Here is a 144,179-nt window from a genome sequence, read left to right on the forward strand (position 1 = left end):
ATTTCCCAAACATCTGCAATCTGAGAATTTGAGTCTGGAATCCACGAGGCTCATGGTTTCCAGATGGAGAGACCGGAAGGAAAGGAGGCGGAGGCGCAGAGGAAGGAGGGTGAGAGGCTAAAAGGACAGGGGCAGCCTGAACTCTGGATCACTCCTGCCCGCCTTGCGAACCAGGCCGGGTCTCTGATTTGCTCCGCAAGTTTACCGTTTGACAGTGTGCCAGGCCCTGAGGAGTGCAGCGGCGTGCATGCCCTCCTGAGCTGCTCCAGTGATTGTGAGGAAGGAAGTCATCGTGAGGTTGTCTTTCCTGGGGGCGGTGACTAAGCTCATAGCACAATATAAAAGGAAGCTTATGGCTTGGCTCTCAAGAGGGGTATAAACACGCCAGATGGATTTTCTCACCATCTCAGAAATGGCAAAAGACGGATACTTCTAGAAACCTTGGCTTCTTTACACCACTAAGCCATAGGCAGCAGTGGACTCTGGTGACCTAATTCCTCCTCCACACATCTGGTCCTTATGCCAGAGGTGGGGAAGGGGGCTTAGCAGGCATCCCTGTTTTGAGTAAATTAACAGGCAAGTATAGTCTGGTCATAAGTGTGCTAGGTATCATTTCAGAAGGAATGCTCTTGTTTGATTAGATGCCGGCGTTTTCTAGGGAAAATAGATCAGAACCCACCTGTTAGCAAATGGGAGATTTGCTGAGAAATACCCAGCTTTATTCTTACTTATTAGTGGATTCCTTTTTTTCCCTTTTATAAAAAAAATTTAATGCTTATTTATTTTTTGGGGGGGAGGAGCAGAGAGAGAGAAAGAAACAGAATCTGAAGCAGGCTTTAGGCTCTGAGCTGTCAGCGCAGAGCCTGATGCAGAGTGTGAACTCACGAACCGTGAGATCATGACCTGAGCCGAAGTCAGATGCTCAACTGACTGAGCCACCCAAGCACCCCTACTAGTGGATTCTTTATCCTCACCTCCATCTATAACCACACCACTGATATCACCATTGCTGCTGCTACTGCTAAGGCAAATAACAGTCTTGCTCCTCTATCATGGTTCTTTCATCTGGAATAGGCAGAATTTGATACCAGGAAACAGCCATCCAACCTGGTCCAAAAGGTCTCACAGGGCCAAAAGTGTGGAGAGAAGCCAAACACAGAAAAATTGTTTCCTAATTAACGCCTGCCATCTTTAGATGTCCTAATAAAAACGGTGAGGTAGCAAACAGACACCTTGAAGCTAGAGAACCACACTTGGACTCAATGCTGTCAAGAGGCAAGCAAAACATTCAAGCTCTCCTAAACCTAGTCTCTCCTGGCCTGGGATGTGCAAATGCTTAACTACACTCTGGCTCGAGAGGGAAAACAGGCAGGGCTGGACATGTTCTGGAATGGCAGAGCTCCAACAGACCACTCATGTCACCCTGAGGTGTGATGAGGTACTGCCAGCCTCCTCAAGCTCAGCAGCGCCCAGAATTTATGAACTTCTTCTGGGTATAACATGAATCTGGGGGCCAAGCCAGGCATTATAACATCGAGAAATGGTGAACAATATTCCTCCCCGCTGCTCTTCCTATTGCTGATTGTACCATTCAGAAGTGAATTATGATTGAATCCCTTCTGTGCTGAAGGTGTTACAAAATGTTGGTTGCAATGTAGTCATAAATATTTAAGTAAAAGGAAGAAAAAGAGGAAGGAAGGAAGGAAGGATGAAAGAAGGGTGTAAGAAAGGAAAGAAGGAAGGAACAAATGAACGAGGAAGGAAGGAAGGAAGGAAGGAAGGAAGGAAGGAAGGACAGACGGACAGAAGGAAGGAAGGAGGGAAGGAAGGAAGGAAGGAAGGAAGGAAGGAAGGAAGGAAGGAAGGAAGGAAGAAAACATGTAGCAAATGATAAAACTCATCGTTGCCACCAGTAAAAGATGGAGAGGCATGGAAAAAATCCTTGCTTGTATACCAAATGGAATGCAGTTAACTTAGATCATTTCTATACATAATCAACGTGGCATGGGCTTTTACAATTATGCGGTGTTGACAGTAGTGCATCATGGGAGAAAGGATGGTTCAAGTCGCATGCTTCTGGATTTCTTTATCTTAGGGTCATCAGAGCAGGGCCAGGTTGCCACAAAGTGCTCAGTGATCCATGGGAAATGAATCGCGTCTTCATTCCAGGGCTTAATATATGCATTACCTCACTCCTGGAAGCAAGCGACTCTGTGGTTGCTGGCTCCAAGGCAGATTAAGGTCAAAAGTGGCCCCGGAGACCAAATTCCCTAGAGATGGCTTACCACACAACTCCGTGCACCCTTTCTTCTGAGTTTTCTTCTCTTAACAACAACTAACAAACACCAGCTTCCTGGGCTGGTACTACATCTACGTAAGGTTTATTCTTCTTGTGGCAAAGAACTGGAGAAATACAAGGGAGAATGCGTCACTACAGGTTAAATTGTGTTACACCCAACTTTTGGTGAGGGTCCTGTTTCTTTTCGTTATACTCCGATTTGGTTGTAATGACTATTGCTTGAAATAAATGGGCAATTGACAGGGCCTTAGAGATAACAGGGATGCTTAAGTGATTTTTATAGTGGCAGTATTTGTCGTAACAGAATTTGACCTGTATTCTGGTTATTAATTTTATTCATCACAATGGAAGGCTTGGCACTTCCATTGTTCATGCCATTATATGCAAAGCGCTGTAGCATGAAAGTCACTTACAAAGCTACGGTGAAAACTCCCTAAACATGAGAGGCTCAAGGAACAATGAAACCTCAGGTAGGGCGATGTTTTGTTTTATTTAGCTAAATGCTCAGAGGTTTATTGCTTTTAACCCCTGAAAGTTGTTTGTTTTGTTCTATACCGTTTAGGATATGAACACCTGTAAAATGTTTGATATGCAAATTCTTTCCTTCTTTCCAGGCACAATTTCATTTCTTTAGGTGTGATGCTCAGGGTCATCATTTTGAATATGATTAAGCTGCTCTATAACACAGCAGTCCCCTCAGGAACTGACGTGTGTGTGGAGTTGTTTTGAGCACTAACAGTGTGGCTTGAGCTCTTTGGTATATTTAAATGTTTCTGTGTTTTCTATTGCTCTTTTTCCCTCCTTGTCCTAAGTTTCCCCTAGAAGTCTGTTTCTCACTCCTACATTAAATCCGTGGTGGATCTTGGAAACCAGATGTCAAACACTTAGAACTACGTGTGATGTGGGAATCCTTTCTGATTAGAGGCTTGATGGGTGGATGTATGGCCTTTCTCTTATGTATTTGCTTCATAGTATTTATTTCAACCAGTCAGGGGCCTGGCTCGTCACTTCCTTGTTCTCCATCTTTTGTGAGTGGGTCCAGCAGAGGTTCTAGATTTTTCCAGTTCTGTCTCAATTACTCATGGTCAGAGCACTTGTTTGGATTTCGTGTTCCAGAAATAAGGATAAGTGAAGCTGACAGATCGCTGAGCTGTAGGTAAATGAGTAGCGACTGAGTCCCCAAACTGGTGGGAAGTTTGTGGGCCATTTTTGTAAGGCAACTTGGTCTGCTGTGAGCTGTGGCCACGACGGTGACACTCAGCAAATGGACTATAAAATAGACAAGCTCTTTTCGCAGTCCCTTTCCAAGAATATGAAGCTGGCCCAACGTCAATCTGTTGGAGACCTCTTCAAGATGTTTAATTAAATTAAAGACTCCGTGTCAGAGCTGGCTGACTTTCGGGATTCTAAGACTATGCTAGAAGAAGCCACGGCTCTGTCTCCCCTGATGATTTCATTATTTATGGCCTTGGAAGAAAAGAGACTAAGAAAATCTAATCGTTCCTTTCCTCCAAAAGCGCAGTTTCGAATTAAAAGAGGTTTTCACTGCCATCCTTAGCCCTCCTTCCCTTGTGTACCCTGTACCTTGTAGACTGTTCAGAGCAAGGCCTAACAAAGGGGCAAGGTCCTCTGCCCCAAGGCCTCCCTGCATGTGTGCTGGTCAGGGTGTTATTCACCAACACAAGGCAGACTCTGCCGCTGACGGGGAGAGATTAAGAGCAGTGGTTTTGAACCCTTTTAGGGCTAGGTTTAAATCCTGGCTTCCTGTTTATTAGGATGTGACCTTGGGCAGAGTATTTAACTCTGTAAATCTGATTCTTGTGCAAGACAATAGGAGATGAAAGTGTCAGTGCTCTGAGAATTAAAAAAGATAATGTACAAAGCAACTAGGCCAGTGCCTGGCCCAGAGAAAGAGCTCATTCAATGGCAGCTAGTGTTATTAACACAAGGATTTAACCTGGAAGATTACAATAGTTAACAAGTACGGAGACATACCCAACGCAGTCAGTTACTGACTTTAAGTGCTCTTTTGTTTTTGTTTTTCTGTGACATTTTCTTCTCTTATTAAGATTGGCAGCCTGGCTTTCTGCTGGATGTGCGTACCTCTGGGCCAGGAGATGTTCCAGACAAGCTCCAATTTCACCCTTTTATGACTGTAAAGGAAATGGGGACACCTGTAAGTTGGACCAAGGGAAGATCAATGAAACAAAGTAGAGAGTTGTAGCTTTCCGAGGGAAAGACAATAAAACGCAAAGGGCTGGGGCAATGGGAGGTGATGTTGAGATACTGGCACCAGCCAGTGGGGAAGGAAACCTCCAAACACATTGTGGTCTGTTAAACACTGAGACGCTTGAGTGCTGCAAGGCTTGGCAGCCCCATCCCACCAGGCAGAAATGGCCTCAGCAACCGGAGAGAGGAAGGAGCGTCTAATAACGCTCTAAGAGACAGAGAGTCTGCTGTCCTGGCTAATCGGTGTGGCTCACTGGGCGACCTTGAGTGACCGACTCACCTCCCTATCTTGGACAATTTCTCCGAAGTTCACCCAGTCCCCCAGCTAACTAACGAGGTCTGATGAAGACAAATTTCTTCAAACGAAATTTAGAGTAGGGTTCATAAACCGCAGCTGTTCCAGACACGCCTGCTGGTGGGTTTTTAATCAGAGGATTTTAATGCCTTTAGGCAGGACTTGCACTTTAGGTTCACAAAGTGTCTACTATCCTGGCTTCTCACATTTTGCCTCTGTGCATATGACTTCTGGTTTCAGTGTAGCCCCACAGGTCGGGGGCAGCGGGGGTGGTGCCTGGGTGGCTCAGTAGTTAAGCGTCTGACTCTTGATCTCAGATCAGGTCTTGATCTCAGGGTCATGAGTTCAAGCCCTGCATTGAGCTTCATGCTGGGCATGAAGCCTACTTAAAAAAAAAAAACCAAAAAACAAAAAATTACTATAGCAAACATATAGCTCCAAGGTTCCACAGAGATGATTTTGCTGGCCTACCTGTAATTTGCCCTACAAAGATTTTTTTATTTCGAGAAAATATAAATATTAAAATCTGATGTTCCCCCTGGTTAATCTAAATTGTAAATATTATTTGAAAACATCATTCGTGATCAAGTATTCTTTGGGTTAAAATCTAACTTTGTTCAGAAAATTTAACCTAGGCATAGATTGTGTTACTTTGAGGAGAAAACATGTCTGTAAATGACGACTTTAAGTGTGTCTGCTTGTCTCTTCCCAGAGACCCCTGAAGCTGCCCTGGAGAAGCCAGGAGTAAATGAGCATCTGAATCTGACAACCACACACCACGCTCTCCGGCATCACCACAGTTAAGGATGGAGATCATCATGAATATTTACGCTTAGCAGACTCCTTTGTGCACAACTCTCAGAGACGAATGGTATTTCCAGTAATAGTTTATTGATTTCCAAATGCACAGGGGCGCTGAGTCCAAACATCCTGGGATAGCGGTAAATCTCTCTTACAAAATAATTTACAGTATGAAAATGATATACTGAAACATTAACTCAAATGTGTAATTCCCTTGAAAGAGCGAGTGTTCCCTTGTTTAATGTGAAGGGTGGAAGGGGAAGGTAAGGAGAGAATGTGACTGCACAGGAAAACAGGCAGAGGACAATGGGTTCGTTGCTTGTCCCCACCCATGCAGTGTGGACTGTCACTATACAAAGACTGGTCAGGTTTGATCCCCATTTATATAAATCTGTCCCCTCAAGGTCATATCAGTCCCAGCATGGGCTCTGTGGCATGTTTTGCACCTTTACACCCACAAGTATCTCAACTTGTTTTCATTTTCCTGCCCCGGCTTATTCTGCTGCTTGTTCTGCTGCTTCCGGTGTGTTCTCAGTTCCAGATGCTACTGTTCCGTCAGGCAGGCCCCCTGGGCCTGAGTCTGGGGATGGGCTGCCGTGGGGGCTTCAGAGCACTGCTGGGTGCAGGCCATGTTAATGAGATCTCGAGTCTCTTCTTTCCCTCTTATGGCTGGGCTGAGTTCATCCCTAATGAGATTTGTGTTTTAAACAACATTCCAGATGGGCTAGGCACACAGTAAACATGCAATCAATTTCCTTATTACAAAGCATGTACTAAACAGCTATTATGTGAGTATGAAATTTCAGGTGTTGGCAAGAGAATATTTTCTAGGTGTATGTGGGGGGCGGGAGAGGACTTCCTAGGATCCTCCTTCCTGGGGGAGGTCTCACCAGGGTCCTCAGTCCTGACTGGAGTGGGCAGACTCCTGGGTCCTCAAAATGCCTGGGCCATCGTTTCCGATACTGTTAGACATCTTGGAGCAGGGTTGGCGCCCACCTTGGCCCGTGCTTTAGGAGCTGACCACTTCTGCCAAGGAGCTGTTCTTCTCGTAAGCACCTTGTAAGCAAGCACCTGAGCTCCCACTATCTGGTGACACTTGTGATCGGGGCTGGTACAGTGGTACTAAGATCAGGAGGGGGCTGCCCTGAACTCCCCTTAGTTCTTATACTGAATGTGTGTGTGTGTCTATGCACGTACCCTTGTCCTTGATGTGTACATACGCACTCACAATGCGTGCGTGTGTGTGTGCATGTGTGCACACATGTCCGTATCATGTATCAGCAGGAAAGTCCAGATTCACTGGACTTTGAGTTAACACATCCTCAAAGAGCACAGGACGGGCTGGGCTAACACATGAGGACGGCCTTCCCTGTGGCAGTGCAGCAGCAGACATTTCCAAGCAAACTTAGCAGAACACCCTTCACTCTATTTCTAAGAACTTCTATACTCTTGAAGGCCTAGAAACACTCTATTTATGGGAGATGGCACCAGAAAGGAAAGGCTGCCCCAACTCCTGGAGGCAGGCTCAAGTTAGCAATGTGGACTTCACGTATCTGCTAACGTGGCACGGCGAGGCTACCTGGATGCCATTTCGGAGCCCAAACAATAGCCACGAAATGGAATTTTGAAAAAGAAGCTATGAAGTGGGATGGTCGGACTGCAGTGGTGGGGCCTGAGGCCTCTGCCTGCCTCTGTATTATAGATGTGCCACCGACCACCAAAGAGCTGGGGAGAGCCGGGCTCAAAGTCTGGCTCCAGTACCTCCTAGCTGTGGAACTCAAGGCAAGGGGCTCTTCCACCCCACATCCATTTCATCAGCTGAGAAACTGGGGCCTAGTGCCAGGCCTGGCTCACAGCCGGTCCTCAATATAGGTCATTTTCCCTACTGGGCTGTTGCAGCTAAGACTCTTAGGACTTCTTGGAATTGCCCTGGAGTGAATGACATCAAATCAAAGGACACACCCACTCTCAGCCTCCAGATAACCAAAACTTGGAAAGCAGCCAGGGATTGCGATGGGGACCCAATTCATTCTGACGACACTCATGACCTGCCTCCCTCAGTGACTTCTCCCTGGGGATTCTGCAACCCTGCTACAGCCTGCAGTTGGTCAGCACACACTTTGGGGCACTCTAACTTTTACTGAGCTGGCAGGAGCGCGGCCGCATCCTGCTGGGGCTTGAGGCTGAGCAGCGGGCTCCAGCTCCGGGGGGCTGGTGCTGCTGCAGGAAGCAGCCTCGTTCTTACATTGATAAATGCTCCTGGCAGGAACTCGGGAGCCTGGGCAGAAGCCGTTGCGCCGTGTTTAATGCTTCCCTGGTTAAAGTTTTATCAGGTGCTGAAGACAGCAGGAGCCCATTGAGCAAATCTGAAATCCTAAGTAAAAGCAAAAGTGCTTTCCTTGAGGATTACAGAGATATGATAACAGACAGAGATAGGCTGGCATGTGTTTTTATAGTTCTGTTCATATCCACCGCATATATGCTCGGGTCTCCCAGATACTGGTAACAGCAGATAGGTATGGAGGAGCCGATGGTCTGTCCATTGCTGAGATAAGGCTACTATTTGGAGATTCAACAATAATTATTGGCAAAAGACAAACACAAACATCCAAATCCTCAAGTGTTCTTAATCTCTTGGTTTTTAAACTCTTATAAGAGTAGCCACTGGTCCTTCTTTTCGGGGAGCTCTGTTGGGTGAGGTTGGGGGTTGTAATTAGTGGTATGCCAAATTCTCCAGTCTCTGCAGGCAGATAGGGAAAGCACCAAAACTGTCTTAGTCATTTGCTGACCACCAGTTTGGGAGAAAAATACTTTTTTTTTTTTTTAACTGCCCAAAGGACTCTCGGTCCCAACATCCTAACATATGTAGTGAGCCAGGGAAAGCCTAAGCCAAAAGCAAACATGCCCGGTAGCTTCCTGGCCTCAAAGAAATAGTTTCACAGCAAACACAGGATTGAACAATGATATAAATAAGATTCCTACAGGACCACGCTGCTTCGGCCCCAAAACCATCCCGCACACACACACCAGCTGGCCCCAAAGCTCTGTGACACGTACACAGGTCACGAGCAGGTCGGAGGAGAGGGATTTCCCCAGAGCAGGTGTCTCAGCTCTGCTTCAGAAGCAACTAGAAGTCCAGGCCCTGAGTCAGCTGTATGGATACAGTTCTGATTGTACTTCCCAGGAGTGGATGCCAAAACACCGCCAAAGGCATAGGACAGGGAACACACACCCCATGTGCAAATAAGAATTCCCTGTGAAGTGTCCCATTGTATCTTTACTGTGTGTATGAACATTCTATTTCATAATGTAACCGTTCTATCTAAAAATAAGGTCATCCCCTGACTCCAAACCATTTAAGTGAAACTGGTGTCTGAGGAAATGCAAGTTTTTAAGCTTGTGGATTTGCACTCCCTAGAAATCACGGCTTCCTTGGGGGTAGAATACCTGGGGGTGAGGAAATGTGGGGAAGGGGTGGGGAAGTGCACCACGGTGCGTCTCTGCTCGCAGTACTCGAGAGGGGAGAGCCTGGCTGCAGGAGAGGGGCCGGAGGCCAGAGGGCGGGTGCCAGGAAGAGGGGCTCCAGCTGCAGTGAAAGGTGGGGGCACCTGCTGGGAGACGGGGCTTGACTCAGCACACCAGGGCGATGAGATCTCTCCCTACCCTGCACTGAAGCCACATGAGGCCAAGGGGGTTGGGGCGAGGGCGCCCAAAGCCCACACTGAAAAACTCCCACTTCGCAATATACACTCCAGACTTCGTGTTGTGACAAGACCCAGAAAACCGGCAGAATTCACGCAAATAATTCAGGCTCCATCAGGTCCCTTAGTGACTATTTTGGAAACTCAGGCAATTTGAGTTCAGAAATACTGATTTCAACTTTTAATCAGATCTCCTTGGTCTTTTTTTTTTTTTTTTAAAGTCATTTCCTTTCCACCTCTTCAATCATTTTTTTCATTTCCACAGCACTGAATTATGGATCTGAAGTGCTGGATAACCTTATATACTAAAAATATCTCTGTATTTCGGACTTTTAACTCTTTCTCTAACCCCATCTTCACGCCACCATCTTACCTCATGGAACCACATTTTCACAACTGTATGACTGGACTTTCAGAGACTATCTACAGAGCCCTACTTTGCCCCTCTCCCATTATTTCATGCTTCTGTATAAACAAAGTGGGGTTTTATTAGCAGGTAGGGAACAAATTCTGACTGCCCTTCAAGATTATTACAGATCCTCCCAGATGAAGCAATGCCATCTGGGTATACAATATTCCAGGGGCTGGCTTTCCTGAGTAAGTTCAAAGCAGCCATCGAGGGGCTACCTGAAGGGCGCTTCTTAATGAACTGCTCCTGGCTGATCACAGGGGCACTTTTTGTTGACCTACCATGACGAGAGAATGACAAGCACAGTGACAATAAAATCGGTCATCCCTTTGACAGATGTGTGCCTGCCGTGGACCTGGGGATGTATCTGGTGGAAGTACATTTGTTGCTGGGCAGCTTTCACAGAAATCAGAAGCCGTTACACACACGCCGTCACATACACACGGGGGAGGGGGTGAGGAGTTTCCACGGGGGATGGCAGCCTTCATGTGTCCTCGTCTTCACTGGCACCGCTGTAGAGGAAAGGAGAGCCAGGTGAGTCACGACAGCACGAGAAGGGGAAAAGCCTCGTCTACCGGCCGAGAGCACAGGCCCTGTTCTCAGACCGCCCTGGACCCCACTCCTCGGCTACCACCGCTGGGCGCTGGCCACGGCAAGTTAGTCGGCTTCTCTAAGTTAGTTTCCTTCTCTGACTACAGGGATAACTCTGGTGATAGACCCTGCTTTCCGGGGTTACTTATAAATAAGACAAGACATGTAAAGCACATAATGCCTGGTACACAGTTAAGTGAGTATCTATGAAGGTGCAGGTGAGAGTCATAATATTTTTTAAGCTTACTTGACAAAGAGCTAGTGAAACTCAGCAGTTTGACTTCCCCTAAGCCTTAAATCCTACTGTTAGGAGAGAAAAACAATGAGAAGCCATCACTCTGCACTGGCCGCAGCACTTCTCATTGGGAGTTAAGCCAAGGTGTCAATCCCGCCCTAGAACAGTCATAGGGTTCAAATGTGGCTTCTTCAGGGGAGGTACTCTATCTAAGTAGGGTCCCCTGGTCATCCCCCCATTTTATTTCTTCAATTGTCCTTATCATACCCTATGAACTGTTTGCTATTTACTCTCCCCCTCCCTCTGACTGGAGCATACAAGTGTAGCAATGCTGTTTATTTTGTTAGCACTAGCATAATCTAGCACTGGTATCGTGCTAGGCACAGAGAAGTGCTAAGAGATAGTTGTTTTCAAAAAGGAAGTGAGAAGTAAAAACAACAGGAAGGGAGGAGAGGAGGGAGCTGAAAGGAATACTTATTACTACTCTGACCAGGGTGTCCTAAATGTCAGTGATAATTCAGGCACAAAAAATGAGCTGTGAGTCCCAGAGCATGGCTAGGACCTCGGGTGCCTGAGGTTAGAGCCTCCCTGGCTTGGTCCCGGGGATGGGGGGGCGGGGGGTGGAGGACACTGTTGATATAGGGACCGGGCAAGACAAGGGCAGGGGGCAGAAGCGAGCCCGCTAAGAAGGACATAAGGAGCAAACTTGCCTACTTCCTCCTCTTCTGCTTCTAGAGGCCACTGTCCTTAAAATACTAAGAGTCAACTTGATCAAGTGCCTACTGTGTCCCAGGGACCCTGAGCTAAGCACTGCTCATGACAATCCACGACCCAGGACACAGGGACTGGTGGTGCGATCCCCGCTCTGCAGAGGAAGAAAGAGAAGCTGAGACGGAAAATCCTCAGCCACCAGTAAGGTCTGTGTCCATACAAGTTAAGGATTAGTATGGGCTGGATGAAATCTGAAGCAGTGATGCGGAGGCAGGGGGTGCTTAGAAAGGCAGAAAAAATCTCCTTCCTCCGGTGGAGATAGGAGCTGGAGAAGAGGGAAGGTCTGGGGTGCATCCGCTCCCAGCTATGACCTAGAAATTTTTTATCTTGCAACAGACTATCTAGGTCTATATAAAATCTGTGCTGTTTTGCATCCATTTGGGAGAGACTTTCAAGGAAAATATCCCAGGCAGCAGACTCGTAGGACTTCCATTAAGGGCAAAAACATTTCAAGACACGGAGCCTGAAATTAATGTAAATGTACTCTAGGAGCCAAAAACACCACCTCAGCAACCTTCACTGTCCCAAACTCTGCCTTATTTCTCCCCTTTTCCCGCCTGTGGTCCAATCACAGGATGAAGGGTGCAGCTAGGAAGGGCCGGACAGTGGACTGTCATAAGGAGTAGTGTTTGGTGGCATCTGTCCCAAAGGGAACAAAGGGTCTTTTATGAGAGTGTCTCACCAGAATCAAGACACGGTTGGAACTGGCGCCACAGTCTCCCCTTTGGTATTACAGCCAAAGCAAGCCCTTCCTGTTCTCTTGTCAGCTCTCCTTCAAGTACGAGCGGTATAGCAGGCTGGCTGTGCCCTTTCCTTAGGCTGCGTTTCCCTTTGCAGCATTCTCAACTTGAGATGCATAAAGGGTTCATGAGCCTACTTAAATTATACACCAAATTTTGTGTGTTCCTTTGTTTGAGAAAGGCTATAATTTTCATCATATTCACAAAAAAGGTCAACAACCCTTTCCCCCCAAACTGAGTATAATAAAATTAAAAATAAATTGAGTGCTTTTCTAGTTGCTAGGTTCTTTATTCTAAGACTTGCAGAGTTGGCTTGGAGGAAGGATCAGAGAAGCCCTGACTGACAGAATCTTTTCTCATGACCCTAAAAGAGATCTATTCTGGAGTCTGAAAGATACCGTTCATCTCCTAGTTTAAAAGCCTGAGATCTTGAGATTCTGGCATATCACTGATTCTTTCATTTGCTAAATATTTATGGACTGTCTACTATGTGTTAGGCATGATTCTAGGCATAACAATCAATGATGGACACAGTCTTGTCATCATAGATTTTACAGCCTAGCAGGTGAGAGGGTGGAGGGGGAGGGGAAGGGAGAGAGAAATGTGGGGGAGGGAGGCTGGAGGGGAGGGGGGGAGAGGGAGAGAGAGAGAGAGAGATTTTGTCCAGAATGGCATACTCAAATACAGTATATTTACTTTCATAATTAAGTAATAAGCTACTTTCCACAACAACGAAGAAGAAAAAGGATCTTAAGTGAATCAGTAACCCAGAACTTTGCTCACCTTGTGTGTGGTCTCTCCTGGAAAGTTACACAATATACAATTACTATGAGATAGCATCCCCTGAATGCTTCTTCACTTTGTATATAAGCTAGTATGTATTAACACAAAACTTTATCTCAAATAGCCTATAAAAGTCTTCACTTTCCAAGGGAAGTAACACAGCCTTCGACTTCAGCCACTTGCCCTCTTCCTCTTGAAACAATTGCTGGTCACATTTAGATTTATAATTGGATTGGTACTCAGATGTTACTGAAATTCTTCCTACTGTCCATGTTGTTACTGATGTCACTGCCGTTGTTTTGAGAATGAACTAAGGGTGTTAGAAAGACAGCCCATTCATGTGAACTATTCCAGAATAGTTAAATAAAATACTTAAAAAAGAAAAGACAGCCCACTCTATAGTAGGTATTGACCAATGAGAGAGGCAGTATTATATGACTTTAAAGTCACCAAGACTGAATGAACTAGGTTCAAACCTCTGCACTGGCACTAATGAGCTGTGGGCTTGGGTGAGTTACCCTCTCTGAGTCTGTTTCCTCATGGAGTTCTATCTAATCTTACAGGTTTATTGTGAAAGTTCTACGTATTTCACAATAAATGATTAAAAAAGCGGGCTCCCTTCTTCAACCTACCTTCCTTCTGGCCCTGAATCAGTATGTCCCCTCCTCCTAACTCCTTCAATGTTCCTGGTCTTGGCATCTGAAACACCCCACTCCAGAGCAGATGTGGCCCTAAATGCCCTTACGTTTCTGGAGAGCAATAGTGCCTTTCTTTGCTTATTTGGGGAGTTTGTTTTTATTTTAACGGCAACTTCAGACCTGACGAAATACAGGTATTGAACAGAAAGAAAGGCTGAGTTCTATGGTTCTGACCCTTCTACCTGACAGGTCTCTGTCAAACAGGAGTGAGGACAAATACCAAGTGAAGCCTCGCTAACCAGCTGCAGTCACAGACTGTTGTAGTTGGAAAGTGCTGCTATGTCTCCGAGCAGGGCTTTTAGCCTGGGGCACACATATCCCTGTGGCACGTAACAACTCTCCCAGGGCTATCAGGGCACGTGTGATTCTAAGGAACTACAGGTTTGGATCCTTAACTTCCACGTGTGCTCTTTCTTAAAATTCACTTGTCGAAGAACATGTCCGTGATCTCTAAGTCCCCACTGCAGGCCACTCACACTTTTACAGTCACTGTCCTGCCCTTCAGAAAACAAATGCACGCCTCTCACCCTCCTGACTCTTACCAGGGGACAATTTTTAAATGCCCTGCCTCTCAGAGAGTCCTAGGAGAGCAGGGTAAGGCATAGCCAAAGAGATAATCCTTGATTTTGCCCCGGCAACAAACTCTTGGCAAGGTTGTGTGCTCCTATCTGTCTGTCCACGGACTTAAGGATTCACATTTAGAAGTCAAATGCTTATTAAGTTTATTTGAATTGAAAAAATGAAATCACACTTGGCTCTTCCAGAAAGAAAGACTTATTTGGCTGGGTGGTTTGACCACACGAACCCTTGCCCATTAGATTATGTAGTGAATCTTGCCTGTAAATGTCATAGGCAGTGCCAGAGCTTTGCCAAAAACGTATGTAAAGCTCATACCATGTAACATGGCAGATATCACACCCTTTTGAACTATCTAAACTTGACATGTAATTTCAGGAGTTAACTTTAAACTGGACAAGGGGGCACATAATTTTCTTTTTTGAGAGAGAGAGAGCGAGCGAGCACAAGACAGGGAGGGGTAGAGAGAGCGAGGGAATCTTAAGCAGACTCCACACTCAGCGTGGAGCCCAACACAGGGCTTGAGCTCATAACCCTGGGGTCATGACGTGAGCCAAAATCAAGGGTTGGATGGTTAACTGACTGAGCCACCCAGCCGCCCTGGCACCTAATTTTTTCTACATAATTTTAGGGGGTAGAAGACAAAGTTTAGCTAAAGAACTGAGAGACTCCAAGCCCCGGACTTAGAGAATGGCATGCTGTCTAACACATCCCTGGCTGGGGGACCAGGATCATGGTGGGTAGGGGTTGAAATGGGACTAGGGAGCCCCAGCCACCAGGCTGTGTCCCCTCTGTCAGACAACCTACTGTGGATGAGGAACCGTGTGAAATGGACGGAGCTGTCAGAGGTGCATCACAGCCCCCAGCACAGCCAGCCCATGAATGCCTGCTGACACAGTGGCAATTCTTCAGACAGTCCACACAGATAGGAGCTCAGCCCTTGCACGGTGTCCCCAGAGACGGCAGCTTATGAGAGGATGCTAATAAATGAGGTGGACGGCACTCTGACCTCACAAGTTTAATAGCTTCTTTTCCTGAGAATATAATACAACTTAATTTGATTTGGCATCACTCCTATCTGCTGAGTCCTTGGCTATTTATTACTTCATTATTGCTGTAAAAGAATTATTCAACTCGAGAGGATAGAGAAATTAAGAGGTATCAACAAGGGAGGTAGGTTAGATTTGAGAAGACAGATTTAGCCCTTTCCAAGTGTGAAGCTGCACGGGATGGTCATGGGCAGCCTCCATTAGCCATTTGAGGCAGTGAAGCCCAGTTCCAGGAAGCAGGAGGTCGGTCTGGCCTTGGGGATGGACCGCGCACCCAGATCCAGGAGCACGCTCACCAGACAGAGCAGAACAGCCGCTTCCGTGCCCCCTTGTCACCTGCCCCAGCCTACCAGTGAGCGGGGCTCACTGCACTGTAAGGAATCAGAACTTAGATTTTTAGCCACCATCTATAGAACTCAGTGAGGTATGAATATAAAATAAAGTGAGATGGCCTCAGTTTATTCTGGGTTAACTAAGAAAAACATGAGAGGACTTCAAAGTTTTAGTCCTGGCTTTGCTGTGGGACTCTGGGAAATCAGGATGCGTTGCATTATAAATGAAATTTAGGAAAATTCCAAACCAGACAAAAGGTAAGCTCCTTTCTGACACACAGTCTTGCTGAGCTAATTAACTAGCTCTCATTTATACTGTTTTCTCTCTTGCTTCCCATGTACGTCCCTCTCCCCATTCCTCTCCAGCTCAATCTGAAGGCTGGCCTAAATGTTGCAGGTCCTTTCCCCTCTTTCTCCGGCGGGGCCCAAACACCAGGTTGATGAATAGCACTGCTTGATCAGGACCAGCTACAGAGCCAAGAACTAAAGCCTGGTGGGAGCAAAAGCCTCATGATTCGTCGGTTCACCATGGCTCTTATAGTCTCAGGTGGCTGCTGCCTTGCTGCCTCTTCCTTCTCAAATCACAGGAAAGACAGGAAGAAGGACCCTTCTCTCCAGATCACATTCTACTTTATCCCATGAGCCTTCTCTTCAATAATAACCATTATTCACAGATGGCCGACTTAATGTTCTGTGCGCTGTGCTAAGCAATTTATACACACAATCTCACTAAACCCTAATAGTAGCTTTTGGATGGGTATTATTATCTCCATTCTACAGATGGAAAATGGAGGCGAAACAAAGGTACATAACTTTCTCAGGGTAAACACAGTTGGTAAATGATAGATCTAGATTACGTAGACTCTGGAACCCTGAGATATAAAACTGGACTTGGGTTAAGAAGTGGGACATGGGCCTGTATCTTTTGATATCCCAGTTACCCAGTCAGTAAGTGACGGCCATTCAGTCTTCTGAGGCTCAATTTTTTTCACCTGACAAATGGAATAATATCTACTTCCAAGGGTTGTTGTAATAAGATGGAAGGTTCACGCAAATTCTTTTTAAGACGAGACAATGCCAGGTAAGGGCAGGATGACTACAGGAGGAGAAGGCAATGGACGCTGGGTTTGTCTCTCAGCCCTCCCACTGTCACTGCATTTCCGGACCGAAGGGGGTGCCGCTGAGAGAGGCTTGGGTCTCCAGGATGGCCTCAGGTCCACCCTGTGACCACAGTGCCAACTCTGATCTGCACACACCTTGCAACCTGTTTACTGTCTTTATAGGTGGCTCCACCCTTCTTGCACTCCACAGGGGCTAAGTGGGTGGGGGCCTGTCTCTGCTGGAGACGGGAGGGCTCCAGTGGGTCTGTTCAGGCAGTGCACATCAGCATGCCAACATCCCATCCGCTCTCAGAACTGCCTTCTTTAGGACTGAGGCTCCTGTACTTCCTGTAACAAATACTGCTTCCGTGAAAGGAAACAAAAATCCATAAACATCATGCATCAGTGATAATTACCTTTAACACATTGAAAGATATTTATCTTTACCCTTCATGCATATATAAAAATAAATGCTTCACCAGCTCTTTCAGAATCTGCTTTTTCCACTCAACTAGCAATCATAAATACCTCTCCTTATCAAGAAAATATATGTCTAAGGGCGCCTGAGTGGCCCGGTCAGTTATGTGGCTGGCTCTTGGTTTTGGCTCAGGTCACGACCTCACCATTCTTGAGGTCGAGCCTTGTGTGAGCTCTGCACTGTCAGTGCAAAGCCTGCGTGGGATTCTCTCTCTCGCTCTCTTTCAAAATAAGTAAATAAACTTAAAAAAGAAAGGAAGTATATGTCTATAAGATTGAGATTCATGATTGAATTGTATGGACTTATAGTATCTGGACATTTATATTATTTCTAATTCTCACTTACTACCCCACACTTCGGTGACACATATCTATGTGGGTGAATCTTCAAGTTCATCCTTAATTATTTCCAAAGGGAGTAGGAAGGGAAACACCTGGGTCATAGGGCATGTTTTTTTTTTTTAATGCAACAGCCTTTGATTTACAGAAAAATTACAAAGATAGTCCCAAGGCTTCCAGCATGTAGTTTTTTTTCTATTATTATTAACATCTTACATCAGTAAAGTGTGCTTGTTACAATGAGCCAGTATCAGTACATTAGCATTAACTGAAGTCCATTCTTTATTCAGATTTCCTTAGTTTTTTTCTGATGTTCTTGTGCTGTTTCAGATTTTACCCAAGTACCACATTATATTTGGTCATCATGTCTCCCCAAGTCTCCTCTTGGATGTGACAGTGTCTCAAATTTCTTATTTTTGACAACCCTGACAGTTTTGAGGAGTACTGGCCAGGTATTTTGTGGAGTGTCCCTCGGCTGGGATTTGTCTGATGTTTTTGTCATGATTAGGTGGGCCTTTGGGAAGAGAACTATAGAGGCTCCCTGTTATTCTCATCACATATCCAGGGCAGCAGCAATAGGACTTAGCACTGCTGATGCTGACCTTGATTGCTTGGCCCAGGCTGTGCTTGTTAAGGTTTTTCACCAGACAGCTACTCTTTGCCAGCTTCCCACACTGCACATTCTGGAAGGAAGTCACTATGAGCAAACCATACCTATGGAGTGAGGAGTTATTTCCCCCCTCAATCAAGGTAGAGTATCTGCATACATTATTGTAATTTCTTCTGAACATGAGATTTGTCTCTTCTTTCTTTATTCAATCAATAGTTTCTATCAGTATGGACTTAAGGATATTTATTTTTACACTCCGGATTATAATCCAATACTACTCTATTTATTCTTGCTCAAATTGTTCAGTTCTGGCCTTTGGGAGCTCTTTTCATCAGCTCTTATGGCCCCCGACATGCTGTAATCATTGAGGGGTCTGTTGGGGGTTTGTTTTGAGCACATCCTCACTTTCTAGCACTACAAAATGCTCCCAACTCATCGTGTAAATATCCTTCTCCAGCCCTAGAATCAGATATGTCTCCAACAAGCAAAGGAGTCCTAGAATCAGATATTTCTCCAACAAGCAAAACAGATGTACTTTTAAAGGTATTTGACATATGATTGTTAAATTGCCCTTCAGAAATCATAGTAGGCTGATTTACAATCATGACTCATATAGGTATGAGAGTGCCCCCTTTCCCCACACCCTTGCCAACACTGGGCAGCTGCAAAGTGTCTGTGAGAATGGGATGTGTGTACATACATGAGAGAGAGAGAGAGAGAGAGAGAGAGAGAGAGAGAGAGAGAGAGAGAGAGAGAGTCTCTCCTCTCTGAAATAGCTTCCATGTTGTTATTCAGTTTCCTATTGAACTCCCAGAGGAAAGTGCCATGGGGGCATCTCTCTGTCTTTCTGTGGACCTTCCCCAACCTCCCTTTCTCCCCCCAGCACAGTTGGACATCACATAACTGATGACCTCCAGTGGCGGGGGCTAGAAGGGAACCTTTCCTAACCCCCTATTAGGAGCCAGGCAACTCCAGAGCATGGGGGAGGGTGGGGGGGCTGGAAGCAGAAAATAGCCCAAGGGCTTACCTTCCCTGCTCCCTGCAACTTCAGGAAATACCCCCCAACCCAGTTTTCTCATCTTTTCTTGGCAAGTGATTAATGAAAACCAAATCTCACTCAAGCAGCTTCCTTCCACAGAAATCCTAAACATAAGATTTAATAAAATGCTGGACTTCAAATTTCCTGTTGCCAGCTGCTTATCTTACAAGTTACCAAAGGGAGAGGGAGAAAGGATCAATAAATAAACACACACTTGACACTAATCTCTAATCTCTGTATGAATTGTGGGCTTTTTTTTTTTTTTTTTTTTAAAGTATTCCAGATTAGTTCTTGGTAGTTTTGAGTCCCATGGTGACCTTGAATTGAGGCCCGGAAGTTGAAAACTGGAAGCAAACCAACTCTCAAGACCTACTGAGACTTCTTGTATCACAAAGGGCTATAAATGTAGATTTAAGAGAAGCACCTAGGCTTGAGTCCCAGCTTTGCCATTTACTAGCTGTGGGATCGGGAGCTCAGTGTCCCTACCTGGAAATGGAGGGCAATTTAGTGCCCACCTGGAAGAGTTGCAGGGAAGATTAAGTGGAGATGAGCATATACAGAGGGCTTGGCATGGCATGGTACCTGACACACGGAGAGTGCTCAATACATTTTATAGTTATAGATGAAGAAATCAAGCCTAAAAGAGGCTAAAGCTCATAAAGTGAGCTGATTGGAAGTGAGGTTAACTGGAGATGACCATTTCTGGTTCCTGAATACACTGTCAAACCTACAAGCCCCATCTTCTCTGAGAATGCCATTTATTAACAAAAGAGAAGAGCTAACATGGACATCACACGCGTGCTGTTGGCATCATGCTATCATTTGAACGGATTCAAGAGTCCTTCCCGAGCCTGTTCCCTTGGTGTTCGGTAACAGACCATTTGTTAGTAACAGCAGGAAACAGCTGGAGCCTACTGAGTGCGTCGTATGTGCTGACTGTTGTGCTCAGAACATTAGAAGCACCCTCTCTTTGTCCCATCGAATCCACCAGCAAGTTCTGCAGACTCACACTGCAGAATCCATCCCATGCCGGCCCCTCTTCTTCTCAACGGCCACCACCATTCTTGCTTGATCTACTGCCCTCGCCTTCTAACTGGGTCTTCCTACTTCCACCCTTACTTCACTATGGCTTAGTTTTCAAGTTGCGCTCAGAGTAATACTTTTACACGTGCAATAGACTATGGCACTGCTGTGCTTAAAACTCCTTTAATGGCTTCCCCCAGCCTCGGGGGGAAGCCCATGGCCCCAAATCCCTACATGATTTGGACTCTGCCTACCTCTCTAACCTGTTTCGAGCCACCTGCTGGCCACACTAGCTTTGCTTGTTCCTACATGAAGGTGTTGGCATTGCTGTTCTATTCCAAAAGCTCTTCCCCTCACGGCTTGGAGTGACTGGCTCCTTTACAGTCATGTCTTAGCTTCAAGGTCACCTTCTCAGAGGCTTTCCCTGAAGGAGCAGTCTAGAGCAGCCACCCCAGGCCTGCACTATTACATCAGACTGTTGTATTGTCTCCACAGCACCTATCACTACCTGAAGTTACTCTGAGATGCTAAGGGTCCTTAAGTAGCTTGTTCCCTGCTGTATCTCCAGTACCAGATAATGTGCCTGACACCAGTGAAACTTCACCAAATATTTTTTGAGTGAATGACCCAGTGAATTATCAAAAGAACTCAAGGTATTATTGTTCTAGAAACCTTCCTTCCAAGCCTTCCCAGGCTAACTGTGGGCAGCCTAACAGTCTTAGAGATACTTCCCAGGAATCTCATGGACAGCTTATTCCCACAGGTGAGCCCAAGCTCTATTTCTTTTCTGTCACTGCAATCACCGGGCACACAGAACCACAAGGGGGGATGGGGGTGGGGCACCAGGTGTGGGTTAAAATGCCAGATCAAACATGGTTACTCTTACAAATGACTAAGCCTTACTGGTAAAGGATGAGTGTGTCCAAGGAATGCTGGGTCACTGGGGACAAAGCAGAAGCAAGCTCCAGTCTAGTCGTCCCCAAGCAAGGAAATCAGAAGAGCCAATTCCCCTGCATGAGGAAGTGTCCTCATCTGGCCGCCTTATAAAACAGCCACACGTCTGGCAACTTCCAACCCTCCACAGTCCAGCTGTGAGCTGCGGTCAAGGCAGGTTTGGGTTCTCGACTTTAACCATCCTCCCTTCCCCCTAGTGGTCTGTAATGGAAGAGAGGCCTCCAGGCCACGGTGGAAGTGAAGCCGGGCGTATTCACGGTTCCCCTCCCTCCCTTCATAGAAACGCCTGCTGAAGCAGAAGGGTGTCCGGAAGTGGGAGAGCAGGGTTAGCTACTGTGATGGTAGTGACGTGGGAAAAGCACACAACTAGGAATCGGAGACAGGGCTCCAAGGCCCAGGTCCACACACGTTAGCCAGAGACCGTGGGTGGAATGCCTCTTTAAGCTGAAGTCTCCACGTCTGTGAAGTGAAGACAGTGACACATGTAAGGACTCACTAAATGGAGGCCATCGTTCTTACCTGCTGGGCACTGAACTAATCCATATCCAACATGTTCACATTCGGTTTGTAGCAAGAGCCCTAACAGCACTAACACTCCATTTTACAGATGAAGAAACACTAGGAGCAGAGAAATGAAGTGACATACCCAAGCCCCACAGGTAGGCAGAGCTGGAACTATGACCACGGCTAGGCCGGGGACTTGGTGACAGGTGAAGGCCGCGCAGGAGGGCGCACGTGAAGTCAGCCTGGCTGTGTTCCTCACTCCCAAGTGGCACAGGCAGTGACCCCTACTGGCTGCTGGCGATTTGTCCAAGGCCTTGGAGATTGACACTCCAGTTTAGACACCACTGACCAGAAAGCTTCTTCCCTGCTATAAGGCGCCCTGACAGTCTCTCAGCGGGTGACATCCCTGTAGTGACCTGGCGGCAAGTTAGCTATTTCCCTCCGATTCTCACCTTGGTTCCTGTGGGCTCCAGCCAACAGCTGCGCAAAAGGGCCTGCCACTGAGACACCGTCCCGGGGACTTACAAGAAGATGACTCTGGGTCAGACATTGGTTTCGCTTTCAATCCTGTCTGTCCTGAGGTGAGAGGAAGCCACCTCTTACCCTTTTAATTAGGATGTTCCTTTCAAGGCTTCCACGATTTCCGCTCCACCCCACTAGAGGAGAACACTGGAGTCACGTTGGGCTGGCGCCCTCTTGTCTGCCTGCACGGGACCAGTGATGAAGGTGGTCTGACAGGTCCCACTTCTCCCTGCTGCCTCCAGGGGTTCAGGGACTCAGCACAGCCCTGGTGCGGTTGTACTGTAAATGTGTCTTTGCCACTTGAGCTCCTGGGAGGCTGAATCTGTTTCTCATTCACCATTTTGTCCCCGGTGTTTAGCAACATGCCTGGCACTCAAGAGGCATTTGACGGCTGGCACACAGTATCTCACACAACCTGCACTGGCCTAGGAGAAAGGATTTAGCAGGTAAAGTGAAAGATGGGGAAGGAAGGCCTTCAAGGCAGTAACTATACCCAAAAGAAAAACAGCCTTTCTACTAGGACCACGATCTGTCTCCCTGAAAAACGCCTAAATAAGGTGGTGTAATCTGTTAGGATGGTCCACTTTGGAATCAATTTCCATCCAAGCCCTTCTAAGCTGGGTGACTTTGGCAAAGCTATGTGATAACCTCTCTAAGCCTCAATCTGCTTATCCATGACATGCGGTGCCATCCATTCCTTTGCTCCTTCAGTGAACAAATGCTCACTGAGCACCCACGGTGTGGTAGGCACTGTACTAGGCGCTGGCACTGTAGTAGTGAACACGACTGACAAGGTCCCTGTTCTCGTGGAGCTTCCTGTCTAGTGAAGGAGACAAATAAGAAACAAGGGAACAGGTAATTTCGGAAAGAGGAAAGTACTGTGGAGAAGGTAAGCAGGACACTGGGGCAGAGAATGATGGGCACATGTGGCTGGAGGGCAACTCAGGAAGGGGAAATACCAGGATCTACCTCCTAGAAGGGAGAGGAGTGTTAAATGAGGTAATAGGGTATAGTGTTTACTGTATTTACTGACAAGCAATAAATATGCAACCACATTCAACTGTGTTTATATTACTCCCATCTCAAAGCCAACTGCTTCTGTTTCACCTCACGGTGGCTGAGCCCCTACTGCATGCCAGTGATGGAAAAACAGAGGGGGTTCGGCTGGAGCTCGTGGATTGGCAGAGAATGCAGTCTATGCGCTATGAGAGAAGAAAGAGACAGTAAATTCTGCTCACAGACACAGAAAAGATGGCCACTCAATGCTGACAGATGGACTGGTAGTTTCCAGGAAGCTTAGGGGGCCAGGAGGGCACGCCAGGTGGAGGGAACAGCCTGAACAAACTCCTGAGGACATGGAGCAGCTCAGCATGCTCAGGGCGCTGTGGGAGGTTCCTGGAGGCTGGAGATAGTGTGAGGGCGCATGAGAGAAAGAGTATCTCATGAGCAGCTCCTAACGCTTATCTTCATGGGTCATGTTTAAAGCATCTCCCAAGATGGGTGGGATGTGGGTGGGGAAAAGCAGATGAGAAGGGTGTCAGGGCTCCATTCGGCATCTGCCACATGGCCAGCACTCCTAAATGTGAACCAGGGCTATGTTTAGAATATTCAGCCGGAGTCCTGTGTGACACTCCCAAGGCAGCACAAGCAGAATTTTGGGGAAGAAAGAAAAACACCCAGCAGTAACTCAATACAAAGCCTGCATGGGGGTCAGGCAGGCAGTAGGCTGCTCAAATGTGATTATGTGTCATTAGTGCAAGTCTGAGACCCTGCTTGGAAGAGGATCACGGTTGCCAATGTATGCTGCTGGGGGCCTGCAGTGAATGGACACTGGCTCCCAAGCAGAGCCCAGGACTCCCTCATTGCCAAAGCCAGCCTCACTTGTCTAGGAGCCTAAGGCCTAGGCCAGGGGCAGTAAGAGGGCTCTGAAATAGGGAAACAGTGAACTATAAGGAGGTGTTTTATGCCTAATTAATAACTCAGGTGTCTCTGGCCAGCTCATCTTCTCTGAAATGAGCGTAACTAAGAAGAAGACATTTATGAAAAGGAACCATTCAGAGTGGAGGCCTGGCTCTGTGTCCTATCCCTACCCTTGCAGTAAGCACTCTTGCTAGGAGTCCCCCCTAGGCAGTGAAAAAGGTAAGAAAGCTATTCCTACCCCCATGTTCCAAAAGCTCATGGTACAGCCAAGATCTGGACTGTAGGAATCTGCTCCTATTGATGAAGACAGCCAGCCAAGGAGAAGAACATCACATCCAATTTACATTTGGCCAATCTTGCGAGAGGCTCTCCCTGATTCCACGTCGGTGCTGTCAGATGACAGAGGGCACTAATCTGGCCGGAAGAGAGGAAGATGACCCCAAGCACATGAACACACCACACAGGAGAGCCGAGACAGAGAGAAAAGAGGATTGAATACTGCAAGTCTCCACTCTTTGCATGTCATCACCCAATCTCAAGACTGAACAAGGCCCACAGCTCTGAATCAAAGAGCTTCCCTAGGCACTGGGAGAAGTAACAGATATCCAACATGACATCATGGGAAAGGCAGCTACGGCCTCTGTCATGTTCAAAAGATCTCCCCATCAACCACTAAACCTGAAGATCTTATCAAAGTTGTTCCTTTAGTCTGAGGTACAGCACGTCTGGCTGGGCCCCTAGAGTGAGAAAATCAGTAGATATTATAAGACAAGCGTGGGTCATGGGACCATTTTATGCCACTTGAGCACAGATGAGTTTCTAGGTGAGCCAGCTGTTATCTTAGAAGCTGATGGGACAAAGTAGATGGTTAAGTTTTGCTAGGGAAAGAGAAATGATAATCTTTGCAGGGCCAGGACTAGGGTGTGAGCACAAGGTCCGGAAGGATGCAGATAAAGACTATTAAAGATATATTCTGCCTTTCTCCTGTTTTTTTCTGAAGCCAACTCTGCTGCAACGCTCAAATGACATAGTCCCACCTCTTCAGACTGGTTCGATCCATCTCCACCTTGACTAAGGCTCAACATAAATCAGATGTCAGAATATTTATTCATGATACCTGAAAAGCAACTGTTCTCCGCTGGGGCCAGCCAGAGCAAGATAATCCAAACACCCCAAAGCATCAGGGGAATGTTCCCCTTAGTATCACGTAACACCCACTCACCCTCCAAAGCTGCAGAGTTGAGAGGCATCTGTCCGCAGTCTAGATGGCTCCCTGCTGTCAGGCTTTTTCCACCCTGGCTTTCACACTAAGAGGAGCAGGAAGGACAGAGAAACCAAGGTTTGCATTCAGTCCTTCCACTTATTAACTGGGTCCCCTGGGCAAAACTACTCCACTGGGCCTCAGTTTCCTCATTTGTAAAATAGGGTGGATGATCCCAGGTTCCTTATGAATGTAAAAGCATATGGCACATGGTAAATGCTCATTAAGTAATTGCTTTGCTCAGGAAACGGTGTGCAAGAGTGCGCCTGACACAGCAGACTTTCACTCCACGCTGCTCTGTTCCCTTCCTCCTTCCTGGATTAGATGACGGCGAGGCTCTCACTTCTGCGTCCCAATCAGAATTCCATTTTATATAGGAGAGTACACATATCAGATGGCTCTTCTACGCCAGCATGAGACATTAACAAGAAGTGTAGAGATCTTGTGCGTTCCCCACCCGCTCACCCACTCACTATTTAAAGCATTCCACTGCAGTCTTCACTCAGCCCGGCACTGAGGATTGGAGGGAAGGAATGACAAGGAAATAAATATGCCAGCTAACCACTTTGGGGAAAAGATGAGAGAATTTTTTTAGGGCCTGTTTTTAAATTAAAAAACATTTGCTGTGAGACAATAAAGCCACGCCTCTCTAAAAACTATTTTTAGGGCCCTTGCCTGAAATACATGCAAGAAAGGAAAAAAAAGAAGTTAAAAAAAAGATGACAATTCTGTAGATAGGAGCTTCAGCAGAGCCTATGGAACTGTCTGCTTTATGCTCAGCTGGAAGAGAGAGCTCCCTGCCTTCCCAAACTGCTTCCCCAAACTCTCTGGAATCTGGTTTCCCCCCAGCTTTACTGAGATATACTCAACATGTAATGTGCAAGCTGAAGGTGTTCGCTGTCATTATCTGGCACACGTAGATGTTGTAAAGTGTCTGCTGCAATGAGGTTAACGCGTCCTTTGCCTCTTGTTGTTGCTTTTTAATGTCAGGCTGGTGTCTGACAGGCCTGGTGGCTAATCACATGCCTCTTCTTGCCCAGTGGGGAGGATGGGAGATCAGGCTTTGGAAATGGGGTGAGATTACCTGTAGGGGCCCAGCAACCATGGCGGGAACCACGGTTCGTGTTAAAGAAAAGATGATCAGCCACTTAGCTCTTACTCCTCTTAACTGGAATGAACAGTCACGTCACGGCTATAAAGGGCACTCTTGCTAGGGGGTTAAGACCAGACTCGCAATCAGGCCTACCAGAGGAATGTAAAAACTGTCTGGAGGAGGAGTGAAGGCCTCCATGAATCTGACATAACTCTGTACTAGAGGCTTTATTTTCTCTTTCATTCCGGCCACCCCCTCCCTCCCTTGCCCTCCAGTAAAGAACAGTAATGGCATTGAAATCCACAGATAATCCTTAAATCTCTGTGGCAGCTCCAGTTCTAAACTCCTCCTTCACACTGACGGCTTTAACAGCTGTTAACAAGTCATAACAAGGGGCTCTCCTGCTCCAGCCTGGAATAGCAATATGCTCTCCCTTTCCCTGCCCAAATCAGAAGCAGCCTTCCAGGCTCCGTCATCCATGCAGGTTGTCCCGACCCTTCCGGCCTGCACAGACCATTCAGCACTCAGCTCTTGGGCTCACAGGGCCTGGGACTTGGGGGGGTCCCTGCTCACAGGGGAGGGGTACAAATGTGGAATCCTGGGGGCTGGTGAGACCAGCTGAGCTAGGAGCAGCCTACGTGGGAAAATATGCATGAACCACCACCAAGGGTCAGGGCTGGCAAGAGGGGCAGAGGGACGGCCTTGAGCCGTGAGCTGGGTCCATAAACAGGACAATCCATTACAAGCTCCAAACTTCAGAAGGTCCAGAAGGCTTGGGAGTGGAGGACAAGGTGAGCAGCAATGGGAGGTCAGGAAGGAGGCTGTGAACTGCGGTGGGCACGGAAACCTCTTTATAAAGCCCTGGCTGCGTGGCTTAGGGGATGGCCCGCAAGGTACGAGAGAGTCACACATGACTAGGCATGAAGCACTTAATGGAAGTCCATTTTCCTGGCACTGGTCACTGGCTACCACATGTCTCTTGTGGTGGTATGAACCCTGTATGATACTTGGCTTTTCCTCCTCTAGACGGTGAGCTGCTGCTCGAGGGCGTGTATCGTGACTAAACACCTCTAACCCTGCTCAGCAGCTGTGTGTCTATTTGTGAGATGAAGATATAAGGGATTTGCATTTTCCTTCCATTTCTTGTACCTCATCACCTTCCCCTTAGCGAAGACAGTCATATTTAGAAGGATAAAAAAAAAGTAGGAGGCAGGCTGGGCCCCCAGGTGGCAGGCTTGGAATATTGGCTGGCTGGCGCTGGCCAATGCAGGGTGACCCTGAGGACACTGCATTCCTCCTCACAGTGGTAACACGGAGCCACTGCTGGAATGTTCTTCCAGCAAGCCTGTGTTCACCAGTTTTGTTTTTGTTTCGTTTTGGTTGGTGTTGAGAATGTGGGAGTCTACCAGGAGAGGTGGCAAAAGGTGTGAGGGAAATGTTTGGAACCACTCGTCCAGCCGCCTGCTGGCTGCTCGGGGACCCGTCGCCCTGCTTTGCTGAGCAGAGCCTGACTCCGTCTTCGCCCGGCACTGCCCTCCCATAGGTCAGCCACAAGTTCATATCTAGCAGCCAGCAGCGATTACAAATGGAGTGCCTGCTGGGAATATCTTTCCAGTGTCAAGCAGCCATTAAAAGCACTTAAGGAAATCACAAAAGGGAGGTGAGAGAACTCTTGGGGGGTGTATGTGGAGCTGTAGGCTAGAAAGGGCAGGAGGGAAGGCTTCGGCCTACCTCCCACCTTGGAGGGAAAAACAGGCCACACAAAGGAGAAGTGGTTCTGAAGCATGAACTGCAGAGCACTGTATCTCAACAATTCTCCTGCTGGAGCCACAAACTTCAGGGTGCCTGGGAAACCTTTGGTTAACACATAATAAAAGGACATTTTAAGCAACTATGTATTTTTAAAAATTTTCTAATGAGGGACACCTAGGTGGCTCAGTTGGTTAAGGGTCTGATTCCTGATATCAGCTCAGGTCACGATCCTGCAGTTGTGAGACTGAGCCCCACTCTGGGCTCCACACGGAGCGTGGAGCCTGTTTGGGACTCTCTCTCTGCACCCCCCTGCCCCTTCCTGCTTGAGCTCCCTCTCTCTCAAAATAAATAAATAAACTTTAAAAAAAGTATCCAATGAGCATGTATTACAATTGGCAGCTACAAGTACTCCCCCATCCCATTTGGACCACATCTCTGGGAAGAAGGCATGATTCCCCATGTCACAGATGTGGAAAACCGAGATTCAGAGAGGCCAGTGACTTGACCACATCTCAAGCTGGATTTATCCAACTGCAAAACCAATGTTCTTCCCACCAAAAAGAATGTCAGTGGGGTGGTGACCCTTGCCAGGTGTGCATCGTGCTGAGCTACCTGTGGTCACCTGTCACCCTTGGTTAATCAGTTCTGGGTCTGTAGAGCACCGTGGCCTTTCCTGCCCACCTGATTAAAGTAAGAGGGAACCTATCTCTCTTAAGTGGGCTAACAGAATCTCTTTGATGAATCTTTCTTTACTCTTCTAGTTGGCGATTATCATCTGACAAGGAAGGACTGGGATCTGAAATAAGTAGATTCTGGAATCTTGGGAAAGTTCCTTTCCTCTCTGCATTTTAATACCCTCCTGTAAAATGGGGCCCAGAACCCCGACGTCATAGAATAGTTGTGAGCACTAAGTAAGGTACCTTATTAAAGTCCTCAACATTGTATCTGGCACAAGGTCAATATAAATGACAGCTATTGTTATAAGTTGTTTAATTTCAGATAAACAGTTTTAGAAAATAGAAAGATTTGGTGTCGACCTGTTCTCACTCGGTAGGTGCCACTTACTGTTGAGGAAACCTGTAAAGACCCTGAATGTGTTTCACGGCTAAGGACAACTGTACCAGGACGGCAGTGGGAGCACAGACCCCTTAAGTCCAGGGAAGAGGCGGCCTTATTCTCTGTGGGGCTGGTCCCCCTGCTGTCCTGACCATCTCCCAGTGGACTACGCACACAGCTATTTAGAGACCAGACACTTACATATGCATATGGCAGGAACCTTGAACATTTCAGGAGGCAAAAGACAAGTGTAGGATGAGTTAATGCAAATGGCTCCGCCTCTGGTTATATGGTCCCCTGAAGGCACATCTGCTAGAGGAACTCTCTCAAGATCAGCGGCTCCCCCGGAGAGCAGTTCCCGCTGGTGGCTGGGACCTGGGCCTGCCAGCCAGCTACACCGAGCAGGGAGAAGTGAACTGCAGCAGTGTGTGCTCACCCCCGCTCCTCACTCTGGCCCCAACAGCAGTGCGGAGACCCAGAGGTGTTTGGGTTTCAGTCTCCTACACTTGGGGTTCCAAGCTGCCCTAGTGGTAAACTGCAACTTCTTCTGCCTTCCACTGAGGAGCCGTGAAGCCACGGCTGTTGGAGACAGCTCTATCTGCACCCTCATTTCTGCACTCCCTTCAGAGACCAACCCCACTCCCGGACAGAAGTAAAATGTGCCTCACATCACTGCCCCACACCTGGGCGGCTCAGTCAGGTAAGCCTCTGACTCCTGATTTTGGCTCAGGTCACCATCTCACGGTTTGTGAGTTCGAGCCCTGTGTCAGGCTCTGTGCTGATAGCGTGGAGCCTGCTTGGGATTTTCTCTCTCCTTCTGTTTCTGCCCCTCCCCTGCTCTCTCTCTCTCTCTCAAAAAATAAACAAATACTAAAAAACAACAACAACAACAAAAGAATAAATCACCACCCCTGAGGAAATGGTGAGCAATGGGGCAGACCGCCCAGATTTGCGGAGCTCTGAAGGGTTTGCCTCTTGCTGTGTTCTTGGAGAGGATGCAGCAAGCAGTACTGGCACATGAGTTTGCAATAATGGAGAACGTGAGACTCAGAGAGTCAACTCAGAGCTGGCACGTTTGTGTTTTAATAATGTATTTGGTCCAAGTGAAATAGTAGACTTTTCCATATAGGACAGTGTTAGTAGATTTTTGGCTTCAAAGAAGTAAAGAACAATAACTTCTTTAAGACTACTGCACTGGTCTTATTTGGGCTTATACTTCTAGAAAGATTTGGAAAAACTAGTTCTTTCAAGTCTGTCCTCTAGGTATTGACAGAAGAGTCAGGTCACGTGTACTGTGCAAAAATGAAAGCTGCAGAGACTTGGAGGGGAAAGCACTCCCTACGAAGCAGAAAAGGACAAGTACTGACATTCCACAGTCTAAATTCTAATCAACTTTTTTCAGGCAATAAGAAGCTAGTGAGATTTAAGATCACTTAGATATGAAACTGTTATTGTCCCCCATGCCAAATTTTAGAAAGGGTTTTTCCCTTTTTTGTTAAACAAAAAACATTTCCAGACTCCCTAACCTATGTGCATATTACATATATGTGTATATACGAAGTCAGGAGTCCTAAACTGGGTACACAATTTTTACTGGACGAGGTGTGATAAAAAATGTAGGATTTTATAGAAATTTAGGCTACTCCTCTGTAAACCACCAAGTCAGCTCCTTTTGAATTCCTAGAACCTTGAATGAAGATTCCTAATAATGAGTCTCACATGCTATTTTCCAGGTGCCCCATAACCACCTCAATCCCAAGCCTTGGAAAGAGTATGCTTGGCATACATAGATGTATCTAAAAAGATACCACCGTAAGTATCCCTGACGGACAGGCCCAATGTCTGGAGACCTATGGCCCACATATTGTTTCAAACACAGCGAAAACCATTTCTTGGACAGCTGAATACTTCAGCCTCTCTCCCCAAAGGAGCCACATTCTACCACAACCTGGCATTTTGACCTCTATGCCCACAATCATCCCTCCACCTCACAGACAGTCTCTCAAGGTAAAGATCAGTTCACACAACCAGCCCTAAACCAAGCACCTTCTGGTCCCCAGTGGGCCAGTCTCATTATTCGCCCTCAGTGCGAAGAAGGCTATAACAGTGTGTGGCTGGCGGACAGGGTGGTCTGTAGGCACTGAGCGCATCAGCAACCTTGCAAGCCGTGCACATGGTGGCAAGAAGATCTCGGGATACCCCACAGCCTGGATCTCTCAATCAGCTAAGCTCTCCCTCTTCCCTTCCTAACAAAATCTGACTGTAATTTATGCGCCTTCAGTAGGCCCAAACTCTCACTCACAGAGAAACCTGCATGCACAGGTTCGCTGATGTGCACAGCAAATTACCTCCAGTGTGTCCTTCCAGGAAAGGGCCAGACTCATTTCAGGCACACAATTCATTCTGACCAAAACATTCTCTCTGCTGCATGAATGCAAAAACATATGCATACACACAGGGTGTCCCTCATTTCCTCTGGAGTAATGGGAGCCTGGGCAATACTTTAAGTATTCATTTTCCAACATAAATTAAAATGGAGCATCGAAAACACCAGTGACATCTGCACGGATACAAAATGTACTCATTATGGTCGGTGCTATTACAATGAAAGGAAATGCATTCATAATGGCAGAACATTTGAAATAATGTGTTGCTGGATTGTCTGTCCATAAAAGCAATAATGAAGAAACAGGAGTGGGTCAAATAATTAACAAGAGGAACAGGGGCATGGGGTAGCTTCAAGGGCTCTGGGCAATGTCAGTGAGATGGCACATTTACTGGATCCACAGGGAGAATGTTCGGAGAGTTTCCAGGTAGAAGAGGCAAGGAGAGCGTTAGGAGGACTGAGGTTGGAACCACGGCTCTGCTCCAAGCGAGCGCCATGCTCCTGGGGAAGGCTATGCCAGCATCTTACGCTCAGCCTGCTCATCTATCAAGCAAGGAGCGGCTGCCTCTCAGGGCTGCTTGAGGACGAAATGAGAGAACAATGCAAAATGCTTAGCATAATCTGGTGTGTAATAAGCACACAATCAACATTAACCCTCATCTGTTGCTGTTGTTGTTATTTCAAAATAAAGGTACGGCTCTGATTTTAGGATCTCAGTTTCTTCTGTAAAGTGGAGCCAAGAACACTTGCTCTTCTACTTAGAAGTTTATCCTGAAGAGCAAGTAAAGTGAAATGTGTTTGGCAGACTACTGTTTGGTTGATTTAGTCACTGCTAACTTGCTTCCTTGCTGGTTTCCACTCTGGAGGGTAGAAGGGTTAAGTATCTGCATACACTGCAGTGTGAGGTCGGGGAATATAGCCTGGTCCAAGCCCATGACACAGAAAGGTAAGTCTTCTGTTTTGGGTGGGGGTGTTCCTTGGGGGTATGTTTACTTTTCTGATTGATACACACACGGCTGTTTTTCTGACCCCCTTTTATGTGCTTGAACACAAACATGATACCCAAAGCTGTAGCCCTGTTTTGATCATACGGCAACAAGTCCAGGGAGTCTCAGAGACACATGGCAGACTGACATCATTAGCCACTGAACCAAAGCCAGCAGTCACCTCCCTCCAAACGTAATATGTGCAACAAACAAACCTCTGTTTGCTTAAGCTACTGATACCAAAGTTTTACTCAAAGCCCAACACAATTCTGATACAATGCATAAGCACTCTGGAGAATTAATACCCTTGCATCTAAGTATATGATCCTTCCTCTGCCAAAAATTTCATTCCCTTGGACCCATCTGGCTAATTTATGTGTGTCCTTTAAACTTAGATTTGGTAATCTCTCCTCTAGGGAGCTTTCCAAGACCCTATGCCTAGCATTTGCCCCACTGTGTGGACTTCTCAAAGCACTCCATAAACACCTCTATCAGTACATGTTGTAGTGCTTTGTAACGATCCATTTACTTGTCCCTTTGCTCTCCAGATGCTTAAAATGTCTCCACAGCAAGGATTCTTATTTTAGTCATTAAAAAAATTTCCTAGCAGTTCACATATTACCTGGCACACAGTGGATAACTCATGAAGGACTTGCTGCAATACAGAGGGAACCAATGAAAAGAGTGACCTGAAAGGGCGCGGAGTAAATGATAGCCTGTCTAGCCTTATTAGCCATTCATATTCCTGAAGCGCTGCAAATAGCTTTCTAATTCCTCCTACTACGTTCAGGGTGCGGAGGCTGGGAAAGCACTGGTCCAGGCAGTGATTCTTAATGTTTTAAGTTATTCCACTTGAACGTGGTTTGAGTTCATGGCATTCCTTCTACTCCCTAAATTATCTTATGCTGTGTATTTAGTCCACACTGTTCTAAAAGAAATTTTTTAAAAATTTCCTTCTTTGTCGTTTTAGAATTTACCCTTTGGGATAACCAAAATCATCCTGCGAGTAGCCTCATTGGGTACCAAAACAAGTGTTGGCATCATCTGGCAGCTCCCTTCCTAGATGTCCGAGTGCCGTCTGTGGGATCGGGGCTCCCGGAGACCTCCCGCTGATCCTGCTCTATCTGGGTGCTGACCATCCCTGAACGCAGTGTGCTATGGCCCAGGCAGAGCCTAACGTTTGTGGGTCTCTGCCAGGAAACAGATGTTTTTTCTTCCTACAAAGCCAGTTTACGTCCATGACTTGAATAGATCACAGCCTTCTTCTTTTTTTTTTTTTTTTAAATGTTTTATTTATTTCTAGGAGAGAGAGAGAGAGACAGCGTGAGCAGGGGAGGGTCAGAGAGAGAGGGAGTCACAGACTCCGAAACAGGCTCCAGGCTCTGAGCTGGCAGTCAGCAAAGCGCCCGACGCGGGGCTCAAACCCACGAACCGTGAGATCATGACCTAAGTGAAAGTCGGACGCTTAACCGACTAAGCCACCCAGGAGTCCCGATCACAGCCTTCTTAAAGTAAGACTAGCCCCACTGCCAAAATATCCAGAAAAATAATAATATCAAGTAATATTATTATTCAGATTATAAATCAGAAACATTGCTCCACTGTTAAGCACATTACATGAAAAGAAAAAAAAAGTCTAAAAGGTGAAGTGGTCTTCCTGTGACAGTCCCCAGAGGTCAGCCTCTAATCTGAACTTCCTGTTCCCTTTGCCTGCAATGCTCCCCACGTCCGTTTTTGCCTGACTGGCTCCATTGTGCAGTCAGCTTTCAGCTCAGAAGTGACTTCCTCAGCTCTTCTTTGAACACCTTATCTACAGTAGTGTCTTCTCCCCAAGTCCCTTTCAATCAAATCACCTTCTCTCCTTTTCTAACACTGACATCTGAAGTTATTTTATTTAGTGGTTTACTAGTGCTTTTGGTTTTTTGTCTGCCACCCCCTCCCCCCCGCCAAAGTTCAACTCTACCAGGGAAGAGACCTCCTCTCATCTGACCTGTTCACCCTGTATCCTCTGCAACAGTAGCTGTTCCTGGCATAATGTAAGTGCTAAATAATCACTGGTTGAAAATGAGTAAGAAGAAAGTGAGCAGTGTGTATTCACTTAGTAAATCCACTTTGCTGGCCTTTACTGGAGCTTTCTTTTGGGAGTAGGGATGAGGGTGGGTTGGTGGCCACAATGAATACTTAGAGATGGTGAAGTTGGCTCTGAGAGGTTCTGTGTAGTTATGGAAAGAGCCAGAGTCCTGTCCTGCCGCTTACAAGATGTATGAGAATTGGAACGCGTCTCTTAACCTCTCTGAGCTTCAGTTTTGCCATCTGTATAGTAAACTGTTTCAAAGGATCAGTGTGACAGTTACATGAGACACTGACAGCACACAATAAATAAGTCCGTTCCCCTCTGCCTGTCCCTTAGGGCTGTGAAAAAGAAAAGCAGTGCAGGAGCCCTGGGAAAGTGGCCTATGCTTCTTCTCATTCAGGTAGTCACCTTAGCAACCACGGTGATTGTTCACTGAGATAATGTCAACCTGCTCTTGCGGGGAGTCTTAGCCTACAGGCCAACTCTGAAGTCCTGAGTGCATTCTCAAAACACTAAGCACAAGTCTACCTTGCAAGATTATTAGAGATTTACTCCTCTCTTCTCAACTTCGTATCACCTTGTAGTAAACTGGGGCTGATGTTATTCCACAGAGGGTAAGCTCATAAATGTGTCTGAAAGCACTCTGGGTGCCTATTCTGCCACATGTGGCTTCCTCTAGGCTCATTAAAACCAGAACATTCAAAGCCATCAAAAATCTGTGGTCTCCAGGCCTGCCAGAGACATTTTGGTGACATCATCCTTGACAGCTATGTGCCTCTTTAAACACATTTAATTCTTTACACTTTATTCTGCCCACTCATTTGTTAATCCAACAAGCATTAATTGAGTGCCAACTGCATGTCTAACCCTAGTAATCAGAGTCACCATACACTGGCTGTTATTAAATGTTAAGCACCATGCCTAACCCCTTATGACCATCAGGTCATTCAATCTGTGTTTCACTGCACAGCACCAAGATTATCCCCATTTAATAGACCAGAAAACTGAAGCCAAAGAGGTTACTTAAATAGCTTAAGTGAACAATAAATGGTAGGCCAGTGCTCTGACCTCAGTCCTTCTGACACCAAACCCCACTCTGTTGATCACAAAATTGTAGCCAGTAGGTCTTGAACCTGCACTTTGCACTTACCAAGGTGATAGGTACTTTAATAAATTAAAAAGAGGCAATGCTGGGTTGTGATATCTTTAGGGTAGGAGCTCCATCTTACTCTCCTTTGCATTCCCAACCCCCCAGACAATGCCAATAGTGTTTGCTGAACTGAAGATGAAAATGTAGTTCCTGATCTCAAAGATATAGTAGAGCCAAACAGACAAGTGGGCATGAGAAGACCATGACACATGGGGCACCTGGGTGGCTTAGTTGATTAAGCATTTGACTCTTAATTTCTGCTCAGGTAATGATCTCATGGTTCAGGAGTTTGAGACCCAAGTGGAGAGCAGCACAGAGCCTGATTAGGATCCTTTCTCTCCCTCCCTCTCTCTATCTCTGCCCCTCCCCTGCTCATGCTCTTTCTGTCTCTCTCTCTCTCTCTCAAATAAATAAACTGGGAAAAAAAAAAAAAAAGGGACCAAGACACAAAACTATACAGGGTACAAAAGACATGAGTGATTACAACCAGGGAAAGGGTTTAACTTTATAACCAAGCAACAAAAGTGAAGAGGCTGGACTAGCCCAGACATCACAGACTCAAATCCTTCTAGGGGTCTGGCAGGCATTGTGAACAAATGAGATGAATAAACTGGGCCAGGTGAAGACTGGTATATTGGAAAGTGCCTGCCTATCTAAGAAGGCAGCTGGTCAATGTCATGGGAAAATATGAATCTAGTATAAGAGCTTTTGAATTTTCAAAAGAAGCTTTAAAAATCGTTTTTTTTTCTTTTGAGATGAAATTGTCCAATTTTTAAATGCTCATCAGTAATTCATAAAAGTATTCATAAAAAATACTTTATGAGCCAAATGAAACACTTCCTTACGGTGGATTTAGCTGATGACCCATTAGTTTGCAGTCTTTGGATCAGACTATATTTCACAATCTTTTTAACCACCAACAACCCCTATATACCTTTCAGGAGCTTCAGAATTTGAAACTTTGTCTAACAAACACCATTTTTGAAAATTTAATTAGTTTTATTGTAAGAATTAAATAATCAGTACTGACAAATTAGGTCAGAAGGAGGGGAAACAGCTAACATAACTCGATCCTGTTTTGGTTAAAGGTTAAGATTTCTCATTACAATTTTTGAAATACTGAAAACAGTCCATAGACTTTTATTTTTATCTTCGTAGATCCTCTAAGGATCTGAGAACCCCCATTAGAAATCACTGGATTAAACTGGGCTCTAAGATCTGGTGCCAGTGACACATAGTAGAAAAATGTGGGAATTTGAATCAGACAGAACTGGACCAAATCCTAGCTCTTCAACTACCTAGTTGTGTGACCTTCAACACATTACTGTTTCTTTTTCTTGTTTGCAAAATGGAAATAATTTGTGATCTATGTTTTTTCCTTGCCATCACCATCTAATTAAAAGCACCCCAGATAATTAAAAGCACCCCAGATGGCAGCCCGTGTAATATCATTATAATGACTATAATAGCTCCACCTCCAAAATGAACAAAAGGCCCTCTATCGTGACCATGAACCATGACAATACACACTCTGATGGAGAAGCATGCGCCTACTACATCCCATTACACCTTTCTTCCAAAGAACTCCAAGTTCTTGATGACAGCCCTGAGATGTAAAAGTGGAGAGCCAGAAACCTGACGTTTAGGGATCTTTCCTAAAGCCATGATCTGCCTTAGGTAAGCAAATGCCAGAAGGTCTATTCCTTACTACCTCGTGTTAAATGCCATCTTTGTTCCCATCTCGAATACAAGTTATTAATACCCAAACTCATCGGTATAGCGTTTTACTAGTCACAAAATGACCCAACACACATTTATGATGAGCTCCTCACAAAGCACCCAGAGAGGATGGTGAGGAAGTCAACCCCATTCTGTGAATGAGGGAACAGAATCTAAGAAGTTGGAACTAGTTCACAGTCGCCAAATTAGCAAGAGATGGCAGTAACTCTTGTGACTTCAGAGTCATAGTTTTTCTCGTATACCCTGGCTTGTAAGAAGTCAGAGCAAACGAGAGACAGGGGTGCCATTAGGAACCATATGTTGGCTGAGTGATCACCATTCCGTGAAACAGTCAGGTGTATAAGAAATGGAACTTGTCTGGGATGGACACTAGCTGTGGGCACTTGGTGGTACTCTGTTGTCTAATGATCAAAAACCGTGTTAGGGAAAGCTAAATCGTCATCTTGGATCATGTACTAGTTTGCCTCTCTAGGGGAGCATAGCAGCATTTCATTCAATTGTGCTTACCTTCCCAGTTCACTCTGCTTCCCTGCCCCCTCCTGTGGAGAGACCCTACAAGCCACACGTCCCCCCTCCACCCCCACACCCCCTTTGTTACCGAAGCTGTCTGGGTGAGTATGACCACCTAACTCAAGGGCAGCTAATTAACAGACATGAACTAGCTGGGTTTTCTCTCAAGACTTGTGATGAGGCAATACTGAATCCTGCATCAGAAAACTGCCACACAGCTGGGCCCACAGCAGCGCCAGGGCCAGCTGAAATTACCAGGGAAGAGGAGGGACAGAAGTGAGTCCAGGGGGCTGCTCTGTCAGGTACAAGGTGAGGCAGAAAGGGGACAGAGATCAAGAACAGAGACTGGGAGTCTCAACCAGCTGACACTCCTGTCTCCACCAGGCACAGAAAGACTTCCTTTAATCGGGTTCTGTGAAACGCCCTGTATCCTTTCCGAAGCTGCCTGTGCAGTCTGAACTAGTTTGGGCGGTTCTGTTCCTTACCAACAGTCTCTCTTAGGAAGCTGCAGTTACAACACAGAACCACTGAAAGAAGAGGAGACCGTGAAAAGAAACTAAATCTCTTTCAAATTGCACAGAAAGGGAGAGAATAAATGAATGGAACAATGAATGAATGAATGAATAAATGAAACTTCCAAGCTGAAAAGTCCCCCAAAACGGCCTCAAAATATGCCAAGTTTGTTTCTATTATGTCCATGCTCTTTTTAGAATCAGAAGGATAAATGCTGGCAAAGCTCTCTTCTCACAGAACAGAGCACAATGCTGACCAAGGACTTAAATTGTGAGAATGCCAATATCACGTCAGGATTTAAATATCTGCCAGTTAAAAGGTGTATTTGAAAACACTGCCTGGTGCTGGGGATAGGAAAGAGGCTAAAAACCTCAAACTTGTTAGGTACCACTGTCATCTTTGGTGAACTCAGAATGCCCAATAAATTTAATACTGAAAAATCAAAGTAGTCATTTAACTGAAATGAGCACATGAAAAAAGTACCAAACCCAGCATTTTGGCTGAAGTGGTTAACATGCCAGATACAGAGCTAGACTAAGTTTCCTAGAAGCATGGCTTCCGGGTCAAGCAGACGCTGGCTGACGGCCACTCAGCTTCGGAAATAAGCTACTTCTGATGATGCACGGCGAAGGGCAATCTCCTTTCTGCAGGCTTCCCTGGGCCACTGTAAAAGCCAAGGAAGGGGGACTGAAAGCCCGTGACAACTGTGATGCTGTGATGCCAGACAGTGTTCCGTGGCAGGTCACAGTGTCACGTATTCACTCTCTTCTCATTTCAAATGAGGAGAGTAGGGACTTGAGCTAAATTGCCATCAAGGTGCTACTTTTGTTCATGGAGATTCAATTACTAAAGTGCCGTGCTGCCTGAGACAGACTGGGGTCCGAGGCTACACAGAGTGCCTTCTGCCACCATGCCACTATCTCAAAGTTACCTGAATTCCAGGAAAGGAGTGACTCACGCATCCAGTCACCAATAGGGAAGTCAAGTCGGAACAAAGACCTATCTGCGTCCTTGAGAGGTCATTCCTTCCTAATCTGCCTACTGCAAAGGAGAGCAGAAGAGCAAGGGGTCCCCATCCTGCCTGAACCAAGTGATCCAAGAAAGCAAGAGAAGAGAGAAAGATATGGCCACATTGTCTTTCTTTCCAGTGCAGTGACTGTTAACAGACTCGCCCTGCATAACACAGAAGAAAAGTGAAATGACTGTCAAACTCTCACCAATCAGACAAGCTACCCCTCTGCCCAAGGGAAGGGGCCAGGAAAAGCTATGAGAGGCAGAAGCCTGCACGTGAGAGGAAGAGTCGGCAAAAGTTTCTCACTGTGAGGATATATGGGGGGGTTCGGGGGGGGCAATACGTTTTCTCCCCAAACAGACTCCCAGGCTGACATCGTGAAGATGCTCTTCTAGAATGAAATATCCTGGAGACGTGTACAAAGATGCTGGGATACCAAAGGTGCTGAAGACAGACTGTGCACACGGCTACGTAAGTCCCATGACCTCAGGCCCTGTGTGTCCACGGATCTCCCACTCTGGAGATGAAAAAGAAACTCTATCTCCTGTTTTGGATTCAAAACAAAGCCCAGGAGAAAGCGAAGGCTATGAGCAGAGGCGCAGTGGAAGGCACAGAACCCAGAGGGCTGAGACACATGCAAGCTGGAGTTACCACAACGTCCTCCTCTGCAAACCAACTTTCCCACCAAGAGCCTGGGTCCCCACAGTCGATGGTCTCCTAAGACAAAGGCCTTGCAGTCTTAGAGCCATGGAGAGTCAGGGGCCACATCGGACTCAGGCCCCTCCTTTTATAAATGCTCAAACTCCAGCCCAGCAAACCTGCGGAGCTCAAGAACTTGTCTAAGTTCATGTGAGGAAGTGGTGGCAGGGCGAGGTGTGGAAGCCAGGGCTCCTGATTTAGCTCCAGCCTTCTTTATTCCTCAAATACACTCATTCACTATGTCCTCTCCACCTCCCAGGCCCATGCTGCCCCACCTATTCTTTTCTCCCCACCCTAGAACTTCAAGATCTTTCACCTAAATCACTGCGATAAATGCTTGGGGCAGCAAGACTCTGCTCTCCATCTACAATCACTCCACACACTGCCCCAATGGTGACCCCCTGCTCTGCGGGGGTCCGGTGCACATTTTTGGCATTGCTCTTTTCCCTTTGCTGGTATGTTCTACACAGGGGCAGCTCCTTAGTTTTGGCCTTAGAATGAAGAGGAAGGGAGCAGAGTTATAGCTGATCCACTGTGAACACGGACTATATAAGAGAAATAAACATCTGTGTTGTAGCCACTGAGATTTCAGGGGCATGCACATACCCCATGCACTTAGAACACTGCCTTGCACTCAAAGAAGGCACTCAACAGAGTTGAGTTTTTTGTTAACTGAGTAAATATATCATCTCATTAATCCTCACAGTAACCACATTTTAGACACTATGAGCATCTCCATCTTGCAGATGAGAAAAGCAAGCCTAGGGAGTTTAACTGTTAGGACTAAGGTCATACGGCCACTAGGTGACAAGGCTAGGAATTCAGACCCAGAACCTCTGATCCCAAGGCTGTAACTGTCTAACCGGGGCATCATGCTGATGCCAAGAACTCTTACAACTGAGAGTTTGAGACACACATTTGGTTTTTAATATGTATTAACTCACTGTTGTAACCTTATTACTTCATATATTCCAATCTTGACTATCCTCCACATTTCCTCTTGGTTGTAAGCAACCTGCATCTTACCACAGCGTAAGCACCTGGTTAAGGCTCAGTAAAGACCTGTTCCCTGACTGATGACGGTTGATCCAGGGCAAGAGCTTGCTTTCTCACTTCTGGCCCTCTGGGAGTCAGAAGTCTGGCCCACACGCTCCTCAACTTGACTCAGAGCCCCAGGGGCAACAACTTAATTTTAAACAACTTTCAGGTCTGGTGGAGATATAACCTTTGAAGGAAACGATCACTTCCTCCTTCCCAGAGGTCAGTCCTATTACTCAAAGGCAAGAAGGAAGAGAAATGCCTTCTAGAAAGATTGTTTTAAAAAAAGAAAGAGGAAACAGCCAAGTCTCAGCTGGAAAAGCAGGAATCAGAACAAAAACTCTGTTTATTTTGAGAACTATGTTGGGATGATACATCTGAGCTCGCCCCTGCCTTTCCAGGCAGCAGCTTGCACGGAGGCGGGCTCAGACGGGCCACTGCTCTCCACACTCATCAGGCACAAGGCACACGGGTCTGAAGCCGGATGGGCGGCTATGGTCACAGTTGCACCTTTGCTGCCTGTTACTTGCCAAGGACAGGAAAAGAGCACTGCCCAAACCTCGCCAGGGGCTCTTCTGCCACAGTCCTGAGAGCATAGTTGCCTCTCTCCAAAGCTCTCCCTGCCGCATCCCTGCCCTTCTCAGAAGGCGACAGAGCAGCTTTAAGTGAAAATAACAAAGAAATTAGTCTTGAATAATTAGGTTAAAACCCTTCATTAGAGCAGATGTGCATGGGAGAAATTTTATTTAATATTTATTTACTAAATATTTAAAATTTTTGTTTGTTCATTTCAGTGCAAGCCTACAGTGGTGCTTTGAGAAGGCTGTCAAGACAGGTGGCTGTCCACATGGCTCTGGTTCAAACCACAGTTCTCTCCCATTTCCTGGCTGTGTGACCTTGGACACATTACTCAATCTTCCCATGTTTAATTTTCCTCATCTGGAAAATGGGGACAGTAACAGCCTCTACCCCTAAGGGGCTACGGGAAGAATTAAATGAAATCATGACACAAACAGCCTTAGAACAGTGTCTGGCACACAGTAAGCCCTCAATCAGTGTCAGATGTTATGGCCATGATCACTATCATTCAAGGAATGGCCACGGGCTCATCAGTCCTGGTCAGTCATTTTCCAAGTCTGGAACGTGGCAAAATACTGCTCATGTATATCATTAGCAAAAAGTGTAACAGACCTGCTATGAGTTTCTGAGAGAAAGAAAAATCAAGTTGCCATTCCAAAGCTCACAGGCCGTTGGTGTGACATAGCATACACATAATTACAAAACAGAGGAAAAAGTAGTAAGTCCAGAAATGAACCATAGAAGCCAGAGGGTCAAAGGAGGATTCACAGAAGAAGGAACAGAGTTGGACCTTGAAGGAAAGGTAGCCGTGCTATGGGGTAAAAAGCAGACAGATGGCGGCGTCACCATCCTAGCCGAGCACTAGAGGAACAGCAAGAGAAGCCGTGGCTGGAGAGGTGGCCCGGACGGTGCTCATGAGGGTGGCACTAGATCCAGAACGGGGTTTCCACCAGGCCTGGAAGGAGGCTTACTCTTTAAGTTCTTTCAAGAACTTCTTAGCTCACTTCTCCTTACCTCTAACACAAAGCTGAAAGATTACCGCTAACACAGAGCCTGAAGGCTCAGGGCGATGTTTCCACACAGGCAAAGCGCTCAGCACTTACTAGGCACTCACTGAGTGCTCAGTGAATGGGTCTATTATAATGTTACTATGACGTTGACCTACATCCAACATTTGTAATCTGATTCAGGTGAGGAAGAACAAAAGAACCCAAAGTGTAAGGAGGAAGGCAGGAGTCTCAGCTCCACGCTTCAGAGAGGCAGTCTCTTCTACTGAAACCCCTCTCGGTACTATGATCCGTCCCAGCCGTTAGGCTGCCTCCAGGGTCTGCTCCAGAAGCAGGTAATGGTTCCTACCCGTCTATACTTCCGTCCCCTTGATCTGGGGGTGCTGGCAGAAACAGCTTAGGCTGTGAGAACAGTTCAGTCCTTCCTCTTCACCAATAAACATCCCCCTGTCCCTTTATGTGAATGACTAGGTTTTATTTATTTGGTAAGGACCTTCATTGCCGCAGGACTCATGCTACAAGTGTCAGCACAACTTATAGTGACCAGAAGTTTCACTGCATTACCGGTCAGCTTCTACTGAGAAAGCAGTGGTTCAGGATGACGACTGCCTATGCTGGTCAGAGGGTAAGAGAGACGGCCCCTTAGAGGAGATACGGGGAGAAGGACGCTGGAGCCACTAAGATCACATTAAGGCTGAGTGTCCAGGGGCGGAAAAACAGCAAGGTATGGGTCTCGGAAAGGAGTCCTAGTTGCCTGTGGTGTTGACGCACAGTGTTTACGACAGGAGGGTCACTTCCTTTAAATCAATTTACTAACTGCAGAGGATGAGGCTTTCTGTTCTAAATGGCAAAAAGGTTAGATCTGGTCTGAAAAATGACATGTTACTCATCTTTCTAAACACAGGCATGTTCAGAGAAAATACGACTGAATATAATCAAGAGAAGGCTTTCATATCATTAAGATAGTCCCGGGTAAGGAAAACTGCCCCTACATACTTTAGTATTAGTGGGTCATAAGCAAAAAGTATATGACACATAAGCATTATTTTGCATCGTCATGTGGGAACCCTATGGCTTGGGCAAGGTGCTCTTTAGGCAGGGTTTGAGAATGAACGAGAGGGCCTAGGCTTGCAATTTTAACATTGTCAGAAAATAGTCTCTGCCAACCCTTATGCATACAGAGCTCTAGGGCTCTGAAAGTCACATAAGGGCATTCTCTTCCATGTCTTTTCAGAGGAGGCATATACATTGGCTCATTTTATCTCCACCTACTCCTCCCACCCCAAACTCTATGACCTTCTACCCTCATTCTGTGGAGTTTTGTGGATAACAAAAGCAGCCTCACAATAATAGCTGAAGGTAAACGGCCTGCCAAGGTGACAGACTGAGAATTCCTTCCAGTGAATCTAAGGGTTTCCTATTCCAATCCAGAGTTCCCTCTGCAACTCAGAAAACGGGTTTTGCAGAGCTATTTATTCATTCATTCAAAAACTTAACTGTGTGCCTTGGATGTTCTAGGCACTGAGAATGCAGTGATGAGAAAGGCAAGGCTTTCCCCCTTATGACTCTTAATGTATAGTGAGGAAGAAATAAAATCATAAGTTACACACATAACATATTATCATGTAGTGATAAGTATGTGCAGAAACCCAAAGCAGGGTAAGGAATGGCACTCTCAAGAGGTCATATTTCGGCAGCGGCCTACACAAGGTGAGAGAATGAGCTATGTGTGAAGATCTGGGGATGAACATTCAGGCAGAAGGGAACACCAGAGGCCCCGAAGCCAGAAGGAACGCCATGAATCACACCTGCTTGAAGAAGAGTAAGAATGCAGTGCAGTTAAAGTGAGCCATGGGGTGAGCAGCAGGCATGTGGGGCTGGAGAGGCAGGTGGGAGCCGCACCTTGTGTGACCGTACAAGCTCCCTTTCCTCCAGTTACTCTGAAGCGAATTCCAGACATGACAGAACGCGTCCTGAAGCACTCTGAACGGACAAACTGCATGATCTTCGTATCCTTGAAGACCACTGTCAGCTCTCCGTGAAGGATGCAGCTGGAGGTGGAGGGGAAGGACAGGTAAGGATGGCGACAAGGGGAAGGCAGGGGGTTCTTGGCAAGAAAGGATCTGGTTGCGCCAGGAGGTGGGCTGCTGGTGGTGACAAGTCCTTGGATTTGATATATACTTGAGGGCAAATCTGACGGGATTTGTTGACTAATTGGATATGGAGTGTGAGGAAAAGAGAAAGATTGAGTATTATTAAGTTACTGCCTTGAGACATGATGATGCCATTAGCGGAGAAGGTGAAGTCAAGGGCAGAAACATGCTGGAGGAGGAGAAAACAAGAATTATCTTTTGAACCAAAGGAGCTGTGAGAGCAAAGATACAGAATACAGAACGAGAGGGGGGCGGACTCTTGCCACTCCCAGCTCTAGCCGGGAGACCCTGGACAAGTCACACTGACTCTCACTCAGTCCCCTCAGTCTGTGATGTGAGGACAGCGAATCCACGTCTCAGGCTTGTCAGAATAAATGAGATGTCTGTGTGCACCCTGTAAGTTGTAAAGGTGGTAAATCAAGGTCAATTTTCTTGTTTCCCTCATTACTTCTGGTAAATGTTTACTTATTTAGCCTGGTATTTATTTAAGTGACTCATATATGAACCTCAGGTTGTAAACACAATTATGTCTTAACAAATACCAACCATTATACAAAGACTTCGCTTTATACTATCCAATCCTACTTAGCGCTGTGTACTTCTGAAGGGCACAGAGCATCATTCTCAATTCTTATCTGCATCTTACATACTCTGATTCACATATATTCTCACTTGATCCTCGATGCAGACAGAGAGGGTGCCTCTAGACGGCTGAGGAGAAGGCGAAGGGCAGAGGTTCTCCCCAAGGCCTGACAGCTTAGTCCTGTTGCCGAGGTCTCTTGGGACTTTAAATCAAAGTACTGAGATCCTGATGTACAGTCCCTTTGGTGTCAGTGCTTGCTCATATCAGTGAAATTTCTGAAACAGAATGCAGAGCACTTCCATAATCCTTGGTAAAATAAAAAACACAACTATTCCCTGAGTGCAGCACTTAACAGGTCACAAAATACTTTTATATATGTTACTGTCTTCGTTTCTCCCAAACTCTGACAAGCACATGACTGCTACTGGATGTAAGAGGCACCATCGTATGATAAAAGATAGGTCTACTTTATATGCTGACTTAAAACAAACAGAAAATGACCTTGTTCTACATTATTCTGTTTAGTAGTGTTCCTTATCATTGTCTTATTCACTCATTCCTTCACTCAACCAATATTTAAGGGTCGACTCCATACCAGGCAAGGTGCTGGGTGCTTGGTATACATTGGTATTGCAACTTTTTTCTGTTGTTAAAAGGTGAAAGGAATTACACTGAGATGAAAAGAACAAAAATATTATTTATGATGGCTATCTTATTTTTAATGGAATTATGGACACCCAGGGGTTTTTTTTCATGTCAATTAAAAAAATACCCTTTCTTTAGGCTTCTTTTTCCCAAGAATGTGTATCAGCTTCAATTATCTGTACCCCTCGTAACTACACTTCCAATTGTACTGGAAATAAATTACATCAATGATCACAGTTCAGAAGTCCCAATTATTTGATGTGAAATACAGTAACGGGGAGACTTCAGCCTGACAGATGTGTACTCTTAATATACTGCCTTAGGTCTCACGCCCCCTTTTTGAGTGGCCAATTGTCAGCACCAGGTCTCAACGTCTAGTGGAGATGGAGCTACATTGCTCCAGGTGAGGAACACTATTGCCAGGGGACACTTACACGACAGGAGTTAAAAGAGCCTTATAGTCAGCAAATTTGGGAACGCTGGGTTCAACACAGAGGTGAGTCCCACTATCACAAGGCTGTCGAACCCTTCATCGGACCAGGGTACCTGTGGAGCTCCAGGCGTGGGTACACAGGCAGCACGCTGCACACTTACCGGACATGGAACCCCTACTTTAGAAGGGTAAGTCAACAATTAGTGTTCAGTCCACTATATCTGGGAAGCCTGGCATTGGGGGATTTCCATTTACAATTGCACGTGACATGCATTTTTTTAATGAGCTGCTGATTCTTTAAGCTTGCGGAGAGCTGAGCAGACAGAACAGATGTATGCCCCTGAAATGTGGAGGAGAGACTGATCACTATATGTAAACAAGGGCTGTTTTTGGTTTTGACTTCTACTATAGCTCCAACATCTAGCAATGCCTGGTACATAGTAGACACTTGGTAAAATCTGTTAAATAAATGGATAAAGGAATAAAACTTACAGAAAGGAAAGAAGGTTATGTTGATTTCAGTATGAGTGGCCACACTGTTTTTCTGTCTTCAATGATTTCAATTTCCATATCTAGACTTCTAGACAGTGCTTAATTTATTTTCTTAGAACAAAAGATTGAGAATTGTTCCCACAGCCTTTTGCATCATGACCCTGTACTAATCTAATAAGAGAAAGGTTACATTGCTCTTTGTTGATGAGCAGCACATTAATGAGATCTCCTTGAAATAATCCCACCTCTATTATGCAGGCAAAATTACATTTTCCAGCATAATTATTGTGTCAGTTGAATTCCCAAATTTTGATATTAATTGTTTCACTTACAAAGGCAACATTAACCTTTTAGAGTTTGTCGAACTTCTGGAAAATCGAGGGGAAGCTCACAGTTTTAAGTAGTGATTATCAACCTATGCTTCTCTTCTATTCTACTTTCTACATATTTTCCTCCCAGCCAGAAGGACTAGACAAGTTTTATTTCCTATAGTTGGTTTTAGGAGAGGAGCTAATGGATTTCTTTAAAATGTGTTGTTAAATTATATACCACTTTCACTTCTCACTCCTTACTTGATATAACTAGGATATAGCCTCATTGAGGACATGGACCTTGAATGTTTTGTTGACAGCTGTACTCCTAGCACCAAAGACAGTACCTGGAAGAAAGTAGGTGCTCTGCCGATGCTGCTGGATAAATGCTATGTTTCTCTCTCCACTGAGATTCATCACTTTGGTTGTTTTTTAAGTAATGTCTACACCCAATGTGGGGCCCAAACTCACAACCAAGATCCAGAGTTGTACACTCTACCAACTATGCCAGCCAGGTGCCCCTGAGACTCATCATTTTAAAGTGACATTTCTCTCTCCCTGGTCCTTTCGCCCTCTCCACCCACCCCCATCTCTCTCTCTCTCTCTCTCTCTCTCACACACACACACACACACACACACACGGAGGAAACAGGAAAGTCTTGCTACACACTATGACATTTTTTCCCAGTGAAAAATACATAAACCAAGGAAGGTTGGTTAAGATACATCATTAGGTGGGCACCTGGGTAGCTCAGCTGGTTAAGCGTCCAACTTCTGATTTCACCTCAGGTCATGATCTTAGTTGTGAGATCAAGCCCTGCACTGGGCTCTGCACTGGGTGTGGAGTCTGCTTCAGATTCTCAGTCTCTCCCTCTGACTCTGCCCCTCCCCCACCTGTGCGTGTGCGTGTGTGCTCTCTCAAAAAAAAAAAAAAAATACATCATTGGGGTGCCTGGCTGCCTCAGTCAGAAGAGCATGCAACTCTTGATCATGAGTTCGAGTCCCACATTTGTAAAAATAAATAAATAAATAAATAAACTTAAAAAAATAGAACAAGATAGGAAAGAACCCTGATTCACACTTATTCCCCTGGTCAGAACTGGAGACACAGGGTAATCTGTGAGCTAGGAGTGTGACAGACCTCAGAAGCACAAGACATTCTCTAATATTTCTCATTCAGTAATTCTTATTTTGTAGCTTACCTTATGCCCACTAAAATACACACACACGTATATATATAATTTTCCTTTTCTACTGTAAATTGTTCATATCTACTTAAGTCTGATTCTTCCCCATGGAGTAATATAGGTTTTATTTTATAACTACAAATCAATAGGACAATAGGAGTCAGGACAGTGATTTACCAGCTCTGTGACCTTGGGCAAGGTACTGAATAGATCAAGTCTGACATGAGAATAGGAAACACCTTCATGCTAGGCTGCTGTAAGGATTAAAAGAGATGCATAATCCACATGGAATGTTTAGCTTACTTTCAATATTATAATCTCGGAGGGCTTATAGACTAACAGCCACGATGATCAAGTGCCTCAACAAGTGCCTTGTCTCCACAAGTCTTCCTTTCACTCTCTATTAAGCCACTCTCCCTCATTCCACACACAGAAGTACAAACTCAGACCAGGTGTGCTTTCAGGCCCTGTTCTCTCCCCAAGCACGAATTCTTCCCACAGAGCTTAGACAGCACTTCTGGATTGCTTCTGGATGAGTGCTGTCATTTAGGGTAGTCATTCATCTGACCCCCTGCATCTCTTTTCCCGGCCTATGTAACATTCTTCTTTCCTCATCTGGTTCCTTAAAGTGTCTTGGTTGGCTGGGGACTTGACCCTTCATTTCAGTGTCTCAAAACTTCTTAACCAGAGAGGATGGGCACTGAATTCTAGGGGCGTCTGTGCTTGGCCTTTTCATCTATGCAGCTTGCTGGTAATTGCTAAGTTTTCCCTCCTGAAACAATAATCCCCCCCATTTCTCTCCTTACCCCCCTCCGCACCCCCCAGTTAATTATCAGTTCTGGAATTAAACATGCTCGCCTCTCCTGCCGTTGCCATGACAACAGTTGGCCTGCACCTGCCACTGGGTGAACAGTGGCTCTTTTAGAAGAGGAGATGGCAGTTGCTGGCTCCACAAAAGCCAGGGAGTAAACTCGTGTTTACCTGTCTGGGGAGAGAAGTTCTGGTTCGCTCCCCCTCAGGCAGTTTCCTGGCAAGCTCTACATCAACTTCCATCTCAGGCAAAATGCTTGCTGCCATTCAACAAAGAAAATGAAAAATTTTTCTGATAAAAATGCCAAATCCTTGCAGCCTTGTCACTTACTCCCAGTCAAGATGTTGGAAGATAGCAATCTTGCATCTCCTGAGAAAGGCAGTCTGGTGCAGTGGTTGAAAGCACAGAATTTTAAGCCTGACAGATCTGGGTTCCAATCCTGATGGACTCACTTTCTGATGGTGTGATCACAGTTTACTCACGTAACTTCTTACAGGAGCACTTTCCTCCTCCGTAAAAAGAAAGGAATACTCTACCTCACGGCACTGGCTTAAAGCTCAGAGTGCTCTGTGTAGACCTAGCTGCTGTCTGACGCTCAGCACAGAAACAGTCGCCCTGCAGCTGCTGAATCGCCGTTAGTCCTGGACAAGTGTGGAAGGCAGGCAGGGCGGGCAGCGTGGCAGGCTCTCCCTGGTCCTACGGTGGTAGCACCTGTTCAGGTGTGGGGGCCCCACCCCCCGCCCCACGCAGCCAGGGGGCAGCTGAGAGACGCTTCTCTCCCACCTCCGGGGCAATTCCTGCAGGCTTGCTTTCTCTGACCTGTGTTCCTCAGGCTCAATCTCACTCTCCTTTATTTATTTATAAAACTTTTTTTTTTTTTTTTAATATTTTATTGTCAAGTTGGTTTCCATATAACACCCAGTGCTCATCCCCACAAGCGCCCTCCTTCACAGTCCTTTAAATAGAACTGACGAGGGCACCTGGGTGGCTCAGTCGGTTGAGTGTCCGACTTCAGCCCAGGGCATGATTTCACGGTTCATGGGTTCGAGCCCCGCGTCGGGCTCTGTGCTGACAGCCAGCTCAGAGCCTGGAGCCTGTTTCACATTCTGTGTCTCCCTCTCTCTCTGACCCTCCCCTGCTCATGCTGTCTCTCTCTCTTTCAGCAATAAATAAATTAAAATAAAAAAATAGAACTGACGGGACCAGAGGGGAAGGCCACATGTACTCACCAAGGAAACAAAATGCATTTTACAACCACACTACAACCTACGGGGAACAACTGGTAGTGGTGCTAAGGAGTGGGAGGAAATGAGATATTTATAGAAGAAGGTGCTTTTCTTCCCTGAAACCCCTGCTTGTGGCTAAGGAAGTATTTCTTTTATGAACATACACACACTAATAGTTAGGTCCTAGGTCCAAAAAGGCACGTATATGAACACTGGTCCTTGGCAAAGACCTCACCACTTAGGGTGCCCAAGTTTCATCTTGGCCTTTGGCCACCTTTCTTAATGTTCTGAAGCTACCTCCCTGGGTTCTAGTTTTAAAGAAGACTATGCTTATTGACTCTTCACATCATCTTTAAAGGAGAAAAGAAAGAGCAACAAAGGAAATCACAAAAACACACCAGTTCCTGCTCCCACCATCTGTTACGGATGCTGTGGGCTTCTGGGTAAAGAGGTGAATGCAGTTCAGGCACACGTGGCTACAAAAAAAAGGAAGGATCCTTGTAAGCTATTGGGAAAATGGAATTATTGACCTCTTGCGTGACTCTCACTGGGAGGAAGTAGAAGATGCTAGAGCCTAGCAGGTTTGTCCTAAAATGAAAAAGACACCATGAGCAACAATTTTGCTGTGGCTGCCCCAGGGGAGGGGGCACAAGCAATGACGTCCAATTTAGCTATTCCTAAAATGCAGACTGGAGTTTAGTGACTTCCTCAAACAGCTTACGTTTAAAGCCGGTCCAAAATGACTCTGAAGACAAATATGGAAGAAGATAATTAGACTCCAGCCACACTCTTCAGCACTGGATCTAACCGAGGCACAAATGTGACATCGATTTAATTCTTTGACTGGGTTTTAAAAAATATCTTTAGTCTTAGATCTGTTTGGAAAATGTTGGGGCTTTAGTATTCATTTTCTCTATCAATGTGGAGCTAGATAACTACTTTCCAAACCTGATTTTAAGTTTGAGGAAGGCAGGAGCTGTCAAAATAGGGTTATAAGATACAAATCAAACAAACAATTTCCCTCTTCAGCTACTTTAGCTCAGCTGCTTGTTTTTCCATCTAAAAAAAGAAACTCAAAAGAACAGTTGCAATGCTTCACAGCATACTTGCCTTTAAGGATAACAGGGTGTGCTATTTTGATGGGGAAACTGAGGCACAAGAGAGCAAACAATTTACCCATAAAAAATCATGAGATACAACTGCAGGAAGAGACCCGCAAGATTTAGAAGTCTGTCAGCTTCTACAAAGGGCAAAGCGGCAGTACAAACCTTCTGGCCCTCAGCAAAGCACACAAGACCCTCCCTAAAGTGAACCCACCCATATTTAGCCCCTCCTCCCGCCACAGTCCAGCCATGCAGTGGCTCACCATTCCCCACACAGCACCTGTGTCTTTCCTCTGAGCCTTGAGACACACTGGTCCCTCGGTTGGATGGCCTTTCTACCCTCTCCACCTGGAAAAGCCTACCCCTAACCATCTTCGAAGTCCAGCACAAATGCCATCTTTTCTGATTCTCCGTTCTGCGTTGACTGTAACTACTTGACACCCCACATACTTATTACAGAGCGCCATGACTGCAGTGGTTCAGCGTCCGCATGCTCAAGTCAAACTACTGGAGTCTGAATGCCAGTTCTACCACTTTTCAGCTGTGCCACCTCACGTATGTATAACCTCTCTGCAGCTCTGGATACTGTATTAGCCACCTAGGACGACTGATACAAGAAATAAATGAGGTAACACATGTAAATGTTTGGAATAAAATCACAGCGTGCAAAGGGATACCTGAGCCCCTTTCTACTGAGGCTCCTGTTGCCAGCATTACGCAGCCAGAAGAGGCAGGCGGCTGTTCCTGGCCAGCATTTCCAATGTGAGGCAGATGGAGGTAAACTAGAGGTACCCTGGCTAAACTTTCCAGCTGTGCCTGGATTCTCTGGTTACATACCAATATGCGTAAGATAAAATAAAGTCACTATTAAAGTCACTATCATGGGTGTGTATCTGAAAATCAATTATGTTAGCAAGGGAGTTTTGCTTTTATTACCGAGAGGCAGCATGACACAGAGCAGAGCTCCATGCCTCACCTTGGTGAGCAGGGGATGAACAATCCACCTCAGCAGGGGAAAGCAAAGTCAACTCAGGCTCTGTGACAGGGAATGCAACAGTCCAGAGATTCTCTATTCAGAAGGCCAGCTTAGATGCTAGGACCCCACTTCTGTATAGTAAACAGCCTTGATCACTCCATCCCACATCTCAAGTATCTGAGCCATTTTCTTTGGCTTCTAGCTAGGTCTTCCGAAATGAAGACAAAGCAAAAACCAAATCATGAATTTGCAATCAAAGGACAAAAGAAACCTAAGTGTATCACTGACTGAGTTCCTTTTATCTCTACAAACTAAGTTGTCAGAGGAGAGATGTCATGTCTAAGAATATATGGTTACTATTTTGGGGGTGAGGGAGAGTACCTTGTATACAGCCCGAAGAAAATGTTAAAAGAAACAAAATTGAGAAGAGTTTTTTTAAATCTACTAAATTACAGACTCTATATGAAACAGATTCTTTCCACTCCATATGTGATAGAAGACTGTATTGCTTCACACAACAACATCCCCCAAAAAACGGGGTGGGGAGAAGGGGAAAGGCGAGTGTTTACAGAGAAATAAAAACAGATGACATGGAGGAAACGAGGTTGAATGACTAGCCCAAGGTCACATGGTCAGTCTCAGGAAGACCAAGAATAGAAGGCAGGTCTGCTGACTCTCCCTGAGCTCCTAATCCTTCAGAGCTCGCTGCCTGTTTGATCACAGAACCAGCATGGGTCAGATTCACACGGATCTCAGCAGGAGCTTTTTGCCTGAAGAAGAGCCAGCTCTGAAGATGACAAATTCCACACAAGTCCCAGATATGGCTGTTACTATTAAAAAGCCATTTTCCCCTAAGTTAAAAAAAAATATCACAGAACATCTCAATAGCAAATCCAGATTTAATATTGATCTTGCTCCTCTGTCCTCCAAGCACAGGAGTTTCGGGGTCCTTCCCTCTCTGACTTCCTCCCACTAGAAAGCAGCTTTGAGGGAGCAGCATCTATTGCCACCCCCTCTCCGGGAATATACATTACTTCTCAGCGGGCTCCAGCAGCAGCTGAGGAGCTGATCTGTGAGGGAGTGAACACAAGATCTCCCGTAATAGCACACAGAAGACAGAAAATTGCTGCCAAAAGTGTAAATTGCTTTTTTTGCTTGAAAAAAAAAATCACTCTGGGCTTCAAAGACACCCTCTTAAAAGATGACTCCACGGTGGTTACCATCCATGTTGTACACATGAGACTTTCGCTCCTCCATGCCCCCCAAGGGTCCTCACCATCCATGTAGCTGTAGCACGGATCTGAGGAGTAGACCACCAGATGCAGGGGCAACAGGCAGGGAATTCTGGGGGGGGGGGGGGAGAGGAAGGCCTGGCTGCCTGCTCCCCAGGGAGTCTGAAAGGGCCCATTTTGCTGCTGACCCTGAAAGGGTGGGTGAGATGAAGAGTCATCCCTTTAGAACGACAGAGGCTGAGGAGAAGAGAGGTAGCTTGCAGAAAACAGGCCGCAGCAATTCAGTGTCAAAGCGAGGAAGCCGTCCCTGGTCAGAGAACGGGAGCAGAGGGACCGTCTGAGGCGTGTGCGGCTAGCCTCCCGGCTTCCACAGCTCTCAGGTAGGAAAGCAGGGCGCTGGTGGATGGAGGCAGATGGTCCAAATGGCGGCAGAGGGCATGCACCCCGAAGCCCGACTGGATTCACACCTTAGCTCTGCACCTTACTCCCTCTGTGATCTAGGGCAAGTTCACCCTTCTGAGCATTAATTTCCTCATTTTACAAGTGAGATAATAATCACATCACAGACTTTACATGAGGATTAAATGAGGATATATATAAAACGCTGTACACAGTAAACCTTCGATAAGCGACAGCTACAATTATTGTTATTAAATAGCAGGACAACTACACAATAAAATTCAGGGCAAAGAACAGTTAGGAGCAAAAGCACAATATTGAGACATGTCATGTCAAATGGCTTGGGGAGTCAGAATGGAAAGGAAAGAAGGCAGGGAGACCCCAGCCGAGATGGGGCACACACAGCCCTGTGACAGATCGGTTTCAACAGGAGACAGGAAACCTCCTTTGTCGCTCCCACTGTGGAGAGCAGCCCGACTTACGTGCAGACAGACAGTGGTTGTATGGAAAGAATGCCAGCAAAGGAGACACAGGTATAATCATCCAAGGAGCCTGCACAGAGCCTCCGGTTCATTGCTCTTCCGGCCCCTATAGAGGCAGACCCACACTTCCTCTCTACATCCCTCACACATCAAACTCTCATTTAATACTGCCAGCAGCACAGAATCCTTTGGAACAAGACTCCGTTTGGCTCATTGGGGTGGTAAAGTGTATATCATAAATGAGAGAAATTTCAGATCAAAGGCAATCTCCCCTGAAGTGTTAATTGAATTAACTGAGACAAATGGTAGTTTAACACAAGCTGAATGGAACCAACAGGTATAAATTTAAGTTTAAAAAGAAAACTTGACTCCCCTTTCCGCCAAATCAGAACATGTTGTGCAAGTGCTCATGGCACCACAAAAGGGTTCTGTCAAGTCCTGGTCCAACAGAACCACAACATCCGTGACAGGCTGGCTTAAGGGAGACAGCTTGACATCTGGTTGCTAGTAAACAAACTATGCTTCATGACTATCTTGTCAAAATGACATGAAGGTACCTACAATTAAACTCTACAACCAGTATCTTACACTAAATAGTATACCTGAAGTGAGTTAATCTCTTCATAAGGTCCCTGCATTCTCTTCAACATGACTCTGACATGTAGCCATCATGACAAGATGAGTGTGTTCACCCTAATCAGGCTCCTCCAATCCATATCACCTCTGCTAAGGTATTTTCATTATATTGGTCTTGTCTGAATGCTCTTTCTGGGGACGAAGAAGGTCCAGGGCTGAACTCGGCCTGGATTTTAAGGAGCTAGAGCTGGCCTTGAGAGTAGGAGATATGGAGTGCCAAGGAGATAATTTAGAGTCTGTTGAAACCAGAGGTCTATGCAAAATGGTAGAAACCTGGTCAATAACCAGGGAAGATGGGGATTTAGGCTCCTATCTCAAGACTCTAGTCTAACCAGTCTCCCAGGCTCTGGTGTTAATCCACTTCCAATTTGGGCATGCAAGGGGGACTTCCAAAACGCAAATCTATTCAGGTCAATTCCCATTTACAATTCTTTAATGCTTTCCCACAGCTTGCAAGCTAGTGCTCAAATACCTTAGGAGGCCTCTAAGGCCCTAAATGATCTGGATTCCGCTTTCTTTCCTCCACCGTTCTCTTGTCTAGAGCTTTTCCACAAACTGCTCCCTCTACCTAGAACAACCCTACCCCCTCCTCCTCCTTTGCCTGCCTTCTCATCTTTCAGAGCTCTGTTTATATGGAAACTTTTCTGGAAAGCCTTCCCTTATCCTCCAAGGCTGACTTGGGAGCCTCCCTAAAGCAGCCTAAACTTCCCTTAATCCTAGCACTTCTCCTACAGTATAAGGGCCCGATTATACGCTTGTTTCTCCCACAAGGATAGGAACCACGTCTGTCTTAGTTGTTACTGAATACCCAGGATACAGCACAGTGCCTGACACATAGTAGGTCATAAGAAAAGAAAGAGAGGGGAGGAGGTAAGGGGAGGAGGCAAGGGGAGAGGCAGGGAGGGAGGGAGGAAATAAATGAACCACAACACAGAGGGAGTCTGTTTCTGAGAATGAACGACTGGAAGAGGAATTTGAAGAAACTCCTGGAGGCTCTGCAGTTTTAAAGCCAGGGCGCCTGTGGCTTTGGCCACAGTAGACAAAGAGATCTAGGCTGAGAACCACAGTTTCCAAGCACCAGGAGAGACAGATGTGGGGCAACATGGCACCAAGGAAGAGGCTCAGGATGTGGGGATGGAACAAGAAAAAAGAAGAAACTTTGTATGTTGGTTTGTAAATGAAACCAAGAAAGGACCGAATGCTGGTTCCAGGAAGGGACCTTGGACAAGTCATTTAGGCTCTTTCAATGAGAAATCTGAACTAGATAAGTGATTTTCAAACTGAGTTCTGAGGAACCCTAGGTTTGTACATTGGAATTCTACTTAAAATCTCTTTTGAAAAAAGGGGCACTTCTTCTAGAACTAAGGCTAGCATAGCAGCAGCCTAAATGAACTTACTGCTATCCCCTAGCCTTAACAGTCCTTGTTGATCCTATGTGACACAGGGGACCCATCTGGACATAGTATTTTACTTTGCACAAAAGCTCCTTGATTGTGTTGATGGCAAAGTCGCAGCATTTCTGAGAACCCGTTCTCACCATCTGAGCAGCAGGACAGCAGAGGTAAGTAAACCAATTCCAGATTTACTGCAAGGCTGAGGCAATAATGAAACACGCTTTCAAATCTCATGTGGTGATACAGAAGTAGAAAGATCTTTTTTTTTTCTAAACAAAGTTCCGTAATATCATAGGATTCATGGTATAGGTGTCTACAGTCGGACACAAAGATGTTATACGTCAGAAATAAAGAATATTGGATCCAGAGCCCATTAAAAAAAAAAAAAAAGCAATCCAATTCCAATCAAGAAAGAACAATGCAAAAGTTTATCTAGGCAGTCCACCTGATAGCCTAATTACCATTCAAATATAGTGCCGACCCTTCTTAACAAGGTATTCTGAAGTTACTGTCATTACATACTTTAAAGTCTACCTTTATCTGAAGGCTACAGGCAGGAAATGGCATAGATAGGGAGGGAGATGGGAGTCTTACAAAATAAGATCTTCAAAGCCCTGGCTTAAGATGTTGATCCCTTTTCTGTGCTGTTCTTTGGCTGTCCATATTTCATGGGGCATTAAAAGGCCACAAATGTCACTCTCCTTCATTTCTGAGAACAGGCAAGCAGCAATAATGTGATCTTACCTGGGTCCTTCCTCGTCACCCTGAAAAGAAACAGAAAGACACAGCATTAGAAATCGGCATTGGTGGAGACAGATTTAGATTTCTCTCTTTTCCCTCTCCTCTGGCAACCTGGACACACACAGTTTGTGCATTTATTTTAACAGAGACACACCAGTAGATGTCCAAGGGCTAAGACAAGGGCTAATATAATCCTATGCTCGAACTGCCCAGCGGAGACGAGCTGATAATTTGCCCTTGCAAGCAGATAAGTGAATGCACAGACCTAGGAGGCCCAAATAATAGCCTTGCCTTTTTATTTGTATGGCTGACAGTATTTAGTTCTGAGCCAACCGAGAGCCCAAAAATAGCATCAGGTCTTAGGCAAAAGCTGACCAGCTCCAAAGGCATCAAGCTGTTTCCTTCAAAGACTCATTTCTGCCATGGTCCAGCATTTTTTCTCCAAACATGAACATAGCAACTCTAATATAGAGCACACTATGGTAGAAAAGACTCAGAAAATTGGGATTCTAGGCCAAGCTCTGTTATTTATTAGCAATGTGCCCTCGGGCAAGTTAATTAATGAATCTGGACCTTTGGTCTTCTCCTTTGTAAAAGGGTAGCTCTGGCATTTGATGAACCACAACATCTTTCAGCCCAACACTGGCTTTTCTCTTTTTCTCATCGCTGTCTGCAAAAACAGTATGTGAGGGTTATTTGTCCAGGTACTGCAGTCTCTGAACCTAACTTTACCAGCGATCAGAACAGAGTCCTTTGAGCCTCTTCTTGTGATCAAATACAATTTTTATTCTTTAATTTTTTTTTATGTCTTTATTTTATTTGGAGAGACAGAGACAGAGAGTGAGCAGGGGAGGGGCAGAAAGAAAGGGAGACAAGAATCTGAAGCAGGCTCTAGGGGCTGGAGCCTGGACCGAGACATAGACAGTGAGATCGACTGAGCCAAAGTCGGATGCTTAACCGACTGAGCCACCCAGGTGCCCCTCAAATAAAACTTATCATATGACTGTCAAATCTTTTCCAAGGGACCTCATCCTTTTGGTGACAGGGTACTTTACATGCTTCTCTTTAGCCATCAGAGTTGGTCTCAATAGAGAATCTATCTCCTAGTTGTTGGTTAACTCCCTGGGGAACTTATCAGATTGATTCTTTTTGTTGGTATAAAGAAATGAACTCTGGAGTCAGACACTCTCAAATCTTGACTCATCCACTTATTTCACCCTGGTCAAGTTACTTTGTCTCACTTAACTCTGGGTTCCTACTTTGTAAAACAGGGGTAATACAATATACATGGGGTGTGAGAATTCAATGGGGGTAATATATATGTATAAACATCAAGCATCAAGAGATAGGATGCACTTAATCAAGGTTATCAAGTTCAGTAACAATTCAGTGTGATCATTAAGAAACTACTACATGTGGGCATTGAGAGTTAAAGACAAATAACGATCCAACCTAAGAGCTCCCATTCAGGAACAGGGGAAGCAGACAGAAAGAGACAGAAAATGAACTGTGTCAAGGGCTCTACCAAAGAAATAAACAATGTTCTATGAGTCAGAAGGGAGGTGACAAACACTGTTTCTTCTGAGGAAGGGGGTAGGGAGGGCTTCACAGAGAAGGTGACATTTATATTGGCCCTTGAGGATAAGCAGGATTTCCCAGGTCGACCGCAGAAGAAGATGAGTGGGAAGGGCACCACACTAGCACAAACAAAGGCACAGCAATTTAAAAAAAGTATTTTTAAGGAACTTTGAGTTTCATGTAACTAGAGAATGGGGCTGTGTTTGTGTGTGTTTTGGGCAAGGGAGGGGGGGTGGAGGACGGGAAGGTTGGGAGTGCAACTGAGGTAAAGGGGGATTGCCAGGCACAGGCCGAAAAGGATAGCTATAGCCAGATAGGTGATGTAAGTCAGATTATACACTGGAGGCTGGATAAGGAGGGCATTTTTAGCAGACTGCTTCGGATTTGCAGTCTTGGTCGGGCGCTCATCATCCCCATGCTAACAAGAGAGAAGTGGGGCGAGCAGTGAACAGAGGGCATAAGGATGGCAGAAGATTTCTTTGCATTATGATCGACTGGAACGTCTTATGGGAACTATAATCTGATAAGAAGAAAATTCATAGAATTTAAACTTAATATGAGTTACATAACTATCAATGACTTAATTAAACCTCAACATAATTTTTCAATTATCTTTGGATGTTCAAACATAATTGTCTAGGAGAATCATTTGGAAAAAAGTAGCCAAAGTTTCTCCCGTTATTTAGAGGGAGTCCTCCTCACAAGCCTATATCCTGGTGTAGCAGTTACGAGATGGGCTTTCTTAAGAGAAACCTGGTCTCAAACCCAGGCTCGTCAATCCCAACAGTAAGGCTTTTGGCAATATGCCTTAACTTCCAAGGTTCCATTCCCTGCTCTACACATGGAGATCCTAATTCTTACCTCACAGGGTGGCAATACGGGTTAAAATAAATGAGAAAACATGCAGAACACTAAGCAAATGTCTGGTACATTATAAATGTTTGACAAATGGTGCCCATTATTGTACTTTCCCTGAACTGATTAATAACATCTCTAGGGAGAGTGGGGAAGCACAGAGAAGATGGGGCACAAGATGCTTTTACATTCATTCATTTCTGCTGCTTCTCAGAAGCAAGAATCACTCACAAAGCATGGGAGAAGACCAGGTGAGTTTCAACTGTGCAAGGAATGAACAAATGAAAGAACACACACACACACACACTCACGGCAATTTTTAATAGGTCAGCAGACACCCAGAAGTTTGCTAATCTTCCATGTAAGGGTGTGCATGCTAGTCGCTCCTATTCTGAACACTTAATTCCTATCCACCCTTGAAGATCAAGCCTCACTGGGAAATTTTTCCTCACTGACAGATTGAGTGAGGTCATTCTAACTGTGTCTTCCACATCTGTATGGCTCATACTTCTGGGCTGGTCCTTCCAGCAGAAAGCCGTGACGGTACCATACAGTTGCTCCCTCTTTAGATTTCAACTCCTTGAGACAAAAACTGTGTATTGTTAATCTCTTTATTCACTGCACCTAACACAGCATGAGGCACATAATAATTATTCAAGAATCAAAAGGAGGGAAGGCAAGATATAAATAGGAATTAAGATTAATTTCTACCCCCATGGCGAGTGAATTTTGGTGTCAGAGAGTATTAGAACTGAGAGTTTGCTAAACAACAGCTTCTATGTGAATGACTTGTTAGATTAAGCAGTGCTCTCCAATCCCTCCATCAAATATCCTATATGTTCTTGGCTGGTCAGCTACTTTCTAGTATCTACCACCTTTTGTTTCTACTTCCACCAGTGGAAATGTATGTTCACCAAGAATCAAGCAAATTTATGTCCTGTTTATGGCGGTTGAACTTGTAATGATGACAACACATTTTACCAAATAACAAAAAGTGACTGAAGGAGAGTACTGCTGCCCACATGAAAACTAAGTTGAATGAAGATGAGTTACTTAAAAACTGCTGTCAACTTTGATGTAAGTGAGACACATATAAAATATTAGAAGAAATAAAATATAAAAGTCTAGGATTCTACATTCAGCTTGCTTCAAATGTTATCCTGAAATTGGACCTTATAAACAGTACAGTGTGGATGTGGTTTATGCCAGGAACATGACTTTCTATTCCAAACGACAAACCCATATTCTCAAAGAAAAGATCTTAACTCACAATCAAAGAAATAAACAGACCTCATTTCAAGTTTAAAATTAATGTTTAGGGTATGAACATAGCATTTTTAGTTATTTGTTCATTTGAGCTTTTCCTAAAATTATCTCACATAGCTCAGTACTCTTCTCTCAAAACTAGACAGTTTTATTTGAACATCATGAGTACATCCATCTTCTCTCAAAACTAGACAAAAGATGGGAGTGCTCATGACGTGCAAATAAAATAAAGATACACCATTTTTTTAGTACTTGACTTTGGCAAATAGGTTTATAACATTCAGGCCCAAAAATGAGATGAATGGTGATGAAAATGTACCCTGATATAACTGTTCTGTGGACAGTTTACAAATATGTACAAGAGCCTAAAAATGCCCATACTTTTGACTCAGTAATTACTTATGACTTATGCCCTGTGATGTAATAATTGGTAGTGAGAAGTCAGAAGTAACCTAAAATTAAGTAAAAGTTAAGTTTGTATCATTGATTCAAGATTCAAACATTATGTTTATGAAGGATTTCTAATAATATACTGTTAAGAAAAAATAGCATGAGGGGATGAATATGTTAACCAACTTTATTGTGGTAATACCATTCTGCAATATATACATGTATTAAATCATGACACTGTACACCTGAAACTTACATATATGTCTATTTCATCTCAATAAAGCTGGGGGAGAAACACACAAAAAAAGAAGAGAAAAAGAAAAAATATCCATTGATAACTACTAATTTATTTTCTTCTCTATAAGTTTTTACTATTCTATAGTGATTAAGAAGGAAATAACTTTAGTTAGTTATTTGAAGAGGGAAAAGAGCACATCCCATTAGAACTATAGGAGTGGGACGGAAACTCCTCCCGTACCCTATATTCTATAAGAGGACCCAAATGATTTATTAGAAATGCATTTTTAAAAAGAAATGTCATTAGGAAACCTGTAATCTCTGGACTTCTTCAACCAGAAGCTCTGCGATTCTACTTCACCTAATCAAATTGATCCTACTGAAGATTTCTTAAAACAGGCACACTGTGTTAATGGAATGGTTTTAAAATAATCTTCATAAATCAAAGGCAAATAGCACTTGAGTAGGTGGAATATTTACAATCTTTTGTTTTTAACAGCTTTATTGACGTGTAATTTATCATACCATAAAATTACCTGTTTTAAGTGTATATTCAATGATTTTAAATTTATAGTTATGCAACTATTATCACAAACTTGCTTAAAAACTAGATATATACAGATATAAAATTATTTTATTTTCCTTAATTAAAAAATATTTATTTTGGGAGAGAGAGAAAATGTGTGAGTGGGGGAGAGGGGCAGGGGGCAGAAGGGGGGGAGGGGGGAGAGAGAGAGAGAAAGAGAGACACGGAGGGAGGGAGGGAGAGGGAGAGAATCCCAAGCAGGCTCCATGCTCAGCACGGACTCCAACATGGGGCTTGATCCCACAATCCTGGGATCATGACCTGAGCTGAAACCAAGTCGATTGGGTCACTGATGTGCCCATGTTTTCCTTAACATCTTTAGAAGCGTATGGCTGTTTGATATAAAATTATAACTGCCATGTACTGTTTTTAACAAAGATTTTATACATATGACAACTATAACATAAAGGACATTAAAAAGATAATTAATTGGCCTATACAGTTTCAAGATATCTACATCTTATGGGAAGTAGTATTATATTAATTTTAAATAGAAAATTTAAGGATATATATATAAAACATATATTACATAAATCACAATATATATATTATAACCCCCATTGAAACCACTACAAAATAAGAATAGAGCTAAAAGGCCAAAAAGTATATTAAAGTGGAATTCAAATAACAGCTCCAAAAATCCAAAAGAAGGCAGAAAAAAACAAGAGGAATAAACAGAAAACAAATCATCGCTGACCTAAATTCAACCATGTTAATAATGCCATTAAATGTTAATGGGCTGCACACTTCAATTAAAAGGCAGAGATTATCTGGAAGATAAAAGAATACGACTTAGCCATACATTGCCTAAGAGAAACACACTTTTAACAAAAGATAGACCAAAAACAAATGAATAGAAATATACCACGTATAACAGTAAGCAGAGGACTGGATCAGCTCGATTAATGTTAGATAAAATAGACATGAAGACAAAGAGTATCATGAGAGAAAAAGAGGGACTTTTATAATGATTAAAGGTCTGTTCATTAGAAAGACATAACAATCGTAAGCATGTATTTGCTTAAAGAGACTTTCAAAACATCTAAAAAAGTTGATAAAGAGATATATAATTCCTTAATCATCCTTAGAACTAGACATAAAATCAGTAAAAACATAAATTATCTGAATTCTAATTGTTATTTAATAGAACACTATACCCCAAACTACGAAATACGTGCACATATGCATTTACCAAGATAGACCATATGCTGGGCCACAAAACAAGTCTCAATAAATCTTAAAAGCCTGAAATCATTCAGAACATGTTCTCTGATCATCACAATGGAAAACATTAGAAATGAATAACAGTATGACATATAGGAAAATCCCTAGTATTTGGAAACTAAACTAGACATTTATAAATAATCAATGAGTAAATAAAAGAAATCATATGGTAAATGAAAATATGTCAAACTGAATGATACTGAAAATAGGACATAGCCAAAGCTTATGATTCAACTAAAGCAGTGCTTAGAGAGAAATGTATAGCTTTGAAAGCTGACTTAAAAACACAGTAAAATCAATGATTCATAAAATTAGCAAATCAAAAAGTTCTTTAAGACTAACAAGATTAATAGCAATTATACTGATCAAGAAAAAAAGGAAAAATCACAAGTTGTCAATAATGAAAAATGAGTTATCATTCTAAATGCTGCAGTTAAAAAAAAAAACAAGAAAACACTATGAGCAACTTTACACTAAAAACTACAACTTAAATGAAAACAAAATCTTTGAAAATTATAGCAAGAATTTAAATAAACACAACTTAAATAGAACACAAATTAAAATTTCAATAAACATGAAATCAAAATAGCTCTATATTAAATAAATCAAATTGGTTACCAAAAACCTTTATATTATGAAGTTCCAGGACAGATGATCTTGCTAGTAAACACTACCAAATATTTAAGGGAGAAATGACATCAATCATACATAAACTTTCAGAAATTTGACGAGAAGGGAATACTTCCCAGCTTGTTTTCTGAGGCCAGATAACCCTAATATGAAAGCCTGACGACTACGTTATAAAAATATAAAACTACAGATGTATATCTCTCATTGCACATAAACATAAAAATTTTAATTGAACCCAGATAATACATAATGACCAAGAGGAAGTTTATCTCGAAATGCAAGGTTGATTTAATATTGTCAAATCAATCAATATAATCAGCCATTACAATAAAATAATGAAAAACACCCACCTCAATAGATACAGAATATAAATATCTTATATATACCACATTCATTCCAATTATTGTTCCCACTAGTTAACGTGTCATTTCTCAGTGGCTACTTTGCTTTCGAGCTATTTTTTTTGGTCCTTTTTCATTAGTTTGATTTTAATGTGTCTGGGTATGAGAGTTTATCTTGCCTGGGTTCACTCAACTTCTTAAATCTCTAGGTTTATGTCTTTCAACCAAATTTTAGAAGTTTTGAGCCATTATTTCAATTGTTTTCAGCCCCACATTCTTTTTGCTTGCCTATTGGACATGAGTGACATGTTTGTTAGATCTTTATTCTCCCACAGGTCACTGGGACTCAGTTTCAATTATTTTTCTTTTTTCTTGGTTGTTCAGATTGGATCTATATCTTCAAATTCACCAACTCTTTCCTCTCTTGTCTCCAATTTGCCACTGAGCCAATCCAGTGAATGCTTTATGTCAGTTATTGTATTTTTCAGTTCTAAAATTTTCATTTGGTCCTGCTTTATCTTTTCTTTGCTGAGATTTTTAATTTTCATTTGTTTCCAGAGTGTGTATTTTTGCTCAGAGTCATTTTCATTAAATAGAGGCTTTAAAATATTTGTGTGATAATTCCAAAATTTGTGTTATCTTGGTGATGGCACCTATGGATGGTCTTTTCTCAGAGTTGAGATTTATTGGTTCTTGGTATAATAAGTGATTTTGGACTGTATCCTGAACATTTGACTACTTAAGAATCTGATTCCTATTTAAATCTATTCTAGCAGCCTGTTTAAATTCAAAACATATGTCCTATTACATTAATGTAACACTGTGTGTCAGCTATACTTCAATAAAAACAGAAGTAAAATGAAATAAAGTGAAAATAAAAATAAAAATTATGGTTTAAAAAAAAAGAAGAATCAGAACACATGTCCGAGATCAGGATTGTGGACTGTGCTTCAAACATCAATTTAGTTTAAACGATTCTGCAGCGTTATTTTGGTCTGTCCACTCACATGACAAAACTCCATGCTACAGTCTGCGCAGTGCTAGCTGCAGGAGGGGCACCAACTCATTACCTCCAGGTTAAGAGTGGAAGATAAGGTTCTTCCCACTGACCCAGTTAGGGATGTATACTGTCCAGTTAACGTAGGGGTGGGGAAGAAGGAGTTAGAGCTCCATCTATAGTCTCCATAGGGGAGGGATACTATTTCCTTCCCGATGCTGCAGGGCAGGGGTAGAAATAAGAGTTCTACCCACAGGCTCCAGGGGAGACAGGCACCACTGACTACTCAGAGGCAGGGGTGATGACAGAAGCCAGACTTTTACCTAAAAACTCCAGGGAAAAGCAGGGGAGGATAAAAAATAGGTTTTTACTCCAGTGGCTCTGCTACTGCAGCGCCGCTAGGGGCTGGGAAGGGTGCAGCATTATTCATGGTGTGTGTCTTCGGAACCAGTAACAATGGTCAAAAGGTTTCTTGTTAGTTGAAGTGCCCTTTTTCCCAGTCCTCTGGCTAAAGAGAGCAGGCTTTTCTTGGAGATTTTCTTCTTGTCTGTGCTCATTAGGATTTCCAGTTTGCAGGGCACCCAGGCCAGGATATACAGAAGCAAGAAAAATCCCAAGGAACTTGCTGCCATGTAGTTCCTCAAATCCCAAGATCTCTAGTCAGGACCATCTTTTCTCCACGCTTTTAAGAGTCTTCTGGTAGTTGATTTAAATATTTTGTTCAGGAATTTCTGCTGTGATTACTGGAAGTAATAAAGTGAAATATGTTTACCTTGTTCAGAATCAGAAGTTGCAATTTGATTTAAATGCATCAAAAAATAAGATGCACTGAAGACTAGAAGGCTGGAAAGATAGCTATGTATATATCATGTATATTAAAGTATATTAAAAGTATATTAAAACATTAATGGTAGAATCTAGGTGGAAGTATATGAGTGTAATCTGTAGAATTCTTTTAATTTTGCTATATGTTTGAAAATTTCATAATAAACTGTTGCAGGGAAGAATCTTTTGGCCATATTCAAAATGCAGGTGATTAAAAAAAATCCAGAACATGCAAAAGGAAGAAAAGAATTCCTCTGCTGAGTGAAAAGAGACGTACTGGGGATTTGCTCTGATCAATAAGTTGCCAGATTAGCTGGAACGAGAGGCTGTTAGATGAGAACTGCTCTTTGTAAGAGCCCTAGCCAGCTGAATGCTACTTGTTGTTGTCTTTAACAGCTTATTCTGTCCACAGCCTGGTCCTTAGGCCTTGTCAGCCTTGCATCCCTAGGAGTAATTCCATCGGGGTTAACAAGCATAGCTCAGCTGAGCAGCTGATGTGTTTAGAGGGCAGTTAATGCTGGGAATGGACTAAATTCATTATTTGAAATGAAAATAAAGAGGGGGACATCTCTCAAAATTAAATCTTTATTTTTGAAAAAAACCTCATCAATACAGAATACATGTGGGGGTCTCATTGTGGGGAATTGGGGACAGAGTTATGCCATTGATCCCTTGAGTTAACTCTGGTTAAATTTTTTGTTTAAGCTACAAAGTGAGCACCTCCACACTATAAAAGGTCCAAGGAGTGCAAAGCCGTTAGGACACTGATTCTTTTCATTTTTTGCATGAACAAATGGAACACTTGGTGTACAGCACATAGCAGGGAAAACACACCGGCACTGGGATGGGATGGACCACGATCTGAATCGTGGCTCCATTTTCTACTAACTGATACTGGCTCAGCATCGCTGCAGCTCTCTGGATCTCAATATCCCATATGTAAAACAAAGATAATGGATGCTCATAGAAGAATTAAGTGAAATGTTGAATATAAAGTGCTCTCTTCCTATCTAGAAACTTACTCAGGCACACACTTTCTTAATTCTGAGGAGAATAAAATGAAAAGAACAAGATCTATTTCACACACTGATGAAAATTAATCAAGAACCTTGGATGAGTGAAACAGATTAACTGTCCAATGGTCTCCTATATTTTCTGTCAGGTTGGCTCAGACAACACCTGCCTCTTGGATTATACCCTGGATCTTCCGTTAGCTGGTTTATCCTGTGGCTACACTCTCCCAGGCCAAGGCAAGAGTGCTAACGAAGCAGTAAGCTCAGTGAGTCAGCAGCAGTCCTGGTAAAGTCCACAGGACTCCCCTAGGTTTTCCTCTAGAAGAGCCTATGCTCTGACATAAGCTTGATCAGAATTTTCAACAGTGCTGAAATATAAACTCCATAATATATTTTTAAGTGGCTGTCTTAAGTTTTACTTTAGAATTGTATTCCAAATGCCTGAATATGTTGTTTAGTAAAATGCCTAAGACCTTTTCTGCCTGTTACAAAGTAACAATGAATACAATGACTAATGTCTATAGTGATTCAGCATTTACCTTGTGTCTTTCATTCACACCTTTTTAAAAAATTTTTATTATTTATTTTTGAGGGAGAGAGCACAAGCCAAGGAGGGATGGAGAGAGAGAGACATGGAATCCCAACAGACTCCAGGCTCTGAGCTGTCAGCACCGAGCCTGATGCAGGGCTCGAACTCATGAACCGTGAGATCATGACCTGAGCCAAAGTTGGATGCTTAACTGACTGAGCCACCCAGGTACCTCTCATTCACATTTTTTTGATCCAGTGCCACATGTCTCTTGTAATCCAACAGTTATGCCCCCAATTTATGCAGTTGGCACCATATAAAAACCAGGCTGAAGCACCTCTCCACTACTCACAAAATCAGTCCACAACCTTTCATTCTGGCCTGCTTTATGCTCCACTTCCTAACATATTCTCATTCAAGTTGTCATCCCTATGATGACTTTCCTTGTAGGCTCATTTCACAACTGGGAATCTGTCAACTGCCTTCTTCTGTCACTCTGATTTCTGACTTCCCTCCTCAACAGTGATTAGTATTTGCCCTATTGACTATACTCCTGTAAGTCATGGTAGACAAATATTTTGCAATGCCCAACTGCTGGGTGCAGGCTCTAATGGCCGATACTTCCATATTGGTTTATACACCAATCTAAACATTTATACCCTATCTGAGCTTTCAATTCACTCATGTTTAGGGACCACAAAGGAGAATTTCCAGAGCTAATAAACATGGCAGTCAGTTTCCTCCAATTGCTCGTGCTACTAATAATTGTAGGCACTCTCCTTTACCTCTGCCTTTGGCTCAGCTGATTCATTAGAGGTATCATGTTGTTCCTTCGCTTGGGCCATCTGAGTCATCAACCTATCCATGTGGGACTGGATGTCTGCCAGTATCTCAGTCACATGAGCGGTAGCCATTGCTTCCTGGATGTCCACTAGATGAAGGGCCTTCTGTTCCTCATCAGCAATCACTTTCTGAACTTTCTTAAATTCCTGCTGTATAAACACCTTCATCTGGTCCCGGGTTACCTGCAGAACACAGACAAGTAAGACCAATGAGTTGGACACACAAAGAAATGGAACGAGAGGGCTGTTACTATAAGTTCTAGGCTGCCCTGGTCAAAATATAAACAACCATGGTTCCTATCTGATCCTGAAGTTTTGTGAATATCCTCTAAACAATGTTCCCCTAGTACAATTGATGAATTTCTTACTAATCTTTTTGCCTTTTTTAATCTTTAGGAAGTAATTCTGTATCCTTCCTTTGCTTTTCCTTTTCTTCATTTTTATACTAATAATACATGATTATTTTTTAACAATTTAATAGGTAAGTGTAAATTGTAAAAGATGAAATTCCTCTTCTCTCTCTATCTCAGTACCACTTTTCTCTCTGGAGGGTAATTACTGTTAACAGTTTGGTATTCTGGATAGCCATTTTCCTATCTAGTAATATACATATACGTATACAATTATGTTCTTTTTATATAAATGGGTCATAGAGAACATACAGTTCTGTGTCTTTTCTATTTAAAATATGTTAGTACATACAGATCAACTTCATTTATTATGTTAAATGTTTGTATGATATGGATGTATACAAATATGAATATTTACATACATAAATAAAAAGATAAACATACCCATTAAAAATTTTCCTTCTTTTATTTTTAAAAAAATTTTTTAATGTTTTTTTATTTACTTCTGAGAGTGAGAGAGACAGTGTGAGCAGGGGAGGGTCAGAGAGAGGGGGAGGTACAGAATCTGAAACAGGCTCCAGGCTTTGAGCTAGCTGTCAGCACAAAGCCTGACGCAGGGCTCAAACCCACGAACTGTGAGATCATGACGTGAGCCGAAGTCGAACAGTTAACCGACTGAGCCACCCAGGAGCCCGTAAGTATTTTCCTTCTTAGTGGAAATACAAGATATGTCCAAGTTTTTGCTATTGGAAACAACATAGTAATGAACATCCTTGGATAGATCTCTTAATATTTGCATATGAGTTTTTTAAAGAGGCTTCTGGAGTCATTGAACCAATTTATATATGCTCTAAAAATACTGACTGATACACCTAAACTGCCCTCCAAAAACAGGTGTACCAATTTCATTCCCACAACAATGTATGAAGGTAAACATTCTTTACACCTTCACCAATTATTAGATAATGTCAAGCCTTAACATTTTTATTCTCTGATGCATAAAATTATATTACAGATTTTTTTTTGCAGCAATCACCGAGCAGACCAAATAAAATACAGCTGCAGGCTATATGTGGCTAGGGCATAAGGTAAACAAAGTGAGAAACTACCAAAACAAGAACTTCTAAACTCTGTATCTGACCAGTAACTACATTTACTGATGTTTCCTAAAGACCATGTTTATTTGAGGAGTATTTTCAAACCACTACGCATGGTGAATAGCTAAGGTAGGGGACAGGGAAATGGCAGAGCAGTGGGCAGAAGAAGTAAAGACCAATAGAGAATTTTAAAGCTGAAAGAGAAAGCAGTTGTCACCCAGGGGACAACTTTCTTTTACAGATAAGGAAACAGCAGCTGCAGGGGACTTGTAAAAGATGCAGGGGACACCAATCGTCCTGTTCCCAGTGGTGCTCTGTTCACTATAATAGTCTCTGGGAAGGAGAGTCAAACTGGGAAAACTTAAAGAGGAGACTGAGGAAGAGAGAATCTAAAGAGGGGAAGATGGGGCCATTTTTATTTAGCTCTGAAAAACTGAAAGAGCCCTGGTACTTTAAGCAGCTTCCGTAACACTGCCATAAGAACACCAATGCAAAGTAAGGCCTGTATGTTGACAGTATCCATATCCTTTCACACACTGAGTGACTAAGTGACATAAGCCCTCAGGAATCCATTATACTCTCTACAGGCACTCTTTCCCGTGCTAAAGAAAAGGGGTGGGGGAGTGTTAAATGTTATTAATGTCTCTGCAAATTCTGTATCAGATTGAGAACTGTGATTTGTGTTTATTTATATAACTTCTTTTTATTTTTAGTGTGTTTATTTCAAGGCTGTTCTACTTTATGATGATCTCCTATGAATGAATCTCTAACCTTGAAATAAATCACGTCTTTTAAGACCTAAGACCTTCTCTTGGAGACTAAACCTAGGAAATTTTAGCTAAGAGAGAAACTTTTCTGAGTGCCTGAGAAAATCGCTTAACAGCTTCAAGTGACTAAAAACGAGAACACAATAAAAACAGACTCACAACTGATTTTATTAGCCCTCACACATACATGTGAATCAGGTCAGAAGCTGATTGTGGTTAGACTGCAGCAGGTGACTAAATCATGGGTTTAAAAAAATCAAATTCTCGATTTCCCATCGCTTTACATAGGTTTTCCAATCTTTATTTTGTATAGATCATCCACAAATAAGAATTGAAGGCAGATTAACCTCCTCCATAAAACCTTTATCCTTTTCATTCCAGTTCTCTACTAATCAACAAACCAGATTTCTGGGCCACAGCATCCATTCAAATTCAGAGGCCAAAGGAGGGACTCCCTGGGGGACCTGGCTCGTGATAGATGGAATACTCAGGAGAAAGGACTCCTACCAATAGCAGGAGTGAACCAACTTTCAAAGCTCCTTTTCAAGTTTTATTACATCTTCTTGCCATCAAAACTCCACTCTGCTACAAGCTACCCAGTTCTCCAAGAGCAGCACACTCCTCCTGTCAGCACCTCTACTGACGTAATTTCTGAGTGGGTCTCTTGGAACCTTTTCAGCCTCTACCCTATAGCTCCCCAAAGGTGAGAATGGTAGTCTTATACTCCTGACTGTATTATACAGTGTTAGTAAAAAAGAACAACTCTACATATGCAGAAAAGAGAAGGGTGGGTGTATCCCAGAACAGTGAAATTGGCAATGTAAAAGGTTCCTTTTTTTAAATGGATCTAGTAGTAATTGTTAAACTTTTTGAAAACCACAGAATTTCCCTTACCCCAAACAAAATCTTAATGTAGAACCCTAAAATATAACAGAACCAAAAACAGGACTACTATGGTTAAAAGAAAAACTTCCTCCTCCTCGAAGTAATTCCCAGGGCACCGGTAGTGGTCTCCAGCAAAATTCCCCTGAGGTACCTGGGTCCTCTACACAAATGAAACCCTAAAAGGAGTTTGCTTTCTTTGGTCAACTGGCCCCTAAGCTGTTAAAACTTAAAAGCCATAGGTTACAAGCAAGTCGCTATATCTTTGCTATGGGTGCATTGGGGTGAGAAACTAGGTTACTATTTAAACACAGCATTTTACTAAAATTACTTAAACACAGCATTGTAATTTGAAAGTTGTGATGGCTTATTTGTAAATAGTTGTAACATGTGAAGATCTGATCTAATTAGAGCAGAGTCCAACCTCCTCATTTTATAGGTAAAACACACACACACACACACACACACAGGAGTGCAGTAATAAAGTCAAGTTTAGGGATCAATTTCCTTCGGTCCACCTCAGTATATTTTGTGGTACAACATTATTGCCTGTAATGATCCCTTTCTGCCTGATTCACATTCTTTAAACTTACTTCTTCCTAATTGAGATGTTTCCTTGGTTAACAGGCAGCTCTGATATTATCCCCACTGAGATGTTATCCCGTTATCCACCCCCCGACTCCCCGCCCTGCCCATGTGAATCTTGGAATTAAGGATGCACATCTGAAGAGTTAAGTTTCATCTCATGGTACATCTATATGCTCTCATAGTTAATATTTCCAAGCTAGGCTGTACCCAAGAGGCACACAGACTGGCACTTTACACATACATAATTAAACACATAAAACCTTGAATTAAGAACTTGTACTTAAAAACAACACCATTCAGTATGCTTGACATGGGATGCAAGCCATTAACTCCTAGCTAGCTGGCTTGTAGGAAACCAAGGTTTTATTTATTTTTCTATTATAGGCAGATTATATAAAAAAAGGAAAAAGCAAACTAGCTAGAAAGCATCACAGCTTAAGAAAGACTTGTTCCAGAAAAGTGCTGCTGACATGAACTGAGAAGGATGGAACAGGGTCAGGAGCAGGAAGCTACACAAAAGAAAAGTATCGGAGTCTATACTAATTGAAGAGTCAGAAATACTTGTTCACTGAGACACATTTCCTGCAAATAAGTTTAAAGGGTCTACTCCAAAAATGACCTTATAAAGTGTGAACTGTATGAAATAGTTTGTGAAGACTCTAAATACCTCCCCCAAAAGGTCAAGAAGTCCACTTTTTCTCCCCCTTTCCTTTTCTGAATGACTACAGTTCTAAAATAGAAAATTAAAGAAGCACAAAATGGAATTTTTTCAGATGCTGCAAGCTGCCCTCACTCCCACCAGCACACTGTCCTTCCCTGCGTGCCAGTGTCCATGGAAACTTTCGTGGTGGGAATCTCCAAGTTCAGGATTCTGGATAGCCTCTAGTATTTGGTCTGGCAGTCTGCTCCAAGAGAGCACTGTCCAAATCTCCACCGGGCTCCAGTGAGGGCCGGTGAGGGAAGAGCTTCATCAACAAGGAGGATAAAGTCCTTTTACAGTGTCTTTTGTGTATGAGAAGAATAGCCACTATCTGTGAATAAAACCAGTACCCATTCCTAAGGCTTGGGAAATTATCCAGCAGCCTAGAAACACAGCAGACACCAACCATGAACTACCTTCCATTACTCACGTTCTGAGTGAGGTCAAATATTTTTCTGACAACCTGGTTAGAAGACTGAATTGATTGGATATTACAATGGGGCACTGAGAAGGGTACAGAAAAGGTAATTAAAGTGAATATTTAATCTCTTCCTTAAACCATTTTTCTCATCTTTATCAGAAGACTCCAGACAAAAGCAGTCATGTATACCTTTACTTTCTTTCATTACCCAATTGTGTAAATACAGCACCATGGGTTCTCAACCTCAGGTATCAGTTACTTCAAGTATCCACTCAATGAAATAATAATGATATTTACTGTTGCTGTTATTAGTATTTCTATTACAAAAGACTGTAAGAAATACACCAAAATGTTGGGAGTGGTGACCTCAGAGCGATGGGATTAAGAGTACTTTTCTTTTTTTTTCCACTGGCAGTCCAAATTTCCTATAATAATGTGTGACACTTTTCTTCAACAGTAATTTTTAAAAAGAAATGAAGCTCAAAGAAAAAGTTAAATCCTCAATAAGATATCAGCAAATTGAATCAAATAATTTTGTAAAAAAAATTATACACCATGACCAAGCAGGATTTATCCCAGATAGGCAAGGCTGTTTCAACATTTGAAAATCAGTTCATATCATGTCAACAGGCTAGAGAAGAAAAATCACATGATTACATTAATAGATGCAGAAAAATCATTTGATAAAATCTAAGATCTACTTATGATTAAAAAAAAAAACTTTCAACAAACTAGGAATGGAGGAAAACGTTGTTAACGTCATAAAAAATATCTACAAAAAATCTATAGCTAACATCACACTTAATAATGAGCAACCAAAGTTTTCCTACTAAGATCAGGAACAAGGCAAGGATGTGTCCTCTTACAACTCCTTTTCAACATCATACTGCAAGCCCTAGCTAATGCAATAAGATGAAAAAAGAAATAAAATGTTTATAGGTTGGGAAGGTAGAAATAAAGCTGTCTTTGTTCACAAATAACATAGCTGTCGACGTAGAAAATCTCAAAGAACTGACCAAAAAACTCCTGGAACTAATAAGCAATTATAACAGAGTTAATATACAAAAGGCTATCACTTTCTTATATACCAGCAATGAACAAGTGAAATTTGAATATAAAAGTACAATACCATTTACAATAGCATTCCCAAAATGAAATACTTAAGTATAAACCTAATAAAATATGTATGAGGAAAACTACAAAATTCTGATGAAAGAAATCAAAGGAGAACTAAATATATTCCACGTTCATGGATAGGAACACTAAATATTGTCAGATGTCAGCTCTCCCGATTTGATCCATAGGTGCAAGGCAATGCCAAGCAAAATTCCAGCAAGTTATTTTGTGGATATTGATAAAAAAAAGATTCCAAAGTTTATATGGAGAGGCAAAAGACCCAGAAGAGTCAACATAGTATCAAAGGAGAAGAACAACGTTGGAGGACACTACCAGACATCAAGACTTACTATAAAGCTACAGTAATCAACACTGTGGAATTGGTGAAAGAACAAACAAATATATCAGTAGAACAGAAAAGAGAGTCTAGAAATAGACCCACATAAATACAGTCAACTGATCTTGAACACAGCAGCACAGGCAATACAAAGGAAAGAGTCTTTTTAACAAACAGTCCTACAAAAATTGGACATCCATGTGCAAAAAAAAGTTTATCTAGCCATAGGCCTTTCATTTTTCACCAAAATTCACTCAAAATGGATCAAAGACCTAGATGTAAAATGCAAAACTATACAACTCCTAAAAGATAACATAAAGGAAAATCTAGATGGCCTTGGTCATGGTGATGACTTTTTAAATACAATTCCAAAGGAACTATCCATGAAATAAATACCTGATTAGCTGGATTTCATTAAAAACTTCTCTGTGAAAGACACTGTTAAAAGAATGAGAAGACAAGCTACAAACTGGAGAAATATTTGTAAAAGACACATCTGATAAAGCACTGTTATTAAAATATACCAGGAAGTCTTAAAATGCAACAATAATAAAACAAACAACCCAATTAAAAAATGAGCCAACAACCTGAACAGATATCTCACCAAAGAAGATATACAGATGGCAAAGAAGCATAGGAAAGATGCTCAACACCATATGTCATTAGGGAAATGCAGGTTAAAACAAGGCAGTGTCATCACACACCTACTAGAATGGACAAAATCTGAACACTGACAACACCAAATGCTGACAAGGATGTAGAGCACAAAGAACTCTAATTCACTGCTGACGAGAATGCCAAATGGTACAGCCACTTTTAGAAGACAGTTTGGCAGTCTTAAAAAAAAACCTAAACATACCTTTACCACATGATCCAGCAATTATGCTCTTTATAATTATTTACATAATTATGTTCTTTATATTTAAAAAAAGTTAAACTTGAATCTTCATCTCAAGCACAGCAACATTTTCATTCTTTGCCTTCCCAGTTAATAATAGACCCTCCCTTCCTAATCTGACTCCTTTTTTCTATAATAAATGAAAAGGGTTTTTAAAGCCCTTTTCAACTTAAGCCCATTAAAAGAATGGCTTCCCCAACAGCCAAGGACTTAGCATACGCTCCTGCTGTCATTTGAAGGTTCTTCTGTGGGAGCTTCAGTAGTCCCGAGGCTCCTCAGAAGAGCCAGGTTTTAGCGTCTTGAAAAACTCTAAAAAAGATCTAACTAACTGATCCAATGAGTAACGAAAGTGTGAAGCCACATACTTTAAAGAAGTATCAGGCTCATCAATGAGAAACAGACATCCTAACAATATGTCAGAGGGACACCTGCTTCAGGACCTGATAACCACGTAGCACTGACCCGCATGATACTGCTTTTATTATAAAGTGGGAGATGGAGTTAGAAGCAATGCTGGGTGAAAAGAAAAGATGTGCCTAACTCTGGCCTGATTCCATCATTGGGTATTCTCATATCTTTTAATCCATGACAAAGACAGGCCTTATGAATAAAGATAATGAAAATACTAAGAGCTACCATGTTTAGTCAGTGTTCTAGGTGCTATTACATGTGTTTCTAATCTAACTTTCAGGTAGGCAGTAATATTTTCATTTTATATTAAGGGAAACTGAAGCCCCCGGTGACTAAGTCACTTGCCCAGTGTTATGCAGCGGGTAAACTATGAAGCCAAGATTCGCCTCAGGTCAGCCCTGTCCCTGGCCAGCGCTCTGACAACCACTCCATGGAGCGTCGCCCTACTGAAAAGGAAACCACACTCCAAGAACTAGTATTAGGCCACTGAAGAGCAACTCAGCCCAGAGGAGAGCACTCAGGATGGGAAGTCAGAGGTCCTGAGGGTTAGCCAGTCCTGTCTTTTGGAACCAACCAGCTAAGTGACTTGGGGCAATCACTGAATCTCTCAGGGCCTCAGGCTCCTGAGCTAATAAAAGTAAGAAGCCAAACGGTTTTCCTTTTATCTCTAAAATAATACAACTGCATAAATTTTACATTCTTGGAGCAATAATTCACCAATTTGGATTTGTCTCTAACCATACTTGTTGCCAAAACTAGAGGGGCTTTTGGGAGACTAGGAATCTGCTATAGAAATTCTAAGGTGACACAAAATAAGAAGTTAAGAAGAGAATAAAATTACCTTTTTCTCTTGACAATGCTGCCCTATCAAGCAATTACCATCTTCCTACCTTTAACCACCAAGCTTATTTAAAAAGTCATATAAAACCTACTCACAAAAACACCACTACAGAGTTGACTCACCACCAACTGCATGTAGCCTCACTACTGACCTGTGTGCAGCATTTCAGCACTACTGATGCCCCTCGGCCTTTAGTTTCTTGCCAGGGTTTCTGTGACCCTGGACTTCTCCGGCTTTCTGAATATTGGCTCTAGCCCCACAATTTTACTCTCTGTCTCTAGGTGACTATGATTGAGAAACTCCTCTAACCAGGGTTTTTCAACCTCAGCATTACTGATACTCGAAGCTGATAACTTTTTGTGCAGGGGAAATGTCCTGTGCCCTGTGAAATACATAGCAGCACCCCTGGCCTCTTCACAGGAGGGGACAGTAGCATCTCCCCCCACCTCCAGACACTGTCAAATGTCCTCTGTAGCCCAAGACACTTTCTCTCCACACCTTCCTCCTTAGTAATTTCATCCCATTTTTGCAATTCAACCATTGCCTCCAGAGAGGGCTCCTAGGCCTGGATTTTCTCTCCAGGCCTCCAGGGTCGCAATTCCTTTCGATGTGTGTCTCTACCTGGACACTTTTCTATTACTCAAACCATTAAGCTCAAACGGAATCCTCTTCCTCCTCCTCAGTGTTTTCACTGCTGCCCTGAGGGCCCAGATATTAAGTACTATGGAAGCATTTCACGTGTTTTACTTGAATTAATCATCACAATGATACCAGTGGTGGCAATTATTATTCCATCCATCTTACAAATGAAGAAACTAAGGGTCAGAAGGGGTGAGAAACTTACACAGAGTAAGCAGCAGAACTGGAGTTTGAACCCACAAACTCTGACCACACACTCTGTCGTTTAACCACAATATTATTCTTCCATATTTTCCCTTCGGACCTTGTCCTGTTCCCCACCTTCCCCCTTAACACCACCAGGGTTTAGGAAATCAACCAGGCTTTAAACTCCGGAGTTAAGTTTTATTTTCTCCAGCAGATAACAGGTCTCTTGACTTAGTATCTAGAGGAGAAACGATGACACCTTTGCTTAGGCTCTTGCACAAAATGGTGGTCAATACATTTTGACTAACTGTGAGGAGCCCTCCCACATTTGCCTCTCCACCACAGTGGCTGAAGAAGTCTGCCCTGTATGTACGAAACCCCTTTCTTTGCATTCCCTTCCATCCTCTCCACTAAATATCTATACCCAGTCTCTAGACCTTCATGCTCCATCTTAGCTCCAACTGCCTCCACCCACCTCAGGCCCTCTAGTCCAGTCCCACTGTCACTTGTACCTCTAACTTGCTAAACAAAATCCTACGGCCCAGAGAAACTCCACGTGATCCTCCCTTCCCTCCTCCTTGGTGTTTAGACTTTGCTTTGTTTCATATAGTCCGTGGTTTGCTTTGTATCTTCAACTCAGGCAGGAACTTCATATTTCAGTCATAATACTCCAGCCTTCCTCCATCTTCTGCTAGAGTGCTTCTTCCTGTGACTATAAATTTTGGTACATGAGCCTAAGTCCTCTTTGCTTTAACAGCCTCATGCATATGAAACTGTAGTATGCTTCTTCTGAATCTCCTCCTTCATGGATCCCCCCAATGCAAATATGAATATACATGTACATGCGCATACATGAACAGCATTAGAGGTTCAGGACCGTGCTTCCTAAAGGCTCTGCACTGCAAAGATCCTAACAAACAATTGAACTGAATCTGTGAATCAGCTGTGAAGCAGATAGCAACTGTGAGCCCCCAGTCACCTGAGAGAGACATGGTCACAGCAGACTGATGAGCAGCTCTTACCGTGAGAGACAGAGATCTAGCCACTATGGTTGTGGCATCAATGCCAAGCATCCTCTCCTCCTAGGGCTGCCTGTTCATGCTGTCGGCTGCTATGACTCTATTGCCATGACAACTTGATGTGAAACCCAGTGTCATGGAGCTAAGCTGGAGGCACCCTGGAACAAGTCAACACGAATGCTAGGCTCACTACGAGTGCACACTGCTGCCTGCTCTTTAGACGCTTCTCTCCTTGCCTGACCCCAGGGTGGCACTAAAGAAAGCAATCACAAACCTGGGAGCACAACTCTTCCTGAGTGAACAGAAAAAGAATTCTGGGTGTAGAAATTCCCCTGTAGAAATGTGAAAGTTAGATGGAGTCCCCAGAGACACCCAGGACCTGTAACAGGAGTAAGAGTCAGAGCTTCTGGTTCACCATGTTTTCTTGCTTTTCTTCCATTTTAACCTGTGCATAAGCTAGAAAGACGTTTCTGCCTCAGAAATTATCCTGCAGGAAGCGGGAGGTGGGAAATGACACTGAAAGTTTCAGGGGCAACCAGAAATACTATTTTTAAGCCTTTTAGAACTGAATATACAAAGTATGCCTATATTATCTGCTGAAGATCAAAGCGATTCTAAAGTAAGAGTCACCCCTCTTTCTCCATTCCACTTCTCTATTCGAACATTCTCCCTGCCAAACCACAGTTATTTGTTTACTATCAAAACCAAACAAATGCACACCACGAGGAACACTGAGGAAAGGGCACTTTTCGAGATGTCGGTCTTCTTTGCTACAGGTCAAAATGGTAAACCTCATGGAGTCTGTTGTCGTAGAGAAGTAGGTCTTGAGTACTGACTCTGCTGTGTTTCTGAAGCTCAGAAAGGTGAAAGTTTCATTTGTAGAACAGAGGTAATAATATCTTTCTCACAGAAATTTTTGTGAAGTCTACACAATACATAGAAGGAACTTAGTATTCTCTGGGCACGTAGGAACATCAGCAGAACTACTCTGCTGGTGCAGATAACAGTAACTATGAACATTTATTGTGTGCCTTTTATACAGTACCCACTGAGCTCTCACAGATAAAGAGCCCCCAGTAAGTTTTCTCACAGAAGGAGAACATACACCCTTGCAAGTGCAGATTCAAATCTCCCAAAGGAACACAGGAAGGACCTTTTCATACATCCTAGGCAGGAAAAGTAACGATGTCAATCAGAGGCTCCTTGCCTCGGTTTTAGTAAATGGCCACAGGCTGGCTGTCAAGGAGCAATGCCTGCCTTTTCTAGTTTGATATGATCAGACAGTCTACTTTAGTGACACTGGAGCAAAGCAGAGCATGTGGTAAGGGCAGGTCACGTTCTGCCCAGCAGCTCCTAAGCAGTCTACCTCAACCTCACAACCTGCCTCTATCACACCATCTCTCTTCTGCAGACTGAAGCCTTATCACACCCCAGCTGACAGTCTGCTTCCCTAAGAACCACAGGGCTTGCTAACTAAGTACAGTTGCTAAAATACTTTTTGGGTCCCCAAAGGCCATGCTACTAACCATCTGCCATCATTTCTTATCTCCTTCTCAAAAGTCTCCATTTTTAGGGTATTCAGTAATAAAAATGTAATATGGTTATAGACAAATTAAGAGGTACAGGTAACAAGTGCCAGAAGGACTCAGGTCATTGGACTCCAACATCTGTGCCCTTCCACCATAGAAGTAAAGAAAGTATGTCATACTCAACAGTTTTTTTCCCTGAAAGTTTGAACAAACTCCCTATTGGTATACTATTCCCAACCCACTTCTATAACTAAAAGTTAGTAACTTCCTACAACTACCAATAATTCTATATAGCAATCATAAAAAGGCAATTTATTTGCATTATTAGCCTTAGACAAGTCATTAAACCTCTTAAATCTTTGCTTCCTAATCTGTAAAATGGGGATTATAATGTCTAACTAATCAGGTTGAGTTAGGAACTAAGGATCGCAGACTCTATTGCAGCAGCCACAGAGGTATACAGAAGCCATTCAATCAAGGACCGTAATCAACTAAATCACTGGGTTGCAGGGACCTTCTCTACACAGCCACAGGTGGACTTTGCCCTCTGGCTAAATGCAGTCAGGGGAGAGATGTGGTTCTCACATTTTACATCTTATAAATACACACAAGCACCTACATACAGACCTGAGGTAGCTGAGAGTTGCACTCTGTAACTTCAGCCTTAAGAGATCAACGAAGACATCTTTTTTACTTGACCAGATCTGAGCTTTATTTCCTAGCTGAATGAGAGGTGGAACTAACAGGAAGAGGATAGACAGGAGAGAAGGAGGCCGAGACCCTTAAATAAAAGTCTGGGTGGTTTTTATCACTATTCTCACAGTAAAGTTTTGTATCTAGGCATCCAGCCTCTTAAATTAAATGTCAAATACAATCCTGTACCGGCAACATGAAGTGTGGCTGCTCTGGGGGAGCCCTGACAGCCCCACTCCCCTCTCCACATTGCTCATGTAAAAAGTCCTTCAGGCTTTGGCAGAGAGTATATTATCAAGTCTCCTGTCCGGGCAGACAGGGCCTGGAGCAGGGGGAAGAGCACATCACAACGTATTAATTTTATTAAGCCATTTAAAGCTCAATCCCTTTGCTTTCTAACAATGCTCTAGCCCACCAGGCAGCTCAGAGACCAGGCCTACCCTAGTTTTAAATGCCTAGAGCTGATTTTACAGTACTTCAATTACTTCTGGTGCTCCAACAGAAAGAGAACGGCCGAAGGGTAAAGCTGCAGGAGAAGGGGCAAGGGAAAGTAGGAGGAGAACAAGAATCTCAGTGGTGGTTAAAGTGGGGACATATCTCCTAATGTGTTTCTTCAATGGGACATTTAATGTCTTTCGTGACTCTTAATTTATTTTTTTTTATTTGGAACTTGGCAGTTTTGCTAAATACAGAGTCTGCTCCATAACAACAAACATAATTGCTTCTATGCATTGATTTCTTGTTTCTATTGGGAATATATGGACACACAGCTATAAACTCCCAAGGCTGAGATATTTGCCTCAACCTGAACGGGCAATGCTGCTCCACCGAACTAACACCAGGCATGCTAGCCCTAGAGTCAGCCAGCCAGAAATACCAAGGGACTCCAACTCTGGAGATTTAACTCAACTTATCGGCATGCCACTATCACTCAAAAGAGGTAGCAATGGCCCTTTAAAGTGTCACTAATCCTGGGAAGCGTTAATTGATCAAAGTATAGAACTAGTTAGGTATTAACAGGTGGCTCATTTTTCTCCATAGGGATCAGAAGGGCTCCTGAACTGTGGGACGGGAATGCAGCCCCGGGTGCCCACAGCTTTCTGCTGGAAGCAGAGGTGACTCTCAGGACCGGGAGAGCGCTAGCAGCAGCCTTGACCTACAGGATGTTGTACTCCTAAGCACTTTAAATGGATTATCTCATTTAATCTTCCTAACAACCCTATGAAGTATGTACTATTATCCCCTCTTTTGCAGCTGAAAAAAACAAACAAACAAACAAAAACAAAAAGCCTGAGAAATGAAGAGATTAAGCCCAGGATTGGTCTGGGATGGAAAAGCGGTCAACACTGGAGGTAGTCTGGCCAGTTGTGGTCCCATCCAAGCCTGAGCTTCCAGTAACTGTAGAATACTGCCTCCCCATGACAGAGGCTGCCATCAGGTTTCAGCCCTTCATCCAGTCTAGAAGAAGGGAGAAAGACAGACTCTTCACTGATGACGCTTTTAAGTGAGGGGCTGAAAAAAGTGATTGGGAAAGAAATCTATCTTCCTCTCTCAGCGGCTTTACTGAGATAGAATTCATGTTAGCATACAATTCACCAATTTAAAGTATGCAATTCAGTGGTCTTTAGTACATTCACACAGTTGTGCAATCATCCCACAATCAATTTGAACACTTTCATCACACTGGAAAGAAACTCCATAGCCCTTACCAGTCACCCCCCAACTCCATTTCTCCATCTCCCTCAGCCCCAGGAAACAATGGGTCTATTTTCTACTTATATAAATCTGCCTATTCAGGACATGTCATATAAATGGGATCACACACTCTTTGGTCTCTGGGGATTGGCTTCTTCCACTTAGCATCACAGTTTCGAGGGTTATCCTTGCAGCCTGCATGGGTGCTTCATTTCTGCGTATCGCCCAGTAGCATCCCACTGTATGGACATATCAGATTGTAGGTACCCAGTCATCCGCTGGGTGGTTTCCACACTCCAGACAGTATGAATGATGCTGCTGTGAACATGGGTGTGCACTGTTGGTGTGGACACATTATCATTCCGTGGGTATACATCCAAGAATGGACTTGGTAGCTCATACGGCAATTCTGTGCTTTCCAAAGTGACTGTACCATTTCCCATTTTTCTACATCCTTGCCAAATTGAAAACTTCTCTTTACTGGAAAAACTACAGCACTGTAGTCCTAAAAACGATCAGCCTGCTCTGGCTCTGCTATTACTGCCTGGGGGACCCCCGGCAGGAACCATTCCTCTCCTGGCACCTCAGTTTCCTCAGCTGTAAAGCAGGGGGTGGGAGATGGCCTCAGACTTCCGACTGGGCCCTGCACTTATCCATTTAGTCACATCACGTGAGACACTCCGAAGAGTGGGGAGGTAGAGGCCATCAAATCTCAGCTTGGAGCTGACTGCACAACTGTGTACCTGACTTTGCATTAACTCAGTTTTCACTGTACCTGAGTAATCTTACATGGTAACTGGCATGCCTGAAGAAAAAATTAACAGAATCTGCTTATGCTATTAGGAAGAAAACAGAAACGCCTTATTGGATAAAACTTCCATTTGGCAATAATGGCAGATTGGCCTTCAGGATTTTAGTTTTCCAAGTAGCTGTTCAAAGACTGAAGTGGATTCAAATGATAAAAATGTTTACAAGGGATGATGTTAGGTGAAGAAAGCAGGATACAAACTATGTATGCATGTATGCATACGTGTGTGTGTGTGTGTGTGTGTGTGTGTGTGTGTGTGTATACACATATATATGGAATCTGGTCTGGATCACCCAGTGGAAGAACAAGCAGCACTTGGAGATCTTGGAAGGCAGGAGGTTTATTTTACACTGGTGGGCTCAGAGGAGATCATTCTCCAGAGGTCTGATCCCAGAGCACTATATATACATACACACACACACACACACACACACACACACACACACACACACAAATACACACTCAAATACATAGTTATCTAATTATATATATATACACACACACAAATACACTCAAATATAGTTATCTAATTTTGTATATATACATACACACATATATGCACACAGAATAAGAGCTATATACAGAGAGACAATACTAATTTTCTATTTGAAAGGCCATGCATCATTAACCAGTTTTCCCATAGGTGTGTCTTCAAGTGTGATGTACTGACCATGTGCATCAGAATCATGCTGGCTATATGGTAAAAAAGCAGTCTCAGAACTACCAAACTGGATGTTCTGGGTGAGGCTCAAGAATCTGCAGTCAAAAAAAAGAGGTACTCAAAGCTTAGAAACCACTGCAAGTAGTGTACGGTCTTTTGCTTTCCTATCTGTTTTGCACATTTTTCTATAGAGAGAATGTATTACTTTTATAACTGAGTGACAGGGAAAAAGGGAAGTTGTCTCATTTTGTTTTGATAAAGGCAGGGGGCTAGTGAAGGAGGGTAGAGTTGTTTCTCCTTTTCTGCTGCCCAAGTGTCTGCAGAGGATGAAAAGGCCACATTTGTTTCCCATTGGATTCTATGCCTCAATGCCTAGATCAGACTGAGAAAGCACAGGGAGTTTGCCCATTTAGTGCTCTCCATCAATTACGGGAAGCTACTGAAGCACCAGCCTCAGTTCTTCGTTTAGTGAGGGCAAAATGCCCAGGGCTGTCATGGCCCCTATGCCAGCTCCCTGTATTTTTGGGGGGGAAAGGCCACTCTCCAGTGCTTGGGCCCTGCAGCTGCAGGCTGCAGGCCCCAGTAAAGGCAGGTAAAAGAACAATGGGAGGGCAAAAGAGTCAGGTGAGAGTCAGACTGCTAGGGCTCACAGCACATACATCCACATTTACTCATCCACGGGTTCAACAGTCATGTGGGGGAAGAACATGAAACACGACAAATGTGAAGCCCTGGCTCCAGCACTCACTAGCAAGCTATTTCACCTCTCTAAGTCTTAGACTGCTCATCGATAAAACAGGGCAAAGAATATTATTTCTTTTCATAATGTTGCTGTAATAGATAACATATATCTATTACTATGGGCCAGGTACCCGGCTAGGGCTTGAGGGTACAGAGATAAAAAACAAAACAAAACACTTCAAGATTACTACTTACAACTTCCTTTTTTTTTTTTTAATGAAAAGTGCAGAAATGGGTCAATAATTCTAAAGCTCTCCAACCAAAGAAACACTTTTGAATGAATCATCTTGATAACTGAGGCATCTCAATTCTCTGCTTCAGCTGGCTGAATAAACACTGTCCCAGGGAATGCCGCTGCCTTAAGGCAGGGCAAGGGCCAGCATGCGACCTGGCTTGACCCTGGTGAATAACAGGACACTAACAACAGGAATTTAAGCTAGGCTTTGTTTATAGCCATTTCTATTTGTATGTGCAAAACCTACCATTTTAACAAGAGTCTGATTAGCAGAGGACAGTGAAGGACTGGGCTATGTTCCATTCAATGATATCAGATACTAAAATGGACTGTAAAGTTCTCTTGCAATTATAAAATGCTATGTAAATGCTAACTAAAAATAAGACAACAATTCTCAGATCTATTTAATTTCATGTTGCCAGACAATTCTTTGGTTTCACACTTTAGTATGAACACCTTTAGAGACTTAAGAAAATAGAGAAAAGAAAAACAACCCTGTTATGTTTTAGGCAGTCTTAGTATGGCTAGCCCCTGTTTAATCCTGCTCCAGTCTGAGAGAATGTGAGCCACTCGGCTTGAGTTTAAGGCACTTTTTGGAGAATAACTTCTTGAAGATTGGTATGATTTTGTGATACACAACTGTTTTTTTTTTTAATTTAATGACTTTTATTTTGAGAGACAGGGAGCGAGCGGGGGAAGGGCAGAGAGAGTGGGAGACACAGGATCCAAAGCAGGCTCCAGGCTCTGAGCTGTCAGCACAGAGCCCGACACGGGGCTCAAACCCACAGACTGTAAGATCACGACCTGAGCCGAAGTTGGAAACTGACTGAGCCACCCAGGTGCCTCACACAACTGTGTTTTTAACTACTTGTTTCTAGCACACCAGACACAGGAAACCATGAACAGCACATCTTAGATGGAAAGAAAAGCAATCAATACTAATAGAGAAAGCCACTAATAGAGTGGCTGTTATTAACTGCATAATAAGAGGTTAGCTGGATTGAGTTTAGCATGTTATGCTTTTGGTTCAATGCTTTCTGAGAGGCTGGACAGGGGGAAGAAAGGGAAAGGAATCAATGTGTCCTCTGAGCTTCAGTTTCCTCTGGGTAGACTATGAAAGACTACTGCATAGTCACTTCATAGGAGAGCTATGAAGAACTCAGAATGCTTTCAAGTTCTTAAAAATCCAGGTGTGGATGGACAGGGACACACACACACACACTTGATTAACTACATCTTTTAATTTCCCTGAAGTCTAACATAAACACAAGAAGTCTACAATAAAAATCCTGCTTTGTGCAATAAATGTTTCTGAAAAGTAGGACTGCAAATATTTGTTTGCATACTGGTTCATATCAAAAACATTAGGATGCCTTATTATTTAAAAGACCACTTCCAATTAAACAAACTGAAGATTGCTTGTTACTAAAAATATTCTCTTTCCATTGTAAACAAAGTTCTAGATCCCTGGAGATATGCACCCTTAAAACAGGGCTCCCCATAGCAACATGCATGCACACAACTTAATCTGGTTCTGCGCCTTACTTCCCAAGCACCACTGCCTCTGGTTCCTGTCTTCAGGCTCACCCCTAGGGGCTGGGATTTGGTGTCCCTTGAAGTCCCTCTGGTTTTAGAACTCAGCCCACTCCTGTATCATGGCAGGAGTCTTGATCATCCTCTTAAACCCTAACCAGAACTCTTCTCTTCTCCCTCTTCCGTGCCTTGCTGTTTCTCTGCTGGACATGGCACCTTACAGGAATCCAGTCCTCTCAGGCAGCCTCGGTGCACCTCCCTCTCCTCTCCTCTGCCCTGTCAGCTCAATTTATTTGTTTTCTAAGCCTGAAGTTTTATGTATCTCATTTTTTTTTTTTTTTTGAAGCTGAAATCGCTTGAACTTATTTATAAGGGCTCTTCTGGCCATCTGTTGAAAGGAATAAAAAAAAATCAAAAGAGGGAAGGAAAATCACCAAGGTCCACCATAGTCTCTAGTCACAGCAGACCCACTGAATCAGCATCTATGGGGGGGGGCGCTAGCACTCTGTATTTTATAAGTCCTCCAAGTGATTTTTATGAACATTAAAGGTTAAGAACCACTGATCTGGAAGAAAAGAGGGCATCAGACAAATATTCTGGACAAAATGAGGCTTCTCCTTAAGAAGAATTAGGTCTACAATATTGACACAGAAATATGCCCAAGATACTCTGTGTAACAGTATAATAAGTATAGTATAAATCTTGTAAAAAATCTTAGAAGTATATTTTCCACATGGAAAAACTGTCTAGAAGGTTACACACCAAACTGTTAGTGGTTAGCTTGGGGGAAATTCATGTGACTTTTCCTTTATGGATATCTGTATTTTTTAATCTATAAGCATATATTATTTTATAATTTTAAAAAATGATTAGTCTAGTCATCTTCCACTCCTCTCTGACAAAACTCAGAGGTAAAAATTAACTCAGTCCCCAGTAGATTTCAGTGTCTAGACTAATGAAGCTTTGTGATGCTTTAGGGAATTCTAGAGGAAGTGAGGCAGAGATAGTGCTCAGTGCTCCATGACTCAAATCAGTGCTTCTATGAAAAGCTCCTGTGCCAAGAAATGACAGGTCACAAAGCCTGAGAGATTCTGTCCTTCTTAAATAGGCCAACTTTAAAAAGAGATGGTGGAGTTCTGAGGAAAAGCAGAAAAAACTAAAAACTTCTCTTGGAAGACAATTTATTTGTTGCAAAAATTATATATGTAATGTCCTATTTTCCACCCCTCCCCCTTTGTCATCTGACAGTCATCATGCAATTACAGTGGTCCTCCTTCAAGCTGGCTCAGGTACATATAGCATATGTATACGGACAACTGGAATAGGGCTTGAAAAGAAAATAGACTGGTGGAAATAATCTGGGACAAGATAAAGAAAAGATAAAAGAGGTGAGTGTGAATGCACATACCCAAGATTATGACTGGTCCTAACAAATACCCTTTAGCTTACGATGCATCATGGAAAAATCCTGGGGCTTCTAGGAGTTGCTCTCCCAGGATCACTCAATTTTTTCACCTCTGGCGAGTTTCCCATTAGAAGCACTATATGCATTCATAAAGGACCCAAAGCACTTCACTGTATCATCGCCATGCACAGAAGCCACTCAGTGTAATCTGGACATACCCTCTTGCTCTTCCCTGCCTGCAAGCATGTGCGTGTGGCAGAACAGAAAATGCAGTTGTCTCCTTCAGGATAGCTACTGCCCCCAGAAACCAGAGAAACTGAGTAAAAAAAAAAAAAGCTCTCAGTAGTCTTTAATAATTAATCAGCTCATCTTCCCTAAAGGAAATCCACTCATACCAGGGGTCTTTCTGCTCTGAGCTAAGAAAATTGATGAAGGTTACCCCAGTATTTTTCTATCAAGATACTCTCTATCTCTGGAAACCTAACTATACCAGAAGACAAGAGATATTACCAATGTCCCTATACTTTCAATGTTATCAGAAGAGAAAATTATTTTGCAGATTTAGGACTGTAGCCACCTTTTGAAAAGCCTGTCATTGCTGTGACTCTGTCTTGGTAGTGTTTCAGATTAGAAAATCAGGGCACAATGTGATTAGATGATAGAAAGGAGACAAACCCCAGTGCTTGGTCTGAAGCATGACATAAAAGAAAGAACACAGCTACTAGAGTCAGTATGAATCGCAGCTTTAAATTATACTAGCTTCAGGGCAAATGCCCCTAACCTCCCTAAGCCTCAGTGTCTTTATCAATAAAATAGGAATAATAAGCTACTCTACCAGGTTGTTGCAAAAATCACAAGAATGTTAAGCCAGGGGGAATAAGAAGTTAGTGTTTAATGGGCAGAGGGTTTCAGTTTGGAATGATGAAGAAGTTCTGGAGATGGATGGAGGCGGTGGTGATGTTGGACAACAATGCGAATGTACTTAATGCCACTGAACCATACAATTAAAAATGGTTAAAGGGGTAAGTTTCATTATGTATATTTTACCACAATTTTAAAAAAAGGAATGTCAGGATCCTAGCACAGTGGCTGGCTCCCAGGGCTAGTGTATTCACCATATAAAGAACTTTAAATTAAAAAAAACAAAACAAAACAAAACAGGTAGAGGATACAAAAAGTCAAACAAAATTGTGCTCCTTTCCCTGTTTAGTTGTGAGAGGCTCTGACTGTCAAGAGGGCCAGCTGGTGGCGATACCAAACAGTGCCACAGTAAGTCTCTGGGTAGGAGAAGGGAGGCTGTGTTAGTCATAATCCCTCCGGCATGTTCAGTTCCCAGTCCACCCCCACCCTGGTAGGGAGTCTCCCAGAATATCAATCCTAGGGCTCCTGACATCTTGCAAAGAAAACTGGGAAGTTGAAACCATTTCCCAGACTAGACTCGAGGTCATGAGGACAAAAGCATTCGCAGTGGCAGCTGGTTCCTGTAAGTGGCGGAGAGACAAGACGCTAGTGCTGAACACCAACTGGAAAAGTCCAGAGCCTGTTCCAGTCCCCAGCATTAAGCTGAGCAGTACCTTGGATGCCTTTGGCTGGATTTAATGGACACAGAGGACAGTAGTCTCAAAGTCCTGTTAAAGGAAGATTAAAAATGCACTTGTCTGAAGTTTAGAGAAAACAATTAATGATTATGTGTTGTAAGTCATAAAACAGAGAAGGGAAAAAAACAGATGACTTATCTCTAGGCATATTAGAACATTGCTTCTGATAGGCAGGCTTAATTAGATCTTGATGCGATGTTCAGATAGATGATCATTAACATCCCTAGAACTGAGCACAAGGAGAATGAAATACTTGGAGTACCAATACCCAATCAATTCCGAAATAACACTTACTTTAGGATCTGAGCTCTTGAACTTTAACCTTTCCACCAACTCTATCATAGCTGCCTTCAGTCCGCCGGAGTCTTTGCTCTGGAAGAAAGAAAAGACAGGGGACATTAGACAGCATTTTGTTGCTCTCTCAAAACACAAATAGCATTTCATGGGACAATGAAACAGAAAGCAATTTTTTCTTCTTATTAGCCAAGAGAACTAAATGACTAAAGAAAGCTGCACTGCCCCTCTTCCTCTGTCTATTGGACAAAGAGGGTCGGAACATAAATTGCCCACTGACCTGAGAGAACTATTGGAATGAAAATTAAATGCAATTTGTACAGGCTGACACACTGCTTCATCTTAGGGTTCCACTGTGCCAGTGTTCACTGAAAAGAGATTTTGATCTGGATGTCCACTTTATGATTTAGCGGTTTTTATTTTGAACTCCTACATACCAAATGCAGAAATATGCAGTATTAAATATCCATATAAAAATAAAAACAAAGAAAATGCCACAAGACTTAATTGGAAATGGTATTACAGTGCGCTGGCTGAGTACAAGTTTTTGAGTCAGATATACAAGTTTCAAATTTGGGGTCTGTCACTAACTAGTTGACTAACCTCAGATAAATTACTGACTTTCTCAAAACCTTTTCCCCTTCTATAAATGGGGATAGTAAGCAGGATTATTTTGAGGCTTAACTAGAACAGTGTAAAAGTATTTGCCCAATATGTGGCATACATAGTAAATGCTCAATAGATGTTCATTACTGTTATTTCATTATAATAATTAGAGTAGCACAACCCAAGAGAAACGTAAGCCATAAACACAAGCCGCATATGTAATTTTAAGAGTTCTAGTAGCCACAAAAATAAGGTGAAATCAATTCTAGTATATTTTATTTAACTCTGAAAACCCAAATCATTATCACTGTAACATGTAATTTCAACATGAGATATTTTATACACATTTTTCATACTAAGTCTAAGATTTCATAAGAAATCTAGTGTATACTTCACACATGCAGCACAACTCAATTTGGACAAGCCACATTTTGAGTCCTCCAAAGCTATAGATAGCTAGTAACTACTATGTTGGTCAACACAGATTTAGTGAATGGACTCTAGAGCCACACAGCCTGGATTCAAGTCCCAACTCTACCAGCTGTGTGACCAGATGCAACTTAGCCTCTCTATGTTTCTATTTCTTTACCTGTAATACGAAGCTAATAATAATACTTACTTCATGGGGTTATATTAAGATTAAATGAATATACGTTAAGGTACTTAGAAAAGGGCCTGGAACATGGTAAATGCAACAGATGCACGAGACACTTTTATTGTTGTCTATCTGCCCCATCCTGTTTTAAAACTCCTTAAGGGTAAGAACTACATCTATCTCTGCACCTGTGCCCAGCATCAAGAAGGGTTTGAAAAAGTCTGACCAAATGAATGAATGAACATGCAATCTTAAAAAATGAATGACCTAATTCTAATACATGTGTAGTGCACTCTAAAATCACATAAATTATTTGATCTCTACTCCTTTGTGGGTACAGTAGGATCATCACCCACATTTTACCAGTGACGAAAAGGACACATGAGGCAGTAAAATGACATCATCTTTATGGGGGAAGGGATAATAATAAAGATGTACAATATAAACAAACATTACAAATACCCGTCACTCAAAATTGATCTCAGAATCAGTGATATTTTCCTAATTTGCAGAAACAATTCCAATTCCTCTAAAACAGGAAATACTTAGTAAGACCCCTTTATGTAGATTAAAATAGACGAAAGGCTCAATCTTTTTTCCTCTCCAACTCTTTCTCTTCTAAGTCTATCCAGCAAAAGCCTGGTGTAATACGACTAGACCAGTATCTGCTTTAGATGTGCTCTCTAAACACAGAGTAGTTGACATTCTTGTTCTAGCTGTGGTTCTAAATTTTAATAAATTGTAGTTTTAAAATGATGGTTCACAGCTCTCCAAATTTCATCGCCAATTTAAATCTTTAATCTCTGTGGTCTCACAGCAGAAAGTTGGGAAAGGAATCCAGAGGTCACATACCAGAGAGTTGGGTGAGACCCGAAGTACCTAAAAAAGGGTTAAGTCGCCAGACACAATCCTGCTTTTATGAGATGATCAAACAATAAAGCCTGTCTGGTGATATCATTTCTCTAACCTGCTTCTCATTGGCTGAACAAGCAGGTCACTCGTCCCAGGAAAGCTCTCTTCCCCCACATTCCAGCTGCCAGCGCCCAATTTAAGCTCTTCAGCAAGAGCCCTGATATATTATGACTTCCCCCCTGGCTCTCGATAACAGAAAGGAATGCACCAAAACTGTGCCTTAAAACATTCAGAAAAGAAATGAAACGACGAAGGAATCACTAAGAAGCAGACAGCCCCTCTGCAGGCAGATGTGCCTTGTGTGGAGAGATAAGGGAACCCTTAGCCTTCTTTCATAAAAATACAGTGTGTCAGCAGAATCCTTCCTCCGTTTCACCAAGCATCAGCAGCACTGCCTACCCAGGGGAGAGAGACAGAGGAAGATGCACAGATACTCTCCTTTCAGGAAATTCACCCATTCCACACCCTATCCCACTCTCTTGAGAATTATTCTCAAAGATTAACTGGGGTCTATACTGAGCCAGCTATACTCAGCCTCTAAATGGCTGGGAAGAAAACATTCCCCAATGATTTCCGGCTCCACCCCATCCCCCCCAAAATAAGCAGACGGTCAGAAGGAAGAGGCTCCTCTGGGCAGACCTGCCCCTAACAGCTGCAGGGCTGGGGCAAAAGTATAAGTAGAGGACCCTGACCCCAGATTCACCTCCTTTCTTTTCCCACACACCAGTCCCTTCCTGTACTTGAAAAAGCTTTGTACACAAATGTTCGAGCTAGTCAAGCTCTGGGCACATCCCTCTCAAGCAGTCACCCTTGGCCACACCTGGGACCTAGTATATACACAAATCAGGGGTAGAATCTAATGGCTTGATCCACCTTTGGAAGAACAGACTCAGAAAGAGGCTCCATAGGCCTTGAAAGCAGATTCAAGGTATTTCATCAGGTAATTCTTGAGTCCTGGGTACTTGGGACTACTTGACAAGTAGTCACAAAGGGGATGGGTATGGCCAAAGGAAGAGCCCTCTACAGCATGCTGTATAGGGTAGGAGCGCAGGGTTACTAGGTCTGAGATGGTATTTGAGTTTGTATGTCCCCAAAGCATAGAGTGGTATCATGTTATAGTTAATCATCTGTTTGCAAAAGGTAATCAGGATAGGAAACCATACATCATGCTTCCCTACTGTGGTGAGATAGAACCACTGCCTCTGAAGCTGTGTTCTACTTGAGAAATGGACCATAACAGCAAGAATGAGCAGGCTAATTCTAGCCCTGCAGACATGCAGTTCCATAAATGACCAGACTCTACTGTGTCACTCCTTGCAGCAAGCATTTTGAGTGGCAAAGTGAGAGTCTCCTAATATTGCTCTTCTCCACCTCCATCCCACCCAATGCCTTCCAAGAACACAGGAGTTCAACAGGAGTGTATCTTGTTTACACATTTCTTTCCTTCCCTGAAAGAATGTGGAACACAAAGAGACAACTGCTGTGTTGTGACACCCAACTCTTAGAGTTTGGTCAATCTGTGGAGATGAAACATGCTTCACAAAAGCCAACTCCTAGGGCTGAGTCATAATAAAGCCAAAGGAAGGAAAAATGCCTTACACTTGAAGGTGTTCTTTACTTTCCAAAGCACTTTTATATGCTCTTTCATTGGCATTTCACAATAAACTTAAAAACTAGTGTGCTCACACTTCACAGCCTAGAAAATGGTTCATGGAATCAAATGAGGAACCCAAAAATCACACAGCTCATACACTTTGTCATTGGCATTTCACAATAACACAGTAGCTAAGAGGTGGTATGTTCTCACTTTACAATGGTGAAAAAATGGTTCTGTGGAAGTCAAATGATGCCCCCACATGATGCCCCCAAAATCACAAAGCTAGTCAGTAGCAAAACCAGGATCACAATGATCCAAATAAAAAAAATATTTATATATATAACAGAAGAGATTATGGTCAGGAATACATAAGAAAATACAAAAGAGGTTCCTATAAATAAGAAAAAGTCAAATATGCCCCCCAAAAATCCAAAGGATAAAAACATAATAGAAATGTAGAATGGCTAATAAACATCTGAAAAGATGTAAAAGATGCTCAAACTTCTTGCAGTTAAGATTTTTATCCATCAAATTGAAAAAAAAGTTCTGGGGGTGCCTGGGTGGCTCAGTGGGTTAAGCATCAGACTCTTGATCTCAGCTCAGGTCATGATCTCATGGTTCAGGAGTTAGGCCTGCATGGGACTGCACTGATAGCTCAGGGCCTCCTGGGATTCTGTCTTCTTCTCTCTGCTTCTTCTCCACATGTGCACAGGCTCTCTCTCAAAATAAATAAATAAACTTTAAAAACTGATAGTACGAAATGATGAGGGGCTTTGGTGAAACTAGGAACTCTGTTATGTACCTGGATACAAAACAAGACATAATGAATTTTTTCAAAAAACCTTGAGAAAGTAAACATACTATACATATCATTTATTTAAAAACAAACAAAACTATTACTTTGTATGGGTGCTATATATGTATGTAAAAGACCTGAAAGAAATGACTGGAAGCACTGGTAATGCAGATAGTAGTAGGAAGAGTCTTAGACTTAGCTAAATGTATTCCTATTGTCTAATTAAGATTTAGTGTACATAAAGGCGGGAGTAAGGAAGGGAGGACAGGCCTACAGCTTCCTAAGTGCCTCTCTACATGAGTTTGCTTAAATAAATACGAGGGCACTGTTCCCCTTACACTGCAAACATACGAATCAGCAGGTACAAGAGAGGCTTCTTTACCTGGTGTTCATGTAAAGATTTCAGGGAGTTAGAAATCCCTAAAATTGTATGCAAAATTTGGAATGTGCATGCACTTTCCTAGGGAACGGGGGCTTAGTTTTCCCCAGAGCACCAAAAAAGTTTAACTTTCCTAGTGTAAAGACAATTGTACACAAAAAAAGAAGACCCAGGTTCTAGTTCTACTTCTGTTACTAGCTACTGTGTGAGGCTGGAAAAATCATTTTATATCTTTGGGTTTCTGTTTCTCAATATGTGAATAAAGAAAATGGGCCAAATCAGAATCTACAAATTGGTAGTGTTATCCCATGTAGCATACTGGGAATTTTAAATTATTTGCCAGCGTTTAAAAATTAGGAGATAGGACACAACAACAAGATTCTAGCTTCTTCGGAAAATCTAAAAGATCTGACTTGTACTGGGCTTCCATTCTCATATAGTAGCAGCTGGCTGAGGCTAAGGAGCAGCTATCTGCTTCTACAAGGCAAGCTCTCTCCAGCTTGCCATAGTTACCCGCATTTGCTTCTCTCATTTACATTACCTTCCTGGTCCCTGCAGACATCTGAAGCGGCTATCCTTGGAAGCAATACTCTACAAGTTCTCTCCCTTTAAGGGTCCTTGTATTTGAACACCAAAAAGTAGGGATGTCTTTCTTCAAAGGGGTTGAGAACACCTCATAAACACATGTCCAGTCACCTCCGAAACAAACAAACAAAATAATGTAGCTCATTCTAATGTAAACATCCTTTGAAAAAATATAAGGGGCAGAAAGCAAGGTGGAATATAGGTGAAAGCAGCATCAGAGCAAGAAGTTATCTCTTGACTTTTGTCTCTTGACAAGAAGTATCTCTACAGTTTTATGGGAGTTAGTCTACTCTAATGCCAAAAACCATCTGGGCCCCAAAAGAACAGTAATTTGTCAGTAGAAATGTAAATGTTAATCACTTAAACATCCTAAACTGGCTTCTAAATATTGACTTCTGCATTACAAAAAAAATCAGTAGATGCCAAGTTCAGAAAGAACACTGGCTAGCTGTTTTGTGTTTTTTTTCCTATCCCGCTGGCCTTGTATTGGTAACATGCTTTAAAAAAAAAAAAAAGATCAACCCAACTTTCTTATTTTTACATAAAAGGGTTTTTTTGTTTTTGTTTTTGTTTTTTATTTAGAAAAACAGTGGGAAAGGATTGAAAGACAGAATATACAAGTTCTCCTAAGGACTCAAATAAGAAAGCAAAGCCTTGTCAAAGGAAGTGAAACTGAATTTTTGTATCACCATGTCACGGGCAAAAATTCTTTACCCTCCTCAACGTTACTCAATTTTCCAGCTCCAAGTCCACTCCTATGTCAGGCAACCACCTTTATACAGTTGCTAGGATCCAAAATCATTTCTGGGTCTGAGGAACCCATCACCAAATCTTTCTAAACCTAACTCTAAAACATCTGCCGCCTCCAACTACTCTTCACCGTCCACAGGACTCCTCGGGTCAAGCAGCAACACTGCTCCCGTTCTCGATACCCTCCTGGCCTTTCTCCACACAGACACCATGGTGGACTCCTAAGAACGCACGTCACATCACTCATTCCCTTGCTGAAACAGTCTGTGGCTACTCGGTCTTCATCATGGCCTACTTGGTAATCAGACCTTGTCTATTACTATCATTCCCTCATCCCCTACCCTTACTCATTTATTCTCCAGCCATCCTTTTTCTCTTCTAGCAAGCTTATCTATCCATCCCAGAGCCTCCTCACATGCTACTCCCTCCACATGAACCACTATGCCCCCAGATCCTACCATCACTGGCTCTAACCCTACCCAAGTCACTACACCTTAAAAACCTCCTCAGATCCTTAAATAGCCTCCCTCTCATTCCCCATCCCAGTCACTCTTCTCTCCTTCTCCCAGTTTGCAATTTACAGTACTTATCATTATTTGAAATATTAGTCACTGTTGAACTTTCTCATGTCTGTTTTGCTCATACAATATAAGCTCCATGAGAGCAGAGACTTAGAATGACTCACTGTTAAAGTCCCTGATGCCCAAAATACTCCACACCGGACTGAATGAATAGAGCAAAGAAAAAAAACCATCATGCCACTAACTTTAAATACTACATAAAAACATCTTAATAAGTACCTCAAAGAAGAGTGGTAAAAATTAAATGAGATATCATGTAGGAAGCTTATAGTTCAGAAGTTAGCACAAACTAAGTTCTCAGTAAGTTTTAGTTATTGTTGTTATTACTATTAATTGAATAACAACATATTAAGGGATTACTAAGGATCAAGTACCATACTCGAAAAGTGATAAATGGAAAAAAAATGACACAATGATCTGTTATTAATCAAAATACTCTAAAATATCTAAGAGAAAAACTTCAGATAGAAGAGAAAGAACAGTTTTAGAACATTCAGAAAGTATTAAATACTTTCATACAGAAGGTAAACATCCGAAGAATGTGCCGGTACAATGTTAAAGTTTAAATATAAGTGGGAATAATTAAAATGTGAGAGTAAAGGCAACATGAGGTGCTGGAAAGAACACGTACTTTGGCATCAGACCTGGATTCAAATGCTAGTCCTTCTACTTATTAGCTACATGTAGCAAAGCTTCACGCAAGGCTCAACGTCTCTGAGTACCAGTTTTTTCATCTGTAAAATGAGAATCATAATATAGTTTATTGTGGGAGTTGTATTGAGATCAACTGAAATAATGAATTAGAAGCACCCGACCTAAACCACTCAGTAACTATTACTATCAGATTCTCATCTCTGGAAAGAGCCTCAAAATTCAACAGCAGACAGGGTTTCTAGACTGCCTCAGTTTTATAACCTCAGCTAAAGATGAGCACTTACATTCTTCATGCACATGAAGTCAGAGTCTACCATTCAACACAGGTTACACCCTACCAGTGTTCACACTGACCCAAAGAACAGAGAGGAGAACAGAGGGGAGCCTGCACTGTCTCTCCCTTACTGGAAAGAAAATGGAGGCTACTTTCTAACCAGAAAGTAAAGGGTGTATTGCTTCTGCCCCCCCTCTGCTTCTATAAAAATTTCCCACAGTTCAGAATGTAAAACAGAATTTAAAGAGGACAACCAGCAAGACTTGTGAACGTAAAATTAGACCTACCAGCTGTGTTTTGGTTAGCTAGTGCATAAGGCACCAGCAGGACACTGAAACATACAGGAGCCTCTTCTCAAAGACAAGGTTTTCACCAGCCTATTTTCCCACCAGAATAGAGCAGGCAGAAGGAGCAGAAGGAGAGGAGGCTGAACACTTTTCACCCAAAGAAACTTGGTGTCCAGGACTTCTACTGCTGCCAGACTAATCGGTCTGGAATTGAACTCAGAATAGAACCTCAGATGGCTTATTCTATTCCAGGCACAATGCTAGCCTCTTTACATGTTATGATCTTTATTTTTCACTATAACCCAATAAGGAGAAACAATTATTATGCCCATGTTACAGACGAGGAAACCAAGATCTAGAGGCTGAGTGAATTATCCAACACGACACAGCTAGTAAGTACTCAAACCCATAGAACTGCAAAGCCAACTGATGCGAGACTGCTTGGTCCTTCATATTTATTGTTCCATTTTCCCTTAGTAACAGACCCCAGCTTTTAGCTGGATACAGCCTGGAGAAAACATCTCCTTTGCAACTAGATAAGGCCATAGGACTGAATTCTGGCTCATGAAACATAAATGTTTCATAGAGTCGAGATTCATAGTAACTTCACAGTTCCTCCATACCAGCCTTAGACTGCTTACATCCACACCCTTTTTACACAGAGAGAAAGAAACAGCTTTTATTTTGGATTTTTCCAAATTATTTCATTATTTTAGATGCAGCTGAACTAATGGAAACACTGAAATACTAAATCATTATGCAATACTGTCTCTTTCAGTACACGCTAGGACTCAATGAGATATTTCATATCATATATTTACCAAATATTATATGTACATCTACTACCCAACAGGCACTGTAGGTACTGGGAACACAAAGATAAAGAACATATAATAGTAGCCCTAGAAGAGTTTATAACCCACATCAGACATGAAGAGAAATAACACTGATATAGTACTGTATTTAATGCCACAGTAAATGTGCATAGGCTGTTGCTATGGGAACACAAAGGACTACCTAACAGTATCTAGTCTGTATTTACCTAGTAAAGTCCTATCCATCCTATCTACCTCCAATACCACTTCTGCCAAGAAATGTTTCCTGATTGCATGCTTTCAGGTGAAACTAATTTCTCTTCTCTTTGAGCCCCCAAGCATACTGTTTGCACCACTCCTCTAACATTTACACACAAATAATCACATGAAAAGCCTATCTTTCCTACTAGACTATAAGCTTCCTAATGTCAAAAACTTGTCTTTATGGTCAATATACGTCACACAGCTCACCAAAAAGGCTCAAAAATTACTCAGATAAATAAGATTAACTTAAAAATACCAGTCTTTAACAATAAAGTCAACTATGCACTATAGTTTGTACACATTAAAATGAACGTTTTCTTTAATATTTTACTGAAGTTAACAGTGGATTACTTTGCTCTCTGATCAAAAACTAGCTAAGCACACTTGAACTGAGTTTAATATATAATTAAATGTCGAACAAGGATATGGTTATTTGGCTTACATTATGGAGTGAACTTTAGCATATTTGAAGAATTTTGTGTTTTTAATTCTTGGTTCATTATGTGACAAATGAAAAGGGCATCAATATTTAGATTTTTTTCTTTGATGCCATATTGGCTTGATTCTGATCATAGTGATTCACACACACACACACACACCCCAAAAACAAACACACACATACAAAGGATTTAAGTCTCATAGGGCCAGAGTTCTGTGTTTCTACCCCAATCTCATCTCTACCCCACATATCAGGACTAAAGCTTTTATTTCACCTAGTCATTGTACATATTCTCCCCTCTCTTCTGATAGGTCCATGAGCATCTGTGCTCATTCCTGTCATATATGTTTAGATTCTGGCTCTGGATACTAAAATAACCAACAGACACAGGAATGTGAAACTGAGCTGGTCATCTAGGCTAAACTGTTATTTCAAGTAGAAGACACAATGAGCAGTGACACAGATCCACGTCTGGCTTCTTCAGTCCTAGGTCGGATGCAAGGGAGGAGAACTGGGTGCACCAGGGAATAGCCAGGGCAACTTCCATGTCATGAGCTGTAGTCAAGAAAAGCTGGTGCCACAGGTTAACAGACCTTTATTCTCAGAGAGGTTTAAGAATTATAAGACTACTGCACTGGCAACCTTACCCTGAAAAGCAATAATCTAAAAATATAAAATGCCCACTAATCTATTCTGTTTTGTTTTCTGTTTTTGTTTGTAAAGTGTATTTATTTATTTTGAGAGAAAGAGAGAGACAAAGAATCCCAAGCAGGTTCTGCACTGAAAGTGCAGATACGGGGCTTGTTCCCACAAACCAGGAGCTCATGATCTGAGCCAAGATCGAGTCAGACACTCAACCAACCGAGCCACCCAAACATCCCAACCCATTCGATTTTTATTGAAAGGTCAAGGAAGAGAAAAAGATGGCACCGGATTCTTGGGAGAGAGAAAAGGAGAAGCTTGGGCCTTTTCTGTCTAGAGTCAGCTGTTAAGACTCCTGGCTGAGCTCAGTCACTTTCCAACTGTATGACTCTCGGCAAGTTATATGAACTCCATATGCCTAAGTTTCCTTTTTCTTAAAAAAAAAATAGAGATAATAATAAAATGTACCTCCAGGATTGTTACGAGATAAATTTTATATACAGAGCTGAGGAGAGTGCCTGGCACCTATTATATAAGTGCCAGCTATTAATCGGTCCTGTCTCCCAGACACCAATAGTGATAAGTCATCTTGACAGTGTGTACCCTTAACTCTGTGGTCTTCCTTCCCAAAACTACTTGGCTCCAGTCTAATCATGAGATGGACAAATCCCAGTAAGGGACATTCTATAAAATACCTGACCATTCCCAGAGATTTCGATTTGATTTAACTGGCTGGGATGGAGCCAACCCAGGTATTTTCTAAAGAATCACCCTCCACAGATGATTCAGAAATATGGTACCATGGTGAGGAAAACAGTTTACTTTGTTGACCTCACCTTCTACTCCTCCTTCACTCCACTCTACTTCATAATGACCTTTAGTTGTCCCTCCAATACCCTAAGTTCACCTCTACCTCAGAACCTTTGCATTCACCATTCTTTCTACCTTAACCACTCTTCTCTGGTATCTTTCTTAATTTTTAGATTACAAGGTATAATTTTCATGATAAAGATTGCACAGAGTCCACGTCTTTAACAGAACACAGTGAGATGGCTTTTTTCCTGCATTTAACCCTGCAGAAGCCCTCCAGGCTCTCTTTAATGAAGCACTGCCATGAATGTTGAATCCCCTAATAAAGTGTTGTAAAAGGGACCCCCATAAGCTCATACTCCCTCCACAGGGTAATATTTTCACCTGTGCTAACATTACAACTGCTAGAATAATGTTATTCTTCTTACTTCAAGAGCCAACTTGAAGTTGGCTTTTCCCTTTATGAAAAGTTATATGAACCAAAGCAATTGTATCTGCTACGAATCACTGAACTTTGCACAAGCAGTACTTAATTGGTAACACAAGAGAAGAGTTTCCCTAGAGCTCATAAATTCAGGTCTCTGCCCAAATGTCATATGCCCATAGATGCCTTCCATGGCGACCACACCAAAATATAACCCTCTGTTGCCATGCCACTCTTTCACTACTATGACCTAAGATTTCATAGTACATACTACCACTCAAAATTACCTCTTTTTCTCCCCAGCTAGAGGGTAAACGCCATGAAAGCTGGGGCCCTATATGTCTTCCTCACTGCAGAACTCAAGACCTATTACAGGGTAAGAAAGTACATTTTGAAGGACAGACTCATATAGGGAATCCCAGAACTGCAGGCCTCTCACAAACTTTCCATAGAATAAACCATTTGGGGCGGCTCTGACAGGAAGCCATTCCCTTTACTTGAATCTTAGCATGTCTTAATCTAAACAATAAGACACTGAGCCATTCTGTAACTATTGTTTCATGGTTTTATTAGAAGTTAGCCCAGGGGTGCTTGGGTGGCTCAGTTGGTTAAGCATCTGACTTTGGCTCAGGTCACGATCTCATGATTTGTGAGTTCAAGCCCCATGTTGGGATCTGTGTTGATAGCTCAGAGCCTGGAGCACGCTTTTTGCCCCTTCCCTGCTCACACTCTTGTCTCTCTCTCTCTCTCAAAAATAAACTTCCAAAAAAAATTTTTTTAAAGCCCAAATCTTTCAGACAATTAAAAATAATATATATAGGTACATTTTAGCAGACCTTCAACCTTCTGCCTCCCTACCAGAGCTGCTTCTTAGGAGCTGACGGAAGAGCCAGAGTCACGGACCATTATAGGATACAGCAGTGACATCCCTCCAACTCCAGCCCTTCTAGAGCCACAGCTGTTCTGAGCATATGCGTTTATCCTTCTAACCTTCCACTACTAGTGCCCCCTCACCAGCTTTCCCTGCAGTTGTTCCCAATGTCACTTAACCAAACATTCTTCTTCTCAAATATCCATCTTAAAGGCACACTCAAGGGCAGAGGGTGTGGCTTCAAATCCTTTGGATCTATCCATAATAAAGCCATATTAAGAACTCCACAGATGCTCATAAGCATTTGCTGAACTCTGCCCACCACCTGTCTCTTAGTCATTTTATAACTCTACCTTTTCCTCAGGGATCCTCAAGTGAACTAGACACGCACTTTTCAAATCACAGGACATAACCCATTAGTGTGCAATACAATTAATTTAGTGGGAGAAACCAGAACTTTTTTGAACCGAACAAAAACAGAAAACATCCTATGTGATAAGCCATACAATGGTCCATTTGAAGTATTTAAAGAGCTGTATATGCATGTGGGTAAGCAAGGTTACAATATAAAGTAACTTCCCCTACTGTAGGTTATGTTCAGTTTTTTAAACTACTGGTCTAGAATTCTGAGTATATTTAATTGCACTTTTACTGTTCAACAAAATGATTCATTAATGTAGTTATATATGCAAATCCCCTTGACAATATAAGAATTTTCATGTGAGTAAATCTGTAAGCCAGATCAAGTTCCTTTGTCAGGCTAATGACCCATTTTCAGAGCCAGAAATGATAAGAGAAACCTGCATATCTGGATGAGAGATTATGACCCAGATGAGAGATCATAATTTGGGCTGTGTAACTATATTTCTATGATAAAGCTGGAACACACGTTCAATTCAAATTTGGACCCAAAAAGTCCCTTGAAGACAGAATCCTCTGGAGTCAAATGGAAATAAATACAGCACAGAAGAAAAGGCAGGACTTTAAAAGTCATTTCAGGGACTAAGTGTTAATCTTGTCCCTTTGAAGTGTTCACCTTCGTTCTTTTGGCCTAGCCATCAGATAACCTCTCCTCAGTCCCCTCCTGCTTGATCACCTTGGTTCTCTGCCTATTCTTAAGTTTGCTTTACTTTAAGTATCATCAACGCTTGGCAACAATTTGGCCTTCTGCCACCAATACCAGCCACTCGCAGCGTGGCTAGGCATGAAGCTATCAAAACAAATATTATATAAACTCCTCTCAACTCAGAATGTGTATATTTAACCACATTCCTTGTATTAGTAATAAAAATGGCAGCTAACATTTACCAAGAACCTACAATGTGTTAAGTAAGCATTGTTAAAGTGTCTTATCACAAGCGAAACCATTTTATTGACATCAAAATCCTATTTTGTTTTAGCTTTTTAATGTTTGTTTACTTCTGAAAGAGACAGAATGTAAGCAGGGGAGGGGCAGAGGGAGAGGGAACCACAGGATCCAAAGCAGGCTCTAGGCTCTGAGCTGTCAGCACAAAGCCCTACCAGGGGCTCGAGCTCACAGACTGCAAGATCATGACCTGAGCTGAAGTTGGACACTTAACCCACTCAGCCATCTAGGTGCCCCCAAATCCCATTTTATTTCATAACTTTATACCCATTTTAGAGATATAGAAGACAGCCAAACTGTTACATAGCTTGCCCAATGTCAAAAAGCAAGTGGCAAAGCTAGGATAATTTCTGACCCTCTCTAATCAGGCACAGTTTCATTTTTTTTCTTTACAACACTTAATACATGTTTATCTGCCTATTTGTTTTTCTCTATTTCCTTAGCTCCAAGAGAAGCAGGGACTTTTTCCGCTGCTCACTGCTACATCCCCAATACTTAGAAAGCTCCTGTCCTTGGCCGATACTCTGTAAATACTTGCGGAATGAATGAATGCAGTGCAGCACAGATCCTGTTCTCTCACCATCATCATGCTGTGCTACTTTTAATATTCCAAGAGCCTTCCTCTCCTCCAACAAGCAAATGTACACTAGCCTCAAAACATTTGAAACCAGAGTAAATTGAAACTAAAGCTGCAACTAAGCTCTGATCAAGCTCAAATCTTTACTGGATCAAAATAATCAGCCCTTCATCCTAGCTGCCTAACAGAGGAAATGGCATACCCTTTCTGAGGGGGGAAAAAAGAAAATACTGGTGTCCACAGTTCTTTTAAGCACAATGTCTAGTATTAGATGGAAAATTGTGAGACAGAAGAATTATGAAAATCTGACATAAAAAGATTCAAGGAAAAGGTCTTTTAAAAATAAACAAATAAGCATTCTAGAGTTGAAAAATATAGTATCATAAATTAAGAATTTAACAAATGACATACAATGGAGTATATACAGCTGTAAAAAAACAAATACATAGACATATCTATTATTTCTGAGACATAATGCTAAGTTAAAAAAGCAAAGCAAAAAAGAGAATTTATATCCTCCAAAACCCCATTAATTCCAGTTTCACCATGTGAAAAACACCAAACAAATCCAAACTAAGAGACATTCTACACAACACCTGACTAGCACTCCTCAAAACTATCAAGGTCATCAAAAGCAAAAAAAAAAAAAAAAAAAAGTAATATGACCATAGGATCCTGGTACAAAAGTCATTAAAAACTGCTGAAATTCTAATCATGTTCATAGTTTAGTTAGCAATGCTCCAACGTTAACATAAGAAGAGTACAGGAAGGAGCTCTTTTTGTTGTTTATTTATTTTCTTGAAAGAGACAGAGAAAGCGTGGGGGGGAAGAGGGGTAGGGGAGAGAATCCCAAGCAGGTTCTGCACTGCCAGCACAGAGCCCAATGCAGGGCTTGAACCCACGAGATCACGATCTGAGCCAAAACCAGGAGTCTGGTACTTAACTGACTGAGCTACCCAGGTGCCCCTGGGAAGCAGCTCCTGAAGAGGATGTTTACTGATCTGCAATAAAATGGGTTGTACATTTGATTGGGGGGTGCAAAGTGAGGAGAAAGTAAGAGAAAGCAAAGTTGATAACATGCTCAGAGTGAGATTTTGTGTTTTTCATTTTTATTTATTTATTTTTTGAGTAATCTGTACACCAATGTAGGGCTCAAAATCATGACTTTGAGATCAAGAGTCAGATGCTCTACCAACTGAGCCAGCCAGGTATCACCAGAGTGAAACATTTATTTTTTAATTTTTTTAAAATTTTTTTAAATGTTTTATTTATTTCTAGGTGAGAGAGAGAGAGAGAGAGAGACAGCGTGAGCAGGGGAGGGTCAGAGAGAGAGGGAGACACAGACTCTGAAAGAGGCTCCAGGCTCTGAGCTGGCAGTCAGCACAGAGCCCGACGCGGGGCTCGAACCCACGAACCGCGAGATCATGACCTAAGCGAAAGTCGGATGCTTAACCGACTAAGCCACCCAGGCGCCCCAACCAGAGTGAAACATTTAAAAGCGACTCTTTCCACATAGACCTGAGATGCTTTCACAACTGCCAAAGAGTAAAATCTTAAGAATCAAGACAAACTAAAGTAAACCTGCCACTATCTCACCCTCCAAAGGGAACTGTGGGAGTGTTGCCTTGGAGCTGAACAAAGGGGGGTGAGGAGCTGCGGGGATGGATGAAAGTAGAATCTTTAAGAAGTTGTAAACGTGGGCAGGTACCTCCTGAAAATTTGGTCCAATAAATCTTAAGCAATTAATTTAGTTTAAGGGGGTTCTAAACAAATTGTACTCTCAGGCCTTTGCACAAGCAAATTCAAATCCTCTTTCGAAGAATACAGCTTCATGCCAAAGCTTGGGAAATCCCCACAAATAATTTTTTCAAAGGCACTGAGAAGCTATGCATATGTAACAAAACACAAAAGGAAATAAACATGAAAAACACTATCAAAGTGTTCACACACTGGATCCACAAAGTCTTCACATATTAGAATAATCAAAGACACATTATGACCAACATGTTTACTGTTCTCAAAGGAATAAAGAGAATAGCTACAATATGAAGAAAGATAATAAGAACATAAGATTCATAAATTTATATTAATACACTGGAAAGTTAGACAAAATGGACAAACTTCTGGGAAAATTTAACTTTTCAAAATTGACCTAAGGAAAAATAGACAACTTGTACAGACCCGTAACCACTAAAGAAATTGAATCCATAATCAAAAATACTACAGAAAGCAAAGTAACAAAATTCTCTGTATTCAGGTCCAGATGGCTTCCATGGTCAGTTCTAGCAATCATTCTAGAAAGAAATATACCAATCTTATACAAATACTTCCAGTGCATACAGGAGAAAATATGTGAGGAGCAATACACTCGGACTCATACTATGAAGCCAACATAACTTTGATAGCAAAATCTCATAAGGACAGTACAAAAAAATTTTACAAGCTAATTTCTCCCATAAATATAAATGAAAAAAATCCTACATAAGTTATTAATAAATTAAATTTAAAAACATAAAGATATTTCATCACGACCAAGTTGTGTTTATCCCACAAATGCAAAGTTGCTTTAATTGTAAAATATAATAATAATGACATGAAAGGATGGAAATAAGACCATATACATGACCACCCCTGTGTTTTTGTGTACAAATACAAGAAGAAACATTTGAAAGGTAAGTAAGAAGTGGTTATCAGGGGCGCCTGGGTGGCTTAGTCGGTTAAGCGTCCGACTTTCGCTTAGGTCATGATCTCGCGGTTCGTGGGTTCGGGCCCCGCGTCAGGCTCTGTGCTGACTGCCAGCTCAGAGCCTGGAGCCTGTTTCAGTCTGTGACTCCCTCTCTCTCTGACCCTCCCCTGCTCACACTGTCTCTCTCTCTCCTAGAAATAAATAAAACATTAAAAAAAATTTAAAAAAAAAAAAGAAGTGGTTATCAATAGTTGGGGCGGGGGGGGCACATGAAAAGTACAACAGTGAATAAAAGACTTTTGAGACATGTGAATATATTACCGATTTTTAAGTTTAATTGAAAAAAATCAATTCATATAATTCACCACATCAACATAGTAAAAAAGTAAGATCATATGAACATCCTAATAGATGCAGGAAAACCATCTGACAAAATTCAGTATCCATTCAATATTAAGAAGAACTCTTAAACTAGGATTAAAAGGGAACTTTATTAATCTGATGAACTATAACTGTGACATATATTATCATACTTATTTGTGAAATGTTGTAAATTATTCATCAATTAGAACAAGGCCACAATACCTACTACTGCCTATATTCAACAATATATTGGAGGTCCTATCTGAAGCAGTAGGCGAGTAAAACACAACACAAAGAGGGATTGAAAAGAAACAAAAACTGTCCCTCTCTGCAAATAATATGGTCATGTATGTAGAATGAATCTACGTACTAATTTTTAGAATATTTAAGAGAATATAACAGACATTTTAACACAAAAATCAATACTTAAAAGTTAATCATATTCCTATATATAGTTAGAAAAAATCTGGGGGTTGCCTCAGTTGGTTAAGCATCCAACTTCGGCTCAGGATCTCACAGTTCGTGGGTTCCAGTCCCATCGAGGGCTCTGTGGTGACACTCGGAGCTTAGAGCCTGTTTTGTTGTGTGTGTGTGTCAGTGTCTCTCTCTCTCTGCCTGTCCTCCACTACTGCTCTGTCTCTCTCTCTCTCAAAATTAAATAAACATTAAAAAATATTTTAATTTTTTACAATACTATGAAGTTGTAAGTATTGAGGAATAAGTTTCACAATGAGGTATAAGATCTTTCAGGAAAAAAAAAACACTATACAACTTTGTCATGAAGCAATTTAGACCAAAATAAACATTTCAGAAGACTTTATATTGTAATTGTGTTACTTCTCCATATATTGCTTTATAAACTCAATGCAATACAAAATGTCCTGCAGGCTACAGTTTGCTTCTAAGAAGTGTAAAATAAAAGGCCAAGACTGGCTGAGACACCCTTCCATAAGAACAAAGTGGAAGGACTCGCTCTACCAGATATTAAGTCCTGTTACAAAGCTATGATAACTAAGAAAACATGTTTTTCACATAGGGATACACTAATAGATCGATGGTACAGAACAGAAGACCCAAGAAGCACATTCACACGCATACAAGACAGGCACCACAGCAAATGCGTGTAGAAAAGACAGGCTTTTCAGTAAATGCTGCTACAGCAATTGGCTACCTGTATGGGGAAAAAATGAAATTGAGTCCCTATGTCCACCACACAAAAATCAATATTAAGTGGGGCGCCTGGGTGGCTTAGTCGGTTAGGCGTCCGACTTTCGCTTGGGTCATGATCTCGCGGTTTGTGGGTTCGAGCCCCGCGTCGGGCTCTGTGCTGACTGCCAGCTCAGAACCTGGAGCCTGTTTCGGTCTGTGACACCCTCTCTCTGACCCTCCCCTGCTCACGCTGTCTCTCTCTCTCTCTCTCCTAGAAATAAATAAAAATATTTAAAAAAAAAATCAATATTAAGTGAAATAAGACACAAAAAGCACTAACAATAAAAGGCAATTATTGATAAATTCTACATTAAAGTGAATAACTTCTACTCAAGACATAATTGAAAAAACAGAGCAGAAGACCTTCGCAACCCGTATAAACAAAGAAGTTAAAGAAATATACAAAAACTTCTTTAAGTTAATGAGAAAAAGACAACCTAATAAAAATATGAACAAAAAAACTGAATGGGCATTTTGCCAAAGGAGAAACACAAAAGATATGCAAAGTCCCCAGTAACTAAAAGGAATGCAAATTTAAACCACAAGAAGATACTACCACATAGCGACAAAATTGACAAAAATTCTAAATTCTTGAAGTAACAAGTGCTGAAGATATGGAACAACAGAACTCTTCATATACTCTTCCTGGCAATGCAGACTGGCACAACCACTTTGGAAAGTAACTGGAAACACGTGGTGTTATTTAAGATATGTACAGTCTGTGACCCGACACTCTCACTCCTAGGTTTTATACCCCATTTAAATGTATGTAGATATGCACCAGGAGACCGGCACAAGAATGTCGATACCAACACTGTTTATGACAGGCAGGAACTCCAGAATCTGTAAGTCAAATTTTCATCACTGATACAACAGGTAACTTGCGGCACAGTCAGAAAATGGAATTCTACACAACCATGAAAACGAACAAACCACAGCCACCCACGGGATAAACCTCAGAAACACAGTGTTGGAAAAAATGAAGCAAAACTCAAAAGAAAGCACGATAACAAAATGGTATCAATTGTGTCAAGTTCAAGTAAGTTTAAGAATGTGTGTGAACATCTGGGCACCTGGGTGGCTCAGTTGGTTGAGCGTCCAACTTCAGCTCAGATCATGATCTTGAGATTTGTGGGTTCGAGTACTGCATCAGGCTCTGTGCTGCCAGCCGGGAGCCAGAAGCCTACCTCAGATTCTGAGTCCTACCCTGCTCACGCTCGAGCTCTCTCTCAAAAATAAATAAATATTTAAAAAAAATTTTTTTTTTTTAAGAATGCATGTGTATACGTAGATAAGCAAGGAAATACCACGCTAGAAGTCGGGATAATGGTTACCGGGGAAGGGAAATGGTTATAACTGGGAAGGACACAGGGCTTCAATTTTGCTACTAATATTCTATGTCTTCATGCAGGTAGAGGTTACATCTGAGTTTGCTTTCTAATTATTTGTTAGACTGTGCATGTTTTTACACACTGTGTATTTTACAATAAAAAAGAGAAAAATCTCAATAAAAGAGATTTTAATTAGCCAAGTATTTGTTATTCCACTGCCAGCAGTTACAAGGTTGCTTAGGGAAACAAGAGTCGTCATAATATGACAGCATTCGCTAATACACTGATCGTTCGGTTTCGTCCCTAGTTAACTCCAGCAATTTCTCTCACTGGTCGTAAATATCCACAATATAAACAAAAGGCAAATTGCTTGCAAATCCGATGGCCCAACAAATACTGATTAATGTCTACTACTTTCCAAACAGGTCCAGGGGACCAGCAAGGTCCAAAATAGATAAGGTCCTGCCCTCCTGCCAAGCTGGAGCACACAGGGGCTCCCACTTGCATTCCAAGTTCACCTCCAACCTCTCATCTTCCTTTCCAAATAAGTATCACACACGAAGAACCTAAGGAAACTTGGGGGAGGGGGGTGATAATAGGATCTCAGGGGGTCTCCTCACTTCTTACAGAGGAACTATCTGGATTCATCTGGCCGAACCAACCACGGTTTCCCATGTTTTCAAGCAGGCAAAGAGACCGCCTTACCACGCTCAACAATGGTGATGTGGGAACTGGCTTCCATGGGGTCAAAACTCCCAAGGAATGCTTTACCTGGGATCCAGGGACCAGAGGCTTGCAACTTTCCAGAGAAAAGCGTACACTAGGCTTTGTGCATACATTTATTTCCCTTGGGTCAGAGTCCAGAACTTTCATTGATTCTCAAAGGAGTTCAACCAGAAAGGGGGAATAAGCACTGCTCCCAACAAGTGCACAGACTGGCTTCTTAGGGTCACGGTAAAAGCGAACGTGGCCACAACCGGGCCACCTGAGTTTGAAACCCAGGTGTCCTGACCTCTAGACCTATGCTCTCGACGCCCACTACTTACTCTTAGTTCCTCGAAGGCTTCGTCTAGGGTGGAGAGCTGGTGGCCCTGGTGAGTCCCAATGACCGGGCACAGGACACAGATGAGCTGCTTATCTTCCTGGCAATAGGTGCTCAAATCGAGCCCGTGGTCCGGACACTTCCTCTTGGCCACTCTCTCCGCTTCCATTTCTATTTCTGGGTCAAATTCGCTTTCTGCTTCCGTTTCGCCCTCGGCCTCAGATTCTCCTTCTTGGTTGTCTTCCTCTGCTTCGCTCTCTTGCTCATCCTCCATCTCTTCCTCGCTGTCGTCTTCACTGTCTTCATCGCTCTCGTCCTCACTCTCTTCCTCCGTCTCACTCTCTTCTTCGGATTCACTGTCTTCCTCGGACTCGCTCTCCTCCCCCACCTCGCTCTCTACATCCCTCTCATTCTCCACCTTGGCCTGCGCGTCTTCCGTCGCGTCGCCCTGCGCCGGGGCGTCCGCGGTCCAGGCCGGGGCGGCGCCGTGGACGTACTGGGCCAGGCGGTGGCTGGGGAACTTCTGCCTGTGCGCCTCGGCGTGGCGGTGGCAGTAGCAGAAGGCGCACTCCCGGCACACTTCCTCGGCACCGGGAGCCTCGTCCGGCTCGCACTCGTCACACGTGCCGTCGTGCGGCAGCTCCTCGAAGGCCGCGCCCACTCCGGAGGCCATGTGGCTGCGGTGACGCGGACCAGGCCGCTGGGCCTCCGAGCTCGCCGCGGGGCCTCCTCCCCGTCCTCCTTCCCGCAGGGGTCGCGTCCCAGGAACCGGCCGCGCCGCGACTCCGGGCAGGCCTGGGGCCGCGGCGCCGCGGCCACCCGCTCCCGCCCGGCGTAGGAGCGAGGGGGCCTTCCTGCCGGCTCTGCCGCTCGGCGCCAGCTGCGCTTCCTCCCGCGGCGCGGGCACTTCCGGCGCGGCGGCCCCGCGCCCCCGTCGGCCCCCGCGCCGCGCGCCTTCCTGCCTCGCGCTCTCCGGGGCGAGATCGCCGCGCCGCCAGCCCCGACGCCCCGGTTCTGCTTTCCCTTTCCCCGTCAGCGGTCTCCTTTCACTTCCTGAGTCATTTAAAGTGGCAAGGGCCCTTTTCCGCGGTCTGTGGGGGCGGCTCGGCAGCCCCGGATGGAGGGGAGGGTGGAGGAGGTCCCCTCCTCGCCCCTGAGGCGGGAATCGGGCCCCGCCTCCCAGGGTCCCTCCCTGGAGGTGTCCGCCTGACTTTCCAAGGCCGCTAGGCAGGTGTACGTGGGTATTGCACTCTCTGTCCTTTCAGGTGGTCGCCGCCCGTCCCAGTCCCCACCGCTCGCGTTCCGCAAGGTGCTGGGACTCAGTGTTGTTTACCAGAGCGAACCTGACCCATCGGGGTTTTATGAGGGTCCCCGGAAGGGTTGTGTTTGTTCTCTTAGGCTCAGGGAATTTCAGAGTCAGACTGGGCAAACAGACATTTTCGATCCAAAGCAATACTGTACTTTGTCTATTTGCAAAGCCTTATTTGCATTCCTGCTTCTTAGGGGCTCAGAATCTCAAGGGTGGCAACCTGAATGCCTTTTTTTTTTTCTGAGCGCTCGCCTAGGGTTTGGCTGAGATGTCAGGTGAAGCAAGTGGGAAGAGAGGATTTGTCCAGCGAGAGTTTCAGTGTGCAGTCATTTTGCTTGATGTAAGGAGACCGCCCAGACCCAGATGGGGATCCAAGAGAAATGAAAGGGACTGTTATTTATTAACCGGTACTACAGTGCCAAGAATTGGGCCAGATCTTTTTGTGTCATTTTAAAAGCTGGTTTTTGAAGACCCACTGCCGAAGGGCTCCCAAGTCTCAGTACAACTTATTGGCTTTGTGACCATGGAGAAGTTAATTGATCATTCTGTTTTCCACTTTTTAAAAATATATGTCAAGTGGAAATAACGGTAATATCTACCTGTTGGGGCTCCTTCGTGGATGAAACATAAGGTGCCTGCCTTGTAGAGGTATTCACTACATTTTAACTATTATTATTGGCTCAAATTATATATAGTTGAAGGGAGTTTTAACCATATTTTTAATACATTAGGCATTATTGGTTGGCTGCTGGCAGTATAATCATCCCCTCACTTCTCCCCCAAATCTAAGTGTCTCCATTCCTAGAAGAGCTTTTGTTTTGTATGTAGGAGAGGAAAAAGATACACTGATCTAGTCCAGGGAGAGAGGCTGAGGTGTGGTTGAGCAGAATGGAGAGGAATGGAATGATGTTTGTTTTCCATTGATTCACTTCGATAATTTTGAGCTGGGATTTCCATTGGAGTTTCAGAAAAATGCCACGGCATTGGGGGAGGGAGGAGTAAAAATCATTTAAAAGCATTTTTAATGCCTTCCCATATGTAATGTATGCTTAATCTGCATGCAGCTTTTGTCCAAGATTTATAATTTTGAAACCTTTTGTTTTTTTAACCTCGAAGTAATTGTATGGAATCTTGGGGCAGTGGGGGAGGGGGGATCAGAAGGTTTGTTTTATTCCAGTTCCATACACACTTCTACTTTCTCCAGTTCATTTCCTTGAAAGTTATTTCTGTGTCTGCATTTGAAACAGGGATTGATGCATCATTCTGAAAAAAAAATTCAACAAATGTCAACTCAAATATCAACATTAGTATACCTAGGGAATAGAGATTCCTGCTTGTTTATTTCCACCACCCCAGGCTTAAAAGAAATAACAGCCTATACAAACATCATGTTATCACAGTTAGAAAATATTTTTTTCAGTGAAAACAATTTTTTAATGTATTAAGAGAACATTTCTGTGTCCAAGGTCTTTGGTGGGGAGGGATGTGTGTCTTTTGTTGTCATTATTACTGTTTTTGTTTCTTCTTCACTTTGTTTTTTTTTTTTTTTTTAAATGTTTTTTATTTATTTCTAGGAGAGAGAGAGAGAGACAGCGTGAGCAGGGGAGGGTCAGAGAGAGAGGGAGTCACAGACTGAAACAGGCTCCAGGCTCCGAGCAGGCTGTCAGCACAGAGCCTGACGCGGGGCTCGAACCCACGAACCGCGAGACCATGACCCAAGCGAAGGTCGGACGCTTAACCGACTAAGCCACCCAGGCGCCCCATGTTTCTTCTTCACTTTGAAGGAAAGTTAAAAGATCATACTGTGCAGCTCAGGATCTAACATTTCATAATCTTTCTTTGAACCCTCTATGATAAGAGGATCTTAGAGGCATAAGTTGATGGAACTGTTAAAAAGGGACTCAAATAAGGTTCTGGTAATGAGGTGTGGTAGACTCCATGAGACGGACCTTCTGTCCCCCTCTGCACAAGTAATCAGAATGGTCTGATTCCCCAGGAATCTTTGGGAGCATCCGGAGATAGAAACTTTGTTACATTAATCTGTTTTCGCATAGAAAATTACCTCAAAAAGTATCAGCTTAAAACAGTAAACATTTATGATTTCCTACTATTACTGTGAGCTAGGAATATGGGAGTTGGTTAGCAAGGTGGTCTAACTCACAATCTTCTAAGAGATTTCAGTGAAGATGTTGCCCGGGGCTATAGGCACTTAAAGGCTTGACTAGAAATGTTAAGATTTGCTTCCAAGAGAGCTCACTTACTCAGCTGTTGGCAGGAGGCCTTACCACTTTCAATTGGGCTGTTTGAGTATCCGTATGACATGGCAGTTGAATTCTCCCAAAGCAAGTGATTCAAGAGAGGGCAAGGTAGAAGATAGAATGTCTTTTACGGCCTAAGCTCAGAAGTCACATGTCATCATTTCCAACATAGCCTGTTAGTTACAGAGATCAGCCCTATTCATTGTGGGAGGATTCTACACGAGGGCATGAATATCAAAAAGTCAGGATCTTTGAGTCATTTTTGATGCTAGCTACCATATTCTACCCTTGGACCCCTAAGGACTCACATCTCTCCCAAATGCAATACACATTCACTTCTTCCCAAGGGGACCAAAAGTCTCAACCCATTACATCACCAACTCGAAGTCCAGAATTTTATCATTTATATCAGGCTCAGCTACAGAGGAAGCTTCTAGTGCTTTAAATGCAGTTCCTCAAGTATAGTTCCCCTTCATCTGAATAATTATGTTTCTGCACACTGCCAATTTATGATGGCGGGACTGGCTTAGGGTAACTGGTATGGACACTCCTGTTCAAAAGAGAAAAGACAGGAGACACAAAGGAGTCACTGGTCCACAGCAATCCTGTAACCCAATTGGACACATGTTAGAACTTCTTTGATTAGAGCTCATTCTTACTTATGCCAGGGAATGGCTCTCTATGGTTTTTGACTTTACCCGGTGGTCCCTTGATTCCACTTTCTGAGTCATCCTTCCTTTTCTATGAAAAGTAGCCCCTGTCTGCAGCTACATGATTTATCAGTCTGGTTCCTACCAGTAGAATTTAGGGGGTCGCAAGACCCCTTTTCATTTTGTACTATCTCTGCCCCCCCTTAGTCCATGCTGGCAGTGTTTCTTAATATAACTCTTTAAAAGATTTTAACGTTTTATTTATTTCTAAGAAAGAGAGAGAGAGACAGCGAGATCAGGGGAAGGTCAGAGAGAGAGGAAGACACAGAATCCGAAACAGGCTCTAGGCTCTGAGCTGGCAGTCAGCACAGAGCAGGGATCGAACACACGAACCATGAGATCATGACCTGAGCCGAAGTCGGAGGTTTAACTGACTGAGCTGCTCAGGCACCCCTTAATAATGACTCTTTTAAAATGTGTGAGTCTCCTATGAATGTAATTGAGGCACCACTCCATTGGACAGAAGCTATACCCATTCCCACAAATCTCTTCGGGATAAGCCCTTCTTTCCTCCAGAGAGTTCTTTTGCTAAAACTGTGGAGGCACAATACTCATCAGCTTCCTTGAATCCCTGTTGTTTGAAAGATTTTCTCTGAGTCACTGCTGTAGACCTTTTTGAGGTCGAATAAAAGGCTTTATAGCCACACTGTCAAATCCATCATTTGGTGATGTGCCCCTTGCAGTATCCTAGAGTTTATTTTTGACTGGAAACCATTTCTTCATTTTAGCATTCTTCATCATCTAGAGAAGATTGGAATTTTCTAGTCTAGCAAGTTCTGGATTTCTTTTTTAGTCCTTCTTTCGACTTTCTCCATCTCACATTTTGCTGTAATAAGGAAGAAGACATCAGTCAGCACCTTCAACACTCTACCTGGAAATATACTAAGCTAGAACACTCAATTAATAAGACACATTTTGTACTTTTCCCATCCTTACAGGTGACAGTGTTGCTAAACTTCCTGCCGCCATGTTACAAGGACCCCTTTCCTCCAGTTTTCAATAACATTTTCCTAATTTCCCCCTTAAGCCTTCATCTACAGCCTTCTCAAAAGCCATCAGGATTGTACTCACAGATTCTTCAAGTCTTTAAGGGCTTTTGCTCACACTCTGTCCCAAATCCTTCCAACTTCTTCCACTGCCCAGTTCCAAAGCCACTCCAACATTCTGGTTTCTGTTATAGAAGCACCTCACTCGTGATAAAATATGTATTAGTTGTTTGCAAGTGTATTATAAATTACCCCAGAACTCTGAATAGTCTTGGGGGCTGACTTACTGGCTTTGCTGCTGTCTTTGCATCGTGGTTACCAAGAGCTAGAAGGCATCTCCAAGATGCTAGCAGACAAAAGACCCTCCTTGCTACTCCTGTAGAGAACAGGGCAGCTTGCATTTGAGACTGTGTGTGGGACTTGTAGAAATAAATATTGTATTTATTCTTTTTTTAAAATATTTTATTTATTTTTGAGAGAGAGATAGAGACAGCATGAGCAGGGGAGGGTCAAAGAGAGAGGGAGACACAGAATATGAAGCAGGCTCCAAGCTCTGAGTTGTCAGCACAGAGCCCGAGGTGGGGCTCGAACCCATGAACCGTGAGATCATGACCTGAGCTGAAGTCGGACACTTAACCGACTGAGCCACCCAGGCACCCCGTATTTATTCTTTTATAAAAGAAGCAGGTGGCTCTTAATTATGTGGGTGACAGCTCTCCAGTTATTAGACATTTGAACTCTATACCCAGGAGGAAAACCTACATGTGGAGAGAGGAAGAAACCTGTTAAAGTTTACCCAGCCTGAAGGTGGCCTTGTTGGGATTCAAACTCAGATATGACTCCATCTCATCATATTCACCTGTGGTATAAATATGTGGTAGCTGCTTCCTACCTGTCTTTCCCTTCCAGCTGTGAAATCAACTTCTATCCCCTTCCTCGGTTCCAAAGAGATGAACTGGGTTTAGTAAGATTCATACCATAGTACATTTCATTTCAGAAGAACATCTAGAAGTTGAAAGGGAACAGTGTAGAATTTCTAAGTTCCCTGCTTCAGGGAAGGTGTTTGCATCCCCTCAGCTGGTCGCATTCTTTTGTCATTAGACTGTCACTTTAGTGACTGATTTCATTCCCCTTGCCCCAAGCCCCTAGATCACCTAAATCTCATCTCATGCTGTTATCGTATTAGCCAACATCTTATCCTATTAAAGTCAGTGCAGTGAAATATGTTATTCCCTGGCCAGTCCCAACCCTGCTGAAGTATAAAGAAGAAAGCCTCTATGCCTGGGCCTCTTTCTTTTGCTCAGAAGCCTATTGAAGATGGGGGCGCCTGGGTGGCATAGTCGGTTAAGCGTCCGACTTTCGCTTAGGTCATGATCTCGCGGTTCGTGGGTTCGAGCCCCACGTCGGGCTCTGTGCTGACTGCCAGCTCAGAGCCTGGAGCCTGTTTCAGTCTGTGACTCCCTCTCTCTCTGACCCTCCCCTGCTCACGCTGTCTCTCTCTCTCTCTTCTAGAAATAAATAAAACATTTAAAAAAAAAGAAGCCTATTGAAGATGAATACCAAAATGATGCATTGGCCCAACACTCTTCTGAGTATTGTCATTTCATCCAGTTCTTACGAGTGACTGATGCACTGCTTATTAATATTGGAATGCTCTAAACAACTCTACCCTTAAAAAAAGAGCATATGTAAGGAAAACCCCAGACAAACTCTGATTGAGTTATTTTAATTACATTCATTTGGTATTTTACTTGTTTAGCTATGTTAAATAACTCCAATAGCTACAACAAATAATAAAAAATACTCCATTTTATTTTTTTAAGTTTATTTATTTTGAGAGAAGGAGAGCATGAATGGTGGAGGAGCAGTGAGAGGGGGAGAGAATCCCAAGCAGGCTCTGTGTTATCAGCTCAGAGCCCTACGCGGGACTCAGCCTCACAAGCTATGAGATCATGATCTGAGCGGAAATCAAGAATTAGACATTGAACCAACTGAGCCACCCAGGTGCCCCCAGATACCTCATTTTCATAAACACCATGTCATTCACACTCACAACTCAAGATTCCATTGATACTTGTTTCAGTTTTCTTCAGATGCTTTCTACCTGATAGTGGATGTCCGCATTTTAACATGTGGGAATTAAATGCCAGGAGAGTTATTTAAAAGAACGTGTGGTCACAAAAACAAAACAAAACAAAACAAAAAAAAACACCCACAATTTCTAAAAAGTGTGCATATGCAATATACTACTTACAGCAATAAAAAGTGAAAATTAAAAAAAATCATCCAGTCAATTGTGAGTTAATCTCTGACTTTCTTCCTGCTCTTCAAGCCAGCTCCCTAATCCCTGGGTGATGCTAATTCTTCTTCTTTTTTTTTTTTTTTGGCAATATTTTTCAAACTTCTCTCTTTGGAAATGTTTTCGTAGGGGTGGTCTTGGCTTTTATCTGAGTGGGCTGCAGGGAATGAGGGCGAACACTTAATCATCTGCAAGAGCAGTACTCCAGGAGTGAGAAAAATCCCAAAATTTGCCTTCCATTCCTCCAGTTGGAAAAGCAGTCACCTATGGAGAGGAACTAATTAAAGACTTTGTATTTCAGCAGTTAGTGCACTACCTTGTAAATCAGGGATTATGAGGGGAAATCTCCTCAAGGCTTGTTCTCTCCATTTATTTATTTATTTTGGAACTCAGGTGCAGATGGGCTAGTTAATCATGCCACACAGATCACAATCCACCTTTAGTCCGTGCAAGACAGCTTTCTTATTTCACTTTGTTTTAACTTTATTTTATTTTCTCTTTATCTCCAAACCTCAGACCCATTCCCCCAACTTCTTCCGACAGAAACTCTCTCTAATGTGTTCAATAAATGTCCTTGAAAATGTATGTATCTTTAAAAAAATTTTTTTAAATGTATTATCTATTTCTGGGAGAGAGAGAGAGAGACAGAGAGAGAGAGAAGAGAGAGGGCGGGGGAGTCAGAGAGAGAGGGAGACACAGAATCAGAAGCAGGCTCCAGGCTCTGAGCTAGCTGTCAGCACAGAGCCCGACACGGGGCTCGAACCCACAAACCATGAGATCATGACCTGAGCCAAAGTTGGACGCTTAGCCGACTGAGCCACCCAGGCTCCCTGAAAATGTATGTATCTTTAAAAAGCATTCTGTTGTTTTGTTTGCGTATGTGTTAAACTTTACATAAATAGGACACTCAATAATGCTTTTTTTTTTTTAAGTTTATTTATTTACTTTTGAAAGAGAAAGAGCATGAGCATGAGCGGGGGAAGGACAGAAAGAGAGGGAGATAGAGAGAAGGAGAGAGAGAGAGAGAGAGAGAGAGAGTATCCCAAGCAGGCCCTGCAATGTCAGCACAGAGCCCAATGCGGGGCTAGAACCCAAGAACCATGAGATCATGACCTGAGCCGAAATCAACAGACGCTTAACCAACTGAGCCACCCAGGTGCCCCTCTTTCTTTCTTCTTCTTATTTATTTATTTTTTACCCACAATGCTGTGAGTGTTAAAACCTTGGATACCTACTTTCTGACATTTGGTATTACCTGAACTTCTAATTTTTATTCTATCTAATGGATATAAAGTGATAACTCGTTGTGGTATTATACTTGCATTTGGGAGGTTGCTAATAAAGATGAGTAGCTCTTTATACTTTTGTTATATGATGTCAAATGACAAAACTAAAACAATTTTGTAGTGAGTTCGATGTCCTTTATTCAAGGGAGAACAGTCCATGGATTGGGTGAGCACAGTGCCTCATAAGCAATGGAACACTCTTCCCAAGAGGTTTGGGCAAACACAGGTTAGAGCATTAGAAGCAGCAATGCAGACACAGGGCATGATTGGCTGCTGTTATATATCTGGCCTTATTAAAAAAAAAAAAAAAAAAAAGGAACAAGGAAGCAAGTGTAGAACTCAGAGTTGGCTTGGTGTTTGGAGATTGGCTAATTGGATATATTCCATTTGTGGTCAGTGTAGCATCTACAGAAACACAAGAGTTTGCAGACATGGCATCCTGAGTAGGAGTGACTCCATCTTGAGCCTAAAAACTTATTTCAACAATGAATAACCTACCTTTAGCTTTTACCTAGTTTTGATTAAGTTGTCTGCCATTTTCTTATTTTTTGGCAGCATTTCCTTGTACCATCCAGATGCTAACCCTGGTCAGTTTTAGACATTGGAAATATCTTTGGATCTGTCACCCATCTATTAACATTGTCTGCAGCAGTGTCCTTCTCAAATAGAAATGTAATGTTTTGATGCAGTCAAATCCATCTTGTTCGATAAGTCCTGCTCTGCCCCAAGGTCATACAAGTTCTTCTACCTTTATGTTTTCACTTTTCACATTGAGGTCCATCTGGAGGGCACCTTCATATACAGTTTGAGGTGCCGATTCAACTTTATTTTATTCTCTACAGTGAGACAGTTTTCTCAATACCCTGATTCAATTTCTAAGCCTAACCAGGAATGGAGAAATTTGTGTTATGGGAAGTGCCACAATGAAGTGACTAAGAGTAGAAGGTGACAGGCAGGTAGCAGGTGACTTACTGCCCTCAACATGCTCCCTAAAAGTGGTACCTTTCCACAAAAGTTTTAAGGTAACATATTGTTGTAGTAGTCATTGAGACTGTAATAATGAGACATCAGAAGAGTGGGATTGGCTAGAAAATGGGGCTCCAGTTGGGAAAGACAGATTAAACCAGAAGGGAGGTAAAATCAAAAGTGGGAAGAGCCACCCTGAAAACTCTTGAGGAAGCCTCTTCTGCTGAAGGTGAAATGTGGAGTAAAGACAGGTAGTTTTAGAGTGGGCCATTTGTTCATTCACTCATTTATTCATTTACTAAGTTTTTTTTGAAGTTTATTTATTTTTGAGAGAGAATGTGCACACAGTGTGGGAAAGGCCGAGAGTGAGGGAGAGAGAGAAAGAGAGAGACAGAGAATCCCAAGCAGAATTCAGTCAGCACAGAGCCCAGCATGGGGCTCAAACTCACAAACCATGAGATCATGACCTGAGCTGAAATCAAGAGTCTTAGGCTTAACCAACTGAGCCACCCAAGTGCCCCACCTCCCCCTTCACTAGGTTTCGACCGCTGTCCTTGAGCCAGGCCCTCTTCCAGCCTCTGAGGATGCAACCACGAAACGAGACTGACAAGATTACTGCCAGTGCACTTGTATTTCTGTCACAAGTTGACATTTTTACATGTCTGGGTCGCTCTCTGCATTCCCACCCACATAATTCCTCCAAAATGCCAATTTCATTAAGATACACTGATCTTAAGAACTTTCATTAGATTTCCATTGCCTGCGGCAGACTTGGCATGTTACACAAGGTCATCCCTGATTTGACCACTTGCCTACCTCTCCAACTCCGTGTCTCGCGATGCCCCCAGCTCTACAGGCTTGTCTCCAGTAGAACAAACCATCGTATATGCTAACCTCAGGTGACCCCAAGGTAAGGCAATTCCCCCATCTTCCCATGACAAGAGCACCCCAAAAAAGCTCTAATGGCCAACTTGAATGTATAAATGTTTGGGGACATAGCTGAAAATTCGAACTATCTACCAGTAATATTTAACATATTAACTTAAACAGGTTTTAAATATACGTCAAATATTGATTTAGAAGTATCGATTGCTTTTGTCTCCCCAATCTCATGAAATAATCATATTCTGACTCCTCATTGGCAGTGCTTTGTGATCACTGGAGGCATTTTTGAGTCACAGAATGCAGCTTTTCCAAGTAGAGTGTCTTCACAGCTCTTGCGTGTTGTTCGTAATACAGAACTTTTTGAAACTGTGAATGATAATGCTCCTGGAATTTTTATCACAAGCCACACATACCTGTACCCTTTTATATAACACTGTGTCTCCTATAGGTGTATCCATGCATTCTCCACACTGTAGCCATGTGCTATTTTCTTTTAAGGTCTTCAAAAGTCCACTTTATAATGACACATACAATTTTGAGGACATGTTGCAGACAAGGAATAACACTACCTATGCACATTATATCCTTAAATCCCTCCCCCCCTCCCGTCAACTAATTTCGTCTTCTTCCCCAAACTGTAACTTATTTTATCTAAAATAAAGTAACCAGGAGAGGACCTGATAAAATGAAAGACTTTGGAAGATATCAAATATAAGGTGACCCTTTTCCAAAAGATACTTTGGAGAAGCTTGCTGTACAGAAGGAGTGATTGCTTTCTATGGTTCCCTAAACCATGTCATGCCTTTCCAAACCTCCATGTCTTTAACAAGTATTCTCTCTTCCCACAATGCACTGCCTAGGCTCTTTCCCCCAGCTGCCACCTCCCAGCATGCCCTGTAGCCTCATTGTAACTATGCTTCACACATCAAAAAGCTGTTACATGGCTCCCTCACCGTAGACTCCTTTAGCTCAGGGGCTGCGTCTTTTGACCCTGGTGTTCTTGGCACCCTTCATAACATCTAGTATCTAGTTCTGTTCCATGAGCCCTGAATGGTGTGGGCTGAGAGTGAAACATGATTGAGGGGGCCACCATGTGATTTATTATCCAAACGGGGACACCTGGAGAGTGCAAAGGAGCACTATTGACGATCATGCCGGGACACTAGGAATGGGCCACTGTGTCATCCTAATAAGGTGACGAGGAGATGCAGCCTCAGGTTTCTCAGCCCCAAATAATCAACCAATGTTTTTACCTTTCACCTGTCCGACCTCCTTCTTGCATATCTCCTCTTTTCCATTGCTCTTTCCTTCCTTGTTTTCTTTCTCTCTGCTCAGCAAGACTCATCCAAACTTGCTAAACCACAACACTACGATTTTCATCCTTCACTTCCCGAGGTAATTTAAGGGTGAGAAGAGTGCACCGAATCTTGATGTAGAGTGTCTGGTGCGTGGGGGTAGGGCTTGGGGTAGGGCGGCAAATGCCATGATTATAGCTCTTGGGAGGGATCAAAACTCAAGACATTTTTTTTAAATTTCCCACCTTAAAAGGAGACCTAGTGACCCGAGCAAATGCCCCGTAAGTAGAAACTCTTAGAAGGATGGAAACATATGTACTCCATCTTCGTCCTGAAATCCATCATGGCCTGGAGACACGGTGCAGACCTGAAATGCAGAGTCTGGCCGAATGGCATCACTGCATCATGCAAGAAAGAAAATCTTGGTTGGCTGGGAAAATGCCTCTGTGGGTCAGTGCAAGCTGTGTTCCAGGACAGTTATAAGAGCAAGCACTTCAGAACGTGCTAGATCTAGATTTGAATCCTGACTCCACCTCCTACCTAGCTGAGTGACTGTGAGCAAGTTTGTTTTTTACCTTCTTTAAACTTAGTTATCTTATTTTTAAAATGGAGGGTTGCATCAGACCTACTTTGAAGGCTCATTTGTGAAGATTAAGTGAGATAATGCATTTAGCACCATGCCAAGCATATAATAAACACTGGCTCAGTGCAAGCTATTGCATTATATGCCCATCAGCAAAAGTTGCAAATGCACTCATTTACTCTGTATGAAAATAGTTATGCCAGGTTTAATGGTCAGAGTGGTGACCTGAGAATGCAGAAATCCAGGTGCCTACCATGTCTCTGCCTCTATGCAGCTAGTTATTTCACTTCTTCGGTTGTTTAGTCTCCTCTGCGAAATGCCTGAAATGGAAATGGTTTCTGTTTCAATTACCCATTGCTATGCCACACACCATTCCAAACCGTCATGGCTTAAGCCAATAATGATTCGTTGGTTCTCAGGATCTCATGGATCGCCTGGGCTCGGTTCGGCAGTTCTTTTGCTGCGTGTGCTGTGGGCTGTGGTCACTCATACAGCTGCTTGCAGCTGGGTGCCCAACTGGAGCTGGAACATCCAGAATGGTGTCACCCGCATAGCTGGCACCTGTATTTGTCAGCTCCAGTTCTCCGTCATCCTCCAGGGCCATTCTATTTCTCCATGGCCCTCCAGACATATAACTGAGACTCATGATGTGACAGCTGGCTTCCAAGAAGGCAAAAATGGAAGATTCAAAGCATCTTCAGGTCTGGGCCCCATGTCACACAGTGTTATTTGTAGAATATGTGTCAAAGCAAGTCGGAGGCCAGCCAAGATTCATGGGGGAAGGAAGAGACTCCACTTCCTGATGACTTTCAAAGTCACATTATGACAAAGTGTGCAGAGTGGTACCAATCGCCATGACTACTTTTCCAAGAAATTGCCGTAATTCCTATGGTACATGTTGGCTCTGACCGTCCATATTTAAACCTAAAATTTCAGGGCCATCCCGCTTCTTGATTTGGTTTATGGACTCTATGAATTCCCCAGGGAGAACCTAGGGGGTTCCAGGATTTGAAACCTTCTCTGCTCTCAATTTAGCCCAAATAGAAATCCATTGTTTTTGTCAACCAGTGTCCTCTCTGCCTTGTTCTGGTGACCCAAATCCCCAATTTCCCTCAAGGGACCTGGTGCAGACACAGCTGGTTAACCAAAATGCCAGCATCCATTCTTCCTGACCAACAGAACCCCAATTTTTCCAGTTAGTTAACATGTTAGTATCCTCATATATGGGGCATGAACCTTCAAAAAGCTAAACATGTGACCCAGCACTGGCCAATGAGACATCAAGCAAATCTTATGGGGGAACTTCTGGAAAAGATTCTCCTTCCTGAACAAAAGTAAAAGACTTGTAAGGAGAAAGCTCTGTCTCTTCTTTACTGATTCATCATCTTGTTGTTTGAGAAACATGCTATGGAAGCCACTTTGTGATCATGAGAGTTAACCCTTAAAGGACCACAGAGAAGCGCCTAGACCCCTGACATAATATTAAGTTATGGGTTTATCCAATCCTGAACTGCCTACTACTGAACTTCTTGTTACATGAGATGATAAATGAGTCTGTTACCTACAGTCAGAAGTATCCCTCCCGCACTCCTCTGAGTGTATATGTTTCTAGTGATGCTGACTCCACCCTTCACTCCAGGAAGAAGCCCATAAACCATAACTAAGCAACTAGCCTGTGCATTCATGTAACCAAGTTGTTACTTCACAGATAGCCCAAGGACTCTGGCAGAGCTAATGAGGGGCAATGCAATTTAACTGGGGACTTAAGGAAAAAGGACTTTTTTCCCCCCTGCTGCACCTAAAAGCTGATAGGCAATAGCAGCTAGAGCCGCTGTGACTGTTTCATTACCATCTCATGGACTTGAAGACTCAATGAGGAAGGCAGACTCAAAAAAAAAAAGAAAGAAAGAAAATGAATTCTTTTTTTAATGTTTTACTTATTTCTGAGAGAGAGAGAGAGAGAGAGAGAGAGAGCAGGGGAGGGCCACAGAGAGAGGGAGACACAGAATCTGAAGCAGGCCCCAGGCTCTGAGCTAGCTGTCAGCACAGAGCCCGACACAGGGCTCGAACCCACGAACCGTGAGATCATGACCTGAGCCAAAGTCAGACGCTTAACCAACTGAGCCACCCAGGCTCCCTGAAAGAAAATGAATTCTTAGGGCACCTGGGTGGCTCAGTTGGTTAAGCATCCGACTTCAGCTCAGGTCATGATCTCACGGTTCGTGGGTTCGAGCCCTGTGTCGGGCTCTGTGCTGCCAGCTAGCTCAGAGCCTAGAACCTGTTACAGATTCTGTGTCTCCCTCTCTCTCTGACCCTCCCCTGCTCTCTCTCTCTCTCTCTCTCAGATAAATAATACATTTTTTAAAAAAAGGAAAATGAATTCTTGACAAGATCACTGAAGTTTTGCATCCAGCCATGCCTGAAGCCCTAATCTTGCATGTTTTCAATTTGTTGGACCCACCCCTTTTAGAATAAGTTGTCCTGGTGGGCCTTTCTGTCATTTGCAAGGAAAAGACTCCTAACTGCAGAAGTGTGGCTATTCATTATGAAACCATCCACCAAGTTACCACTTTGATTTTAGGGTGTTCACTGCAACTTTTATCTTGAACCTCTGTTCCTCATCCAAGTTTATCTATTCCTATTCTTGCCACCACCTGTAATTATAGGCTCTAGTCATGAAGAGTAAGACCTTGGGACTAGGCTTGGCCCTAGGTTCAAATCCCAGCTCTGCTACTGATTAGATCTGTGACCTTGGGCAGGTCTTTTAAGTCCCTGTGTTCTTTAGCTTTGGCATGTTTAAAATTAGTATAATAACAGTGCCTGACCCCTCCTCGGGTTATTGTGAGGATAAAAGTAATGAATGCATGCAAAATGTTTAGCCAAGATAGTGTGTGGCACATACGAGGCTCTCACAAATGTTTGCTATTTTAAATGAAAACATTACCTAAGGTGATAGGCAGAGTAATGACGCCTACAAACATGTCCGTGTCTCAATCCTCAGAACCTGTGAATGTATTGTTTCACTACAAGGAGGAATTAAGACTGCAGATGGAATTAAGGTTGGTAATCAGCCAACCTTATAAGAAGAAGATAATCCCAGATTATCCAAGTGGGTCTAATGTAATCACAAGGGTTCTTAAAAATGGACAAAGGAGGCAGAGGAGGTAACCAGAGTGATGTCTAGTAAGAAGGTCTCGATCTGCTGCTTCTAGCTTTGAAGATGGGGAAAAGGGACCACCGGCCAAGGAATGTGGGCCACCTCCAGGGGCTGCAAAAGACAAGGAAGCACATTCTCCCCTGGAGCCTGCAGAAAGGAGCGTAGCCATGTTGACAACTAAACTTTAGCCTAGTAGGATCTGCTCTGGAGCCCCTCCTCTAGATCCTTCTGCGACAGCCATGACAGACTCAGTGACGAATGAGAAAGCCATAGCTCTACCTGCATGGAGTTTACGAGGTATGTATTCTGTGGCACCAGGGTCTAACAAATCCTATTTGGTAACAAGCATGGGATTTGCCAATGAGAACGAGAAGGTGTAAGTCAGGGCAGCTATGGGGCAGAGACGTGGCACAGAAACCCGTAAAGAAGGAAAGTAGTGGGCGAACATGGGTTGTTCACTGCAGCAAGAGCTGAGGCAGCAGATGCTTTGGGACTCCAGCTAGGACTGGAGTCTGGTTCCTCTACGCAGGGGGATCAGGGAGGAGAGAAACATCAGTTTTGATGATGGGGGGCTGTGAGAAGGGGACAGGGGGCATGAAAATCACACTTCAACCCTTGCTACAACCTTTCAGGAGATGTTATTAGGCCCCTTTCCTGGAGGAGAAAATCAAGGCTCATAGCAGTTAAGTCGTTGATCACATTTATACAATAAGCAAATGGTAAAATGGAATTTAAAAAAATTATTATTATTTTTTTGCTAAAGAAGAACTACAAATTCTCCGTTTCCATGAAATGTTGACTTAGCTGTTTTAATGTTATTTACACACTGTCCATATCACATTGTAAATTATTTGGGGGACCAAACTGTCTGGGCTTATTGACTCAGAACAGTATGCCAGGAAGTATAATGCTTAAAACCATATTTCATCAATCCATAGATGCCAACGGATGGAATATACACTAATTCTTCCATGCAGCATGAGAAAAGGAAACATGGTGAGGACTGTAAGATTTTGCAATTTGAGAGATGTCAAACATGGAAAAAATATGCATCATGGAGTCCATAAAATACAGTAAAAAAAATTATTTTTAACGGTGTTGATGAAGTGTCAAATCCCCTTTTGCTAATCTACTCCCAGGCTTACCATGGTTTAGTTTTAAATCAAACTGTTTTTTTTAATTGAAATAGAATTTACATACAGTGTTATAGTACTTTCAGGTGTAGAATATAATGATTCAACAATTCTATACATTACTCAGCGCTCATCACAATGAGTGTGCTCTTAATCCCTTTTATCTATTTCACCCATCCCCCCCACCTCCCCTTTAGCAACCACTAACGTGTTCTCTGTATTTAAGAGTGATTTGTTTGTCTCTTTTTACCTTTGCTTGTTCATTTTGTTTCTTAAATTCCATATATGAATGAAAGCACATGGTATTTGTTTTTTTAACATGGACTGTTTTAAAATGTCTCGAGTAAGTTCCCTTTGAGCAATTCTACTGGAAATTTTTCCTTGTTCAAAATACACCCAGATGGGTGGCTCAGCCAGTTAAGCGTCTCACATTAGTTCAGTCATGATCTCATGGTTCGTGAGTTCGAGCCCTGCATTGGGCCCTCTGCTGTCAGGATAGAGTCTGCTTCGGATCCTCTGTTCCCTTCTCTCTGCCCCTTCCCTGCTTGTACTCTCTCTCTCACTCTCTCTCAAAAATAAATAAACAGTTAAAAAAAAATTTAAATACAGTAGTGTTAAGAATTATCTCCACAAACATTAATAATGAAATGTACAACTCCTTGTGTGCTGGATGCTGTTCTAGGTACAATAAATGCACGACCCATCTTGATTTCTTACAATTGCTTTATGAGTAATTAGGCTTTTATTTATTTATTTATTAAAAAAATTTTGCTAACATTTATTTTTTATTGAGAAACAGAGAGAGACAGAGCATGAGCATGGGAGGGGCAGAGAGAGAGGGGGACACAGAATCCGAAGCAGGCTCCAGGCTCTGAGCTGCCAGCACAGAGCCCACCGCAGGGCTCGAACCTATGAGTGGCAAGATCATGACCTGAGCCGAAGTGGGCCGCTCAACCAACTGAGCCACCCAGGCGCCCCTAATTAGGCTTTTTATTATTGCCATTTGCACACGAGATAGTTGGGCCTCACTGATGTTCAGTTCCTCATGCAAGGCCACCCAGAGTGCAAATAGCAGCGACAAGACTGGAGTCTCTACCTGGGACTTCAGCGCTTGTGCCCCTAACAACTGTTTTTCATATAAGCAACAATAGGGTGGGGCTGGGAATGTCTGTTTTCCTTTATAAAAAAAAAAATTCTGCAAACATAACCCTTTGCATCGTATAATTAATGTCTGCTCTTCCTCAGCCTCCCTGAGCCAGTCATCCCTCCAATAAGTGTGTTTCCTCCCAGTACTCGTTTGGTCTTATTCTCTTACAGATCAGTCTGCAGAATTTTAATCATTCTTGGCTCACTTTGCTGACAACCATACCAAAGACATGTCCTGAGAGTGCAGTCAGAACAGCACCCTGAAAAACGTTACAAAAAAATCAACAACCAACTTTTATAGTTCATCTGATCCACACAGGAAATTAGAAAACACCCCATACTTAACTGGAAAAAGACTTGAAATGAAATGAAAAGTGAGGTTTACTGTTACTTAGATTTTGATTAAAAAATGTTTATCCCTTATCTAAGGCTCAGGGACACTGGAAATGAAGGAGTTGAAGGCTCGCTTTATAGAACTTTAATGATCTTCTCTTATTATATTATATTACTGTTTCCTAAGCCTGTGGTCAAACACAATAGCTTTATTAAAGCCGTGATTCAGTTAGAAAGGGGAATGAATTTTTCTCCCACTGGTTTGAGGTGAGAGAAGATGCTGGTGCTGGTGGAAGAAAGCTCTTCCACACAGAAGGGGTGGGGGGCAGGGCTCACACGGGGGCGGGGGGGGGGGGGGACCGGGAAGGATGGATTCTTCTTCCTAGGAGCCAAGCTTTCCTGAGTTCACTGTGAAACAGCCCCGGGGGTATTAGCTTCTGGTCCACTGGGAGCAGGAAAACAACTAGTTGCAATTTGAATGCAGGATAAAGCTGCTAATATTCTGTCTCAAGTTCTCATGTATGAGGCATTGATAGTGATAAACGCTCACATTTACGGAGCATTTTTTTCTGGGCCAGGCGCTGCTATAAGCACCATGCATTTGTTACATCATTTAATCGCCTCAACAACCCCATCAGGTGCAGACTATTATCATTTGCATTTTACAGGCAAGGAAACAGAGGCAGAGAGTGAGTAACTGAACATAAGTTCACACAATGAGTGGCGGTGACTCCAGAGCCCGTACATTATCTTGGTTGTGACACTGCACTGCTAACTCCCTACCTGCTTTTGCCAGCGGGCCTTGCACCGTGGAGGCTACTAAGGAGTGGGGGTAGGGCAGCCTCTAAGAGAACTGGTAACCTCAATGCAGCCTGAGAAAAGAGGGATTTGGAAGGAAATTGTCGCGGCCTCCTAACCCAAGCAGGGCTGGCTCCCTTTGAAGGGAGAGAAATGAAGCAATTTCAAAGAGTCAGAGGAGGTTAGAGGTCAAGACTAAGCCACCGTAGCTAAGTGATGTAGAAATGCAAGCCTGTCATTGCTAAAGTGACAAAATAGAATATCAGGACACATTCAAAACAGCCTCACATAATTATCATGGAAATTCACCGTTGCTATTTCTGAGGCTTTTTTTGCCATCCGTGTAAGGGACATATGACATCATAAACAATTACTGAGGAAATACGGGACGAGGAATTGAGACTTGGGGCAGCCATCTGACCTTGGCCAAGTTACCTAACCTCTCTAAGCCTCAGCTTCCTCATTTGTAAATGGAGGTATTCATAACATCTACCTCTTAGCATTCTCTAAGGCTTAAATGATGGTAATGTAGGCAAAGTGCTTGGCATCGTGCAGAGGGCACAGAAAGTGCCCAATATATGAATATTTGAATTCCTTCTGCTCATCTGCCGATCCCACCTGCTATAAAACTGAGTCCCATCTGTTTCCAGGGAAATAAATTATTTATGCATGAAGAGGGGGGTTTGAATACCAACAAATATTTACTGAATGTCCTCTATGTCCCAGGGAGGGTGGCAAATGCCAGCAATACTCTCTTCAGGACTGGGTGTTTACAAAAACCAAAAGACATTTTCTGATTCTGAGAATAGATTAGGCTTCCTGCTCCATATTCCTATTATACCCTATCCCGCCTCTTTCCTACATATTATCAGCAATGCCTGGCTCCCACCAGACTGTAAGCCTCCCTGAGGAAGTGACTAATTAATGCCTTCAGGGTGAATGTTAGGTGGCTGAGGGGGAGGGCACCCAGGGGTAAGAGGTTCCCAGATGAGGGGAAGAGCTAGTGTGAAGTCTCAGTCGGTACAGAATGAGGCGTGTCAAGGCACTGAAAACCAAAATGATCCAGTCTGGCTGGAGCTCAGAGAGCAAAGTATGATTGGTGTTAGGTGACTGAGGTCACGGAAAGAGCTAGAGGTGGGATTAGGGAGGCGTTACAGCTCAATTGTGGAAGCCAGCTCCTCAGGCGAGCTCCAGAGATTAGTAGCAGCTTCATGGCACTGTTCGAAGTCTAGACTTTAGGCCCCAGAATTGTAGAATTCTGCGTGTGTGTGTGTGTGTGTGTGCGCGCGTCTTTCTATTATTCTAGAAAGGGTAAACAGTCGGGAACAGAAAGGCCACTCAATATACTCCACAATTGAAGGTTATGGCCCAGGGAATTAAAGTTGTACAAAACTGAGCTGAGGATGGCAGAATGGCAGAACAAAGGTCAGAGAAGCAACTGCTGGCATTTAGGACATGCTCCCCCCAAATATGGCGCCTGGCATACCAAACTGAAAGAATTTGAGAAAACAGCAAAACAGGAACATCGTGCAGCCTCCCCGTTTCTTCCCTCCAACAGATGGTGGAACTCCCTGGGCACCTGGGGGGCTCAGTCGGTGAAGTTTCCAACTTCGGCTCGGGTCATGATCTCCTGGTTCATGAGTTCGAGTCCTGCCTCAGGTTCCGTGCCGACAGCTCAGAGCCTGGAGGCTGCTTCACATTCTGTGTCTCCCTCTCTTTCTGACCCACCCCTGCTTGTGCTCTATCTCTCAAGAGTGAATAAACGTTTTTTAAAAAAATTTTAAAAAGACATTGTGAAACTCCCATGTGAAAAGTGCCCTCTTCATCTGTACCAGAGGGAAGGAAGACGTTCTTATCCCCGGAGATGGGGAATCGGGGCTGAGAAATCTCTACAGAATAACCTCATTAAACTTATCCTCATCTTCCTAGTGCCTCCTTCACCTTGTACTTCCGCTCGCCCAAACCCCTCTGTCTCGTCGATTCTTCACAAATGTACTGTTTCTTTGTCTTCTCTGAGTCCTGTTCTCTAGTGAAATCTCCCATGTGCATGTAAAAATTCAATACAATTTGTATGCTTTTCTTCGGTTAATCACTGTCAGTTGAATTTTCAGACCCAGCCAGATACCTTAAGGGGGTCCAGGAAAACTTTTTCCTCCCCTACACAGCCTCTGACCATCTGGTCTGGCTGCCCCAGGTCAGGGGATTCTCAAAGGTCTGTCCGCAAGCCACCACAGACCTCAGCCTGCCTGTGAGTCGACTTGCAACGACCTCCGGAGAAAAATGGTTTCTCCTCTCCTGCCTTCCAAATCTCTCCTTAGGGGCTTCCCAGTGGCGGGCCTGAACCTGAAACCGTGCAGGGAAAGGGGCGGGAAATCTTGTGCCAGCTTCTAGTGAAGCAGGGAGGGCGAAGCAAACCATCTCACTGTTCAAGAGATGTACGGCACTGCAGCAGATCTAAGACACACTGTGATTTTACACACCACGAGAAAAGAAAAAAATCCTGCCAATAACACTGACACAATGCTTTCCTGTCATCAACGGTGAGACACATGCCCATTTCAAAGATGTAAAAATGTGCGCGGTGGAGAAGTGCCTCTTATAATTGATTTTATTTTAAATTGTTTCAAGTTTCAAGTTTATTTATTTACCTTGAGAGAGACAGAAACATCATGGGGTGGGGGGCGGGAGAGAGAGAGAGAGAGAGAGAGAGAGAGAGAGAGAGAGAATCTTAAGCAGGCTCCATGCAGCCAGCACAGAACCCGATGTGGGGCTTGAACTCGCAAAACAAGAACATCATGACCTGAGCTGAAATCAAGAGTCAGAGGCTTAACCGACTGAGCCACCCAGGTGCCCCATTGTATAAATGATTTTAAACATAAGAGAAAGTTAATAGCCACTGGCCATTGTGAATGCTTATCTTCTAAAAGAATATGCCCCTTAGGGAAACTGAGGCAATGCTACAATCTGCCTCACTGTCAGGATCGATGAGCCTCTGGGTGGGAGCAGAAAGGCTTGTCTCCCTCCTGCCCTGAGCTGACCACCTTGAATTGTCTCCCAGGCTTCCCTAAGGTGGCCGTGAGGAAACTGCAGATTCACACGAACCGAGAGAGCTAATTGCCCTTGCTTGCCTCAAGGCCAACCTTAAGGGTTTTTTTTTCCTGAACGTTTTATTTTTTGTGAAATAATACCACACAGCCCAAAAAGTGCACAAAACCTGCAGCTAGTCAAGAAATGGAACGTGGCTGGAACCCCCAGAAAGTGCTCTGTGTACCTTGCCCTTCCTTGTCTCCTGAAGGCTGTCCCTGTCCTGACCGCTCTTCCCACCGATCAGTTTTGCCTACTTTGTAGGTTATGTATAAATAGAAATCACCCAGCGGGTCCTTGCTGGGTCTGGTCTCTCTCCCCCTGCGTTGCCTCTGAGATGGCATCCCTGTAGTGTGCGGTGTGGTTCGTTTATCTGCATTGCTGTTGAGTTGTCCACCGCGATGGTGGGCATTTGGGCAATTTCCTATGTGGGGCTATCGTGGTGAGCCCCGCTGTCAAGATTCTAGCACTTGGCCCTTGTGCAGTTGTGTATTAGATATGTACCTAGGAGCGGAGCTGAAGGCCCATCAGGCTTTAGTAGATGCTACCCAGCCTTAAGTGTCCTGTGCAGACTCCGCTAACCTTGCTTTTGCGCTCAGGAGTCACAACAGTACCGCCTGGGAACTTTTTCAGACAAGCTTCCAGCCAGGGACTTGAACCCTGGAAGCATTCCATGGAGAAGAAAATGCCTTTGTCGAGCGCAGATGAGGGAAGAAGGGAGCAGGCGCATCCTCTTTAGGCGGGAGAAAAAGTTTAATGCCTGCAAATGAACATACCAGCTCAAGGCTGCAGCTGGAGGATTTCCCAGTTTGGAAGTGTCTTTTGGGAGGGTCAGTCCTTCCTTTGCCCTACTCAGCACCGTGGTACCTGGGCAGATGCAAAGTTACCGGCGTCAGGAACCTCTAAATGCAACATTGGATTGTGCACCATGGCAACGCGTGCTTTACATACCACTTTATTTCAAACAATGGGAAATTAAACTTTTGATGTGAAGCAATGTCAGGTTTCAGGGTGGAGGATGGGGGAGGGGAGTAAGGATGTGTCTCCAAGTGGCAATTGTCAGACGGAATGCCTAATGCAACGCACTTCGGGGGAGGTGTCACAAAGACTCCTTTCTCTGCGGCATGCAGGAAAAATATTTCTCACTGCCGGCTGCCCCCAGCCCGTCCTGCTCTTGCACACTGATGGCATCTCAGAGCGTAAACTGTTACTCGTACACACACGCTCACGCAACCAAGCAGCAATTCTCGGGATGAAGCATAAAAACCAAAAAGAAGAGGCGACCTAGCTTTCAGAATGTGGGACCTTCTGGTGGCTTGCTGCCAGGATAGTGGTAGTAGGTGCTCACTAAATGTGTGGTTAACAGGTCACTGAATGAATGATGCGAAGCTTTTCAGCAGTTGGGTGACATTGGAAATCGCGTTTCATTTTGTACACCCGTTTCCTTATTATGACTCTTAATGACTTAATTCTGTGATTATCTTTATGCCCTAATAAAAGCGCTTTGAACAATTAGGGGCTGCCTCTCTGAAGTTGTATTTTAAATTAATTAAGCTGTGTATTTAACAGCTCCCACTGTCTGTTCATGCCAACATGCTTGAGAGCAGGAGGCGGGGCGGTGCAGTCCCCGTGGTAGTGACAAGGCTGCCTGGCTCCAAGGTTTTGTTTTCTTTTTCTTTACTTTTTGTTTCCTCCCCCCATATCGACATCAAAAGAGAAGGGATGACAGGCTGGTGGAACTGGCAAGACAGGAAATCAGCTTCAAAGGTGAAAAGCAAACAAATAGTCCTTCTCTCCTTGTGTCCTTTCATGTTGAAATCACCGGGCACAGAGAAGCCGTGCTGTGCTGGCCGCACAGACAGGAAGCCCTCCTCTTCTCTCCCTGGCGCTGGGTTTAGGGATAGAAGATCTCAGCTCCTTGGCGCGCTTGCAGAGAATGTTACATTTTGAGGCAGGTTTTTGTTTTTCGAGTAAACATGCATAAACACACGTGTGTTTTTATCACCACAAATGTGTGAGTGTCTAATATTTAGAGTCAAGTCTGGCGGGGGAAATGAGCCCTTTTGACAAAATCTCTATTTATTGTATTATTTCACCAACAAAGGCTCAAACGCTAACTAGCTTTGTGAATAATTTGTGGATGGGAACGCGATCATTTTTCTCAGTCAGCCGGTGGGCTCAGTTCATTGCACTCCCCACCTAAAAATAAATTCTCTGGCTGACTGTGAACATACCGATACTTACTGCAAGTGAAGCAAACTTATGGGGACCATTAAAGTGCCAGGGCATTGGAAAATAACAGGGAAGTGGATACTGATTTGCATTTATGTCATAAAATAACTTGTCACCTTCAATTTATCACAGTAATTGGTACCAGAGGAGAATGCTTGATGCTTATACTGGGTTCAAAGCCACCTCTTCTCTTCTCCCACTCCCTGCCTCACCCTCTCCTAAGATAGTAATGGGTGCACTTCTAAAGATAAATGATCTCAGACCTTTCCTAGATCACTGGACTTTGGGAACAGAGATGCATCGATGTATTCAAGGAATTTAAATGTCACAAGAATCTGATGACATATGTGGTATTATTATCCCCATATCACAGAGAAAGAAACTGAGGCACAGAGAAGTGAAGTCACTTGCCCAAGGTCATACAACCCGTAGGTGGTAGAGCCAGGATTTGTGCTGTGACAGTTAAGACCCCCAGAGCCCATGATCTTAACCACTGTTATGATCATGGCTGAGGTTATAATGTACATCCTAACATAAATATTGGGGGTGGCATCGATACCCGGGAAAAGCACATACCCTTGATGTTCAGACTTACAAGAAAAGCATATTGCAAATGACACCTCATTTCAAACAAGGAGAGAGACCTGGCCAGGTATAAGTAAGTGATTCCAACTGAGTTTAGAAAAATAACCAGTTGTTTGGGGTTATTAACACTCTAGTTCAATTGTGGCTCTCTTGATTACATGGACTGCTTTGCACCCTGTGATTTTATGTCTACAAACCAACCAAAGCCACATGTGACAGATAGTTGCATCTTTATTAGGGAAATTCTCCAGGTCTCTCTCCACTTAGCTATGATCAGAGCATCTGTATATTTTAGTTCTATGAATGATAAATTGACTTCGATGAATTCTAAAGTATTTCTGAGTTTGGGTGTCCCATATTTCAGAAGACAGGTGAATTCAGCTTCCTTTGACTGTCTAGCATGTGAACACCCTGAAAGAGTGGTGTTTTTTTCAGGCCTTTCAGAGTATGCAATTCGGGCTACATGTAAGGATGGGCAGATCAAGGCTTAAATCTCCCCTCTCTCACTTCAGTAGAACTGGGACATCTTAGTACACCTCTCTGAACTTTGATTTCCTGCTTTGTCAAAAGAAGCCAATGGTACCTCCCTGAAGATTAAGTAGGGTAAGAAAAGCGTGCACATTTAGCTAACATTTTAGGGCACTTTACAGATTACAGTGGTGAATGCCCACGCTTGCTTTCATTCGGCTCGTGCTTTGCAAGTACGCTTCGTGTGCTATACTGAGTCTCTCTTTTTAAATTTGTGGTAAAATATATATAACATAAACATTACCTTTTTAACCATTTTGGAATATACAGTTTAGTGGCATTGAGTACATTCACACTACTGTGTGGCTATCTCCACCATCTATCTCCAGAAACTTTTCATCTTCCCTGCTCAATACTCTGGGCCATTAAACACTAACTCCCCATTTGCCTCTCCGTCCAGCTCCTGACAGCCATCATCCCACTTTCTGTCTCCATGAAATTGACTAGTCTAGGTACCTAGGCTAGTGTGGAATTGCACAGTGCTTGTCTTTTTATGTTGGGCTTCCATCACTTAGCATAACATCTTCAAGTTTCATTCACATTGTAGCACAAGTCAGAACTCCATTCCTCTTTAAGACTGAATAATATTTCATTGGATGCATAGACCAATTTTGGCTTAGCCATTCACCTATCAAGAGGCATCTGGGTTGTTTCCACTTTTGGCTATTGTGAATAATGCGGCTATAAACATAGGTGTGCAAATCCCTGTTTTCGATTCTTTGCGGTATATACACCCAGAAGTGGAGTTGCTAGATCATATGGTGAGTCCATGTTTAATTTTTGAGACTGGGTGTCTTTTGCATGTATTACTTGGAATCGAAGAGTGGGTCATTCTCACATGTTCCCATCATTCCTTAGATTTGTTCAAGGATCTATAAGGTAGCTCCATATTAACAGGGGTGTGCTACTCAGTCACCTAGGCTTCTCTGTGTCCTGCCTTTCTTCCCCAGTTACCCAGTTACCGGTGATGGATTGCCAGAGCAGGGAAAGTAATCCCAAAGATATTAGCATGCAAACCCGAACAGGGAACAATATGGTTTAAAACCGTTTCTCGACCGTTTTGCTATAGATATGTGTCTGAATGTGACACGTACCTCACCCCCACAACACCCCCTCCTCTCTCTGCTGGAAGAGCTAAGCCAGGCAAGTTGGGATGCGTTAACCCTTCCCGGACCAGCATCAGTGACTTCCTCAAAGCATACAGCGTTTCAACAGCCGTGACTCGGAGCAGTGAGTTAGCTGAGAAGCTGCCAGTTTCTTGATGACATCAATTGTTCTGTAACTGACAGACACTGAAAAAGTCTCATTATCACCAATAACGGGAGTACCTCATCCATATCACACCTGTCAAGGCAGTCAGGTTGGGTCGTGTATGTATCCAGAGAGCCAGCTCTAGCATCACACGCAAGGAGAATCCTGCACACTGGTGATGTAGCCTCGGCCCCACAGGGAAGCTGCAGGAGAAGATCAGAAGACACCATTCATCCAGAAACCAAACTCAGTATTCCTTTTACATTGCGTTTAGCCTGTTGCTGATCTTAGCAGAGTGTGGAGCTTTTCAGAGGAAATAGTGTTGACTTAGTGCATGAGCAAATGGCCGGAGGTCAATAGTCCTAAGCAAATGATTAGGAGGGAGCTGTCTGAGCCATGCAAGTGCAGTTGGCCCTTCAATGGGCACTTGGTAGAGTCACCTTCCTAAGCTACCCAGATAGGGCTTTCTAGGAAAATTACTTCTGACTGCATGATCAGAGGGTCTTCTTAGAAGGAGATGTCACTGGGATGGTGTGACCATCATCATGGGCTCTGGCAGCAGACAGACTGGGTTTGCATAATTATGTTGCATGGGGCAAATTACTTAACCTCTCTGTGCCTGTTTCCACATCAATGAAAGAAAGAGAATTTGAAAAAAAATCTACCTTGCTTCAGCCATTTATTTGTTTATTTTTAATGGCCCCTGGCCGCTTATTAACTATATAGGCTTTGGTAGATCAACTCTTAATAAACTAATGGGTAGAATAACTCCTAATTCTAAAAGATTATTGTGAGATGAGATACCTATTAGGACAAGTAAATGGTTCATATACATACTCAATAATTGTTAGATACGGGGCACCTCGGTAGCTCAGTCGGTTGAGGTCAGACTCTTGGTTTAGGCTCAGGTCATGATCTCACGGTTTGGTGGATTTGAGCCTTATGTCTGGCTCTGTGCTGGCAGCCTGCGCTTGTTTGGGATTCTCTCTCTCTGCCCCTCCCTTGCTCGCACTGTCTCTGTCTCTCTCAAAATAAAGAAACTTTAAAAAAAAACTTGAGCTATAAAAAACTAAAAATACAAATAAAAATTGTTAGATATTACTATTTCAAGGTACCTTTCATCCTTTTGATGGCCAATGGGGCATAAATAATCAGAATAGATAGATTAGATATAGATATAGATATAGATATAGATATAGAAAATAAAATTTGGACTCAAAAAGAAAAATATTTGTGTCGAGTTCACCTGGAGACATTGCCTCTGCCATGTCTGCCAGCATGTCTGACACCACCTCCCACACCAGAAGGCAGATACCTTTCGTGATACTCTGTCAGCAGGGTCACGGTTAAGTGAGATGCCTCTGGAGTCCATAATCAGGCATCAAATCATGGTACCTCAACTTCTAAGCCTTATGATTTTAAACAAATTCTTATTCTCTCTTTTTTGTTTTTAAGTTTATTTATTTTTGAGACAGAGAGAGTGTACATATGTGGGGAGAGGCAGAGAGACAGGGGACAGAATCTGAAGCTGGTTCTACACTGCCAACACAGAGCCCGATGCGGGGTTCCGTTCACGAACTGCGAGATCATGACCTGAGCTGAAGTGGGATGCTTAACCAACTGAGTCACTCAGGTGCTCCTCTTAGTCTCTTGTATTGTCAATTTTCTGATCCGTAGAACAGGGACCAGAATTTTACCTGCCTCAAAGATCATGATTAAATTAAATAAGTTAATACTTGTAAAGGGCTTAGAATCGTACCTGGAATGGAACAATGGGAAATGTTTAATAGAAGTTCGGTCGTCATTATTACTCAGAAGCTTTCCTATGCAGCTAGAGGCAAGAGACGCAGCTGGCTCACACCAACTTAGGAGCGCCGATGCTGTGCATCTCTTCCCGACTCTGTATTCAGTGACAGCACACAGGTGGCCTGAAATTGGCCACCGTGGGAGTTTTCGCACCATGAAAGTTGGCAAATGCTGCAAATCAGCCCCTCTCCCTTCTTCCTACCCAAATCCAGTCATTAAACATGTAGTGACAGACTGCTGGGTACTAGGGAACTCGTAGGGCCACCAAGGCTGCCTTCACACAGCTCTGGGGCCAGGTGAGGACAGGCGTGCCAGGCAGGTCAAAGGCCGCCCCCCAATCAAGCAGGTGGGGAAAGCCAGATACTCTGTGGTCTTCATCCTTATCTACCCTTGTGACCATGCATCAGGTGAAATTCCTGTTGTCAGACGCAATCTTCCCAGACATCACCTCTCCCCCTTCTACTTTTTGAATATTCTCTTTCGTCAGGGATCTTTAATTGGAAGCAACAGAAACAAACTCTAGCAAACATAAGAAAAAGAGAGATTCAATGGTAAGCAGTTGTGCGCTCACAGGGCTTGAAAGGGAGTTTGAAATAGATGGCTTGGAACAGACAGGTCCCAGGCAGCTGCAGAAAGTTCTCTTAAGGAGCCCTTCCACTGTATCACCAGCCAGAATAAATAGGCTTCAAACTTTATTTTTTTTCCTGCTTAAGAAGCAAACTCTTAGGAGGGAGAATCCAATTGACTGAGTTTTTAGATCGCATGCGCACTTGTTGGCTACATGAGGGCATCTAAATTTAAGACTCGACCAAACTGCCCACAACTGGGTATTTTCCCAGAGTAAACCAGATGCACTTGAAGAAATGGATGCCGGTGGCCACTACCAATGCAAATGCTCGTTCGACCTTCTAAGTCGTCCTGGTGGGAAATGTTTTGTGGTCTCTCTCTGCAAAAGACATGGTTGTCAACTGAACTTCACGTCATGGTCTTTCACAGAATGTGTTGGCAGCCTAGATCAGCGAAAAAACCCTACAGCCCACCAGACTGCAGAACATATTAACGTCAAGCCTTTGGCTTGAGTAATCCTGAAGTTCATGGAGTTCACAAGAGTGCACTTCACAGAGTGATCTCCATGTGGGATTCTCTGGGGAAAGACTCAAGAACTTAATGGGCCCTTTTCACCTCGAATTTCTCCCATTCCTGCCCAGAGTGACTAATGCCATGATGGCTTTAATGACACCTCCAGTGTCCCCAGGGATCTATAATCTTGGAATGACAACCTAAGGCTATTTGTTTCCTCTCAGGATGCGGTTACATTTCTATGGGCACCAACTAAAGCCCTCGGCATGGCGTCGTCTTTTGCAAACCCATCTGGGCCTTGGTGTGCCTTTTCTAGTTTGAATTTCTTTTTCCTTCTATTTCTCATTGTGATTGATTTCCGAAAGGTGGTTTTATCCTCTTTGGTTCGTTCTTTTTTTTTTTTAACAGCTCTGTAGATGATGGCCTTATTTCTTTGACACTGTCTGGATGATCTCCCTTTATCAGCAGGTTTCTGCGGCCTTTTCTTTTTGAGGCATATGCTAAGAAATTGATTCCGGGAAGAATCACTAGTGAACCCTCAAAGACATAGGAAACCTGCTTTTCAAAGGACGAGTCATGGGAAGGGGGTCAACATGCAAGCTTCTCGTGAACTTTTGATGTGACAGTAACACAGACAATGTTAGGAGTTTTTAAATGAGATTGTTAAACACAGAATATTTTACCACCCATGAAGTGGGTGGAAATAGGTGGAAAAGCCACCGAATCTACCTATGCTGTGTCTTAACCTGTGTCCTAATGATCCATTCCCAATGTTTCCTGATTCTTTACTATGTGTTAGGTGTTTTTCCAAGTGCTTTACATCTGTTAACTCATAAAAGGTAGATCGTATTATTTTCCCTATTTTTAGAGGAGGAGACTGAAGGTCAGAGAGTATAAGTAAGTGCCTGACGTCACAGAGTCAAAAATGGAAGAGCCAGGGTCAGGACCTTGAGTTTCTCTCTAGATTCCAGCCCTTTGCCCTTAAGCTATGTTTTGTGTCTCCCTAAAGGGCAGGGGTCGTGTTGTGCATCTCCTGCCCTCTGTGCCTGGTACCTGGCAGGTGCTTACTCATCTTTGCAGCCTCAAATGGAGCAATTCTCGATCTGGTGGGAATTGGATCTGGGACCACACTCTCTAATCACACTGACCTTCTTTGATTTCTGAAGAGCAAGCCCCTTCTCCCCAAGCCCCAAACATGCAATGCTGGTGATTGAAATACTCGCCACTCCCTCTTTTCCCCTCTATGCTGGCTGACTTCCACTCATTGCTCTGGCCTCTGTTTAAATGCCACATCCCTCAACCTCCAATGTGAGGTTGTCCCCTATTAACGCTCTCACAGGGCCATGTATTTTCCTGTCATGCCATTTATTACAGTAATGGTCTGCTTAATGTCTGTCTCCTCTACCAGGCTGGACACACCAGAAGACCAAGAACTGTGTCTCTAGTTTGCCGACCTGTCCCCACCACCTAATACAATGCTTGGCCTGAAGTAAGCAGCCAGGAAATAGTTGTGGGATGAATAGATGCTCAGTATCTGCTTGCCAAATAAATGAAGATTGTGGATAAGGCAGGGCAACCAAAGGTAGGGGTTATTTATTTATTTTTAAATGCTTATTTATTATTTTTGAGGGAGAGAGAGAGAGAGAGAGAGAGACAAGGAGCAGGGGAGGGGCAGAGAGAAGGAGAGAGAGAATCCTAAGCAGGCTCTGTGCTGAAAGCCCAAGTGGGACTTGATCTCACAAACCGTGAGATCATGACTTGAGCCGAAATCAAGAGACAGACGCTCAAATGACTGAGCCGCCCAAGCACGCCAAAGATAGGGTTTCAAATGACAACCCCACTGTTTCATTATGCCTTATACCCGGGGGGTGGTGTTCAAATTGCATAAGGACACTCCTGGGACACTGGTGCAAGAGACTTCCTGCTGTTTTAGGTGTTAACCTGTTAGGGGCTGGATCATAGGCATAGGGCATTGTTCAGGGGAAGGGCAGGGGTGTTTGGGAAAGTGGGAGAGGCTATCTGGGGACTCAGGGCACTAGACATTTCTCAACCAAGTTGGAAATATTTCAATAGTCTAATAAGCACCATGACTGTACTGATCTATACTGCACACATATGGGCCATGAGTAATCACTTGAAAATAACCCTCTAGGGATTTCACGTGCAGCACCAACTTCTGAGTTGCTAAGTCTAGAGGCATTACAATAATTTGTACGGTATGAGTCATGCACCCAGGATCAGAGCATCGGAAACGATACACATTTTCTGTGGAGTTGGGTCATGAATATATATTAAAGGGAGACTTTGGATAGGACTCCAATTGCAAAGGCATGGAGGAAAATGGAATCATTCGGCAACATTTTGGAGGACGTCTTTTATTAGCTTGATGCCTTGAGAAGCCAAAGATGCTCAACCTCTTCTTCATTAGCATTTTGATGTTGCTAATAATAGGTCCCTGGAGATGGTCTCACTAAATGTCGTGTTGTCCCTGGAAGTGCAAGGTTGAGATTCATGTGTAATGGCCAAGTTGTTGTTTTCTTCACAAGGCTGGCAGCCTCAGGTCTTCAGTGTCAAAGATCAAGTGGGGATGGCTGGACTTTGCATAGCTGGGGGCTGTGGTGGAGGCAAGAGGGGGACTACAGATGGCCAGTGATTTTCCCTGAAGTGACTTGACCTTTCTTTAATCCTAAATGTCACCTGGGGAGGCCCGTGCTCTTTTGCCTTAATGTGGCATTGCTTTTCCTGCTTTAATGCTAATTGAAGGTCAATCTGAGGGCTAGGTATTCCAGGGGCAAAGGCTGCCCCTTGGCCATTACCACATGTGGTTCTTTTTAACCACCCCTCCTCCTTGCCCTGCCCTCTTGTTCTCAAGCTTTTCCTTTCTTCTTCCCTTTTAATCATTTTCCTGGCTTATATCTCAAACTTGCTAGTGGCAAACGGAGCAGAATTTGTTATTGACTCCTGGGTCACTTGTTTCATGGATTATTTCAGGTCAAATCCTATTAAAGTAAATGTCTCCACTGTAGGGAAATCTCTCTGAATAACCAAACAGGGCATTTACTCCTCAAGTGAGGGCCAGCTTATTGCAAGCAGAATTTGATAGCAGGGTTTATAAAGAGTTCAGGTGGACTTTGTTTCCAGCAAGAAGGCAAACTTCATGACCTAAAAACCTTCCCTCTGTAAAACACCTATAAATGTTT

The 144,179-nt window shown here is 43.2% G+C and overlaps 1 protein-coding gene and 1 long non-coding RNA gene across 3 annotated transcripts; one reads left to right on the top strand and one right to left on the bottom strand.

Annotated features, from left to right (window-relative positions):
- The first annotated feature begins 2,260 nt into the window (after window positions 1-2,260).
- LOC120232540 lies at window positions 2,261-5,624 on the top strand. The gene is made up of 3 exons (XR_005528591.1): window positions 2,261-2,361; window positions 4,369-4,475; window positions 5,536-5,624. It is a non-coding gene; the product is annotated as an uncharacterized LOC120232540 (long non-coding RNA).
- Window positions 5,625-5,694: 70 nt separating this feature from the next.
- Window positions 5,695-112,217, bottom strand: TRIM44 (tripartite motif containing 44). 2 transcript variants are annotated; one of them, XM_039233320.1, is made up of 5 exons: window positions 111,274-112,216; window positions 90,415-90,492; window positions 68,914-69,153; window positions 57,661-57,680; window positions 5,695-10,246 (listed from the first exon to the last, which is right to left on the bottom strand). In XM_039233320.1, exons 1-5 carry the CDS (start codon window positions 111,940-111,942, stop codon window positions 10,219-10,221), a joined length of 1,035 nt encoding a protein of 344 aa, XP_039089251.1. In that variant the 5' UTR covers window positions 111,943-112,216; the 3' UTR covers window positions 5,695-10,218. The 2 variants fall into 2 exon arrangements, with proteins under 2 accessions (XP_039089251.1, XP_039089252.1); XM_039233321.1 differs by lacking the exon at window positions 5,695-10,246 and adding an exon at window positions 44,973-45,864 and having other exon boundaries at window positions 111,274-112,217.
- Between the last annotated feature and the right edge of the window lie 31,962 nt (window positions 112,218-144,179).

Source organism: Hyaena hyaena, unplaced genomic scaffold (genome assembly GCF_003009895.1).
Source record: "Hyaena hyaena isolate Hyena2069 unplaced genomic scaffold, ASM300989v1 scaffold_74, whole genome shotgun sequence".
NCBI classification, from domain to species: domain Eukaryota; kingdom Metazoa; phylum Chordata; class Mammalia; order Carnivora; family Hyaenidae; genus Hyaena; species Hyaena hyaena.

What these genes read in the sequence shown, in the direction of transcription:
- TRIM44 (XM_039233320.1), bottom strand. Translation starts at nt 111,942, where the DNA reads ATGGCCTCCGGAGTGGGCGCGGCCTTCGAGGAGCTGCCGCACGACGGC. An exon ending in TCAAGAGCTCAGATCCTAAA is followed by an intron (nt 69,154 to 90,414) that starts GTAAGTGTTATT and finishes TGTGTTCTGCAG; the next exon opens with GTAACCCGGGACCAGATGAA. An exon ending in GGTGACGAGGAAGGACCCAG is followed by an intron (nt 10,247 to 57,660) that starts GTAAGATCACAT and finishes TTTCCTCTACAG; the next exon opens with CGGTGCCAGTGAAGACGAGG.